This window comes from Urocitellus parryii, chromosome 8 (genome assembly GCF_045843805.1).
Source record: "Urocitellus parryii isolate mUroPar1 chromosome 8, mUroPar1.hap1, whole genome shotgun sequence".
In the NCBI taxonomy this organism is placed as follows: Eukaryota; Metazoa; Chordata; class Mammalia; order Rodentia; family Sciuridae; genus Urocitellus; species Urocitellus parryii.
The window spans coordinates 40,148,562-40,292,740 of NC_135538.1; the positions used below are offsets into that span (position 1 = coordinate 40,148,562).

The 144,179-nt window shown below is 35.1% G+C and overlaps 1 protein-coding gene across 1 annotated transcript; it reads right to left on the reverse strand.

Annotated features, from left to right (window-relative positions):
• Positions 1-6,963: 6,963 nt before the first annotated feature.
• On the reverse strand, positions 6,964-69,028 carry Clvs2 (clavesin 2). Its single transcript, XM_026381469.2, has 5 exons — positions 68,640-69,028; positions 54,887-55,061; positions 22,501-22,611; positions 13,704-13,924; positions 6,964-7,051 (listed from the first exon to the last, which is right to left on the reverse strand). Exons 1-5 carry the CDS (start codon positions 69,026-69,028, stop codon positions 6,964-6,966), a joined length of 984 nt encoding a protein of 327 aa, XP_026237254.1.
• Between the last annotated feature and the right edge of the window lie 75,151 nt (positions 69,029-144,179).

Here is a 144,179-nt window from a genome sequence, read left to right on the forward strand (position 1 = left end):
TAGAAGGCTTATGTTAGCTAATGTTTTGATAATTGACTCTAGCAGCTAAGGGCAGAAGAAAGGAGAATCTTGGCCCAATGTACTGATGATGGTTGGAAAAGCTGTCAGTGTGGGTGTATTTTGAAAGAGAGTGACAGTATGGTTGAAATGGGTGGATGTGATTTTGAGGGGGGATGTTTCAAAAGACTTAGCTCTAAAAACTGTAATGTTGGAGTCAATACTTGGTGAGAGGGAAAAGTAAAGGGAAGCAGGCTCAGGATGAAAGTGGTTTTGTAAGTTTCAAAACCAAGATGTCTTTACACATCCAAGAAAATGGCACATGACAGCAAAAGAAAAGATATTGACCGCCTTCTCCATGAATCCCAGATACAAAGAACATGTAATAATGTTCAAGCACTAAAATGTTATGCTTATACTATTTTTTAAAACTTTTAGGTCATAATTTATAAAACAGCATTCAAATATTTCAATCATATGCAGCTAAGTAAATTGGGTTTATATTCAAATGATATGGAATTTTTTTTAAAGGCAGCAAACAAAGTATGTGTGGTTCTGACTGATACTTTTGTAATAGTGATTAGGAAAAAAGAGGAAGAAGAGAGCATATTACTTTTTATTTTTAGGGGAAGAAGTGATGCTCAGACATAAAGCATTTGAGTATAATGTTGCTATGGGAAAACCCTCCACACCTGAGCCCTGACTAGCACTTCCTCATGTCTCTTTCCATTGGCCAAACATTGAACACATGATATCAGAAACCCCTGACCTTCTTAAATAGATTTCTGTATTATAAATATTTTCCATTGTTCCTCCTAAAGAAGGAGGTAACAAAAGGTCAAAATGCATTTCTGACTTTGTTCTTGCATTTTCTGATTATCCTGGGTGTGGTCACACTTGGGATACTTCCCCAGTCCTTGCTCGAAAGCAGCTGTGTACAGGAAAATCCTCTGTGGTTGGGCCAAACAGTGCCATGGTCCACTATAGAGGTTTTTAAGTAAATTCATGTGTCAAGGAGTCTTTTACTTCATTAGGTGAATTTTCATCCACAGGTAAATTAACAGAAAGTCACTAAAGATGTAAAGTTGTACTGACTCAGTAAGCATTCTTTCTTAAATCAGACTGAATGGTTTTATTTTACTTAATATTTTTAACCTGTGATTATTTTTAGCAGATTTAAAAAAAAACAGATGTGGATTTTATTTTCTTTTTACTCTATTTTCTCTCTTCCTTTATTCTTCATTTTTTTCAATTCAAACTTTTGAATTTAGTCTCTCATCTAATCTAATAGTCTTATAAAGGGATATTAAAACCTTACATTTTTATTTAATGATCAGTCCTGTTATATACAACTTAAAGGTTGACTTCTTCATTCAAATGATCTTTTGAAAATTTGTGTAGAAGTTATAGAATACTGAATATTTTTAAAGGAAAAAATACATAACAAATTATGTTTTTCCTCTTAAACCCAACACAAATAATGGAAAACTTGAAATATCCCAACCTAAATAGTCAGCTATTTCTGTCAAAATAAAACTACTGTCAATATTTAGATGCTTATTATAAATCTCCAGTTTATAGATCTAGTTCCTCCAAATTTAACATACACCATATGCAAAATAAATGTATTTTTAAAACTGAAATGTATACTTATTCCAAAATTATATTACATTATTTACAATAATCTATTGGAATAAAGAATTTCCTTAAAAGATCAAATAGTAAACAGTGTATAGTAGTACATAAATAGTGTATAGTAATAAATAATTACATCATTTGAGCCAATAATAAATAGTGTGCTTAATATTCTTCAGAAGCTTGTATAACTTTCTCCTAAACATTTTTTTTCCTGGAACCATTGAACATTAAAAAAAATTGACTTTTGAGATTTTATATATTTTAAAAACAAACATGAAACCTGAAAAAACACATCAGAAACAAGACAAACACTTTGAATCTCTGTGACATGCATAACAATTGTAGTTCATGACAATTTTTCAAAATGGTTAGAAATTGGTTCATGCTTAAAAGTTTTGTTAAAATTTAGTTCAATTTTAATCTAGGTTGATCTCTTTCATCACAAATAGTAATTCTGACAGTATTGATGTAATTATATTATTAAGGACAGAAATATTTACATTGAGATTTGAAGCTAAATCAAATACTGACCAAATACCATGTAAATTGTTGACATTTTCCAGTATTTGCTTTAAAAGTGCCTTTTTGTACCTATAAGTATTTGGTTTACAATTTTTTATAACATTATTACCATTCATACTCCTTTTTTCTTTGAACTCAAAGCCTTATATGAGTGTTTCAATACACAGAATTGCTATTTTATATTTTTCCAATAGTATTGAGGAATTCATTCTCCTATTTACACAGAACAGACCTTGTAGAATTACTTTTATGTGGGGTTAACCTCAATATAGTTATATAATTAAAACTTGAACTTGTGAAGAAAGACAATATTCTCTAAGTTTTAAAGATTTTGATCTGATAATGTTGGAAAGTCAAGTTCTTTTTTCTATTTCTACTTATTTACTGCTTTCAAGTAGTAAACAGTGCCAAATAGTTCCCATAGCATGTGAGAAGCTGCTTTTTCAACAGAGACAAAATAAGACAAATAAATGTTTTCCATTACTGAAGATTATATTCATCCTGGATATTCAGCCAGTCCTCTTCTTTTGTTCTGATACATTTGTATATCTTTCTATTCTTGCATGATGTAATGAAAGCCCTCACAAATTAAAAAAGCATTACTGTGTTTTAGGCTCTGCATCTGTAGAAGAGGTCTAAATAGAACATATGTCTATGAGCCTACTGATTTCAATCTTTCATATATGAAAGTTCAGATATCATACAAACTTGGCTCATTTGATCTTGTGTGTTGAGACTCTTTCTGGAATACCTCCATGGCTGATAGCAAATTTTTATGTAAATGTTGATAGATGCACAAAACAAAAACAAAAATAAATAAATAAGTAAAAAAGAAGCAAAGAGACATTATCAGCCTACCAGAGAAGATAGACCTTTAAATAAAATAACAGAAGGGTGTATAGCCTCTCCCCAGGTTTTTCTTGATACAACTTCTTTAAAGGTCCACAGATACATCCAGAAACCTTTAGACTGTTTGTAGAGCACAAGAATCCTGTGCCTGAAGACACATTGCCATGGCTCTAAAGGTTTCTTTTTGTGAAGAGTCATAAATTTGTTCCCATAGTCTAAAAACAACTCTCCATTATCTTAATGCACTAGAGTGAATTCTGCTCCCTCAGGAATACTGCAGAAACTTTCAATGTTGATTTAACAATGTGACCTAGTTACCAATATTACAGAGAATCTACTTGCTTGGGTTTCCTGTTCATGAATGTATGAATTTTAGTACTGTGAAGCAAACAAGCATCTTATAGGAAAAGACTTAGGAAATGCCTCTGCCTACACTTATGCAAACTACTATTAAAATGAAAGAAATCATGCATGCCCACTTCAAAACCTTGCTTTGAAAACTCTATTTAATACTTTGTGTTATTTTAGCATAGTACTAGTTTTGTAAATAGCATGGGTTAAAGTTACTCTATTGAACTTACACAACAGACTTAATACTGTAAGAGGATATTCTAAGCAGGTCCTCAAATATCCTTCTTATCTGTTTTACCTTATAATATCGGTGTAGATATTGACTTTTTGAAAGAGCATACAAATAGAATGTAGACGCCAGTGTCACTGCTTTATCTTATTTTTAAAGAGGCACTTCTTCATAGTTCTTAAAAGTACATTTTCATGATAACCTCTTACTTTTTAACATAGTAGTCAAAACATAGGCAAATATCACTGATGGCATGATAACAAGAATTATTTATTTTTAAATTAGTTTTGGAAGCAGCTTCCCTGAAACTACGGGCAGAAAAATGCAGTGGCACACAGCTGCCTGTAATCCCAGCAGCTCTGGAGGCTGAGATAGGAGAATCATGAGTTCAAAGCCAGCCCTAGCAAATGCAAGTTGCTACACAACTCAGTGAAACCCTGTTTCTAAATAAAAAATACAAATAGGGCTGAAGATGTGGCTCAAGTGCCCCTGAGATCAATCCGAGTACAAAAAAAAAAAAAAAAAAGGAAGAAGAAAGAAATTAGAAATCAAAGATGGAAGTACATGATGGAGTGTGGACCGGTAGCTGAGTTGTTGACTTTAGTGCTTGCCTAGTGTGATCAAGGCACTGGCTTTGATCCCCAGCACCACAAAAAAAAAAAAAAAAAAAAAAAAAAAGAAGAAGAAGAAGAAAAAATTAAATGGACTACTGTACTATTCAAATCAGTGTGATAACTCTTTAAAGTCCACAATTTTCAAGTAACAAGAGTAACAAGACGACTGAAAGAGTAAATTATGGCTCTCAAAGTAGAGAGGCAAAACTACTAGGAGACTAGTGTAGATGTGTCAATGGGGTACTATTGCAACTAATGTGAAAAAATATAGGGATGTTTATCTACTAGGTTATATAACAGTAGATAGCTACATGATGTAAAAAAAAAAAATCACATGAGAAGAAAAAATTGCCTAAATAGCACTAGTTAGATGATGCTGGGGGAAATGTTTTAAAGTTGAACGAAAATCCCTTGACTAAGCAGCTTCAGAACTGCTGGGAAATGAGTTTACTCACTGACTGAACTAGATATAGCAATTTCAAAAGGCATCATTGCTGTGATTTGTTCATTCATTTTTAACTATTTTACACAATCTAGCCAACTTTCAATTGCTCATTTGAGCAAGATCAGGCACACACATGGCAATGCCAATGCAAAATTTCCAACGTGGGGTAGGGAGAGAGTACAAATGATGCTAGTTATTTTTATATATGACACTGACTTTATGACAGGAGAAAGAAGCTGACTGTGCTGGTTGACATCTGAAGCTGGTAGAATTCTGAAAACTGGCAATAAAGGGTGCACATTCAGAGAAATTCGTAAGAAAGAACAGTTGATTGCCCTTCTGTACTTCTGTGATTTCTATTGGATTCCAATAGATCGTACTGCCTACCACATGTTTATGTAGTACACAAAGCCAGAACTATAGCATGTATGTCAGGTAAACAAAAACATAATTACATAAAGGGTTGTGTTCTTAGAAAATTGCTGTAGCTTTTAATCCCCCGATCATTCTAATCTCCGTAACAAGGGTGGGTAGAGTTCTTGACAGTCCTTATTCTTTTGCTCTTGATAGGAAGCTGCCATTCCTAAACTGTCTTTTATTCATGTTAATTTATGTATTTTTATTAATGTCAGACAGTCTTGGTATGTTGCAGAATGTTGTATTGGTTTGATTTTAAGATTGTTAGTAGAATCATAATGGGAGTTTTTGAAGCTTTTGGCTAGAAGTATGTAAAGGTCATTCACTACATGCCTTTACTTATGTTGGTTTCCTAGTTGTTGCAGATATTTGTCTTTCAAAAGAACACATCAATGGTAAATTCTCAGTCTCAAAATTCATCGTGATCATGCTGAAAGGGTGATAAAAATCTTGCTTTTTCATGCTGGAGTTTGAGATTTAAAATAAGATCTTAAATGTGCTATATCATAAAACTTTCAGAAAATAAAATTGTAAATAATATACAGATTTTAAAAACAGATTTAAACGATCATATGCTCAGATGCCCTCACATGCTTTCATTATAACCTGGTTGCAGCATATTCTTTCAATCTTTTGGGGGGGGGGAAGCAGACATACAAGAACTCTATGACAACTAACTAAAACCGAGAAAAAATAATTAACTTTTTGTTCACCTACACAATGTTGAGACCTATTGTTTGAAGGAAAAACATATTTCAGAAAAGTGGCACATATTCAAAATATATTATAAAGTATATTGTATGTCCCTTATATAGGTACATTAAAGTGTGTTTCACTATTTCTCATTTTCATTAACTTCAGTGAAGGTGATTTTCCAGAGTTAGTATCCCAGGCAATTAATTATCTGCAACATCTCTAACATCATTAATATGCATGATTTATTTTATAAGCCTGTCACATCAAGGATTTATTAGAGCTCAGTAAAAATATATATGTTGTATGTGTGAATATATATATATATATATTTCAACAAGTGCACAACAATTAGAAATTAGCCACTTATTTATAAGTGGCAAATTTTGTTTTCCAAATTAGATGTCAAAATGCTAGTCACATATGGGTTTTCATTTTCTTGGCCAAAGAGTTTTGAAGGGAAACATTTTTAAAGTACATCACATAGGGGAACGAGGGGGTCTTGAATAAAGGACACGTGGTGAAGACAGCAGTTCAAAATTCCACATTTTAAGTGGGGAGACATCTTTTTGCAAGACTCCAGGAATGAACATGAAAGAGTTCAAGTGTTTAGTTCACCAGCTCATCTGTCATTCTCTGTCTCCAGAATGCAAAGCCAGTGATAGTCCTAGGACACATTCTGTCTGAAGTGAATATCACTAAATAGGAATACATTAATTACAATAATTTCTATAGTGTCTTGTGCCCAAAGTATACTTGAATATTGAGTTTCAGAGACAAAACAAGGAAACTATTCACTATGAGAGCAGAAATATGGCTTCATAGGAAACAGGGCTACATTTAAATTACCTTTGATACTTTATGCGTCTTTTCTGCTTTTTGTTATAGCTCATATCACTGGCTTCAAGTTTTGAGTCAATCTTTCCCAAAGTAAATAGCTACCAAAATTTACAAACTTGACATGAAGATTACATTGTATTTACAAAGAACTTGGCACTTACAGAATAAATTATTGACTTTTTTTTTTAAATCCAGCCCAGGGCACCCATGGTTCAGGCAAATGAGAAAGCCTGATGCCTTATTATATATTATGCTACATTAACATGAATAAATAGATTTCCAGCTGGTAATTCCCCCACAGTGCTAGCCCTGTTGCTGAAAACTAGTACCTTCCATTTCTAATCCGTGGAGTGGGCGTGGAGAAGTTATTAGTCCAGAGAAAGCAAAGGTTGCATGTTTTCTTCCTCGTTTTTATCCATGCGCTTTAGTACAGTGGGGTCCACTACTGATTGGGATCTGCAAAGGATAAAGAAAGCCAGGGTCAGTGATTGGTACCAAATAATTACCTGATGACATTCTCTTCTCTGTCTTTTCTTTGCCATTACTTCTCCAGTGGATGTGGATTATCCTCTCCTACATCAAGGAATTTATGAACTGTGGATATTGCAAATTTAGAGAAACACTGATGGTGGTGTTTGGTATCAGAGTGAGGAAACAGTTCCCTCTGGCCTCTCAGTAGAGTAGTGGGAAGAAAAGGATTCTAAATAGATAATAATAGGCCTCCGTTCTCCTCTTCACGACTGAACAAGTCTCCTTTTTGAGACATCGAGAATTTCTAGTGTAGGGCAGATGCTTTCTTACATATTCAAATGGAACGAGAAAACACTACAGTGAAATGATTGTTATTAAAAATTGGATAGAAATGACAGGAGGCTTGATTCCTGCCTTCAAAATACCTATGAAACAAATTCAATGTGAATGTGTTTTCCTTAACCATCATTTTTATATTAACGATTATATCAACAAAAAATCAGAATTAAAATGTTGCTTTTGTTACAGTTCCCAATAGAATATTCAATAAAATCAGCTTTACTCTTAAAGCTTTTTAAAAAATTATTAATGACTTAAATATATATATATGTATGTATATATATACATATATATATATATAAACTTAAAAAAATACACACACACACACACACACACACACACATATACATACTCTTGTTGAGGAAGCAACACACTATAATTAAGAAACCACATAATTTGAAAACTTCCTTATACCTGCCTTTGATATCAGGTGGGAATTATATTCTGATTCATCATTAGGAAACAACATGAAAGCAGGAAGGAGGAAAATCAGTGAAACATGCTACAGTTGTGGCAGGATGCTGCAATCTTAATAGCCACAGCATTAAGGAGGCAGCTGCCTTTTAAAATTCTCCTCTGTAATGAATTCTCCCCTGCTGCTGCATACCAGCCAATTGGTTTCTGCTGTGGCAATATGCCTCTTAGCAGACCTCATTAGCTTTCCAAAAGAGAGACTATAAGCTAAAATACAAGCACACATGCTAATGAAAATGAACAGCAATGGAACTAATTATCAAAAAAAGAAAAATTATAGGATTAACTCACAAATTATCTCCTTCATCTAAGTAAACCTAAATTTGTTTCAAAAGTGGGAATGGAAATAAAGGTGAAAGGATTAATTAAAAAAAAAGGTTTGTTTTGCTTTCTAACTTATTTTCTGCAGTTAATCTGAATATTAAGTAGGCATTAGATAGATATTTGTCTCAGAAAGAAAACTGACTGAAGTTTTGTGTCTTTGTGTTTTCAACAGAAAAAAATGAGAGAGGAGGAGAAAGGATGAGGAGGGGAAGGAACACAGAGAGGACAGCACATCACAGGGTTTCGTGAACAGCAAGATCTCAACTTTAATACATGTGATGTCCATACTAAAAGAACTTCCGTGTTAGGTATTCAAAATGAAGAGTAATGAGGATAATGAAGAAAGCATTTATAGTAAACAGATTTAAAAATCCCCTTAAGTTATATGTATTAAAAGGTTGAGATCCATATTGATTATATCAATAAGTAAATGTCAAAGCTATTCAGACTGCATAATGCAGACAAGGTAAGTATTTGCATCTGCCATCATATTCTGTTACAACATATAAAGAAAGTCACACACACATATACACATTCTTTAAGTCTATGTGCATCGTGGCTTCTAAAAAATATTATTAAAAGTTATGGCAATTTTAACAAAATATTTTAATTTATATCACACTTGAACTTAAGTTCCTAGCTTGCTTTCTTCATGACTTCCAGATAACAAAATTGTTGGTTAATGAATGCTGCTTCTAAAGTAGAACAATTCCTCAGCAAGAGGGAAAAAAGCCACACAGTAATGGTTTGCAATTAAAATATTTTTCTGGTATTTAGTTGCCCCATGTATACTGTTATTTAGACTAGATTTGTTTTTGTTTTTACTTTTTTTTCATATGGAAGAGGAAGATAGTTTTTGTGGTATCAGTTAATGAATAGGTTTATTCTAGCTGCAGTGAGAGAGCTGCCTACCATTGACTTATAATATCTCAGGAGTCCCCACACAGCCCGTACTGTCCTTTCAATGAATAAATATCCAATAATTTAAATTTGGTTGTCAAATACTCATTTATTCATTCATTGAGCATCCACAATATTGTGCTATACCAAAATGCTTAAGAGGTTAGAATTTGGAGAGAGGTAAATTTCAATTGTAACAACTTCCTAGCTCTGTGATCACAGGAAGGCAATTTAAACATCCTAAGAATTTTGTTCTCTTGTTTGCAAAATGGGGAAAAGATCCTTTACATTGAAGAAGTATAGTGAGGACCTGACACAATAATGCATAAGCCCAGCACAAATTTTTACAATAGTGCTTAAGGAAATGGCTAATAGAACACTGTTGCCCAAGTACTGAAATTAGCATTGCTTCTCTGTACTTAGGCAGCATATGGAAGACATATACCTTTCCTGTGTTCTGTTCTCTTTAATAAAATGGGGACAGGACTACTTTATTAGCTGCTTCAAGAGACGAATGAGTCCCCATACACAAGTAAATAGAAAAATTTTTGGCATGTAGTAATAATAAATGTTTGATACCATTCAATAAAATCAGAAGCTCATATCACATGACCATATGAATATAAGTACTCACTGCAACTGTTCGGTGCTAGGCACTATCCCAAGCATTGGAGATTCAAGGTAAAAGAGACTTCCTAGATCTAAAACACTCAAAAATCTAGAGAACTTGGTATCTTTTCACATAATTGTTCTCTTCCTCTGCAAATGTGCACAGGAGGACAAGTTCGTCTTTTTATGTGTCTGAATAAATACACCCAAAGGAATAATTACAAACAACCTTTGGTAACAGAATTATTTATTCCTTCTCAACCTAAGGTTAATATAAAACTGAAAAGGCAAAAGGACACGGGGAGTTAGAGGGAAACTCAGAGGCAATCCCCTCCTATCCTTGATGGAGAACTGCAAGTCCTGACACAAAGAACAAGAAAATCAAATGAAACAACTTTCATAATGCCATTCTTCAGGATTTTGCCAACAGGATTATAAAACCTATACTGAAGGACATCTAAAAGTCTAATCAGCTCCTGTGAGAAGGAAGACACAGGACTGGGGCAATGGATGTGCTGAAAGCCATGTCTGCAGGGGACAAAATGGCCTAATTACTTGGAGAAGAGAATCAGGATCCAGAGTAACTTCAGAAGGTGGATAAACTAAACCAACTCTAACAAGATGGTGCTAATCAATTAAAAGGATTTTTTGGGGGAAAAAATCTAAATATAGAAAGAGAATTAGGAGATGACTTGATAAAAAAGGGACTTCCCAGTTTCACAAAGGACATTAAGAGTTGACAGTGTGCTGTGGCCACCTGATAAACAGTGAGAGCAACAGAAGATGCCAAGGAGACCCACACTGGGAGCCAGAATTCTGGAACCTCAAGGCCTGTGGTGACACTAAGGTCAGATGTCACCTATTCAGTTTGAACACTGAACTTAAAGATAACCACTGACAGACCGAAGTACTCCTTCCTTTACCCGACTGGAATTTAGTGAGCATTTGCTATAAGCAACTCTTTCCTCCAGGCACTGGGGAGTCCTATCCAAAGAAAATAGAATAGACAAAGCCACCAAGACCCCATTAAGCTTACACTGGGGGACTGGATATCAAATTAGATAAAATCAGTCATTTCACAAACCTAATGCTGCAAAAAAGTACAATAAAATAAATGCAGGAAATTAATAGATTGTAATTAGAATTGGATGCAAATACAGATAACCAAGACCAGGTATCAGAGAAAGACCAAAGACTGGAGGAGGTGACCTCTGACTGGGACCAGCCATTTGAGGATGCAGGAAAAGAGCATTTCAGGCAGCAGTGACAAGGGCAAAACTCCCTAATAGGAATAAGCTGAAGAGGCTGAAGGAAGAGATAGGAGCCTAGGGATCTGAAAGGTAGGAAATGTAGGTTTGCTAAACGAGAGAAGAAAGGAAGGCAGGGGCAGATCACAGAGCACTGTTAGCCACAATATGGGGTTGATTTTATTCATCACATAATAAGCAGTCATTTAAAATTTAAGTCAGAAATAGGAAAGGATCTGAATTACCTTTTTGAAAGTTTAAATTGCCATGTGGGTAGTAAATGGGGGCCTAAAAGGGCAGTTAGGAAAGGTTTGGAGGGAGGGGTGCAGGTGAGCAGAGTGTAGGCATGGGTGCTATTGTGGGATAAAGAGAGAAGCAGGCTCACGCAATGGTCCACAACAGTGCACATCACAGGACAAATGGACAAAGGAAAAGGACTTTATTAACTGGGAAAGGAGGAAGGTAGGAGACATACATGACACCTGGTCTCTAAATCATTATATAGCTCAGTTCCAAAGAGAGGGAGCTGGTGCCATGCTGTCATGAAGGGGTAGAAAAGCTTTATGTCATCAAGAAGAAAGACAGTATACCTCATAGGTTCGAGCCCTGCTCTGCTAAATATAGAATGTGTTACATTGAGGATAAAATATCTGAGTAACAGGATTGCTATGAGGATTAAGTAAATTAATGTGAAAAATATGTAAGTCTCACTTATGGTAAGTACAGAGTGAATGATAGAGTATAACAATGATTATTATTATAATTACTTTTATTAGAAGGGAGCTATTCACAGATAATTACTTTTAAGAATTTTTGCTTATGAAAGTTCTTTGAGAATTTGATAAAGCTTATGTTTTCTCCCCAGAAAAATAAAATTCTCATGTGTATACATACTCATTGATACATATGTCCCCCAAGATTTTGCACACTCTTAACAGAATCCTTTGAGATACCATCAATAAACTTTTTAGATTAGGAGAGCATAGCTCTGAAATCAGGAAGTGCTATTCTAAGAGAAGAGAGTTGAGAAGTAAAGGGTTGGTTTAAATATAAGTTTTTTAACTAGTGGGGAAATGATAGCAGGTGAATTTTCTAACCTTTCCATTTTCTTCAAGGTCTGTAGAGTTCTCACATACACAAAAGCAACATCATGAAAGAGACTGGCCTTAAGGACCAGGCATGCTACCAAAGCAGACTTCCATCAAAAAGTACACAGGACATGGTTTGGCATGACAAGTGATATGTCATTGAGTCCTACTTGAAGTAGTGAAAAAAAGTCTTGCTGGGGCTGCAATTCCCATTATTTCTGTGGGTGGAAAGTGAGCCAGAGAAATAATATTTGTTACCATTATTGTATTTTACTCTGAGCTGGTATAGTATGGAGAAGCCTAAATATTAGGCATTTGTGTGTGTGGTGGGTTTGGATGGAGAGACTGAGCACAGGGGCATACTACAACTGCACTATATCCCCACCCTTTTAATTTAAATTAATTTAATTTTTTGTTTGTGGGTGTGACAGGATTTCACTAAATTGTCTAGGTTGGCCCTGAATTTGCCATCCTCCTACCTCAGCCTCCTGAGTTGATTTGTTACATGCATGACTTAGATGTCTTTTTTTTTTTGCTACAGGATGCAAACTCAGAACCAATTATGCATATATGTGCATTTGTGTGTCTTAGACTCCCTCATCCACTGATTGAAAGAAAGCAGACATAAAAGTGCCATGAGTCAAAGCAAGTGATTCAACAGTGAACTTTATAAAGATCAAACCTGTAAAGAAATAGAATGCTCTGCACAGGAAATATTAGACCATTAGACAAAGACTTGGCAAAGATACTGAAAATGTAGCATAAACTTTGAACCTAGTGTCTGAATTGAAGTGTGTGTATGTGTGTATGTGTGTGCATGCACATGTCTGTCTACATGTGCATCTGTGAGTCTCTGTGTGATGCTTTTCTTCAAAGGAAATCTTACAAGTCCAATATATTAGCTAAGGAAAGTTGCTAGCACTACAGGGGAAATGGGTACTCTCCCCACACCTCCTGCTGGCCTGAGGTACCCCATCAAAAGCCTGGATTCCTCAGGGTATCATTTGAAAACTACTGGATTTGGTGATTTCTAAGAGTCCTGCTAGATTTGTCTATGAATCTGAAAAAAAAAAAAAAAAACACTAAGTTGAGGTTACCTTGAATGACTTGACCTTTTTTAAACCAACAGATAATAATTGCATGTATTTATGGTGGACAAATTCTATATGATCTCACTTACAAGGGGAATCTATGATATTTCAACGCATACCTTTACAGAGCAGAATGTGGTTGCCAGCAGTTAGGAAGGGATCATAGGATAAACAGGGAGGCATTGGTCAAAGAGGATTAAGTTTCAGTTAGAGTGGAAGAATAAGTTCTGTAGATCTACTGTATAGTATGGGGACTTAGTTAATAGTAATGTGCTTTATATTTGAAAACTGCTAAGAGAATAAATATTAAATGTTCTCACTAAAAACAAAAGACTTTATCTTTGACTTAAAATTCAAGAGAGTCAATATTAAATGTTCTCACTGAAAAAAAAAAGAATTTGTCTTTGACTTAAAATTACTGAACATCCAATCATGGGGACATGAAAGGTTTTAAAATTACACAAAGAAATATATACATATAGGAAAATTGTATAAAACTTGGAGATAGACTTAGGATGCCTCCCCAACCCAGCCCCAGATCACCTCCCAGTCACCTCCCACATACCTCTTCATGGACTTTGGGGAGAGCTCCTTTTCTACTTCCTTCACAGGCATGCTGTAGGAGTCCACGTTGTACTCACTGTCATCGTCATACTCGTGGTCTAGCAGTGTTCTTGCCCATGTTCCCATGTCATAAGGGGGCAGCATTCCTCCAAACTCAGAGGGCAGGATCTCAGGATGAATTAGTTGGTGTAGACTGTTCAGATTGTTACCATGCAGAAATATCTAAGGAGCAAGAAAAGGGTGATAGAAAATTAAATACCATTCCAAATGCTCTGGGGAAGAAGAGAAGATGGGAAAAGAAAATATAAGACTCTCCCATGTCTGTTGAAATATTTAAACCTCTCATCTCCTCTTTGAAACAGGTAAGGCTGCTACTACTGTTCTAATATTTCATATAAAATCCTGAGGTTCAGAACTGTTAGGTAGTTTCTGGAAGATCAGATAATGAATGCCTAAAGAGCTAGAACCACAAATAAGGTTTTCTGCTTCATAGTCCAGGGCACGGGCAGAATAAGATGTCTGTGCTGATCTGCACACAGTCCTGATATTGGCTGTGCAAGCCTGGTGATTCGCACAATGAATGCTGTTAGAACAGACCCTGCTCATGAGGGACTCATCAATTACAGAGTCTATCTGAGTTATTAAGCCCAGAAGCTGTCGCCAGTATGGCTTTCTCTTTATCATCAATAAAAACAAGAATACTGTAACCACCAAATTACTGCTTTATAATGCAAAGAAGGTGCTGTAAATAAAAGAAGTAGATTAGTATCCTCATAATGAAAGGCTGAGTGAGGTTCGTGTCCCAAGGGATGTATGTTCTGCAACACTGCCAGCATCCCCTCTTCTAGAGATTTCCATATTTATTGTCCAAACAGAAAGCCCAACAATGGGTTGAAAATGCAGCATTGTATGTAAACATTAATTATTGGTATTATTGTCTACAAAGTGCTCATTTATTAAATGGAAGACTATCAAGTCACATATTGAAGATTTATTTATCCGTGATTTGCCACTCCTTTCTTTTTTTCATTTTAACTTCTCTGGTATAGCATTATTGTCATTCATATAAATTTATGTAATATTTAAGAATGATAGTTGATAATTTACATAATAGTTTCATATTTCAGGTTCAAGATAAACAGGGTAGCACATTAGTATTTGCTTTTTGTAATTTTAGAATCCGCAAAAGTAAATACATAGGACAACAAAGAAAGATTAGTCTACAACATTAAATAAAATCAGAGGGATGGGAATCAACAGTTAGCAAGCATTTAAAATGAATTATGAAAGAGTAAAACAGAAAACAGCAGGTCACTGGCCAAAGCAAGAAAAGCAAGCAGCAGCTATAATACATGATGCTGGGGGCCTACAGTGGTGGAAGGTACCATCTGCCCAGATAACACGGAGTTAATTGCAAACTTCACACCTTCCTGTTCCAGGCTTTGAGCACAAGAGACAATATTTATTTCCAGGAAAATAATATTCTTTCTCTCTGCCCCCACCTCAGGTTCCTCTTATCAGAAATGAAAAGAATTTTCCCAAGAAAGCACCTGAAACTGTTATTTTATTAGGTATGTAAGATTTTTTTTTAACCAAGTGCATTTCTTCCTTCAAGTCATGCAAGAGTTACGATAAAATAATTTTTTTTTAAAAATCCTTAGAACAGTAAAATAATCCTAGCACACTGACTTCCTTTCTCTTCCCTAACACTCTGCTATCTCCTCCCTCAGAAACCCTCTCAGCTTTGCCCTTGCTTACACTTTTACTGAGAAAATAGGCCAACCAGAGGAGATCTAACCACCAGCATCTGTGTCCATGTACTCTGCCTTCACTGCTGGTACAATGTGGGGGATAAACTCCACCAAAGCCAAACTCTCCACATGTGTACTAAAATCCATAATCTACCCCCCACTCAGCTATACTTCTCCCAAGTCTCTCTTATCTGTCTCTCTCTCTCACATCACAAATTTCCTCTCTCTACTGGATCTTTCCCATCTGAAAGAAAAACAAGCTAACTTCACTATACCCCATGCAGTCATGTAAAACCTCTCTTGGCTCTGTACCCATCTGCAGTTGTTACCCTACATCTCTCCTTCCCTATGTTGCAGAACACTCCAAAGGAGTTGTCTGTTCATTGCCCAAATACTCTCTTCCAATTTTTCCTAAATTCAATCTAAACAAGTTTTGTCCCTTACCACTGTATGAATATAGCTTCTGACAAGATCCTACTAATTGCTAAATACAGCATTCGGTCCTCAAGTCTAAGTAGTTATAGAACGCATTTTGACACATCATACACAAATGGAATATAACTTTTAATTCTTCTGATTGTACATGATGTAGAACCACACCTGGAGTATAATCATATATGTACATACGGTAATAATGTCTGATTCATCCCACTGTCCTTCCAACCTTCATACCCCATGTCCTCTCTTTACTCTCCTCCGTCTAATCCAAAGTATCTCTATGCTTCCCTAGCCCCATCTCCTTATTGTGAATTAGAATCTGCATTTCAGAGAAAATATTTGACCTTTGGTTCTTTGGGTTTGGCTTATTTCACTTGGCAAAATATTATCTAGCTCCATTCATTTACCACCAAATACCATAATTTCATTTTTCTTTTAAGGCTGAGTAATATCCCATTGTGTACATAAACCACAGTTTCTTTATCCATTCATCTGTTGAAGGGCATCTAGGTTGGTTTCATTGTTTAGCTATTGTGAATTGAGCTGCTATAAATGTTGATGTGGCTGAGTTACTGTATATGCTTATTTTAAGCCCTTTAGGTATAATTCAAGGAGTGGGATACCTGGGTTAAATTGTGGTTTCATTCCAAATTTTCTGAGGAACCTACATATTGCTTTCTATAGTAGTTGCAACAATTTGCAGTCCCACCAGCAATGTATAAGTGTACCTTTTCCCCCACATTCTTACCAACATTTATTATCACTTGTATTCTTAATAATTGCCATTCTGACTACAGTGAGAAAATCTCAGTGTAGTTTTGATTTGTTTTTCTCTAACTGCTAGAGATGTTGAACATTTTTCATATATTTGTTGATCAATTGTATTTCTTCTTCTATTGAAGTGTCTATTAGTTCTTTAGCTAATTTATTGACTGGGTTATTTGGTGTGTGTGTGTGTGTGTGTGTGTGTGTGTGTGTGTTAAGTTTTTTGAGTTCTTTTTATTTCCTGGAGTTCAATGCTCTATCTGAAGTTCATGTGGTTCAGATTTTCTCTCATTCTGTAGGCTCTCTCTTTATGTTATTGATTGTTTTCTTTGCTGTAAAGAACCTTTTTGTTTGATTCATCCCATTTATTGATTCTTGATTTTACTTCTTGGGCATTGTGAGTCAGATTCATATAATCATTTCAATAGATGCTGAGAAAGCATTTGACAAAATACAGCACTCCTTCAAGCTTAAAACACTAGAAAAACTAGGGATAGTAGGAACATATCACAACTTTGTAAAAGGTATCTATGCTAAACCCAAAGCCAACATCATTCTAAATGGAGAAAAATCAAAAACATGCCCTCTAAAAACGGAAACAAGACAAAGATGCCCTCTTTCACCACTTTTATGCAACATCATCCTTGAGACTCTAACCAGAGCAATTAGACAGAAGAAAGAAATTAAAGGGATACGAATAGGAAAAGAATAACTCAAACTATAACTATTTGCTAATGACATGATTCTATACTTAGAAGATCCAAAAATTCCACCAGAAAACTTCAGGAACTAATAAATGAATTCAACAAGTTAGCAGAATATAAAATTAATACCCATAAATCATTTGCATTCCTATACATCAGTGATAAATCCACTGAAAGAGAAATTAGAAAAACTACCCCATTCACAATAGCCTCAAAAAATATTTGGGAAATCAATTTAACAAAAGAGGAGAAAAACATCTATAATGACAACTACAGAAAAATAAAGAAAGAAACTGAAGAATGCCTTAGAAAATGGAAAAATCTCCCATGTCCTTGGATTGGCAGAATTTATATAGTCAAATGTCCGTACTACCAAAAGCGTTACACAGATTTAAAGCAATTCCTTTTAAAATCCCAGTGACATTCTTTGCAGAACTAGAAAAACTAATCATGAAATTCATTTGGAAAAATAAGAGACCCAGAATAGCCAAAGTTTTCCTTAGCAAGAAAAGTGAAACAGGAGGCATCACAATACCAGACCTTAAATTATACTACACATAGAGCCACAGTAACAAAAAATGGATGGTATTGGCACTAAAACAGATACATAGACCAGTGGTACAAAATAGAAGATTCAGAGACAAACCCACATAAATATAGTTGTTTCATACTAGAAAACAGTGTCATTGACATACGTTGGAGAAAAGATAGACTCTTCAACAAATGGTGCAGGGAAAACTGAAAATCCATATGTAACAAATGAAATTAAACCCTTCTCACCCTGCACAAACTTAACTCAAAGTGAATCAAGAACTGAGTCACTAGAACAGAGACCCTGCGACTGATAGAGGAAAAAGTAGGCCCAAATCTCTTCCATGTCAGCTTAGGAACTGACTTCCTTAATAAGACCTCTTGGCTAAAACATTTCCTTCCAGTGTCCTTTGATTGTCTCTTACCTTGCTAGACTTTTCTTACTCTTCCAAAATTTTAACATTGGAGAGTTCCAGGTCTCAGTTCTTAGAGCTATTCTCTTTTTAAACTATGCTCCCTCTTTGGTGTTCTCATTCAATCCATTTCTTTCAGTCAGCGGCTTTACAATATTGTCCATATACTAAAAAGACATCTGGAATCCAGAACTCTTCCTTGAACTCCATATCTGAATTTCCACTCTACTTGATATCCTCATTTAAATGTTTAATGGGGTCCTCAAATTTAACAATTCCAAAATTGAACTCATAAACTTCCTCCCAGATCTTCTCCCTATTTGGTGCTGTTTTCAAAATGTACCGTGAATACAATCACTGTTACCAAGTCCATCCCTATAACAATGACTCGAATTACTATCATCTTGTAAATTGTATTACTGCATTAGCCTCCTGATCAGTTCTCCTGCTTCTACTTTTCCAACTTCTCTCCATTCTGAAGATGGGAGAGACCTATGAAAATATAAGTAGGACAATATCATTCCGCTCACAATTCCCACTGACTTCTTTCTCTGAGTTAAACTCTGTAAGACTCTGTAAGAACAACTTCTCTGAAAACATCTAATTCTCACTCCCCATAGGGACATAGTGCCTCAGGGCATTTGCAATGGATCTTTGTTCTGCCTGGAGATTTCTGCCTGCAAATGTTGCCATAGCTTATTGTTCCACAACCTCATCTTTGTTTGAAAATCGACTATTTAACATTATAGCCTTCCCCAACCTGGAAAGGATTACCCACTTTTTCTACACCATGTTTTTATAGCGTCTTCCATGTATGATACGATTTATTTACATTACGAAGATGATACTTTGGAGATATATAGAGAAACAATACCATTGTTTCTACAAATCCAAAATTTGTTGGAAAATGCAGATCATATGAAGATGCTCTTTTTGAATTTACCTGAGTTTATGGAAAAAGGTTAAATGTGACTACCTCATCTGGATTCAGCAAAAAGGATGCACTGCAATTGCCTAACTGGTAAATTTTTGCCCTTAGACTTTCTTTCTTTCTTTCTTTCTTTTTCTTTGAAAAATTTTGTGTAGTAACAAACTTTATTTTATTGTTTCTTTTTTCTTATGCTGTTTTTTTTTCCATTTCAAGCAAGAAATCTGGTCCTGTTCGCTTCTTTGCCAATTTTAAGAATTAAATTGAATAATACTTTCAGTACTATTTTGATTTCCTACACTATGCCATTAAAGAGATTGTGCTAAGTGATTTGGAATAGAAAGGAAGAGAGTGAAAAACTTTTGAGAATCAACAAGCAACAGAAAATGGGGTTCACCCTATTGAGGAAGAAATAGAAATTTGTGCCAACTACTGAGAAAACCTGCTTCCTTTCAACTCTTGGAAAGTAACAAGGCCATAGGTATGGCTGAGTGAAGAGTGCTAGTTGTGGGTTGAAGCTGAGCCCTTGGTTTCCAACTTGAACTGGGATGTACCTCTTTAACAGACAATTTAAGAGCAGAAGGAAATCTTAGTTCCAGAAACAAATATTGGCTTGATCAGTGGGGATGTCGGAAGTGTTTATAATGGAAGAGAAGTTTGGTGTGAAAGATTCCAGATCCTGGTCTCGAATTTGAGAAGGGACTTATAACACCAAAGATTAATATTATTATCAGCCTACCATGTTGGAAGATCAAACTCATATTTCATTTAATTTGATAAAATGAAGAACTAGATGTTTTTCACATACCTGAGATTCACAATTCTTTTAGGTTTTCTTTCACCACTTTTTCAGAACACAGATTTATAGCAACTCAAGTGTGAGGTATTAAGTAATATTGTAATGTTGAGTCATTTGTAATTCCATTAAGAAATGTAATAATAGCTTTGCATTATGCATTGACTTTATAAGTACAAATTAAAGGCATTTAACCTATAATTATTTTTATATGAAAATTTCCAAGTCATATAATTTTAATTAAAATGGTAAATTCTGGATACCTCATTTCCATCCAGAATAGTACCAGCAATGTAGTCTTCTAGGCATTGCTAAAATTGTCAAATTCAATCACAAAACATGTTGCTTTCCTAGTTTTCTAAACCTGAACTTCTTCAGTGATTTGTATTTTTTCCTTTTAATATAGCAAGATCATGTTAAAATCATGTCAGAAAAAGTCACCCCTGTAGTCAAAGCCCTTGAAATATTTCCCATTTCACTCTGAAAGTCCAGATCCTTTCAATGGGCTACATGGCCATATATGATCTGGTGCACCATAGTCCTTCCTATTCATCCTGTACCACCATCCCTCACAGTTAATTCTGCTCTAGCTTTTCTGGTCGTCTTGTTATTTGCCAAATGCATTAGACAACTAGACATGTGCTTACCCTCACAATCCCCTCTGCTTGTAACTATTCCCCATATATCCAGATATCCAGTTCTGCTACCTACTATCTGTGATTCAGAGCAAATTGCTTAATCTTCTATGCCTCATTTTCCTATCTATGAAATGAGAAAAATAACAATTCTTACCCTAAAACATTGTTACAAAGAATAAATGAGTTAACATATGTAAAGTTGAGAACAGCATGTGGCACAGAGTGAACACTACATAAGTACTGACTAGAATACTTTCTACTAAAAGCCCCAGCAGGTGCTTTGGATAACCTGATCACTCTTTCATAGAACAACCTGGAAAGAACATTTGTGAGGCACTTCAATATACTTTCTGAATTTCAAAATACCAATAATTTGATTCTTAGTGGTAGAAATAATTCTTAATGCAAATTATAATTGAAATGTTTTCAATAAATTCATACACAGTAAGCTCTCTGTTCACTAATGTTTGATATGAACCCATAATTACTGCACATTCACACTCAAAATGAGGGCTCTGCAACACTGAAATACCTGAAGCACCTTCTCGGTCATTTGACAAACAGGGAGACTTACCTTATCATAATTGGTCTAGAAGTAAGTATATTTTCCTGTGCAACTAATCATTTGGGAAATGGATACAGCACAAAGAGGTGGGAATAGGTCTAAATATGGAGTTGGGTGATTTGGGTTTTATTATTAGCTCTACAACTTTACAGCTGTGTAGATGAGTAAGACCGTTACTTATCAGTCCTAAACCTTCCTTTCTTTAGTTCTGCAGCAGAAGATACAATTTACTAAATTAACTTTTCAGAGTTGAGAGTAGAATAGTAGTTATCAGAGGCTGGGAAGATAGAGATGGAAGAAGGTTGGTTTATGAACATTATTATAGTTTGATAAGAAAAATCAATTTCAGAAGGGTGCCAATAAATAAGAATAATGAATTGTGTATTTCAAAACAGCCAGAAGAAGTGATTTTGAATATTTTCACTACAAAAACATAATAAACATTTGAAGAGATATGTATACTTCTTCTGATTTGAATATTGTATAATGTATACATGATTTGGAAAAATAAATAGTTGGCCAATGTTTTTAAAATGTACATATTCAGAGCTGTTGCAAAAATTGAATGAAAGAACACGTACTAAAAGGCATTTTAAAATCTATATTTAATAATAATGATAAATATATTAGTGTGTATTATACACTGTGCAGTGTTCTAAATGCTTTAAGTAAATTATTATCTTAGTCTTAGAAAAATGATTTTGTTGTTATGTGCTTTGATTATCTCATGTTAGATAAAACTAAATCTTCAAGTAAGTAACATGTAATTTAAAGTAATATTAAAATGTCTAAACATTATAATTCTTTTCAAAATGTGTGATTGATCATGATAATTATTACAAAATTATATCAGATATTGCAAAGTTTATTATATTTATTTCAGTGCATATTATAAAATAACAAACACCCATTTATCAGCAAACACTATTTTAATTTCTCTGTAGACCTTACCTGAAATTAAGTACAGCAATATTAATGTAGTTACTTGGCAAAAATTCTTTTGAACTTTACACTGAGGCTTTCATGTGTAATCAATGTATTAATATGTCCTCTTATAGTATAAGAAAGTAGGAAAGCTTGTTTTTAAATGTTTCATTCACAAATGCAGCATTTAGAATTACAAGGTCTATAAGAATTTTAAGGTGCTTTCTATGCTAAATATTTATGTGACAACCTAGAAACCCATTTTACCATGGCCATTATCATACACACAGTGTGTATCACAACTCATTACATGGGGCATATTTAAAAACAAAGAAAGCAACCTACCCTTTTCCGAGTCTTCTCCTTCAGGAAAGGCCGGATCACAGTGTACAGGGCATGGATGTACCAGGGTTGATTGACAAAATGAATTCCTCCAAATCGTGCTGGGAAACTATCCTAGAGCAACGTGGAGGAAACAAAGTCAAGACATGCTTTAACATACTGCAAAGGTTTAGGAAAGGTCAAATTTGTTATTCCACATACTAAAATGAGATCATCTGTGCAGCTAAGAAGAAGGAAGAGCCTTCCCACATTGTAACTCTTGTGCTGAAAATGAATCACTATATAAGAAAGCAAAACCCTTCTCAAGAATAAGTTGTTGAAAAAAATGTCACCACTAACTGCTGTCATTATAGTCCCAGAAACATAAATAAAAAGTATGAGAGATATATCAAATAATGAATGTATGTTATATAAATATTTTACTTAAATTATTTATAATAAATTTAGTTAAATTAAAATGCTTCATTAAATTTAAATGTAGTCATTTATAATATATATGCTACCAGTTATCAAAAATCACTTTTTTTCTTTTTTCTCTTACTATATATAAACTTTATTATAAAAATTGTCCTTTCTTTATTTCAACTACATAAAAGAAATCATACTTAAGCAAAACAAAAGCCTAGAGTTGTACTGTAGAAAATCTGAGGATATATTTCATTAGATTAAATGAAAGTAAAAACCTTCTGAGCTGATCCCACCGGGTAATAATGGGCCTCTGCTAAAGCCAGCCTCCTTCAGCAAGAAATGACACAGTGTACATTTGAATCTGAAGTGATGAACAGAGGTATTTTCTTCCTACTTACAACTAATGGGTGTGTCCCTACCTCCTGCACAATGTGAAGGGAATTCCTAGGGCACATCAACTGCAACCTTTGATTCAGCAAGTAGCTATGCTAAGGATGCCACATCAGTGCACTTAGATGTTGCTACCAGCTCCAACTTCCACACTGAACCGACTGCAAAGGTCTACTCAAAAAACACTAAACCACCAGAACTGTCTCAAAGTGGGATTATAATAACTGGAAATCTTTAGATGTGGGTTATTTTTTATTTATATGATCTCTTGAATAAGATTCTCTGCTCAAAAACATTCATGAATTACTCACCTTGCATAAAAATATTTTGTTTTGTTTAATATACTTTACAATCATTAGTGAATTAATGATTTTGTAAACTGGTTTTCAGAACTGATTAACATTTTTTGCAAATACAATTTTTATGTCAGAGAATAGCACACCTTAAAACAATAGTACTTCAAAAAATAAATATATTAGAATAGCTAAAGATAAAATGTGTCTATTTTTGGGTCAGTATCTAACTTTTATAAATATGTAGTTTCCATTCAGCAAGAGATTATTATTATAATAACAGAAATTAACCATATAGATATTAAAACATAACTATTTTAAGTTGTAAAATTTTACACATAAAAAGAAAAGAGTAGCACACCTATAAACAATAAGAGGAACACTAAAACACCCAAGTGACCTCCATTTAGCTTAAGAAATAGAACATTTAGGACTTTCAAGTTGACTAAATTCACATTATTTCTCCTGTTCACATCTTAGAATTTCATATTAAAATTACTTTGCTTATATTTTATATTTTAAATATTATAAATATTATATTTTACTTATTGCTAATTATTTTGTTCTATCACTATATTTTATATTTTACTGTGTATATATGTATCCTTAACATACACTGTTAGCATTTTTAAATAATCAAACTTCATAAACGTGTCACAATACTGCATATATTCTCCTGTTGTCACATAATATTGTTTCTGAGGTTCATTGTACTTGAAGTTATATAGTGTGCAGCTATAGTTCACTGCCACTGCTGAATACTAGACCACCATGTGGTACACCCTAATTAATCTATTCCATCCATGTACATTGTTTTCAGGGGTTTTGTTTTACTATTGCCAGCACTGGTGATCTGAAGACTTAATTCTTGTAAATATTTAAGGGTATACACAGAGTGTTTATCAAGAACCATAGAGTATGTATATTTCAGCTTAACAAAATCAGTAAGAGAAATTCTATCAGTTTATATCCTTCCTTTCCATAGTATTGTAAGAGAGTTCCAGTTGTTCCACATATCATATCTTTCTAATTTTTGCCAATCTCATAAATATAAAATAGATTCTCATATGACTAATTTACTAGTATTTGTCTTTGCTCATTTTTATTACTTTCATCATAAGTAACACTTTTATAACAAACATTTTGAACATGTTATATTATTTTGGAATCCTTGAGAGTTCTGAATTATTTGCTGTATCTAGTGACTGTTTTCAAGATGTCTTGTTGATGGAGGACTCACAGTGGCTAATATTAATTATCAGGTTCCTGATGCAGCTGGCTTAAGGAATCCTTTCTCCAGACAAGATCCGTTTTATCTCCTACTATGCATAAGACTTTAGCAACCTATATGGTTTTAATTTAGTTTCCCATCCTGGAATTTCTCTGACTGCATTATATAGAAAATTTCAGGCACTTCTGAGGCTATTATGGCCTCAGATAACCAAGGGAGACTGATCATCATCATTAGTTTTATGGATATTATTCTTTTTCCATCTAGATAAAAGAAAGACCTAGTGATTTCTTTGAAATGTTCCTGTCCACCCAAGATTTTCTTTCAAAACCTTTTCTCAAAGGAAAACCACCAAGAGGAATGTGAACTCTCATGTTCTGTCCCCTACTTCAAGGTTTCCAAGCCTACTTCCTGCTCCTGAGCATCCCACTCCCCAGTACTGTGCTTGCCTTCTTACCTGCCCATGCTTCATCTACTCTCCTGTTTTTCCTATAGATTTTCATGTGATCCTTGATCCAGAGGACTTTTCTTATGTTTCTGAGTTCAGTAATACATCTGGAAATATTTTGTTGTTATATATCCAACATTGTGCTTCTTCATGACAGGAAGACCTCTGAGAATTTTTAGATTACTGCCTTGCCTGAAGCCAAACTGCTTAATATGTTTTAAAATATACTCTTGAAGGAACATTTGGTCTCCTAAACAAATGAATGAATACCAGCTATCAAGGTTATTAAACCAAGTCCCAGCTCAGTGATTCTCAAATGTTGAGAATACATGTAACTTACACACAAAGTCAAGGGCTTTCTTGTTCACACTTTTCCATATACAGTGACTCCATCAGTACCAAATCACAGCTAGGGCTGAGTGAAAGAACAGGGAAAGCTCTGACTTTGCAATTAAGTAGACCTACTACAAATTCTGACTTAATCCACCTCTCAAGCATCAAAGTTCAAAACAAAATAACATCATTGGTTCCTTCTTGCCCCACTGTGATCTTCCCTTTTTTTTTTTTAATTATGTTCCAGGTCTTACAATATTTACCATCCTGCTTCTGTGGAGCTTCATATTTGCTTCCTGCATCATGCCAATGCAATCCAAGCGTGATATATGGGAATATAAAAATAAATCAGGCACTGTTGGGTCAGTAGAGTACACAGAACAGTTATCATCTCCATCACATGTCACTTCCCTGCATCTACTTCATGCCTGTGGTCACCATGCTGTTTTATAGCTTGCGGGAGTTGTTCTGTCCCATACAGATGTGGGCTCTTTGAGTGCAGAGGCTGTGTGTTCTATATGTTCTACTCATGCTTAGCTTGGAATCCATGTCCTGCTGTACAACCCTGAAGTTAAGGGACTGGAAGGTCAAACATGAATATCACAGTGGAATTCTGACAGAAAGAGTTCCTCCAATGACATGTTTGAGGAAGATTCAAACGCTCAAGGAGAGCAACAGCCATCCTCTTGGTGCTAAGAAGCTCTTGGGAGATTGTTAGCAGAATTCCGGAGCTGGACCTGCCCACCTTCCACTTTCTGGATGCCACTAAGAAATAAAAGGCTTTGGGACAACAGCAGCAAAGGTGGGTATACTAGCTCATAGACCTCTAAATCCCACTGGAGTTCTGGAGGAATGTGACCTCAAAACCAAGAGCTCAGGAGCATCCTCCTCTCCCATTGCTCTAGCTCCTCCAACAAGGTTTTGAACAATTATGACCTTTAATAAATCTATCTGGGTTTGGAATTATCCAGAGGGATGACTGTTTTGTGTACTCTACTGACCCCACAGTACCTGATTCATTGCTACATTCCCATCATCTTGTAAATGCACCTGTGTATCCCAGCACAGAGTTAGATAAATTTAGCTGAATAGAATCGATTCTGATATTTACTATTTAAGAAAAATGTCTTCTCTGAGCCACAATTTCCTTACCTACAAGGAACAAAATTGAATAGGAATGCTAATAGCTAACAGTATGTGTTACTTAATGACAACTCCTCACAGATACAAGCCTACTATATTCACTGTCAATCCCACTTTGCAAATGTGGAAATGTTCATGGAAGTAATTTTATAATGTGGCTTAATTGGCAGTTGTCCAGTCCTAAACAGCTCTGTATAGTACAAAATAACAGCATACACCACTCTGATCATTGACTCCGTAAGACATACCACTCTGCACTGGAGACAGTGACAGAAAAAGTGCCCCGCAATTAGTGAGAAAAACCTCTACAGAATTTCTACCTTCCAAAAGCATTGGCTACCTCAGCCATTCCCATTTACATTTTTTCTTTTTCCTTGAGCAGAAATCTTGTGCTAGATGCATAGGTTATCTTGCCTGAATGATTAGATGAATGGAGGAAGAGCCCACCAAGATTCTAAAGTAAGTCAGCATTCCTCCAAGCCGGTATTGACAATAACCTCCAACAAATACCCTTCTGTGGCAGGAGATGAGATTTAGAAGTACCCAGCAGGCAGTATGTGAGTTTCTCCAAGGATGAACTTTTAATTCAAACAATCCTAAAATGAGGGTCAATCAAAGCAAATTATCTATTTTTTCTTCATGGGTACTACAGACACTGAAATTGGGTAAATATATTTCTCTCTCTCTCTCTCTCTCTCTCTCTCTCTCTCTCTCTCTCTTTCTGTCTCCACACACACACACACACACACACACACACACACACACACACCCCAATATCCCTACTCCTGAGTGCCCACATCCCAAGCAACCACTATCCTCTAAAGCTGGGTTCCCTGCACTGGCCCTTGCCTCCTGGGCTGCCCACACTCCACCTACTCTCCCGTTTTTCCTGTAGATTGTCAGGAAGATCTGAAGAATTTTTAGCCTACTGCACTGCCTGAAGCAGAACTAATTAATATGCTTTTAAAATATATTCCTGAATGAGCATTTGATCCCCAGAACAAAACTGAATGAACACCAGCTATAAAAGCTATTAAGCCAAGAGTCTTAGCTCAGTGATTCTCAAACTTGTGTACAGTAGTGAGTAGATACCAGTGAATTATTCATTTATCTATAGCAAAAATATTTGCTTTAAAAATCTAGCAATTGAACAAAAATTGGAGAATTTGAACTATTACCACATTATTCAAATGTAAGAGTTAAGTTGTAAATATAAAAATCATGTGTCACAATAATATTATTACATATTGTATCAGATTTGGGGAAAAAATACTCAACAATTTCTGGTACAATCCAGGTACAGTTTATAATCACAAATGATAGCAAAGTGGACTTTTCTATGAGAATTAAACCTATAACTCTAGTCTTATTTCACAAATAAGATTGTCTAGGATTCCTAAACAAAGCAGTCACGTTAAGACGTGTTCTTAATATGAACATAGGAGGAAATTCTATGTGTAACTCATGCATTCAAAGTTAAATCTATCAAGATTCTATGAATGTTCTTTTCTTTTTCTTCCTTTCATATACTTTTTTGAAGCACTTCAAACTACTCTGCTACTTCCAACTACTAAGGATCCATAGTAAAGCACATGTAGTGATAAATTGTAGCAATCATCACCTAGAAATTACAACCTTAAGTCTGTAGCTCTATCTGTAAGGTTATACTAGAATAAAAATATATAGCATTGTTCCTTCATGACTCTTGCAGTGTAAACATAAATCAACTCTTTTGTAGAAATGTACTACAAAAAAGCATAATAAAAAAGTCACTGATGTCCTTACCATCAGAGACAGGAAGTAGATTCTAAGTAAGTATCTCAGTGCATGCTTTCAATTTTTTCAGTTAAGTTTTAATATAGATGGCATGAAACTCTATATAGCAGTCTTAATTATGATAATAGTTATTTATTTATAATAGCTCATAGAGATAAAACATATACAGCATCACTATCTCTGAAAGTGCATCTTAGTATAGAGATTAAAAGTGATTACAGCAGCAGCTGATGCAACTGGTATCTTGATAGCATCACCATTAGTCCTTTTCAGCTGTGTTTAAATATACTAAGTTTGGTCTGCTGACCACACTGTGTTTTCCTTAATATGTCTTTTGGGGATAGTTTTTCTAGATAGATAAAATATTTGTATACCTTATATTCATCTTTTAGAATTTTGTATTAACTATTTGTGTATATATCTTATTTATCTACTTCTCGATTCCTGAAGAAAGTCAGGTTTGTTCTTGTTCTAAATCCCTGCTCCATTCCCCCACCACTGGCAAGTGGAACTGAAAAGAAAGGGATTATATCTGTGATTCTGAGTATTTGGTCTCATTATGAGTGGACAGATAGATCCAGGCAAGTCATTAACTTGCTTTCATGACAGAAACAAAAATTTTTACCCAAACAATCCAAATAGTGTCTTTGCCAAATCAAGAAGATCCAGCCAGGAAACTGTTTAATTACTAGCTAATTGGAGTGTCTTTTTCTGTGCCCATCTTATAAGTGGTAATGAGCCATATTCAAATGAATGCAAATAACATATTAAAAACAAAAAATCTTACCCCTCATATCACACAGAGATAAGAGTTTAAATTAAAATCATATGCATGCAAGAGGACACTTCACCTCTATCCTGTTAACTTCTAATTGCTCATTAAAATCTCATACGATCCAGGTAGATGTACAAAAAAAGAAACTTGGGGAGATGCAAAGAATTGTGTAAAAGCAATTTTTTTTTACCAAAAAGAAAATAATTGCTTTGGTACATAGAGAAGAAAGCTACTAAATAACATTTTTTTTACAACCAGGTTATTTAATACTTGGGATTTTTTCATCAGAAAAAAAAGTGAAAAAATTTAATTGCTTAAAAAGGTGAATAGTCAATCTTTTTACAGGAAAATAAGTCAGTCTCCAAAGACATGACATTGTGTTTCAAAATAAACACTTAGCAAGGCTTTATACGTGATGATTAATCTCTGAAACAACATACAGGTAAATCACATATTTATATTTCCATCAATCCTCAGAAAACAGTATCTTAATTTTAACAAATCTTTGGAGAAAGCAGTACAAATTTACCATGATGTATTGTTTAAAAGTGACTGAAAGGAGCAGGGTGTGAAGGTGCACACCTTTAATCCCAGGGGTTTGAAAGGCTTAGACAGGAGGATGGCAAGTTCAAAGCTGGTCTCAGCAATTTAGGAAAGTCATAAGCAACTTAAGGTGACCCTGTCTTAAAAGAAAAAACAAAAACAAAAACAGTGCACTATGCTCCCCACAGATGTTAAGCTGTTAAGCACCCCTGGGTTTCATCTCTGCTACAAAAAAAAAAAAAAGTGAATGAAATGATACATTCATTTCAGATTAATATGTGACTTTGTAGGTAAAATTGTTTTCCAAATTTTAATTTTTGAAATATCAATGTGTTTTGAAATGATTTGGCCCTCCCCAATGTTAATTCCTAAATTCCAATATGCACTAAAATATAGATAGCATTTAGGTTCTAGTTCTAAATTTGAAAACTGATTTTGTAGGTGTACACCTATGTGATTTACAATGTCTGTCTGTTTTAAGATCCTTGGCAAAACACCAAGTATGGTTGAGACCATCCATCATGAATACAAGGGTGTGAATGTGTGTTTCTCTTACAGGTAACCAACAGAATATGTTCTGCTTAAAGGCATGCACATCCCTTCTGATATTTCTATTTAAAAAGCCATTTCCCCATCCTCTATAGGTTAATATTTGTCTAAAGAAGACTTCATGGTGCTGTAACCCTTAGAAAATCATTCTTTTGCTGTCATTCTCCTTCTATGAAATTTTGTTCCCGTTATAAAGATGTGGTAGCTTTGCTCTTTTTAAATTTTGTCTGAGATTTGTCTTATTTTTGTTAATTAGAAATAATATTTGAGTCTAATAATGTTGACTGATAGTCTCCTCTATTGGTGACATAAAAGAAATCATAGAGGGATTTAATGGAGGGACATATCTTCTTAATACCTACTAGTAAATTTATGATAAGAGACAGAGGTTTTAAAGAATCATGTCCTTTAAGCTGTGATAGCTGGGTCCTGGGGCAGAGAGCGATGTCTCAAGGACACATTTTGAAAGCAAAAGTGTTTTTGATTGCATTGCTTTGGTAATCCTATAGTCACAATTTATTGTTTGGACAGGAAAAAAAAATTTCAACTTTCACTCAAGATGACAAGGAGGTATCTTCTTAGACCACTCAGATCACAGTGTTGGTCAGTGATGCTGGTTTATGAAGCTGTATGCCCTGAATAAGAGCACAGGATTGTCACCTGCCCACATTAAAATAAATGAGAGGTCCATGATGTTCTTATCATTATTATAATTCTAATGCTGACATAATTTTGAATTTTTAATTTTTTTCTTAAAATTGAAAAAAAAACTCTTAGTATAGTTGGTTTGTTCAAATCTGCAAATAATAACCTTATTTTCTCTTTCACCACTAAATTAACACATGGAAATAGTTGATATAGATCGATTCCATAGGAGAAAAATCACAGTGTTGCTCTGTGTTTTAAATGGAAGTACTGAAATAATCTGTAAGTCTCTTGGCTTCTAGGCTCCAGTGATAAATCACTGTTTTCCAAAGTAAAACCAATACAAACAACTAATGTGCAACATATAAGTGAATGGGCAAGAAGCTCTCTCTTTCCTGAGCAGAACAGGTGTGGTGTTCTCAAGGGCTGCTTTTTCTGTCAGAGAAGGTTGAAAACAGATTGGAGCAAATCACAGCCCCGCAGCCTCAACACAAAGACACAGGCTTATTTAGGACAGTCACTGCTGGTGTGTGTGCCTGACACAATCGGGCAGTGAGACAGCTGGAGAACATGACAGAAAGCTCCTCACACCTCCTCACAATCCATGAAGTGCCAATTTCAATCTAGTGTAACAGCAGGAGAGAACCCAGAGTAAAAACTCCTACCAGACAAAAACAAAAAAAAAGGTGACATCATCATGTTCCTAACGTGAGCTCTTCCATTAAAATTGAGTACATAGCAAAGGTATGACATAATGGTTCCATTACTAACCAAAATAGAAAGGGGTGATTTTCTGTGGTCTCTATAGAGGCTTGCAGTCTGTGCTGAGGAAGGCCTCACTATTACTTCAGCTAGGACATTAGTTAATGAATTCTATCTCTCCCTCAACTTTTATCTGCTTTAGATAACACATATCTATGTACAAGGGCTGATGTCCCCTATCTACATGGCCAAAGGGGAGGTAACCAGCAGAATTTCTGCAAGAGCAGAACAGAAAAAGAGCAAATTACAGAGAGAATCAGGAGAAAGTCCTTACGTGGCGACTCCAGTGAGGAGTCAAGTAGCTTCATCAAGTGAGGACGTGGCCAGCCAGGATTGTGTCTAATAGTGAGACAAGGCTGTAAAGGTTTGGCACAACAGGATCTGTTACATTCTGCTGAAAGAAATATCAGTCATAAATTATTCCTGAAAGAAACTTCAAAACCTTCTCCTTAGGCTCTATAACGTTCCTTCTAGATATTAATTAAAAGAAAATTAACATTAATTGGGGCAAAACTTTATGTACAAGAATGTTTGCTTCATTTTTATGTTTTGTAATTAAAAAGTTGGATCAATTTAAACCTACTTCAATGGATATATGAATATTTTATTATTAATATAGAATGTTCAAGAGCCATTAAAATGGCAAGAATTCCTACTACAAAAAAAAATGGCCAAACCATAACATTAGGTTAATAAATTGGGAAAAATTCACTTATTATAAAAAGGAATATAAGACAAAAAGACTTGGAAAACATTAAAAGATAAACCTAATTAACTGTGTAATGGAATAATAAATGACTTTTAGTTTACCCTGTACGTTTCATATTTTTCGCATGTTCTGAAATGACCAAGTACTACATACATGTGTGCTTGTATATATACTTAGACATGTGTATATTAGTAAAATATTACATTTTTGTTCATACTTGTTCAAAATCAGCACAGAAAGCCTGTGTCTTTGTGTTGAGGCTGTGGGGCTGTGATTTGCTCCAATCTGTTTTCAACCTTCTCTGACAGACAAAGCAGCCCGTGAGAACACCACACCTGTTCTGCTCAGGAAAGAGAGAGCTTCTTGCCTATTCAGATGTATGATGAGTACGCATGTTGCACATTAGTTGTTTGTATTGGTTTTACTTTGGTAAACAGTGATTTATCACTGGAGCCTAGAAGCCAATTAATTATCAAGTAAGTTTAACAAATATTTATGAAAGTTACTCAAGGCTGGGAAAGGTAAAGGGAATGTAGATGAAGAGTCCTTATCTTAAAGGAATTTCTATTCATAAAGGCAATCATAACATAAAACAAGGAAAGATGTTTACAAGGTGTTATTAAGTTTAAAAGAGAGAAAAGAATGAGATCAAAAAGTTGGAAGGATAAGGAACACATTCACAGAATAGGTAGAGTTTGGAAAGGATCTGGGGCTGTTGATAAGAATCTGGTAGCAGAGTGTCCCAGGAGAAGATCAATAGGAACCATGTCAGGAAGGACTGGGCCACCATTAGCGCTTGGTCACCAGGCTGTTTGTCTGGAGTTAAAAGTAACTGTGAGGAAGTTGTGGCAATGTGGGGGAGAAAGTATTATAATAATAATAATACACATAGTTTTGAAACTACTTGGACAATGCAAATTGGCAAAAACCTTTGTGGTGTATCTTAACACTGGAAATCATAAGAGGGGCATGTTGGAATTGTGCTATAGAAACATTAATTTAGCAGGAGTATGTAGTCTGGAATAGAAGCTGTATTTTAATATTTATATTTTAGTACAAACTGTGTGGAGTTATTTAGTTTCAAATTAAAAAAAAATAACTATAGTTTTAGCATAGTCTTTAAAAAAAATGACCAAATAACACATGAGATAGACATTCATACCAGCTAGGACATTCATTAATGGATTATTAACTCCTGTCATGACCACCCACCATTGGGCAGAGATGAGACAGTGAGGGTTAGGGATGGATCAGGGTTGAAATGAGACATGGGAACTGATGGATATACAAGTTGAATAGGAGTGTCTTAGATGTCTCTGAATCAAATTTCTTGGAAAAAAATGTGATTTTATGTTTTGACCTGATAGTTGATGAAGATTTTAAAAATTATACACTTTACATTCCAAGTAGAGAGTAAATTTGGAGATGTGAGGCCAAAGTGTTAATACCATGCAGTTAAGAAGAGCCTAAATCTTAGTAGTATTAAGATGTTAACTATAAAAAGAAAACAAGGTACATGTTAAAACATGAGAATATCGAAGCTGTATGACTTGACAAATTATTAGAGACAGAAGAGACCTAGTAGAGAAAGGCCATTTTATTCTCAATTTAGTGGTGAAATCACTAATTGTACTAGAAACTTATATAGGAAAAGGGTCATATTTGAGGGGAAATATGATGTGCTAAATTTCAATGGTCCATAGGCCATATATATGAAGCTATCCCAAAACTGTGATAGCACAGGCTACGGCAGATACACAGAAATCAAAAACAGCAAACATTTAAAGGTGTCATGAATACATGTGAAGACATAATAAAGTGCTATAATAATCTGTATATTTAAAAATAATAATAATAATACACATTTTTCTCTGGAATTTATGCTCTTGACCAATATGGAACTGGGTAGAGTAAGGAGTTGGAGAGAACAGGTTACTGAAGCCAGAGTGATGATTTCCAATCACTTGCCAGAACATTTTTAGCTGTACCACCTCCTTCTAGAGCTGTGTGGTGTCCATATGGATTGTGAAGCAGTGGATTATAAAGATAGCTTGAGAGGATCTAAAGATGTTTTAGCACATGTTCCTCAAAGAAGCACACATGAACAACACAAGCTCGGGCTTTGGACAACCCCTCCAACTGGCACTTCTATGAGGATCTCCCATTCAGTCTCTAAACATCTTCTGCAAGGCTGGGGGTAGGTAGGAGGATACCTCGGTTTACCTAATCTTCCAAAATTTACTTTCTCTTATCAGTTAGTTTTACCATAAGAAGGAAGCCAAGGTTCATCTCTGGATCAATATTTCCTTTTCAAAATCTAGAAATACTTAATGAATGTACCTCTATATACAAAAAGAAAAAAAAACTTGTAAATCAATGCCTCAAAGATTTTACTGTGCTTTTCTTGCATTGGTACAAAATTTTGTAGATACTTATCAATTTTGTTTAATTTAAGAACATTTTAATTAAACCACCAGGAAATTCATGTGGCCAGAGTAGGATTCATATGGCTGGGTATATGGGTGTGCAATTGGGTGCTTAAAAGATCTCTTTAGTGGATGTGATCACTGAGCAATATATGCATTTATGGAAATGTTAACAGTGAAAAACATGGATTTGTACAATTAATGTTAAGATAAAAAAGAAATATACCTAGCTTATCTTCCTTGAAATTAAAGAGCAGAAGTAAAAAGAATGATATTCCTCACCTTTCCACCTACCCTTAATTCCTAATTGAACACAACAATTCTGAAACTAGGAACAAAGATTATTCAATAACCTATTTTCCATAACATGAAAATCTGACACTGAGGCAATATATGTCATTTTAAACATGGAACTATGTGACTTATACCGGGCTGTTATTTAGATCTGTGTCAGTTTATAAAACGCACTCTCTACTCTTTAGAAAAGACAGTATGACAGTGAAATATTACTCAGCATTAAAAGAGAATAGAATTATGGCATTTTCAGGTAAATGGATGAAGTTGAAGAATATCGTGCTAAGTGAAGTAAGCCAATCCCAAAAAACAGAGGTCGAATGTTTTATCTGATTAGTGGATGCTGATCCATAATGGAGGAGGTGGACATGGGAAGAATGGAAGAACTTTGAATTGGGCAAAGGAGAGGGTGGGGTGGAGAGCAGGAAAGGAAGTAGGAAAGATGATGGAATAAGACGAACATCATTACCCTAGGGACATGTATGATTGCACGAATGGTGCAACTACATCGGGTACAACCCGAGAAGTAAAAAGTAGTGCTCCGTTTGTGTACAATGACTTGAAATGCATTCTGCTGTCATGTATAACTAATTAAAACAAATTAAAAAAAATTAAAAGACAGTATGACTCAACTGTGAGTTACAATTTTGGTGAATTCTAGAAATTTATAGGACAAAACACAAACACCTTTTCTCCATCTTCAACAGTCTACCCTATTCATTCATGTAGTTTGTCAATGGTTCAAATCTTGATATATTTTTTTCCTAACATCAATTTCCCAGCCCTTAAACATGGGTCTTATGTGTCCTCATGTTCACGTGCATATGGGTGTACCCAGTAGAAAGTTTCATTTTAAGGATTATGTATATTCTAAAAGAATACCCGCATTTAAAGGGTTATTAAAAAATCCCTTTACATGTAAATTCTAACAAATAGTTTGAAAAATTTTACTTTTATCTAATATTATTTCTGGCATCTATGTTGTTGACCAGAAACAACAAAATACCAACAAAATGACATACTTTTGTTAATAATGCAAAATAAAACTGTTTTATAAATGTAATCCTATGGTATTCTTCAAAAGAAATAATAAGAATCTTTTTCCTCATTCAACATTTATTTATTGTGCCTACCATATATTAGCATAATACTACCAAAAGAATGCTGATTTCATCAGATTTCTATCTTTTTTTAACCATTTATAAAGTAACTGTATCTATCTGTTGACTCATGGTTCTTTTTTACAAACTACTTTATGTAATTAAAGACTCACCATGAAGTTGCAAAAATTCAAGTGTGTGATTCTCTAGCTCCCCTAAATGAAATGATTTACTAGAGTACAGGACCAAACCTAGGAAATCAACATTGATAGAATCTTCGGGCCTATTTGTATGTCACCAGGTTTGCAAAGGCTCATTTAAAAGAATGTTTTAGATGCCAGTGGGCCTTTATTTTGTTCATTTATTTATATGTGGTGCTCAGAATGGAACCCAGTGTCTCACATATGCTAGGTAAGCGTTCTACCACTGAGACACAACCACAGTCCTGCAAACACTCATTTATTAATGTATATTAACTTCTACATAAATTTATCATCTGTTTAGCTCAGTGTAACCACCACCATATTTAAAATATATACTGCAGTGTTCCATCAGGGAACCAGAGGCCATCATGTTAAGCTAAATAAGGCAAATACATCATGTTTTCTGTCTCATATGAGGAAACAAACAAAAAAAATAGAAGAGAAACTATAAGGGAGAGGAAGGGAACCAGGGAAGGGCTAAGGGCTAAAAATGGGAAGCCAAAGGTGGTAGAAGAGAGGTAGACATGATCAAAGCAGGAAATATGTATCCATAAAAGTATCACAGTGAGACCCATGAAAGTGTACGATTAATCACTATTAGTAGTTCTAATAACAACCAAAGAAATGTTGATTCAACAAAAGGATTGTTCATGGAAATCCTTAGTATCCTATCCAATGCATCTGATCCTAATTCCTAGCTCCTGATAACCACTAATTTGTTCTCTATCTCCATGATTTTATTCTTTTGAGAATTTGATGTACATAGATGGTGCATTGTGGTGCCTTCGGACTGTTTTTTCTCACTTACCATAATAACAACCTTGATATCGATCAAAATTGTTGAGTGTTTACATAGGGTTTTGGGGTTTGTGTAGGATTTAATTCTTTTTCCTTTCTGTTCCATTGACCTTTTATTAGTTCTGCATGCTAAATTATCTAATGTTATTGCTGCTATATAAATTTGACAAAGAATAATAACAAAATTTACTTATTAAGTATCTAAAATAAAAATATTTTCTAAATATGCTGTTAGAGAAGATAGTTGGGGTTTTTTGTTGATTTTGTTGAAAGTTGATTTTTTTGTATGTAAGGGGAGTATCAAGTATTAGACCAAACGGTGCTTAACTACTGAGCCACATCCACAGCCCTTTGATGTTTTATTTTTGACACAGGGTCTCACTAACTTAAGTGCGTAGGACCTCTCTAAGTTGCTGAAGCTGGCTTTAAACTCACCATCCTTTTGCCTCAGCCTTCTGAGCTGCTAGAACTACAGGTGAGTGCCACCGCATCCTGCTAAAAGTTGATTTTTAAAGAAATGATTCCTACCCAGTAAAAGCTGACAAATTAGCTTGTCATTTTAAATCTTTCAATTTTTTGAACCAGAGAATATGAGTTTGAAATGTCTCTCTTAAAATAATAAAAGATTAATCTGCCAACAGGAAAAACATCAACCATAATCATGATTCATATATATATATATATATATATATATATATATATATATATAGAGAGAGAGAGAGAGAGAGAGAGAGATTGAGACAAATTAGTAGAAAAAAAAACACAACTAAGCAATGACTAATTAACCAAAATCTCTGACATATATGTAGAAATAATAGGCAATAAGCAAGTCTTTGGTGTTTTTCATTTACATAACCTCTTGTACAAACCTGTCATTGCACGATCTTAATTTTATTCCCAAGGAAATGTAGGTACAGAAACCTTAAATTCCTACCTAATCAAGAAGTTGTTAGCCATTGTAGGCATGGGCTTTACCATAATTTCAAATCAACTTCTTACTCTATTTGATTGTTTTGTTTCACTCATTGATAAGTGGAAAAGAGGTTAAAATTTGAATATTATATCAGAGCTAAGAACAATACTAAGATTGTATGTCACATACTCATAGCAGTGATGCTACTTCATCCACTAATCTATAACTGGCACCATCTTTAACATTTGTCTAATTTTGTGAAAATGAGATGTTTTATTGATGATATATTAATTTAGGGAATATTTGTTGAACCTCATCCTTTTTCCTAATAATTATAAGATACTATCCTGTCATTCATGAATTTCTCCATCTAGCTGAAATAAAATATTTATATTCTCTGTTTGACCAGAAAGATTTTTGTGGCTTACAATGATATGTCAGTTATTTAAAAGTAGGTATTTTTTTAACTTAAAAATACAGCACACATATTTGTCTCTCCTATTCTTTAGACTTCATTAAAAATGAGAAATAAATATTTTAAAAAAATGAATTGTAACAGAAATTGAGGAAAAATATTTACACAAATTGTCACAGAAATTGAGGAAAAACATCATCATAAAAATTATTTCCAAATAATGTACAGTTTTAGATGATAAAATGGTTGACTTCAAGATGACTCATTCCTGCTCTTCACTATGAGAGTACTAAGAACATTAAAACAACATTAGATAAGGTTGTTGGATAACGGGGACTCCACCAAAGATTAAACATTACACAGTAAATTAAAGAGCACAATCTCTTATCTGTCTCTTTTAATATCTCCAAAGGGCAAGAGATGAGATCAAAGATCAGACATAGAAAGAATTGAACAAGAAGTGAATTCACACATTTTTATTAACAGCCTATTTAAAAGTCTATTTCATAGAAATAAGAAAAATTATATACAAAGAGACACTAATATTACAAGACCACACTGTGATGGTGATAAACTATACTTCATTTTTATTTTTTATTTGTTCTTTTTAGCTACACATGACAGTAAGAGTTGATTTTATTAAAATTATACATGCATGAAATATATCTTATTTTAATTAGGGCCCCAGTATTGTGGATGTACCTCCTTTTTGGACAGTGGGCATTTGCACAGGTTTTTCGGTACTCTGTGTGGCTTGCTAAACTTACAGTGTTCAGAGGTTATGAACATTTCACTAACTGAAGGCAATCCTTCTTCAGGTCTAGCAGCAATCCTCAACATTAGGATGATTAATGAAAACTGTTTAGACAGTGCCTTTGACAAAAAATGCTTCATCAATCAGTTTTAATGCACAGGCTCCTTGCTACCTATGAATTCCATCATTAGGCATTATTTATTAGAAATATCAGTGATGCCATAGTGAATCTCACTATTGTGTACATCCACTAGATTGGGATTTTAATTAGAATAAGTTACAGTCCATGTATGTATACTACGTCAAAATACACTCTACTGTCATGTATTTCTAAAAAAAACAAAAGACAAATTAAAAAATATTTTACTATAAACAAAAAGAAAAGAAAAACTGATGATGACATGTTCAAAGTGAACCAATAGCATTTTGCAACTGAGGCCAGATTTTCTGTTTGGCCCACATTTTATCATAGGAGCACCATACTTATGTATTAAAATACACTTTTCTATCAATTCAAAAATTTACCTCTATATGAAAAATTCAAATTTAATGTTTTAATGCTCAGTACTCTCATAGTGAAAAGCAGGAATGACCTTCTATTATTTGGTCTCAGCTAAATTTTGCAATTCTTTTTCCTACTTTGTTTCTTCAAAAATTCTAAGATAAAACCAAATAAATCTACTTGTTAATATCCAAATGCACCATGTACATAATCATTCTGCTGCTCATCCTAATTCTCCCTCAGCACATAATGTTTCTAACAAGGTATTTCCTTTCTTTCAAAATCCTTCTAGAGCCTTCTATGGGTACCTTTTCTTTGACCTGTCCCTAAGATATAATTGCCTTTTTCTTCTTGCCACTTTGGTAGGTTGTTTGCACTTTTAGAAAACATTTTACATTTCAAATTAACATAGTAACTGGCTATTCACTGATAAACTTTTCTAATAGTGGTAAATATTGGCCACACGGGGCTGGCGTTATAGCTCAGTGGTAGAGTGCTTGTGGGGCACACATGAGGCCCTGGGTTCAATTCTCAGCACCACATAAAAATAAACAAATAAAAATAAAGATATTGTGTCCATCTACAACTAAAAATTTTTTTTAAATATTGGCCACAATGATCAAAACATTGTGGAGTGATTATTTTTCTATTTCAATGTCTTAGATAGTTTGAGCGACTATGACAAGAATATCATAGATTGAAAGACTTAAATAACATTTATTTCTCATGGATATGAGGGCTAGGAAGTCAAGATTATGGTGCCAACATGCTAAGGTTTTTCCTGATTTGTTTCCCATGAGAGTGGGGGAGGAAAGAAAGCTTTGTGTATCTGTGCATTAAAATGTTTAATCTCATCATAAGGGCTTCCCCCTTATTACCCAATTTTCTCCAAAAAGCCCCATTTCCAAAAATCATCATTATATGTATGAATTTCATGAGGACATATTTACTGCATCTCATTGGGGATTAACCAATAAAAGGTGAATTTTGAAGAAGGCATTCAGGATTATATATGTTAGAAACTATATCATGAGAAAAAGGGATAGAAGAATGGTCATAATTATTTAGGGAAAAAAATTACAAAACTAAGAAATATTGGATAGCTTCAATCATTCAAAAAATGGACTTTCTAGGTTATTTCTATTGTGTATACAAGATGTTGCATTAAGTAGTGTGGCATTAATCTTCTGTTCAAGAGCTGGTACCAAAACCAATGGTGAAAGAGTCACAAGCAGGTTTTAACTAATTTACAGGAGACCCTCTTGCCAAACTCTTAGAGTGGAAAGGGTTACTTTATGAAGCAATGCCCTAGTATTCTCCAAGCACAAACAGAAACTGCAGAGCCATCTCCTAAGGTTATGATGGGAGTGATTGTTACAGAAGATGGTCTGTGTGACTTCTAAGTTCCCTTCAGACACTCAGATCTTAAGATTCCAGACAAATCTACAGGAAGCTTTTTAATACAGAATCTGACATAGCACAGCACGTGCATCTGTGTTGCAGTTCTGCTAAAACTGATTTAGATCTGTAGAGCACAGCCAACAATTCCATACAGAATCACATATAATGCCAAGAAACAGCATTACTATTGGATGAGGAAGAGTACACATAACTTTCTAATATCTCAATACTTAGTTTTGTAGCCATACGCACTTAGTTATTATTCTAGAAAGTCTACAGAAAACTGTGTCCAATTGTGAATCTCTGACCCCTAAAAATTTAAAGTATACGATTAACTATTTGTAATTTACCAATAGTTGATCAGATTTTAGAATAAACACAAAAGCTTTTATTAAACGTCCTATAAAGTATTATACTATTGATGCACTTCTCTGAAAATGCACAGCACGTTAATATGATGAATGCAATTTATCATTAGATGTTGAGCAAATCCAAATATAAACCCTTTCAAGCAAATCTTTTCCACAAGAGATGTTAGCATGCATAATAACTTCTCTTTAAACAGAATTCTAAATCAGGTCCCAAACCATTGTCTTGCCAAAGTCTCTAGTTTATTTCATCAGTGAAGCCACATGAACTCTGGGCATACACAGCATGGTAGAGCCCTTATTTCTTGTCTACGCAGAGGGTACCAAGTGAACAAACATATAGGTTTGGGGATCATGTCTGGTGAGAAAGAGCATGCTTTAGAGAGCCACTGTGATCACCATGTAAAGGAGGGACCATTCAGAGAGGCAGCTTCGGGCTGCCGGCCCTGCCACTGAGAAAGCCACCCTGAGTCATGGCAGAGATTTAAATGAGGACAGATTAAAATGTGGATGGGAGAGGACATGAACAAAATGTATCCTTCTGCTTCTTTCATGATCACTTGACTGGCACTAATGCAGATTAATGTCTAAGGCGGATTGTGATTCAAGTCTTCAAACTTCTTAGATTTTCTTTCTTTAAAATATCGCACTCAATGAGGACTAAAATAATGAAAGTATGATGCAGTGAATGGTGCCATATTAATTGTTTTTATTATCCTCCTTCCATGACTTTTTATATTCAAAATACTCCACAATTTTCCATTTTTCATAAAATATGGCTTAAAATAAAAATACCTCCCATTTTTCTCCAACTTGCTAGTCGATTTCTTAAATTTATCTTGCTTGCCTTTCTTGGACAAAGCTTTCACGTAAGATTGCTTGGGTTTTTCATTATATCTACAATGCAAGATACACATTTCACCTCTACATGCCATTGACCCCATGCCATTTCCCCTCTTGTCCCTCCACCTACTGAAGTCCTGTCATCTTTGAAGATTTAACTCAATTTCCAACTCTTTTATGAAGTTTTCTAACATTTTAATCCATACATCATTAACCCATCTTCTGTAATAACCTTAACCAATTCCTTTTTGTAATACTAATTTTTTCATTCATTAAATTAATTTTAATATTACAAGAATACAACAAACAGAAACAATATGTTGTAAAAGTATGAGTGTCTTTATAAGATGTATTCCTTTCCATTATTTCATATTTAACTCACCTATGGCTATCTTATTCAAGATTTTCATAAAATATTTTTAAATAGTGTTATTGATGGCTATTGGACCAAATTCAACCAAATTCTTGCCTTGACTCAAACACACAGCTGTTAAGACTCGAGGATAATGGGGAAAACCCCTATTTCTGCAGTGACCTCAACCTATTCTAAGAGTTCAAGCACCTACTATAAAGGCCTTGGTGGCTAGCGAAAACCAGGACTGGAAAGCAGAAAAGAACAAACCATAGATCAATTCCTGGGAGCTATCCACAGTGCTGCTCAGGTCAGCTGGGGGCCTCCTGATGGGTCTTTGGTCAGCAATGAAGTCACTTTAACTCTCCCTTGAGTTATGATCCTCTACCAGTTCTGAATATACATAAACTAGAATACAGTTCTCTATTATTTACAGACAAGTGCTTTTACATCCCTTAACTAACAATCTATTTCACCATTTAGCAACATGTCAGTATCCCTACTGTGCTGCTGATCTTCTGCTCCATGCTGAGACTCCAGACCTCAGCTACTACTAAATGTAGTCTGCTTTCCAATCCTGCAAAATCCCATCATTGTGCTATGTGGAGCGAAATCTCTCCTAAGCCATCTTAGGAGAGATAATGAGCTGAGCAGAGGCATCTTTCTGATTCCTTTTTTTGAAATTAGGTGATAAAGTTTCCTATCCACCTGAGTCACTACTTAGCTGTAACTAAATACACTTTTTCAAGTGTTAGAGTCAGGTCAGGTCTGCCCATATTTAATTGTTATTTATTTGTTTATTTATTTATTTTTAGTTGCATATGAACAGCATGCTTTAGTGTATTTCTTTATTTTTATGTGGTGATAAGGATTGAACCCAGTGCCTCACGTGTGCCAGGCAAGCACTCTGCCACTGAGCTACAGCCTCAGCCCAGGTCTGCCCATATTTATTAGTCAAGAATTATAGGTGCGATCCTTGGAATTTTGAAAATAAATTTATTACACATTGCACCCCAGGGGAAAAAAACTCTCTAGAGATTTATATAAAAGAAGTCCTCGTCATCATCATCATTATCATCATAAAACTATTTACCCTAGAGAAGAATTAAGGTCTCATAGACCATTTTGCTAAATTGAAAACAGTGACTCTTAACCTTCGTTTCTATTGTCTTATGATCATAACAAGATAATGTGATCACAACTAGATAATGGCCAAAAAAACCCCACCAAAACCAAAATAGACCAAACACAAGTCCTCCACAAATTTAAATGACAGTTAACAGTGTAAATTCTAACCAGTTTACAACATTACCAAAAACCAAATGAGAGACAGTAACATTAGTAAATCAGATATTTTGATAAAATTTTGGAAGATAAAAAAATATATGTTGTTCTGACTTTTGCTTCCAGGAAAATGTGATAGTCATATTTTCCCCATTACTCCAAATAATTATAACTAAAAAACCACATCACTATATAAAACAAACTAGCCACGAACCTTGATACCCAAAGACAGACATGATGGTAAGTCCCCTGGGTTTGATTTTGCCTCATATATCTCAGATTTAGAGCTGACATGCAACAGCCTTAACAAAAATTTACTCTGATAACAAAAGAACCAGGAAAGGTACATACTAGCAGCACACAAAGTTTTTAGGCAGTAGGTCTACCCTACTAGCCAAATTCTATAGGATATATATATATATATTTGTTTATTTATTTATTTATTTATTTATTTGTGGTCTTGTCCCTACCTATACCAGCAAAAAGCTTTGACAGGAATCTAAAGTTACAGTTGCACAAGGCTGCAGTGAAGCATCTCACCTTCTTCAATGTGGTGCCAGAAAAGGCTGAAGAGGAAGTCAGGACTCTTGTCCCTGCTATATCAATATTAACATCCTGTTGGTGATATTGTACAATAGTATTTGTTATCAGCAAAGGAGACTTGCACAGGATTTTTTTTTGTATGATTTCTTCCAACTGTATCTAGATCTACAATGATCTTAAAAGAAAAATTAAAGGCTGGGGTGTGGCTCAGTGGTAGAGTGCTAGCCTAGCACGTGTGAGGCACTGGGTTCAATCTTCAGCACCACATAAAAATAAATAAATAAAATAAAGTCGTTGAATCCATTCACAACTAAAAAAAATATTGAAAATTATAATTAAAATTTTAATAAAATACATATTATTTATAAATCAGAATCATTATCATATGTAGTACAGAGGATTATGAACACAAATATGAAATCCCTGGGGCGAATACATAACATGATCCAATCCCAGATGCATGCTTGTAAATGACAAACATGAAGATCCTAAAACCTTTTACAGAGAAATGGTAGATTCCTACAAAGTAGCAAGAGTTTTTTTTTAAACCAGTCTTGTTGTCAGAAATAATGGATATCTAACAACTATGAAATAATGATCTCAAAGTACTAAGGAAAGATTATTCTGGACTCATATTTCTATATTTAGTAACACTATCAAATAAATATGAAAACAGAATAAATACATTGTAGATAATTCAAATACTCTGCAATCTTACCTCCCCTGCATTCTTTTAGATTAAAGAATGCAAAAACAACAACAAAAACCCTTAAGATTTAGTATGTCAAAGACTCAGGAAAAGATACCCAAGAAACAGCTAATAAAGCATAAGGGTAAAATTTTTAAAATGTCAAGAATGACAGCTCTAATAGAAGAAGAGAAAAAAATCATAACATAAAGCACTCCTAGAATACTTTCAAGAGGAAACTAAATTGCTTACAGTACATGATGTGATTTAAAACCTAGTTAATAATAATGTAATTCTTCCTTTTATTTATTAATTTCTGACTGATTAATAAAAATTGACTTTTATACATTTTCACTATGCAGCTAAACAATAAGTAAAATTCCAACTATTTCTTATAGAACTTGATAAGCATTGATAATATGGTGAACCCAATAGATTATATATTATAAAATTTGACTGTGACTCTGTTTTCTAAGTTCACACAAGACCCAAGTGTGAAACTTCTCTCATATAGCCTCGCACTGCACAACATGATTTTAATTAATGATGGACCACATGCATCAGTGGTAGCATAAGATAATAAATAATACAGCCTAAGTGTGTAGTGGGCTATGCCATCTAGGTTTATGTAAGTACACTCAGTGATGTTCGGAAAATAATAAAATCACCTAAGGACACATTTCTCAGAAGGTATCCATGTTATAAAGTGACACATGAGCTGTATAGTGGTAGCAAATATTCTTTTCTAGAGGTTTCTGAAGTTAGGCCACTTCATTTTAAAAATGTCTCATTCTCATTTTATGACATTAAATCCAAAATTCTGATGGTTTTTAACTTAAAGGTAAAGTAATAACAATATAACTATAGCTGTTGTGATAGTTAATGTGTCACCTTGATTTGGCCCAATGGTGCCCAGATATATGGTTAAATATTATTCTGCTGTCTCCTGAAAAGATTAATAATTGAAATGGTAAAATGAGTAAATTACATGGCAAGTTCTTTTGCTTTTCAGTCCTTCAGACTTAAACTAAAATTTTACTATCATCTCTCCTAGTATCAAGTTGGCTAAATGTAGGTCTTGCCTGGGACTTATTAGCATCTGTCTCTCAATAAATATATACCAAATTGGTTCTGGTCCTCTGTAGAATCTAAAGTAACACACCTGTCATAGAAATAGTCTTAAGAATTTAGATGAATGTCTTTTTTTTTTTTTACTTTTACATTCAAGATGTTTGGAAATACTCATCATAGGGGAGTCAGAGTAATTTGCAGAGTTGAGTTCATTAAGTCATGGCTGTTACAGAGATACAGCTATACTAACATAGGTATATAGAAATTGACAGCTCCCTCACTTATGTAAACCTGATAGGGTACATATTAGCAGTGAGTATGAAGAATGCATTGTAGGAAAGGTATATTGATTCCTTTGTACTTGAATGTAGGAATTCAAGTTCCTTGAAACAGTGTCTAATTATCACCTCTTCCTTTCACAGAACAAAAGCAAAATACTTACTACAGAGCTGATTGAAGACTTATCAAAGTTATTTTAAGAAATCAGCACTCTAAAACGTGTCCATCAATGTTTCTTCTTTCTGGAATCATAACTAAACTCCATTTCTTAGCTTTCCTTGTCATAATGAAAGTCGCTTGTTTGAGTTCTAGCCAATGCAATGCAAATAAAACAATGTGTACAATTCCAGGTCTAGCTTATAGAAATCTATGATGTAGGATCCTCCATGTTTTTCCCCCCTTTCAAGGCAAAGGAATAGAATGGAGCCAAGAAAACTTGGAAACTATAAGGAGAAGATGGTAGGGCAAAAATGAGGAAGGAATATGGGACAAGAATCACAAGGAATGGCCCCATCTGCTGATCAAAAATGCCCACCAGACTTCATATGAGAGATAGTAGAGCCAATGAACACATTCTAGTTTGTGTCTTACAGCAGTTATTATTATATTAGTACCTATCTCACACTTACCCATATTTTAACATTCCAATTGATTAAAGGATTTAAAATGAAATTCAATTTAGGCCATAGAAACACTGTTATTAATTGTGCATCAAATAGTATCTCAGTAAAAAAAAAACAATCCAAAGAGGCATTCTTCTTATGAGTTTATTATGATTTGCACAATTGCACTAAGCCCTTTGAAACACTTTCCTCAGAGTAATTATAATGAAGGATAAAAAGCTATTTTAATTTCCAGAACAATCTTAAGAGAATACAACAACAGGAGTACTATTCACAGATGAGACAATAACATCACTTACTCTCAAGATGCTAGCAATATGGCACCAAAATTTTAAAATACAATAAAAGAAAAATAACTACTCTAATTGATATTTCCAAAGATGTTAATTAAATATTCATGAGATAACATTTGGGAAGAGGAACTAAGTATTTGAAAGATAAACATGCCAATTTTAATACCTCTAGTTAAACCTGATGCCACTTGGGTCCTAAACTAATTTTTTAAAAGCATAATTGGATGTTCATAGTTTGAAACTCTGATTTGAAGACACTGGAAAAAAATTAGGTTCTGCTGGGAGAGAAGGATACATCAAGATGTATTTACATTGCTGCTAAGAAGCATGAGAGAATCTGTACTCACTCCTCTTTTTTGTTCTCTATTTCAGGATATGTCTAAACATACCCAATAAAATGAAATGTAAAATGACTCATACTGGTCCTTCAATTTTTCATTATGGATAATTACTTTCTATTCATTCATCATTATCTCAGACCAGAAAAGTGTTATTTACTTCTTTCTCTTTTGTGGCTTCAATTATTTGGCTACTTGAAACCAAATGATAAAAGCCTCTTTGTCAGTAGTGGAAAGGGTAGAAGTATTAAATTTTATTGATAATTTCTAATATTCTTTAATTCAGTAAAAATGTGTTCAATAATTCTAGAGCACTCATCTCTTCATTTTTTAAGTTTAACACCTACTTCTTATAACTAGAAAATTTTAACACATTTAGGTGCTAATCAAAGGAAATGAACAGCTATTTAAATGCAAGAAAAAAAATATAGAGGTTGGGGAATCAGGAGGAGGGGGGAGGGTAGGACACATTGGAGATGGAAATGATCAAAATATATTACATGTATGTATGAATATGGCACAACAGAACACATTATTTTGTATAATTAATATGCACTAATAACAATACAGAGAATATACACATAAAATACGTCTATATGTACAAAATTAATCTAGCCCATTATCAAAGGTTACATGACCCCTGAACTGCTTGCTGAAAATGATATATAAGATTTAGATACCTACTGTCAGATTTTAAGAAAGACTTAAAACATCCTACTTCTGAGAATTACATTTCTCAGCCAAAACACATTCTCCCACCATGAAATTACAGAAAATTTAGGTCTTTCATTCATTTTGCTTTAGGTTAAGTAACAACTGAAAGGAAGCATACTTAGCTCAGACACTTATGCATGTGAAGAGAAAAACTGTTTTTTTTTTAAATTTTTTATTTTCCCACATACTGCCCTTGACACTGTTTCTCATTATGGTGGTTATTCCTTTCCCCACAAAACGTGGAAATGCATGATCCCAACTCCAGGCTGTCTGAATGAATACAGATCACGAAACCATGTGTTCATTTTCCAAGAGACAGTCATGGTTTTCAACACCCTCCTATCCGTACTGCCCTAAGTTTAAAAGATAGCTTGCAAGCAAGAGATTTCTGCTCTTTTTCAAAGCATTCCACATCTGAAAACTATTGGTGGGTTAACAACCAATACAAAGAACACTGTTGTAAGGCACAGACTCCTTTTGTTTTATTACGAATTTCTAATTTAGTCATTATCACACAGAATCTCTTATTCTTCCTTAACCACCTTAGACACCCACACCCACATGCACTTTCAAATCTGCCAAAAATTGCAAGTAGGATTTCAAAGACTGAATAAGCTAAGTCTGAACTGAAGTAAAGGAGCTCCTCATTCGCTAGCCTTGAACAGTGATGTTCCAAGTCATTAGCATGTCCTCTGTTTCTGGCACATTTCCCTAGGTGGAATCGGGCTCCCAAAGAGCCTGAGCCAGAATTTGTAGAGGCAGCACTTTTTGCCTTTCACATGAATGATCAGAGCTCTCAGAGCTAACAGATTGTTGGCTGCTGGTAATGCTGGGCCCTTGAGTCAAATGAAAAGGCCAGTGAATTGATTACATATTCTTTATTGTTTCACAAGTTTGACTTATTAAGTGCTCTTGAACTATCTGGCCCTGTATTAGGCACTTTACAATGGCCCTATGTCCAAGGTTTATGTAGCAGTTTAAACCCTTGTTACCGTCAAACCCTTTTGCCAGCAAGCCACATCTTGACTATATTATATACTTTTCAGCAGATGGAGTTTGGGGATTGCTGTGAAATCGTGAAGACAAAAGCAGAGACAGCAGAATAACACTGGGGGAAAAACAGATAAATATACCTAAAGGGCAACGAACAGTACAGGTAGGGTTAGGATAAGGTTTTTTGTTTTTGTTTTTTTAATTTACAAATTGGGAGATTCTAGATTCATGGACCAGTTTGTGTTGTGCATTTTTAAAGAAGTTTCCGATATTTTGTAATTAAAAAAAAAGAGGAACAGAAACAAAAAATATTAAAAGTACACCCTTTCATTTTCAGAGTCTAAGCTGTGCCAGGTATTTTCAGACATTTCATATTTTAATTGGCTTCCCAGGAAGACACCTTACAGTCTACAAGTCACATTCACTTAATCTTATATTGATTTTCTAAGAAACATCCTGTTTCTATGACTACACCAATCAATTAGCTGCTCATAAATAGCCAGACAATTTTCTCTTTTCTCTCCAATGAAGCCTGAAGAGTTTCTTCCCACAAGAATATCTAATGTCGCCCCTTGCCCATAAAGAAATGGCATTATATTATATTAAAGATGGTTGATGTTTTTCATATTTTGAAAATATTTGGAGATTCTGCACAGAGAAAACATACAAAATTGCCTTGGACCAAAATGTTGAATAGCTTATCAATCTTCAGTTGTTTTTATAAAAGGTCTCTATGGTTACCAGCAAAAAAAAATGGCCTTCCCTTCACCTTCATGCTCGATCCCAGAGAACGGGAAGGCTGGTGATCACTCAAGGAGTCTGCTCACTGGGAAAAAGACAATGGTTCTGCTACTCGGTGTGAACAAAGTGCAAAGCCACAGGCTAGTCATGTGTTAACTTCTTTAGTTAACACTGCACTATCTATTCCAATAAGGAAATTCCGTTCACATTAATGTGTGAGGATTTGAGATAAATATGCATGTTCTTTTTCTTAGGAATATACTAGGAATCAACAGAAGCAGCATGATTAACAAATGATATTGGTCTCTGGAGTCAAAAAACCTAGACCTGAGTATTAATATCAGCTGAGAAAATTTGGCAACGCATCTTAAACTCTCTGTGGTTCCATTTCCTGTCTTATAAAATGGGATTGAGTTAAAATGAGTTAATTATTTAACTCAAGGCTATTTGGGGGATTCTCTAGATCTAATCTATCCTTACTTCAATCAAAGTCCATTCTTCTATACAAAATATTTTTCCATAGCAAAAAAGAGATCAGAACATTTTCCTTTCCCAAACCTCCCTATGTGTGGAGAGCACAAGCCAAACTACATAAAGCATTCAGTCGTCCATCCCATGCAACTGGTTCCCAGACTGCTTTTTCAGGGTCATTTCTGGTTAATTCTCAATTCATGCCTTATCCTAGCCACATCAAAACAGATTCGTTATGCACTTCGAACCACATTCTGCATTTGTCCAATGTATTTTCCCAAATTCTCCCTACCTAAAGTACCCTCTATCCTTGTCTCCTTAGAAAACTTTTGCTCAATTCTTAATTCCAAGGACACCTCCCCAACCACCACCTTTCTAGTTGAGTTAAGAGCTTCTCTCCCATAAAGCAAACATTAAATTTCAACAGGTAAAATAATATTGTTCTTTCTTTCAGTTTCCAATATGAAAACATATGTTATTTGGCATCTAGCATGAAAATATCTACATGTTATTTAAACACAGAGAAGTCACAGGGAAAAATTACATCAAAAGAAAAAATATTATTTAGATTCCGAAAATCAATCAATAATAATTCATCACTGAATTGTTAGATAAGAAGCACATATCCAGATAAATATGCCACCTGAAAAATGAGCTAAACCACATTGACTTCAATCACCTGTTAAGTGCAAGATATATCATTTCCAATATTATAACACTTAAATTTTTAGATGACTAAACATACACATTCAAACCAATTAAGTAATTTGTAAAACTACTTGATATGTGTCAGGGTGCCATCCAAATTCAGATGTGTCTGACTCCTCAGTGCATTCCACTATTCCATATTCTCTCTCACTTGACCTTGCCCTTTGGTCACATGTGGACCTGCAGTAATGGTCCAAGTATCCTTATACAGGGTCTCAGGTGCTATCTTTAGCTAGGCCACTCAAAATACTCTTTGACTGAGGTTTGAAAAGGAGATTGGTGCATTGTTAGATTGTATACTCAACTCAAAAGGAAGTCAGAATCTCTTCAAAACAGTAACATCTTATTAATAAAATTAATCATTAAAATAACTGCTCTGATGCTAGATCTACTTGTAGCCTTTCTTACTTTTGTTTCAACTCTCTAAAATATGTTTTATGTTTACCTATATAAAAATAACATTATGGAAGAATTATGATATAACATTAATCCTTTCTAAATTGCCTTGAATTAAGACATTTACTATTTTTATTTTATTGAAAGACATTTACTATTTTTGTGGTGTTGGTGGTCTTGGTGATAGTAGCTGTTAAGCAAAATAAAATTGTATATTTATCTTTAATTATTTTTTGATGAAGATTCCTTGAAAACTTCTTATTAATGTCCTGGATGAAACATCCAGCTACATACAATATTTCTCACATAGAAAATGCGAAATGAAATAGGGACTTGATTTTTAAAGCTTGACAATGTTAATTCAGTATGAGACTATGTATGGGATCATACATGTCATAATGGAATATTTTGAGCAATCCTACAATCTAGGATTCAGAATTACCATTGTTTTTAGGAATAGTTACATAGGCATGAACACAGGCATAGATATACAGTATTAGACAATCAATTTGAACTGTAGAAAATTTCAGTTAAAAGGTCAGTAACATATAAAATTTATTTCCTGGGAAAGCTCCCTTTTTAAGTTGCCTCTGGACTGGTGATCAAGAGGAATTAGACCTGTTCATTCACTCCACTCTGGAAGAAAGGAAAAGAAGACTAAAATATTTACAGGGAATAGAGAGAAGGCAGGTCCCTAGGTGCAGCAGAGGTCCACACAGGAAGAGTATCATTTCTCTCCCTACATACAAGCACTGAGGTTTAATCTGACTGCAGCTTCTCCTGTGCTCACACTTAAAGCAACCCTGACAGTGGCCCTGGCTAATGAGAAGTTCCCAAGCATCTCTGAGTCATCAATTTGTTCTTCAGCAATGACGTATCACACACTATTAAGTAAGTCTATAAGTGGGCAAGTTGCAAAATAGCAGAATATTAGATCTATCTTTGAGGTGCTTTTAAAACCTTCTTGGGTATAATGAGTTCTTCAGTCTGTCTCACAGCTGAAGGAGAGGCTGCTCCTAATGCAAACATAGGTTAAATAAGGATAACAATTAGGCAGGTTACCAAACATGTTAAGTTACTGTTAGTTTCTCATTCCTGTGACCAAAATACCTGCTATAAACAACTTAGAGGAGGAAAATTTTATTTTGGCTCAGGGTTTCAGAGATTTCAGCACATGGTTAGCCAGCCACCTCCATTGCTTCAGTCCTGAGTTGGGAGAGAACATCATGACAGAAGGGCATGGTTGAGGAAAGCTGCGCAGCTCATGGCAGTCCAAAAGCAAAGAGAGGGAGACAGAGGTGTCAGGGGCAACAGACCCTTCCAGAACATAGCCCCAGTGACCTACTTTATCTATCTGGGTTCCACCTCCTTTAGTTTCTCCACCTCTCAGTAGTTCATTCAGCTCTCAATGAATGAGGTCAGAGCCCTCACAGTCCAGTCGTCTCCCCAAAGGCCTACCTCTGAACATTGCTGTATAGGGGACCAAGCCTTCAACACAAGAGCATTTGGGGGACATTTCAGATACAAACTATAACGAATAACACAGCTGATGAGAACCAATTTCTTTTACAAACTGAAGAACAATTTTTTCATTACTGACAAATAGCAGAATTAGGTCTCATTCTACATGACATACATATTGCCAAACATGCTTTATTCTGCGCCCTCTCTCAGCCTTTGTTAACTGTCTCTGTGGAGTTTTTTAAAAAAGGTGTTTTTTAAGATAAGAAAGGGGAAAGGCAGACTCACCAAGAGCCAGTCAGGAAACTTGCAGTGGGAAAAACTTACGTTGAAAAGAAAGATCAGTGTGTCTTATTCAGTCTGGAGGCAGAACTCAAACTGTGAATTCAATTTGGTTAAGATGTCCTGCAGCCTACAGCAGTGGCCCATTGTTAGGGGTTCAGCAGTCATCAATTTATGTGCCAGAGACACAGTCAGAAATTACTATGGAGTGAAGATCTGGATTATTTGGACTTATTCAACACAAAAAATGCCTAATACTTTGACATGATGAATAATGCATATATAATTCATTAATTTGAAATAAGAGATAGTATCAGTGATGAAAATTAGAAGAAATAACTGTTAACTCACAAATTTCAAGAATGAGTTAAAAATAAAGAGAATAAACATGGAATAATACCACTCAAGTGAACTTGCAAATCTTTCTAGAAGCTTAAAATCAATTCCATAAATATTATATACAAAGTAGCATATAGTAGAGATTGAGCCAAATGACATCCTAAAAGTCAAAAACTTGACAACAGCAAGATTATGACAGTAAATTATGATCCACTTCCTTTTTTATTATCTCCAAGTCAATAATCATTCCCTAGAAAATGCACCATAATAATATATTCCATGTAAAAACTCCTCCCACCTAAAAAAGGAAAAAAATAGGTCTAAAGAAATAATTCAAAATGATAATTTGTGTGCTTGTGAAACAAAATCAACAAAAATAATGTTGACCAACTTTAGGCAACATGAAGATGATGCGGACCCTTCCCTGATTCATTAGATTATATGGAGTAATAAAAGATGCATTTAGTTAATTAACCAATAAACACAGAAAAAGAAAAAGAAATAAAAACCAAGTCCCACTATCTAATAATTCAAATTAAAAAAGTTACATGTCTTGATTATCGAGATAAAAATCTCAGTCCCTCACCTATATGTTTAGACATAATGAAGGCTTCTAAAAGGCTAGCATCCTTCCACTCATCTTTTAAAATCCTTTTGTTCATTAAAATATTTGTACTAAAAAAATCTATGCTTTTTGTTTTTATTATTCTGTAAGCTATTTTGCATTTGAAGTCATTGGATAAGAGAAGTCAAACATGGGAGAGTAAGGAACAGTAACTGGCATCTCCTACCTGAAGACCTTCAATAGCTAATCGCAGCATGCTTGGCGTAAGTTTAGAGGCTTGCTTGAAGGTGAAGTTACTCCAGTCTATGATCAAAACAAACCCATTGACTTGAAGCTCAGGATCTTCAATCATGGCTTCTAAAGAAAGTAAGATGGCACGCAGAATATCCACCAGTGTGTACCTATCAGTAACAGAAAAGTACTCAATTAGATCTGACAACTCTTGTAGAATCTGTGGAAAGCTTTTTTTAGCACACTAAAGAGTTCCTTTAAAATACCTCAAAAAAATCTCAAGGAAATTATTTTGCCTAAAAAGCTTCTTTTAAGAAGTTTACTTTATATAGGCTCTGGGGACATATTAGTATTTAACATATATTCTATTTAAACAAGTAGCAATGATTTTGAAAATATTACAGTTTTTTTCATACTTTGTAGTCATGTAATTTGCAGCTAGGCCTTCCTATGAGTTTCTAATATCTCATTTCAGCTGTCCCCAAAAGTAGGCATCATAGATTGGAACAGCATAAGAATGCTGTGATGCTGTGGGTAATTCTTACACTTCTTATATATCAGCCCTCCATATTCTAGGGATCCACAACTCTAGATTCTGTGTGTTGAGGATAGAATTTGGAAAAAAAAAAAAAAGACAGACACTATGTCTGTACTGAACTCATACTGACTTTCTTAAGAAATACAGTATAACAACTATTTACATTGTAAGTTAACAAGAGATATTTTAAATAGAGAGGAATAAAAGTATACAGGAAGAGGTGCACAGATTGTAGGCAAATACCATGCCATTTTTACATAAGAGACTTGAGCATCTGCAGAATCAGTGTCTGCAGGGGATCCTGGAGCCAATATTTCAAAGATACCAAGAGACAACTATATTTGAAAAATTCAAGAATGAGATCTGAAGGAATTTCATCAACAAGAAAAGTGTATGAGATCACTATGGATAAAAGTATCAGCAGACTTAATTACTTGTGTTGAGTTTGCATCATAAAGATAAAAGAAGAGAAGATGAGAGAGACAGAGAAGGCACACAAAAGCAGAGAATCATAAAATCATGGAAATTTGCCTCTTTAATATAATGCAAATCATCCAAATTTAGAGTTGGATCTTTATTTTTTCCTGCCTTGCTCCTTAAGACAGTATCAGACACATTCTAGAAGCCCAATAAGTTCACTTATTCCTGCAAAATAGGACTAGACTGGGGAACAAGGAGACTAGTTGTAGACTAAGAAACTGATTAAATGAAGATAGCAGAAGTAAGAACAAAAATAAGAAGCCAAATTTTATAGGTTTTTAGTGGTAAAAAATAATAATTTGATATTTAAATAGATGTGGAGAGTAAAATTGGGGAAAGAGTAAAGAATGACACACAGATTCTAGCTTCAGAGACTGAGTAAATATTAAATCATTAATCAAAATCAATAATGAAAATAGAGGATATTGTTGGGGATGTCTGGAAATATAGAGTTTTGAATAGAAATTGTTGCATTTGATAAACAGGTAATATACCGGGAAAGATACATTAAGTAAGCATCTGGAAAAATAGATACTAAGCTCAAAAGAGAGCTCAAAGCAAAAAAGTTCTAGAATCAAAAGTACAAGCTGAAAGATCAAGGAAATAAAGTGGTTAATGCAGTCAAAGCTAAGAGAGATATAAGATAATTATTCTAATAATACAATCATTAAGAAGTCTCCAAATTTTAAAAGGAGTCAGAAAATTTATGGACAATGGTAATAATTTTGATTTTTTGTATAATCTATATTTTAAGAATTTTTCTCCTGAGACATTCAGGTGAAGACGTCCAAGAAAAGCTTACAGAGAGAGATCTGCACCTTGGGGAATAAGTGGGATAGGGTGGAAGGGGATCAGGAATAGAAATCACCTGTATTTAGTGGAAGTGATATACTCACCAAGGAGACAGTATGCGATGGAGGTATTGAAGAGGGAATAGTTCTATTTTTCCTTCTAAAAATATTTGGAGGTGAATGAAAAAGTATGATAGTTTGGAAAAGAATAAAAAAAAGAACATTGGAGCTTTAGATAATTTCTCAGCTTTTCATTTCCCAGTCTGTAAAACTATCTGTTTGGAACAGAATCTTTAGGATTCTAGCATTAACCAAGAATAGGGCATGATGACAGAAGACTTCTAGATGGCATCTCTGCCCTGCCTGTCATTAGCTGCATGGCCCTTGATGTACTATTAATTTAAAATTCTGAGGACCAGTTCCCTTATTTGAAAGTATAGTGGTACCTATGCCTATCTCACAGGGTGGGAGGTAGGAGTTGGAAGACAAAGAATCATACAGATAATTCTGATGAAATAATCTGCACAATGCTAGGTATACAGGAGGTATTCAGTGAAAGTTGGCATATATACCTAACTTACTTTGGGTTGTTGTAATGGTAGCCCTAGATATAGTGCACTAGGCAGGGTATAATGAGAATTGAAGAATATTTTCCTTAAAAAGTTAACTATGATTTTTAGAATAGACTATTAATTACTATTTTAAAAGACAATAATCAAGAGATTATTTTTAACCATCTAGAATGAGTCTAGGTATTATAGGCCTAGGGATATGGAATCCAAAACTATTTCTTGAATACATAAGGTAATAAAACTTTTTGTAGAGCTCTATTATTTATTTGTTATTAGTGAAAAGTATATGACATAATGCCTTAAATGTCACTTGATGGATGGCCTACCTTCATTGTGGACATAATGGCCTGCATGTGTTATAACCTAAAGCCTATAAACCTACAAAGATGGATAAGTTGAAACAGAAAATTTTAAGTTAAAATTAGCTTTTAAAATCTAAAATTAGAAATTAGGTAAAAATTAGACATTCCCTCCAAATCACTTTAGTTTCTGAAATTCAAACTAATATCATTCTGGGCCAGGGTTGTGGCTCAGTTGTAGAGCACTTGCCTAGAATGCATGAAGCATTGGGTTCAATCCCCAGCACCACATAAAAATAAATAAATTAATAAACAAATATATAAAGGTAATAAAATAATAATATCATGATAAAGAAAATTAAAAATCAGAAAAGTCTAACTTAGGATGTTTCCTCATTATGAGACTGATTTATTCTTCTATTACCCAGAAGAATATAAAATTGCATTAATATCAAAATACCATAAAATAAAATATGAATCTTAAACCAGTTTTGGAAGGATGATGCATTTGTATCTAGTAAAGGTAAATCATGATACCAATAATGCTAAAAACAAGAGGCAGTTTGTTTAAGGAATACACTTGAAGTATAGTTCTTTCAAACTACATCAAAATCAAGGATTATAATATATAATTTATCTATATAAATAAATATATTTTTAATTTATTTTTATTTAAAAATATATTTTATATATAAATTTGAATATATAAATAAGTATATTCTAAGTAAAAATATATTTTAAGTAAAAATATATTTATGTATATGGATAAAATATATAAATTACAGAAATTGTATATTATAAATTATACATATAAAATGGGTTATAAATTATTATGAGTTATATGTAATATTATAAATTATATATATGCTATATATAGAGATATATAATTATCCTAAAAGAAATAAAATAAGGAAAATTTCAAGATCACATGGAAGAAAATCAAGTTTGCAAAGTTTTCAAGAGAAATTCTAACCATTTTTTTTAAATTTAATAACTTGTTCCAAGAAATCTAAGTGATCTTTATAAAAATCATTTGAATTTATAAGCTTGAGAAATTAAAAGCATCTTAGCTAACATATTCAAAGGGCAGGCCAACACCACTCTTGACTTACTCCTGTCCTCTGTTGTCAAACATGTCATATTATTACCATTAGCAGCTCAGCAGGCTACTCCTTAGAAGAACATGATTTCTTGTTCACAGGCTCTTGCCAAAGTCTCTAAAATACCTTCCAAAGAAATGTAGCATCTATGAATTTATTTCTTCAGGAATCCTACAATTGCTCTCCTCTTTAAATTATTTTAACTGTTATAATTTGGAAATTAGAAGTTACTATAATGAAACATGTTACATATTCATGTTTGGTATTTATACCCAAATTATATGAGTTTCATCATTGCTGTTCTTCCCTTGTGTGTTGGAAGAAATCCTCTTAAACACACACACACACACACACACACACACACACACACACACACGAAAAACAAAACTAGCACATTGTTGCAGTTCTTGACTCCTGTTTGTGCTCCCCAAAATAGCATTAGCTAAAACTTGAATTTGTAGAGAAAAGGATGCATAGCTCATAGTAAGAAGAAATCATAACACAAGCAAGGAATTTTACAACTGACATCTGACTATGTAGACCACTGTCCCTGAATTAAATCAAGGTTGCCATAATATGTTAAAAACATATGGAGAATACTTTGACACCAGAGCTCCTATTTATTCACTGTATACTCAGAAAACATCTAATCCCTCTTGAAATTTTATAGTTATAAAACCAGTCTGAAAAATACAAAGTAAAATGTGTTTTTTAACTTAATCAAAGTCTTTTTAATATACAACTTATCACTATCCCAAATACAAAGTGAAAATGAAACACTTGCCTATTTTTCTAATATCAGGTTGTCTCTGAACCTTGAAGAAGTTACTGAACCTTGCTAAGCCTCCACTTCCTCTTTTCAAAATGGAAATAGTAGTAGTTACCTGCTAGAACAAAATGTGAAATATAGTCCACTGCCTATCACATAGAAAATACTTTAAATGTTAACTTCTATGATTTCTATAATTATATAATTGTATCACCTCATATTCTACAGTTGCTTTTGTACTTTTGAACCATGTATTCTCTTTTTTTAAAAGAGAAAGAGAGGGAGAGTGAGAGAGAGAGAGAGAGAGAGAGAGAGAATTTTTTATTATTTATTTTTTTTTAGTTTTCGGTGGACACAACATCTTTATTTGTATGTGATGCTGAGAATTGAACCCAGCGCATGCCAGGCGAGCGTGCTACCGCTTGAGCCACATCCCCAGCCCTGTACCATGTATTCTTAACTTTGCAGACTTGTGAGAATAAAAATTAAATAAAATAATATATGTAAAGTTTTTATCATCAGTTGGTATATAATATAGCCAATGAGTATATTTGCTATAATCATTGCTGTTGAGACTCTACTATTTGGTTCCATGACATTGCAATTTTTTTCCTCCCACTTTCTGGATACTCTAGGTCTTCCATCATTGGTTCCACTCTTTCTTCAATCATCCAAATGCAGAAGTAGACCTTGTTTTTCTCCTGTCACCAGGTAGTACCTCATAGAGTTCCTGAATCATGCACTTTTCCCACTGGCCAATACACGAGTGAATGTCTCACCTGTATGCCCAGAGACAGTGTCACTCTTAAGCAACACACTCATCCTTCCAGTTGCCACTTAAACATCAGCATAGTAAATGTTACTTGAGATATTTCATATTAATGATACTTATCTCAGTACTTCCATACTCACTTCCCCTCTGAGATTATTTGAAATGATCAATTAATGAAGAATCATTCTTGGATATCCCCATTCCCTTCTCCTTCTGTGTATTTTCACCAAGTTCCAACTACTTTTCTTTTTATTTCATATCTCTTTGGCCTCCAACTCTTCTTTGCCAGTAGTCTCAGGTTCATTGCCTAATATAATGGCATTTCTCTTTTGTTTTTCTCCCCTTTATCTTGCCAACACCCTACTGTGATATTAATAATCCTGCACATAATACTGCTCCCCCATGGCTCTTCAAAACCCCACCATTCCCTTAATAATTATACCTCTTACCTTGCACATCCATGCAGATTCCCTCTAGCCTTCAAGGTCTTGTGACATCTATCCCCCAGCAAACTGGGACACTTCTCTACTGTTCCTTCACTTCAATCTGTTAAGGACACCTTTCCTTTTCATTTTCCCTAAGTTCTACCTTTCTCTGGGCCTACCTCTGGCATGCTCTCTTCTGTGAGATTCTCTCCATCTGATAGGGACCCTTTCTTTCTCAGTCTATGGCTGCAGACATGTAAGCTTAGCTTAAAAACTGAGTTTTACTGTTTAATACTACTCTCTGTCCTCATTGCCCAATAGTGTATCCAGAATACTATAAGTACACAAGAATATATACCCTTTTCCAAGGGTAAAGGCCACACTGCTTTACTTCCTCCCACAAAGGATATCAAAGTGCCCTATTTGGCATCATTTTTTTAAAATTTATATCATTCATGTATGGCTTTTCTCTCCACCCAAAGGACAAAGCAAAACACCTTCTTGGACTGAGGGCAGACAAGACCTTGCCATGCAGCAGTCCTGAGTAGAAAAACACAACCTGCAGCCAGGAGCCCTGACTAGTAAAAGAAGTTACTGCTTAAAGTGAATTCAGAAAGTACTTTGAAAACTTACTCAAGCACATTAGAGCAGCTTCTTCTCCTGTTTCTGACCATGCAATTTTTGGTGGCTTCTTGGCCTAGGCTTCCCTCCTGGCGTTCACAGTACCTACTCTCTCAACACATCTTATAGTCAGAGCAAAGATCAATTGAAATCACAAGCAGGTCGTGTCCTTCTACTCTCCAGTCTTTTCAGCATGACAGGGAAAACTGGCATCCTGGCATCACATACAACAGCACAACAGCCAACAACTTCCCTTTGTTACTAAATCAATCAGCCATTATTAAATTCTTCATTAAGCCTGCCCAGCCCCTCACTCTTCATTAAACAATACTTTCTAAAGTCTAAAGCATGTCTTGTTGGAAAGGTGCTTGGGAGAGAGACAAAGACCTTTATTAATACCTCAGGGTGTGGTTAGTGCCAAAGCTGAGGAACCTATCTAGGTGTTTTATACTACTGTGTTATAATGATAGCACCTCTATGGGGTAATAGCTTAAGATTTCCAAAGCAATTTTAAATGCATTGTTTTAATATCAAAATAATCACCAAAGTCCCTGGGCTGGCTTTCTTCCTACTATTAAACAGATGAGTACATAGTATCTCAGAGAATTTATACAGTTTGCACAAAATCACTAAGGAAGAAAGAGGGAGCCTAGATTACAAGCCATGTCTTTCTGACTCCATGTAAACCAGGTGTCTGTCCTATCCCCATTGTGCCCCATACCTAGAACGGTTTGGTAAATAGATGGTCTGCTTTTTCATTTCTCAGTGGCATAATATGTGTGTCAGAAGATAGGTGATCAGGAAATCGATATCAAGGTGGCACAGTGGCACAGTGGCACTGTGCTGGGCACTCTCCAGCCAGTACCCTGTTAGGACTCTGGTGGAAGGAAGCACAAAGGCATTCACAAGAGTCAGAATAGGAAGCAAAGCAGCTAAGTCTACAAACCTCAGAGAAATAGAAACTCAGATTTTCATCTGCCTGGCTTCTGTTACTGAGCACAAAAGATTACCTGTCTGAGCCTTGCTTTAATTTTACTGCTGTAGGAACGTATGTGAATAAGAACAAGAGAAGCACTGGAAATGAGACATCTGCAGATAAAATGTCATTCTTTGAAAAAAAATAATTGTACAACTATTGCTACAAAAAAAACCTTAACATTGGACTGAATTTTACTGGAATAAATAAGTTCATCAACCTTTCTTTTCACAGACAGATGCTCTATGCAAGTGTCTGTTAGTAAAGTCTTTGCCTTCAGAAAATATATTCTTACACCTTAACTTTTGTTCTTAGTTATCTATATTCTTTTGATTCTTTTGTTTAATCAAGATTTTTTAAAGCAGCCAGGCCTAGTGACATACACCTGTAATACCAATGACTCAGGAGGCTGTAGCAGGAGAATCACAAGTTCAAAGGCATCCTCAGCAACTTGGCAAGGCCCTAAGCAACTTAGCAAGACCCTGTCTCTAAATAAGAAAAGGGATAGGGATGTGGCTCAGTGGTTAAGCACCCCTGTGTTCAATCTCTAGTATATATATAAAAAAAATTGAAACCATAGATTGGTTTTCTTTTTTTAGTTAACAGAGCTCATTTTTTATATAATTACATTTAACTGTCTTTCCCTTGATTTATTTTTGATAACTGTCTCTACACAAAAGAATGTGACAGATTCACTTACTAGCTGTATGATCATAAGGCAAGTACTCAACTGCTATAATACAGGCTTCAAAGTGTTTTTGAATATGTGAATGAATAAGTGAATGAATGAGTGAATGAATAAAAAGGAACAATAAAAAGTTAGATTCAGTTAACCACACAAGTGATGAGTTCCTGCATAACTGAGAAGTGCACAGTGTCACCTATGCTGAGAACTTCCAGTGCTGATCCACAGTATCCTCTTAAAGTATATGCAATCTCCCTGGTGAAAAAATAGATTTTCATATTTTTTCTTCCCAAGGAGATTATATGTCTCTTAACAGTACAAAGTTTGTGTTGTATCTCTATAATACCTGCTAAATTTCTAAGTATAGGACAAATATTCAACTAAAGTTTATTTTTTAATCAATTCAAATGAAATAAATATTAATTGATTCCTGTTATTTGATGTCATGATGATCCAAACTGCAGAAGTATCTTTTGTTTCATAACACTGCTTATTTTAATCACTATTAAAATATACTACGCACCCTGGGTTAAGTTAGAAGAGCTCCGTCTTTTCTCAAAAGGGGGGAAATATATTAACTTAGTAAGAATAACTTGTTAATATACAAATTGTTTGCCCAGTTTTTAAAATATCTTTAAATATTTCTTTAGAGGCCTCCTTTTGGGGCATTTAGGTAGCCCAAAATACCTTGCTCTTCTTCAATCTTGTTTAAAGTTGCACATTTGAAACATGGAAATAGTCTGATTTAAAATAGACCTAATCAATGCTGTACTGAAGTTTGGCTCTCCAGTGTTTGCAGTTATTTCGGGATTATTTCACTAATTACTGCATAGTTGTCCCATTTTTAAAAATTGTTTTGTAGTTGTAGATAGACAGAATGCCTTTATTTTATTTGTGTATGGTGCTAAGGATTAAACCCAGTGCCTCACACATGCTAGGCAAGTGCTCTGCCACTGAGCTACAGCCTCAGCCCTAATTGCCCCAGTTTTTAGAGACAATTCTATTTTTTTTTCCCACAATATTCCTCTAACATTTCTCAGGACAACTGTCTTTTTTTTTAACCTCTCCCATTTTCCCATGGTCTGTACCAAGAGAAGAGTTTGGAATAAGTAGCAATTTCTAGAGAAGTTGTTCGGGAGCCTCCCTACCACAGATTCTGTTGGGATCCCATGGAATGTACACCTGTAACTTCTACTTTAGCCTAATGGAAATCTACCCATCACACAATGCAACAATTCCTCCAGGATCATAAGGATTCCTGATCCTGCCACTAAGTGTGACAATGACTTTATAGTTGAGAAATGGTTTAATACTTTAACAAACTGAGACAAGAAATCTTGAAAAATCAAGCCAAACAATAAAGTCTCTTCTTTTTAAAATTGTTTTAAAGACTACCAACTGTGAGTAATTCTCCCTATCTTGTTTATTACCCTTGACTGTTTTAATCCACTTCTTTTCATTTTAATCTCATTTAATTATATTCATTTTAGCATACTTCCAGAGAAAATAAAATCTTTGTAGTTGATATTAAAGCAAATCTGCATTGTCTATGGTTATTTTTTAAGTGGTAAGCCATTATTATCAAAATCATCATTTTGAACATTGACCACACTATTGAAAGATATGAGAGCATGATCATAATTCAAACTGAAACCTCAAATACCTGTCATTTACATATTTTCTTTTTTTATGAAACACTGCATACTAGGCAAAAACAGACAAGGAAATGTTTTCTAGACAAATTCCAGGATGAGTTAGAGGATCACAGCAATGTCTGACCAGCGAGTTTTAAGCCCCTTCCCAAGTTTCAATACTGTGAAAACCAAAGATAGTGCAAGGTGGTCTGTGCTTTCTGAATTGCCACTATATTAATAATCACTTTAATTCTAGCTACATTTAATTATTTTCTAATAACTATTAACCAAATCCCAGATAAATGGTTGTTTCTTCTACTAAAGTATACAGAACTATAAGTCTAATGAGGTCTATAGAAGTAAAATACTACTGGCAGCTAACCTATCATTTACAGGCCAACTCTCAGGCTACATGTCATCTGTAGGTTTCAGGTAACCCAATTTCACTCATGAATATTCCCAGTAATTATGTGTCAGTGGATTTCTACTTCTCAGTTATCTGCTCTTATGCCTTGGGGCCTAGACTGCCATCTCCTTTCACTCCAAACTTCCTTTTCTCGAGTGGTGCTATATCTTCTAGCTTCATGGTCCATTATCTTCACACTCTGTTGATGAAATCAAGTGGACAACTTGGAGGTATCTGCTGAGCCCTAAATAGGGCATTGTCATTTGGGAAGGAAATATAGCATGTGATGCACTGAGAGTCCCTGAATTCTAATGATGCCACGTAACCATCAAATTATAATTTTGTTGTGTTTGCTTTTGTTTTCAGATATTATGTTAGACAACCTGAAAGGAAATAAAATTGTATGAATTTCTTCCAAGGTACAGAATGCTCAATGAATGTTACAAGTCATCTGAGCCTGTTTTATTTCTTTTTAGAAGACCACAGAACACAACACATTTTGACATTTCAGTATTTCTTCTTTTTTTTTTTTTTTAGATTTTTCAGAAGGTGGGGATACTGTAAATATTTTTATTTTACCTTAGTCTTTCTTATGACTTTATATCTCATAAAGATTTTGGAAAGGGGCCAATTATTCATAGAATCTAAAACTATCTTGCACTATGTTATAGTAGAAAGAGACACTATTTTATATTTACTGTTTTCAGTGTCTTCAGGCACATAAAAAAATTGCCCTAATATAGCAAAAAGCATGTAAAAGAGAAATTTTTACTTAGAATTTGTTTTAAAAAACTGCATAACTCTTAATTTACCTCAAATATTTATTGAGCACCTATTGTAGCTCAAGTGCCATTATAAATATAAGAAATGTCTCTTGTTACACAAATTAATACTTTTGGGTGGGTTTGCAAATATTTTCTTCAAATTTATGAAATCTTATTTTTTCTTTGTACTTAGGAATTTGGAAATTACCTTTTTTCTAAATAATAATTTTTCTTCTATTTCATTTCTGAAATATCCCTATATAATACTAATTTTTTTAAGTATTCAACTCAACGCATGTGCTCAAAATTATGTTCAGCGGTACAGTTTTCTTGAGAGATGCAGGTGGTTTTGAACTGTCAGGATGAGGACAATGAACACAGCACTTAACTTACACAGCAGGGGAGAGTAAGATGTAAGGAAATCTGTTACCTAACCTAACAGCCATGGTTAAGTAAGCATGTAGAAAAGGTAGCCGCAGCTTATGTAGGAGGCAAGTTAGAGAAGCCTTGAGAAAGGGTGGAAAAAGAGGATTCATACTGAGAAGGGATCCTAGGACTCTGACACTATCAGAGATGCAATTGTTCCTCCAATTTCAGGGCAGGGATCAACACAGTTCTTGTGCACATACTCTAAAGATAAAGATTTACAGAGGCTGCCAAAATGGCAGAACTGCCCATCCAGGAATCCCTGTCATTTGGTATAAGTGGGCTTGGTATGGGGAACAAGTAGGAAGAGGGAGGGATTTGTTAAAAACAAACAAACAAACAAAACAGAAGGTAGAAACAACTGAAATTTAGGCAAGCTCTAAATCACTTGCATGTGATTTAGATGTACTACAGTTTTTTGGTATACTACAACTTCTTGTTTATACCTGTTCCTTTCCAATCACATAAACAGAATTCACAACTATTAGTCTATAGGTCCTGACAGGGTGTTTCTATAGGACATAACTTCTCACATTTTAATTTTAAATTCATAGTATTTTCATATTTATAATTTTATGGAAATTTAATAAAAATGTTCTACATGTCTATCAATATCCCTCCTATTGTAGCTTTCCAAAGAGAAAAGGTTTGTTTAGTTAGAACGTGTCCTTTATAGAAATGCAAGAGATAGACAACTGAAACAGTTCCTTAAGTATATCCAGAATAATCTTCTTTTCATATAGAAGAGAACTATAAGTGACTTTCATCTTAATTATCCTAATAAATCATTATGAATGTTAGTTAACTTATAAAATAGATGAAATAGTTCTGATGTATGTATATGTGTCTTTGAATAAAATCTGCCTCTCTAGGGATATTTGTAACAGACTTTAAGATGTATTTAAATATAAAATTTCCATAGCCATCGTATCACTAAAGCTTAATAAAGTTCTAAATGAACTGTAATATGGAATATTAGGTTCTTTCTCAAAGTTTTCAGTTTTGCTATGCAATCATCATTTGCATGACTTCATAATGTATTTAGATGAAGAAAAAAAACACTTCCTAAAGAAAACTTATAGTTGTTGGATAGAATTTCATAGTCCTTTGATGTTTTCCACATGATAAAAGGTATAGTAAGGTCTAGCCAAAGTAAAGAAAGCTCCATGCCCTTCAATGGCTAATTTTATCTACGAGTTTCTTAAATTTATGATTCTTCAGGTAGTATTTTGTCTCCATATTCACTTTAAAAAATAAGAGTACCTCTCAACTTGGAATTATAGAGGAAAGTAACCAATCAAATGGGAAAACTGTTAAAAATCAGTTTTATTTATTATGTTCTAATATCCCAAGAAATTCAGAAGCCTACCAGAAATCCATAAGTTCTATAAAATCTCACTAATTGTAAAACTCATTACTGTTGCTCCAGATGTAGTTTAAATCAACCAGATGTACCCAAACTCATTATTCACAAAACTAAAATACACCAATGTTTTAACAGCCATCTTCTTATGATATTTAGCTTGGGAACATTTCCAAGTTCCATGAAATACACTTATTTAACTTTGAAGTTAATTGAAACTACCTTATCCAAGAAGCTTTTATAATTTCTTCTATCTTACAGCCTGGGAAATGAAACCTGATTGAAGAAGTAAAAGTGCAGTTGCTTTTTCCCCATAATAGTGTAGTTGAAGTGCAAATATTATTTCTCCTCTACTAAACAGCCAATGAGCTCAAAAAGCCTACCAACTGACACATCCCAACATTTTTCACTTCTTTCTAAAAGATGAAAAATTACATCAGACAGGAAACATATTCTTCAGATTAGTGACAGGTGTAGAACAAGCACACCAGTCAGCCTTTATTTTCAGTGTCGCTAGGCATGCTCAGCGGCAGAGGGTGCAACTCTTCCTTTTCACTGAAGTGACACACATCATATTACACCTTTATCTACACATCACCAAGCAGAAAAGTTCCTAAGCAATAAAACTACCTGCTCTTGCTTGAGCACCGGGCTATTCTTAGAAAATAAGAAATAAAGAATACTAAAGAGAGAGGGTATTGATGACAATTATGATGTTGATTGTCTTAAGTTTAAGAATTCCTTTATGAGGAAGGAGGAAAAGTTGTTTGCTATAATTACTCATTTTCCCAGACCAGTAAATTTATTCAGGAGGTGAAAATTTTGTCTGCTTTATTTAGAAGTTTAGTGATTTAGATTTCTATGTAATAAGATGGTTCAGGAAACACTTAAAGCTGCAATAGGAAAACGGGTGTTAGTGAACTAAGAGTTTTAAAAGTAAAAATAAAAGGCCTTCTCTCTTCCCAGGGTGCACACCAAAAACTCATTTCTTAGTCCCAGTTTCTCTTTTCTCCTAGCCCAATAAACAAAAACATCAAACCTGCAAAAATATGACACCACTCTTCAGGATAAATTCTGGAAAATGGGAGGGAAACAGGCTCATGCGCAAGTTTGGATTTAAGATTTACCTGCTCTGATCCCAGTTGGCAGCAAAAAGGACTAGAATCTTCCTGCCATAGTGGTCCAGATTGGCCAAGCCCCCAGGGAAACCATCTTTCAGCGCCTGCTTGATGCCAGGGTCAGTGGCCTTGAAGCTTTTGAACATGTCCAGGTTCTGCTGACGATACTCAAAGTATTGGGCCAAGAGGCGGAAGGCCTCAAAGTGATGAAACTTCCTCGCCCGCAAGAAGCGTAAGATGAAAGCATCATCAGTGCGCAGGAAGCCAATGTCCGGTCTAGTGATGACCATATCCCTCACCTCCTGGATGTCCTGGTGCAGCGTGTCTGGGTTCTCATTCAGTTCCAGGCGAGCTTTCTCCAGGGTCTCAGGGGAGAGACCAGCTTGTAAATGAGTCATTGTTCTGTTGTTCCAGAGCCTTTGCTCTGAAGCTCTGGTTGACTGTCCCACAACAAACCTGGCCTTTGCCACTTCCACACTCTGGCCCCAGACCTCCCTGCTGCCTGCTTCTCCTTTACAGGAAAGAATTGATCTTTGTGATTAATCAAGTACCCTGTTGCACTTGCTTTCTAACAGCTTTACTGTGGAGGATATAAACTTTCCCCCAAACCCCTAAAAACAACGCCCTGTTTAGTTCCCTCTTCTTTAAAGAAATGTGGACCTCTGGAGGGCCCTGCTCCCTGCTCCTTCTGGTCCTTTCTCTCTGAATGAAACACCCCTAATCCCACCTAGCACGAGGGGTTCTGATCATGGTGCGGTCCTCTTCTCTTGTCTTCCAAGATGTAATAAAAACAACCCCCACGCACATCTCAGCCCCGGCACAGTGATGTTTCTGCAGTTCCTACTGAAGGATGCGCCTGCCAGGGATAACGATGGGAATTCTGATTAATAATAAGGTGGTTCTTCAGCGCTGAGATCCAGGGCGGGGAGAGAGTGTCTTTGCCAGAAAGAAAAAGAGAGAAAGAGGGTGGGGGAGAGGAGCTTATTTCCCCCCTCTGCTTATTCAAAGATGCTATTTTTAAAAAGACATCTTTGTGGGATTTTATTTTTTTTTATTATCATGATGATCCAATTAGGGAACACTGCAGACAGTGCACCTTCCTTCTGCCCCTCTTAGGTATACACCGCGATCTCATGAGGCACCAGGAGAGATTTTGGTGGCGTTGGCACCAGCGTGGGCTCCCCCCACCCCACCCCACCCCCAACTTCTGCCCTCCTCTCTGCCTTTATTTTAAAGGACTTGCCATGGGGATGGGGTGGGGAGGGAAGGTATCTCTCTGGGAAGGTGCATGTCAAAAACAGGGGGGTGGTGAAGGGAGTTGTGGAGAATGAAATAAAAATGTCTCTATCTTTTCTATAAACCCCAAAGCAAGAAAGAAGAAAGAGCAGCTGGCTCCTACCAGCAAACCCGGAGGTGGGGACGCTAAGCAATGCGGCACTCCCTGGCATCCATCAGCCCAGGCTTCGGCGGCGGTGGCGGCAGCGGGGGCGACAGCAGCATCAACTCCTCTCGGCGGTATGGAACGAACAGAGAAGAGGGGCGAGAGCGGGGACCCGGGCCGAAGACTCACTCGGGAGTAGCTGGGGCGGCATCATCTGAGGGCAACGCGCTGCCTCTCAGCAGGAGGGGTGGGGACGGCAGAGCTAGGGCCACCGCTGTCCCAGGTCCCCGCCCGGCCCTGCCATTTTCGCCTTCGGGAGAGAAGGGAGGGAGGGGACCCGAACGCCTGGATGGAAAAGGCCACGCAGGCGGCCGCTGCCTTTGTGCACCCAGAGCCGCCGGGGCGGTGGGCGCGGCAGCCGCCTCTCCCTGCGCGCTGGGAGTGACCAGGGTCCGGTGCACCCCTCCGGGTTGCTGCTGCGGCTCCGGCTGCTGCTGCTGCTAAAAGAGGACTCAGCTCAGCTCAACTCCTCTCTAATTATCCCAGCACAGAGCTCGCTGCGACGTAAGCACTCAGCTCGCGCACGCACTCAGCTCTTCTCTCCCTGCCTCTTTGGGAAGGACGGCAATTTTTGTGGCATTCAAATATCCCAAGCCCCAAGTTTATCTTGCTCCAGGTCCCCACTCCCCAGCAGACTGCTGGGGCGGGTTTTGCCTGGCGAGGCGAGGTAGGGACGCCTTCCAGCCTCCCCACGCCCCTCTTTCATCCTTTGTGTGCAAGACCCCAGAGTGTCAGGGCGAGTAGCTCCTGTAGATGGTAATCCACATTGACACACATTTTCTAGTTCCTCTAGGAGGTAATTTTGATGAGGAAGGAGTACAGAAACATTTTGTACTTTCTGCATTCGTTGTAAACAGAGACGTTTGATTTAGTAAAGAAGATCAGAGAGGTTTCAACTCATTGTGTTGATGATTAAGCCTCTGGAGAACTTACATAAAGTTTTTCAACCATAAACTCTTCTCTGCTAAATTCCTATTGAAGAAGATGAAAATGAGAACCGGGACCAGAAAAAAAAATAATAACACAATTGTCAACGAAGGAAAACATAGGCATTTAACTCATTTCTGTTCTCATAAAGGCAAATATTTCTAGAGCCATAATCTTTCCCTCAGTTTTATGCATCTGTATATCAGAATCACCCTAAATGAAGAGTCTTTGTGTGTTAGGTGGCTGTAAATGAGTTTGAGAGAAAGAAATATATATTTTTTTATTTTCAAAGTACAGTATATATACTGTCACTAAGCCTAACTCCTGGCTTTGCAAATAGTAGGATGGGATCATGAGTTTAAGTTAGCTCCATGCAAAAATATTTAATTAGCACCTCTACATGTGGGTCATTATTCTAGAGTACATGGATTGGAAGTGGTATTGAAGATTTTTTAAAAATTGCATTATTTGTCAACTATTAGAACCTTCAACTTACAGACATACTTGTTTTCTTGCTATTTTCCTGAAGATGCTATAGAGAAAAAAAACTTGTATGACAGACATACCATTTCATTAATTAAACTCATGCAAAGTGATGTAGGGATCAGAATAAGAGAATAAATTACACACATATACTAACATGCTCATTTCTCATAAGGAATTTGTAATTGGTTGAGTTTTGTTTTGCTTTGTTTTTGAACTAGGGACTGAATCCAGGGACATTTTACTACTGAATCACATCCCCAGTCCTTTTTATTTTATTTATTTATTTATTTTAATTTTTAGACACTATGTTGCTTGAAACCTTGGTAAATGGCTGAGGCTGTTCTCCAACTTGTGATCCTCCTGCCTCAGCCTTCACAGTCACTGGGATTACAGGCATGTGCCACCATGCCCAGAAGAATTTATGTTTTAAGTAGTGGTGAAAAATAAACCATATAGATATGTGTGTACATTATATATAAATGCATGTCTTGTGTGTGTGTGTGTGTGTGTGTGTGTGTATACACACTATATATAGGTGTCTCTGAGAATCTATCCCAGATTGGTTCCAGGCCCCCCTGAGCTAACAAAATCTACAAATGCTCAAGTCCCTTATATAAAATGGGCTAGTATCTGCACATAATCTAAGTTCAATCTCCCATATACTTTAAATCATCTCTAGGTCTCTTAGAACACCTTACACAATGTAAAGATATGTAAATAGATTTTAGACAATGTTTTCTGGGAATCATGACAAGGAAAAATTTCTGTACATGTCCAGTTCAAGTGGAATTTTTCTCCAAATATTTGTGTTCCTTAGTCCTTAGTTTGTTGAATCCAAAAATACAGAATGCATGGATTCAAAGTATATGTATAATAATGCCCCACATGTAGTGGTGATATATATATATATATATATATATATATATATATATATATATATATATATATATATCTGTCTTTGCAAATAGTAGGATATATATATATATATATATATATATATATATATATATATATATAGAGAGAGAGAGAGAGAGAGAGAGAGAGAATATGGTTTGGAAGTGGTTTTCAAGATTATATATATATTTTCTCCTTCTAGGACTTTATATGATTATGACCCTCATAAGCATTCTGAATGCAACATGAACCATAAAATAACCTGGTTGGTTCTCATTTCAAAAAAGTTTGAAGAATCATTTTGGCCAATATGTTAAAAAGAAATTTTCTATCTTATATCAACTCTATGAAGAGGTTTTAGCTATCACCAATAATGAGAGACAATTCTCCATTTTGTTTCTGCAGGTCTACTAAGTTTCCTTTTTTCCGGATTATCTTTTCAAGGATATCTGCATAATGAATAGCCTTGGAAGAGCCTTTTGAAATATGATATGTCAAGAGCTTTGTAAGGTTTTGAACAACCAATAAAAAAAAGAAAAAAAAGAAAGATAGAGATAATAGTACCTCCATCCAGAATGAAGAGAGAGTTTATTTATAGCACTTGAAGAGGGATGTTTTCCTACTGAGCAAAAGGCAAGCAGGTTTATTTGAATCCCTGAACTTAGAATTACTCCACTGTAACACCACCATTATGTGTACAAGTGAATCACATGATTCTCTTCTCTTAGCCTTGTGGAATTGGAGCTGAGAGGCCACTGCACAAAGCGTTGATGCTGTTATTGCCTGCAGCACCTGAGTGAGAAAGTCCTTTATCTCTGACCCAGGAGTTTGACATATTCTACAAGCATCCATGAAACTACAGCTTGTATGTAAGATTAAAACTCAGATCCTTCACTGTATTTAAAAACTATTGCTTAAATTTGTTTTCTGATATGGAACAATTAGACTATATTTTTTAGAGGAATATACAAGATAATTTAAATTTGTTGGTCCATGATATGATGTAACTGCATTTAGTAACAATATGTTTATTATAACTTGCTAACAATAGAATTGTTTCAAATAACTTTATTTTAATATATAAATATATGATAGTCTATGTCCTGTAATGGGATTTTTAGGATAGAGAAGTTAGGTAGATAAAAAAAAAAAAAACTTTTTATGACATTGGCAAACTATTAGTCTCTTTTTCCAATATTATACTATTATCTTTTCTCTACTAATACTTTTGAAATTAGTTCTGGAACCAAAATAAACACAAAGTCATCTATGAATTAAACAAGGTATTTATCCAGAGGACATCAGTGCATTTGATTCCCATTAAATATTAATTTACCTTGCTAAATGAATGCAAAGTAATGTAAGAACTAGAATATGAGAATAAATTAACTAAACAAAAGGATTAATTAAAGCATTATTGGAAAATAATTAAATCAAGAACTTCAGGTGTTTTCAAGCAACTGGAAAGAAAAGTGTGCTGAATTTAAAATGGATAGAGTAAGTAGTTGGTGTTTTAAAATATTTTATTGCATTTATTGTATAGAAAGAGGCACAATGAAAAGGTGTACAGTTCAATTACATATTCTAAAGTAAACACTTGGGGCTGGGGATGTGGCTCAAGCGGTAGCGCGCTCACCTGGCATGCGTGCGGCCCGGGGTTCGATCCTCAGCACCACATACCAACAAAGATGTTGTGTCCGCCGAGAACTAAAAAATAAATATTAAAAATTCTCTCTCTCTATCTCTCTCTCTCCTCTCTCACTCTCTCTTTAAAAAAAAATAAATAAATAAAGTAAACACTTGTTTAAATATGTATCCAGGGTAGGGAATAGAACCTTGGCAAGAAAGAGAAAGCCCCATTGCTATCTTTTCCTAACTATTGGCCATGTCTTTCCAGTAAGTGAAGTCACATTATCTTCCTTTTGAAATTAATTCTTGTTTTTATTTAAATTTTATAAGCTAAGTAACCAGTGTAGTTTTTCCCATTTTTGTACATAAGTCAATAACTGTATGTAATTTTTTGATTGGCCTTTTTCCTTCAATAATACGTGAGATTAATCCATGTTGCTACTTGTAGTTAGTTAATTCTTATTTAGTGATGATGCATGCTATGCAATTTATGCATATACTAGAATATATTTTTCCTCAGATGAAGATTTGAGATTTATAAATTTGGGCTGTTATCATTCATGATGTATAACAGTCTTATATGCATCTCAGTGCACAAAGACTTACTTAGGAATGAAAATTGCTGGATCATATGGCATAAGCATCTTTAAATTTAGTAAACAATGCTAAGCTATTTTCCAAATGGCTGTACTATTTCACTCTCCCACCCCCACAGCAGATTCTGAGTTTTCACTGTACCATATTGTCATTATTTTGCATTACTATCTATAATTTAAAAATTTAGGGCTGGGGTTGTGGCTCAGTGGTAAGAGTGCGTGCCTAGCATGTGTGAGGCACTGGGTTCGATCCTCAGCACCACATAAAAATAAATAAATAAAATAAAGATATTGTGTCCATCTACAACTATAAATATTTTTTTAAATTTATCCATCTGACTTCAATTAAGGATATTGCATTATGTTTTTAGTATCTATCTGTTTCCACGATTAGTATGAGGTTGAACAAGTTTTTGTGATTTGGAGAGGCACTTGTATACCTTTTGTGGGAAGTGTCATTTCAAAGCTTTTGCTCATACTTAAAGGGGGTTATTGTTTTGCTATTGTCTTGTAGGAAGTATTTGTTGTTGTGTGTATGTTTTTTATAGATTCTGCATCTATCTTTGTCAGTGGCATATGTTGCAAATGACTTTCCCAGTCTTTTCTCTTGTCTTTCACTCTCTTTACTGTGTCTTTTTTAAACAGAATTGTAAATTTTAATGAAGTTCAAATTTTCCTCTATGAATGGTGATTTGGGGGATTCCTGTTTTAAAATCTCTAGTTACTCTGATATCCTTCAGTACACCTTTGAGAAGACTTATGGTTTTTCCTTTTACATATAGAATTGCAGAAAATCTAGAACTATCTTTTCTGCACAATGTGAGAAATGCATCAAGTTTATTTTCTCTATGAATATAGAATTCACTTAGCATATTTATGGAGGCTACTTATCAAAAAGACCCACCTTTTGTTTTTCAACTAGAAAGATGGGCAATCATTTTCATAAAATAATTCATCATAGATACATGGATTTTAATTCAATATAAATTTTAAACTCTACATCATTTTATATGTCCTATAATCTTCAGTGGTTCTCTAAGCATGGGCCACAAGCCATCAGTACCAATAACACTTGTTAACTTGTTAGAAATGCAAATTCTCATGGTTGACTTATTGAATCAGAAATCCTTACAAAGAAGTAGGAACTAAAAACATTTTCTGTCCAGACTAGGCCTTTGAGTAATTCTATTTTGCCCTTAAGTTGAGATAATTGCTCTAGATTTATCCACATATGTATATTGTATATTGGTCCTTATTCCTTCTTAGGTCTCTGAGTTTTCATATAGAATTGTTATTCATTTATTTGAAGAACACTTTTTAATTTGTACTTCAGTCCAGATCTTAGAGTTATAAATTTTTTGTTTTGTTTGCTGAGATTCACTTTGTTTTACTTTCACTCTCAAAGAACATGTTTGACAAATATAAACAGAGATTTTATAGATTAGCAGCTATTTTCTTTTAACACTTTAAATACTTTATTCCATTTTTTTTCTGGTTTTCCTTATTTCTGCTGCAAACTGTCAGTCTTTTCATTGTTCCTTTGAAAGTAATCTCTCTCTGTCTTCTCTGTCTTTCTCTAGCTGACTTTATCTTCTCCTCCATTTTCCAGAAGTCTTCATTAATTTTTTCTTACTTTCCTCTTACTATTCCTTTATTCTTCTATTAATTTATACATTTTTAAAATTCTGGTTGGGTCATATACTATGAATCCTAGCCCCTATTCTAATGACTTTTATTTCTTTTGGAATGATCTAAGTCATAATATCATCAAATATTCATTCAGTTTCATTTTCTTTCTCCTCTGCTTCTGGAATTCCAGTCATATAGAATTTATATCTTCTTACTGTGTCTCTGCACATCTTACAGAGAATTTGCATTTTCCATCATTTTTTCTTTCTTTTATTTTCAATATTTTATATCTAATGTGCTTTCAGTTTATTGAACCTCTCTTCAGCCTTTTCTAATCTGTGTTCTACCACTTTGCTGTCATTTCATTACATTCTTAATTTTAATTATATTTTTCTTATTTTAGTATTTCAACTGGATATGTAGAGACATGTCAATTATGTTGTAATTGCTAATCTTAGTTTTTTTTATTATCTTCATAAAAATATAGTGATTTTCAAGTCCTTATTTATACCAACATTTGGGTTCCCAATGTATGTACTATATTGTTTATTGTTTTATCTATTGCTTCTGATTTCATGAGCATTATATTATCTCCTTGAGTGTCTAGATATTTTTTATTGCAATGATGTGTCACTTACTGGCACAGATATTTTCTGAGAAACGTCTTGTTAGCTTATTCATCATTGTGCAAACATTATAAACAAACCTAGATGGTACAGACTACTGCACAGGTAAGTTATCTGGAATAGCCTATTACTCCTAGGCTACTCACCTGTACATCCTGTTACTGCACAGCACAGCCAATTATAACATAACGGCATATATTTTTGTGTCAAACAGTAAAAAGTTACATAAAAACAGTACATATGGTTATATAAGATAAAAAGTCTTATATCTGCATAAAGCACTTACCATGAATGAAGTTTGCAGAACTGAAAGATGTGATGGGTGGGTCTTTTGAAAACGTTTTAATTTTCTATTTTTTTTTTACTCTTTTGTAATAACACTTAGCTTAAAACACAAATTTTACCGTTATATAGAATCTTTTGTTTGTATTCATATTCTTTAAAATCCCTTTCTGCTTAATTTATGGTTTTACATTTAAAAATTTTTGTAAAAAAAATAAGACACAAGTAAACACATTTAACCAGGGCCTACACAGAATCAACACCATCAATATCATTGTCTTTCACATTTACATCTCATTCCACTGGAAAGCCTTTGAGGAACATAACATATATGGAGCCACCATCGCTTAGGATAACAATGTCCTTTTCTGGAAACCCTCCTGAAAGACCTTTCGAGGTTGTTTTATAGTTAACTCGTGTGTGTGTGTGTGTGTGTGTGTGTGTGTGTGTGTGTGTAGATAGATAGATACAGATATATAAAAAGATGACAACACACCAAAATAAAGATTTAAGTATAGTGTATTAAATATAGGAAATAGTCACATGGCTTTTTATTATCATTATTGAGTGCATAGTATGTAACTGTATTTGCTTTGCTTTTGTATGAATGGCAGTAGAGTAGATTTGTTTATATCATCATCACCCCAAATTATATAGGACTGTGATATTACAATGGATACAACATCACCCAGTGATAGGAATTTTTCAGCTCCATTATAAGTTTATGGAACTGCAGTCATATATGAAGCCCATTACTGACTGAAATATCATGCAGTATGTGACTATTATTACATTTGTCCTTGCTTTTGCAAAACTATTTATAGGCATAAATTGAAACCTTGGATGATTTTATCTACCTCCAAAGAGTTTTTATATTGAATTTTATCAGTCACCTGGGAACACTACCATTCATGGACAATTGGGCACTAGATTTCCTGATCAATTTAATCCACTTTCAATAATGAGATTATTTAGAATTGAACTGCAGTCTCATTGAGGGTAAATATATTTCTTGCAGGGGACTGTTTATGTCTCCCTAAAGCTCATACATTGAAATTTTGTTCTTAATGTAATAGTATTTGGGTTAGGGCTTTTGGCAGGTAGGTATTTAGAACATGAAGGCAAAGCCTTCATGAATGGGATTAGTTCCCTTGTAAAAAATACCTCTGAGAGCATGTTTGCCTTCAGTCATATGCAATTGCAACAAGAAGATGGCCATCTGTGAACCAGGAACAGGTCCTCACCAGCCACTGAATTTCCTAGAGCCTTGACCTTAGACAATCCAGGCTACAGAACTGTGAGAAACAAAATTTTGTTGTTTATGAATCAACCAGTTTATGTTTTGTTTGTTATAGCAATCAGAATGAATGAAGATAATATAATATACTTCTAATATACTTTATTTCAAATACTGTCCCTTAATGGACCACTTTATTTCTATACCTATCCCATAGATCTTCAAAGATGTTAAAAGTGGTGGTCAGCTTCTCAAACTGTAAGCTGCTCTTTTCCAATCATAAAATACCTCTAGGAAAAAGTAGTCCCCAATTCTGGATTTACCTCCTCCAACCTTCCTCTGATTCTGTCTTCTTGGCTTTCTGATAGCTTCTGGTTGGGTTTTCTTTTATTTATTGTCACTTCTAAATATCCTCAGCAGAAAGGTTGATCTCCAAAATACTTAAACTGAATTTATTTCTTAATATACTTTGGAATAATTTAAACACATTTCCATATTTTATTGCTGATAGACATTTTTAATGTCAGAGATCATAATTTTATGTCTACATCTACATCCTTATATATAATTAAAAGATAAACTGTTTAAAACACAAACTGTTTATGTCTGCATTATACTCACTACTAGTAGCTCACATGTTAATAACAACCACAAAACAATAGAAAGCCCACAAAATTTTGATTTAAGGATTAAAATATATTTCTAGATATTTCCTTCATTATTTCTCGAATGGTCATTTATTTCATTACCTGCAAGTTATCACTTACAGACAAGTTATAGTTAATCCTAAAAGTATAAGAAAAAAAATTTAGTTTTAACAATTAATTTGGTTAAAATTTAAAATTGGGACTTTTCTTTAGATTTTTATTTTAAGATAATTGTAGATCCATATTTTTAATTTTATAAAATAATGAAGAAACATTTCATGTATAATTAGCCAATGTTCCCTCAGTGGCAGCATCTTACAGACCTATAATAGCGTCACAATCAAGATGTTGACTCGATACAGTCAGTAGTCAGAGCATTAAAATCAATGCAAGGATCCTTCATGTTACCTTTTATAGGAATACCACATCCTTCCTCTAAGCGCTATTTAACCTCAGACCTCAAAAGACCAGTGCTCCTAATCTATATAAATGCACCAAAAACTGTAGAGTCATCTTTCTGCAATTAGGTTTCTCACTAGCAAGCAACCTCCCAAACACAAAGGAATATTAAGAACATCCAAATTAAAACTTGGCAATCTTCAGTTTCATAATAATTCACAATCTCCATTGTGACTGTTGTAGTTAATAGAAAAATTCTTTTTCTCTTGATGTTTACTCATTTTTTTCATATCTACCTCCCACTAAAGATAAAAATCAAAACAAGGATATTGCCCTCATTTTCTAATGCCTTTTAAAGCATTGCATATAATAGGTGTTGCAGATGTAGTTGGCAAACTCTTGCTTCATCTTAGTATTGTTAGCAATAACATCACACCTTCAAAGTACCCAGAAATAGCAAATTGATCCAGTTATTCCCCTTGTGATATGAATGCTTCACAGATAGGCTGTTAGCTGCAGTGGAAATTGTATTGCTCGCCTTTCTTTCTAAGAAGTAAATGTTATCAAAAAGGTGACCATATTAAACCTTATTAACCTGGCAAGTTTTATTTAAAGATTATAATATATATTACATACAAATATTTTAATAATATTTCATTCCATAAATCTATATTAAGCCAATTTTTATTATTTTATTTTGCAGCATGACACTCTACTTTTAATAAAGGCTTTCCTAAGAGGTTATAATTTGCCTGGGTCACTTCATTGCATGTGTCAATAGTTCTAACACCCCTAGTTATACAGGTAAAATAACAAGCACCCCAGCAAGTAAAAACATTCCCTCAAAGTTTTACCACAATCAGCAACCAAGCACTCACTCCTTGGGCAGCAGATTGGTATAAGTAACACTAAACCCCCTAAAGAGAGTCTGTCCAGAGTGAAGGTGGAAAACTGCTGTATTGCTGAATTTTCCAGAGCTGTCATTTCTCAGATGAATGCAGTTATAGCCAGCCTTGTCAACGGCAGTAAACATAACTGTGACTAAATGTCACCCTGTTAGTGATATCTCGTCAGCAGATAAGAACGAATTCAGTTCTGCCTCATTGCTTTTGTTTTGAGGCATGTCATTTTAGTTAACTTATTTTCATGCCCACCGTTCAAACTTAAATCTTTTTCATTTTCTTAGGAGTGATTTTGATCTCAAAAATATTGGCAATCTTATTTGTACATTATATCAGTTAATAATCATCTAATGAAACCTAGGTTTGTTTTAGTTGAACATAATTAGCTAAACTTGATAAGCATTAGAAGTAAATTTCCTACACAAGCACATAGGAACCATATGTCTGTTTGCTGTGTCTCATAGCTCTCATGCCTAGCCTACACTAAACTATTCATATAGGCAACCAAGGGCGTGGGGGAAAATGGAAGAAAAATTTAAAACTTATTAAGTAAAAAATATATATTCTAGTGTGTTCTAGCTTCAGATAATTTTTTAAAATGGAAATTGCCCATATATTGTTCAAGTGAAGCATTTTAGATTTTTGAGAAGAGTTGTTTTTCACATTTGATTTAATGTGTTCTATGTCCATATGATTCCTTTTATACTTCAGTAAAATCATCCTTTGAAAATTCTTCTGCTAGATTTCTATTGGTTCACTTTCTTCCTGACTGTTGTGCAGATATTTATGTGCCTTTCCCAAATAGTTTATTTTCTGACTTACTAGAGAGGATTACTTAGTAGGAGAAACCTTGAATCTGTCCAACTGGATATGTAAAGACTATTAGGATAGCATCCTTAGTGATACAAAGAGCACATTAAAAATCTAATAATTCATGGACTGAAACTTCACATGTCATTTCATAAATATTGAATAAAATCTTGTTTAAAGATACAAGTGAAGTTTTATCTTTACCAACTCATCTGCTCTTTCATCAAATATCTATTGAGAGTCAGTTATGATGTAAGTCGTCCCTCTCTGCGTCATGTTTAGCTTGCCATCATGGAATTCTACAGGTAAATTACCTGAACTATCAGAATCATATTTTCCAAAATCCTCATTTGGGGGGATTATATTATAACGGTCATGTTTTCTGGTTTAAGATGGGCACAGATACATAAATACAAACCAACTCCTTTAGATAATGGCTGCTACCAGTGATACTGTGGCTTTTCAAGTTGATGTTGTAACCAAAAGATATCCTTATAGAATCTCTTTAGGAGTAGTTTCGTGTTCTTCAATCATCTGAAATGTGTTTTGTCAACCATTTTAGGTAATAACATATATGAGGATACCAATGCATGAGCAAGCAGCTGAAGATAGAAGATAGGCCTATAGATTTTATGCAATCTTTGGAAAGCTTTTTTTTATCCAGTATTGTTCCACTCAAAAAAAAGTAAATTATAAAATGAAAGAATGACTTATAAGAATGTAGTCTGGACTCCTACTGTCAGTTATATGTGTAAAGGTAAATGATTTCTAAACTTCAGAACTGTAAATTCTGGTCAGACAAATTACATGTGCTGTATTACAATTGATCACTCGCAAAGTGTCTGTTGGCTCCTTGTAATTAAGAGCTACAAGTCGTGGCTTCATCAATTGATGTGAAGCTTTGCTAGTTTTTATGTCTGAATAATCACGCCTTTGATAACAGTACTTTTGATGACAGTTTTCTCTTTAGCAGTGTCAGCAGCTACCTTATTTTCCCTGCCTCTGATTGACCCAGCTCTTCCTAGCAGAATCCAATGTTGGCTGCGATGGAAGGACTGCCTTTCTCTGCTTCCTTAATCAATCAAAGCGAAAGTAAGGTATAAACCAAAGGTCTGAAAATCAAATGTTATTAGGAACTCAGCAGGGACTCTTAAAATGTGAAGCAGGCCACATAAGGCCAAGCCAAAGAGCATGCTGGTAACTGTGCCAGACTCACCCTCCAGACATCCTGATTTCTTTTCACACTGCATAAGACATCAGAACATCAGCTGGACTACCAGTTTGTGACCCTTAACATTAACTAAAATTTCCTGCCCAAGCTATTACTCTCTCTAGTTTCAAATCTGAGATTATGTGGACCAGTATGGATGGACCAATTGTGGACCAAATCTATATGTTCATGTGTTACTGCTATGCTGAAGACCCTAGAGCTTCAGTTACTTTAGCTGCCAAACTCCCTGGAACATGATGTGACAGAAGATGGCCTTAGCCCCAGCATTTGCATACTTGTTAAAATCAGCACCTTAGAAATCCCTTATCTGACCTTCAGGGCCCAATCCACAGAACCGAGCTAGAAAGCCTACCCCAGATCCTTAGAGACTAACTATCAATCTGTTCTTTTGTTCTGCTCATTCTGGTTTCTCTCTCTATGGCTAGAGCATTACTTCTTATTTGAAACTTGGCAGCAGTGATATGCAGAAGACTATTTATCGAGAAACTGCCCATAAACCCTCTGACATCTGAATGTTTTCTCACTAGTCTGAGAACTAAAAGATGCTTACTTAGACATGAAACTTGGGGTTCATAAACTATGGCTACCAGGATCTTACTCAAGACCATGTGTCTCCCCTGATACTATACCTCAAATTTGCACCCTCCTACATATAAGTAAATGGAGTCCAGAAGCCAAATATCTTCTTACTTTATCCAACATGGTTCCTGAGTCTACTAAAATTATAATTTTAGATAGAATATACTTTGAATAGTTGTGCATGTGTGTATTCATATTTCAAGAAACTATGAAAAGGCTGGTGTTGACCACCAGCTGGAAAACCATGCATTGTACACAAGCCAGTTTACTCTGCCTTCTAAAGGCACTCTCAACTTGGTTGAATGACTAGCTACCCACTTTCTCACCGCTTAGTTAAAAGGTTAAAAGGCATCAGCTTGGTTGACTAGCTAGCTACTCACTTTCTCACTGCTTAGTTAAAAGGTTAAAAGGCATGGTTAGTACAGATAAATCCTCACACCTCAGCAATGCTGCAGTATATGCCTGTCCAACTATTATGAGAAAAATTGGTACAGCTCTCCCAATGAAGCAAAACATAATAAGAAAATAACATCATTGAACCATTAGTATAATGGCAATTTTCTCCAATCAGTTTTCAAATTGTTTATTGCTAGAACACCAATTGCTGAAAATCATTCTTATTTCTATCTTCTGATCCTATAATCCTTGAGAAGGTACAAAAAGGGACACTAAAGATAACTACAAGTGTGCTGAAATCCAAGTTAAAAAGGGATAGCAAAAGAATTTGGTTTATATTAATTGCAGAATTAAAAAAATAAAATATTGGTGTCACAATTTCAAAATTTATCAAAGAATTTATAAAGCTGTAGAAATTCCTCAAATATAAAAACAACTGAGGAAATCTTTCCAATCAAATCTTCACCATATCCCCTGTTTCATGCCACTAGGTCTATTTACTGTCCCCTAGAATGACCATATATGCATTCTCCCATGCAACCCATTAGTCTTTGCCCCCAAACTTAGAATGCAGTTAGTCAAAGATGTGGTCTGGCTTCTCAGCAGTGGGAGCTACAAACTTGATAGAGCTTGATTAATATCCAGTGGTCAAAACTCAGTGGTTACTTCGAGGCTGGGCTCCCTAATGCCATTTAAAATTAACATTGCAGGATTTAGGAAAGAAAAGGTGCTGAGATACATTTGAATTTCAGATAAATAAAAACATTTTTTTAAATTAGTATAAATATGTCCCAAGCAACATTATAGATATATTTTATATTAATTTTTTAAAGTTATATTCAAATTCTAATTGGACATGGTATGTTTATCTGACAAGACTAGCTGAAGAGTCTATTGGTTACTTAAGGGAAGAATAGTAACCTTTAATTATGAAGAACACAGCCTATTTGATCAATACTAGAAATCAAAGCAAGGATGAAATAGGGAAAGGAGCTAGCTGGCAGCAGTTGCTTGGTGGTGGTCTCTGAGCCTGTCATGTCAGGTGATCAACTATCTGCAGAAAAGTGTCTGTGGAACTACAGGATGGTCACTGTGGGGAAGATAAGGAGTGAACTTGAGAGGGACTTTGCATAGGAACTCAGTCAGTGTGTCCTCAACATGGGAAGCAGTCATTCGTCTTATCTGATCTATCCAGTGTAATTGCCCTGAATTTTGAGGATAGGATAGAGACTTTGGAACATTCTCCTGTCTCGAGACTATAAGGAGTTGAAAGTTCAGAGAAACTGGATGAAGGTTTCAGTTATCTGTGTCTCTGAGTATAATTCAAGCCAAAATGTCCTGTGGCTTAAATGAACTGAAAATAGCAAGCATGAATGGGCCTGTTCTTCATCCAGAGGAGATTCTTGGGCTTCTTCAAGAAAAGGACTGTATCCAGTCCATCACTAAATCCCCAGTACTTGATGCAAGTCTGTCTCAAAGGAATTGCTATAGATGTCTATATTTGATTTGGTATGATATGATTATCAGATGTGAACTAGTATTTCTCCAAAAAAAAGTAATGGATCTTTCAGACAATCATAAGGTAGGTATGTTTACAAAGTGATCAGTAAATCAAAGTGTAATTGAGAGTATTTTTTTAAAGGAAGGGTTAGGGATGGAGTTTAGTGGTAGAGCACTTTTGCACGTGAGACCCTAGGTACAATCATTAGCACTGCAATGTTTAAAAAAGGAATTAAAAGCAACCAACTAAAAATAATTGCATATATTCATTAAACTATTTCTCTGAACAGTGAGAACTACTGAAGCGCTCTCTGCGCAAGACCACACACTCCACTCTTATAGGAAATGGTTAGCCATGTTCTGTTGGCAGAATGATCTCAATGTGACCAGGATTTAAAATATTGGGTGGCTGAGGCTTAGCTCATGGAGTAGGAGTGAGATTAATATCTGATGATGTGCCTCCAGAATAATGTCCCATCTCATCCTCCTTCCACCACACTGGCCCAGTGTTCCAACTTATATTGTTAAGAAACTCAGCATGAAATCTCTAAACAAATGAACTGAAAAATTTACAAGGAATACAGGTGCTTCTGCTTAAGAGGATCTACCTGGAAATGTTAAATCACAAAATATTGTATTAGATACCGTGAGAACTGGAAAATGGCATGAAATTGGAAGTAACAGTTGGAGCAAAAGTTTTATCTATGTGCTTTATCTTTTACTGTAATGCCCAGACTCTCTGGTTTACATGAAAGTTCACTTAGCAGGTGAGCTTTAAGTCACCTTGTGAAGTTCATTTTTCAACTTATATAAAAGCATATTTTTAAACTGTTTCCAAATTAACATTTTTATACTGCCAAATAATTAGCCAGTATTATACTACTTTAAGATGTCATCTTATTTACATGAAAATGGCAAAACTTTTAAAAAGAATTTTAAATTTTGCACAGACAGGATTCTGCAAATCATACCTGTAACTATTCAGTGGAAGGTATAGAGGTGAAATGAAGGTATAGAGATGAAATGGGACATGAATTGATTTGGTACTATCTTGGTTGGTTTTGTGTTGCTATAACAATATACAGGACACTGGCTAATTTATATAGAAAAGAGACTGACTTGGCTTATGGTTTTGGTGGCTAGAGAGTCCAAACAACATGGTGTTGACATTTGTTTAGGGCCCCCTTGGCTACTTCACAACAAAGCAGAGAAACAGAAAGAGATATGGCCAGATGCAGAAGAAGCAAACACCTTCCATTATTCCCTACCTCATAATGGTTCTGCTACCACAACATCGCTACACTGGGGACCAACTTACCTTCTAATATCTGGACCTTTTGGTGACAAGCTATATCCAATCCCAATGTGTCACATTTTATTTTTCAGAATTATAACAACAATTTTTCTTATAACCTTCTTAATATCTATTTCTGAGACTTAAGTGTTTTGTAAAAAACTTTTAAGAAAAAAGAAGAGGGGCTGGGGATGTGGCTACCTGGCATGCGCAAGGTGCCGGGTTCGATCCTCAGCACCACATACAAAATAAAAAAAAATAAATAAAGATGTTGTGTCCACCGAAAAAAAACTAAAAAGTAAATATTTAAAAATTCTCTCTCTCTCTCTCTCTCTCTCTCTCTCTCTCTCTCTCTCTCTCTCAAAAAAAAAAAAAAAGAAGAAAAGAAAAAAGAAGAAATCAGAGTTGCATTGGTTGTACACATACTATGGTACCCTATAAATAGGTTGGAGTATGTGGTACATTTTTGGTATGCTTTTTGTCTTTGATAACAAAATCACTCATCTTCTCTGATGCTTCTAACTCATGCAATTGCCAATCAAATGAAAATATTTTGACAGGTTACCAGAATGGCTTTAGATCTTAAAATCTATTGTCTATAAAAAGTGATATTGATTGTAGGCTTCTTCAGCCCCGTAAACCTAACTACCACTCTGCTGCTTTCCTCTCCTCCCCTCCAATCATTTTGAAAATGCTCTTTTAAGTGACCATTTCCTAATTCATTCTCAGCCATGTGATAAAAATTATACTCACACATAGATGTTTGTTGTTAACAAGTTCTTGCCAATTCTTCTTTAATTACAATAGCATTTGCACTATTAATCTCTCTAGCTTTTTTACATCATTCTCTTATCTTTAGGCTTTTATGACTTGATATTTATTTTCTTTTTCTTTTTCAAGTCCAATTTCTACCTCTTAATAGTTGCTACTCTCCCTCAATAATTTTACTCCAAGCCTGATTTTACCTGTAAGTTTAATTTTCTTTACTATAGAGTTTAGTCAATGCCACATTACTTACTGGATACATACAATGGACTATCAGTTATTTTAGAATAAATCAGATTTAAATCATCTGGAAAAAAGTTAAATGCACAAAATTCACTAGTTTTTTTAAAAAAAGAATTATTAATATACACACACATATACACACACAAACACACAGACACATATACATACTATTGGTAATTCTATTGTTTTATATATATATATATATAGATATATATATATATAATATATAATATATAATAGAAAAAGTTAGAGGAATATGCACTAGAGTTTACCAAAAATTGTTTTGGAGACCAGATTACATAATATAATTCCCTTCTAAATTATGTATTTTTATTTTTATGAATTTTGTATAAGCATATAGTAATTTGAATGCTATAAAATATGAAAGAGAATATGAGACATAGTGATATAATAGACTTCACTATATTGTCAAATTGATTAAATGACATTAAATGACTTGGCTTGGAATTATTGTGGTCTTAAAGGTCTATAGGATATAGTAAGGCCACAATAAATGTTAACCATTATTATTACCTCACTGCACATTTGTAGATTCATTATTATTCTCCCAATCCTAAATTATTTGTGTTCTTCCGCATTTCTCTTTTCTGGAATTCTCTATACTTCCCCTGCCACAACCTTGCCAAAGACTCACATATTTCTAGTGCAATTACCTTGCAAAGTTCCTATAGTCTTGAGATTGTTTCTACCTCTAGAATCAACATTCCCCAAAATAAATCCTGTATCAAATATCAGTATTTATCTTGATCCCACATAATCTCTGGGCTCCTACTTTAGTGCCTGAAACTGTCATCAATCCCGAAACTGGCAGAAACTACAAGCCAGAAACTGGCAGACAAACCAATATCTTCCATTGATATCATGTCCAGGTAATTCTTCTCCTTTATCTTCTTCATAGCTCCTGAATCCTTCTGTCTTTATCTAACTGCACTGTCATTACCTTGGTGAGAGGCCTTCCATCACCTCTGTAGCCACCTCCTATTGGTCTCACTGCCCCAGTTTATACCTTTCCAATTCATGATTTATTCAATAGGCATTTGCTGAGTAGAGTTCGTAGCCAGTAGGAAGAAAAATAAGTAAGCTTGTTATCACAACTTCTCTTTTCATCAGTGTTTGTTTTGTTAGTCTTATTTTTAAAAAATGTTGTGTACACTTATATTATTCATGAATATTTTTTTAAAAAAAAATACAAACATTTTAATGCAATCATGCTATAGGATGCACATGCTATGATGGTGGCAAAATCAGTGTTTTTTAAGATATGTAGTAGATGCCGGGTGGGGTGGTGCACACCTGCAATCCTAGCAGCTCAGGAGGCTGAGACAGGAGGATTGAAAGTTCAAAGCCAACCTCAGCAACAGCAAGGTGCTAAGCAACTCTGTCTCTAAATAAAATACAAAATAGGGCTGGGAGTGTGGCTCAGTGGCGAGGTGTCCTGGGTTCAATCCCTGGTATGCACCCACCCCCTCAATAAAAGATATATAGTAGACAATAACCAGCTTACAGTAGGACAGGGTGACCTCAGGGACAGTCTTCTGGCAGAAGTGACAAATAGGCTGAAGACTAAAGTATGAGGAGGTACTGGCTGGACAAAAGAAGTGGAGAAGTGTCCCAGGCAAAACCACTATTTTTAAAGAACAATCATGTTTGCATGAAACATTCTGTTCCAGGGTAGCTCTTACTTGCTATTAGGATGGACAAAATAGAGGCAGATTCTTGTAATCTTTGTAAGGAGACTAGAATCTGCCTTAATGCATAATGTGAAGTAAGAAAGTTCCACAGTAAGATGATCACCCCAGATATACTGGTGCCTGTTTTTGCCATCCAATCAGAGTAAAAATTATACCTCCTATGTAAGAGCCTTTCACACATCACCATTTATCTTAGTTTTAAGCCTAAATATTAATTGACGCCTGATAACTTCTTTATTCACGTCTTGTTATTCAGCCAGCTTTTTTTTTTTTTTTGAATTTTTAATATTTATTTTTTAGTTCTCGGCGGACACAACATCTTTGTTGGTATGTGGTGCTGAGGATCGAACCCGGGCCGCACGCATGCCAGGCGAGCGCGCTACCGCTTGAGCCACATCCCCAGCCCTCAGCCAGCTTTTATAAACTCAGATTCAGTGAGATAAATCTCATACCACATCCTTGAAAACAAAAGTACTACCACCTCCTTTTGCTTCTCAGCCTTTGCATACTCTGTCCCATACTTTGCTCCCTAATACTGAAACACACTTCTGTGCTCCTTCACTGTGGTAACAACTACTAAGAATTCAGATATCAACTTGAAGTCAACCCATTACATGACTTATCTGCCCCTATCCAAGTTTGATCCAAGCTACTGTGATCAAAACACTGCACCACAATTCTCATATCTTATCGCTGATCATGCTCTGGTATAATTGCCTGCTTTTACGTTTTTTTAACCTTGTTCCATAGTGTGCAAAATTTCAGTAAAGTTAAGACTTTGTCTAGTAAGAATGTGATAACTAGTGAATTGATGAGTAACATCATTTGGTTTACTTGTCAGAGAATACACCAGGTTTCTTAAAGAATGCAAAAGCTCCAGTAAATATATTAAATGAAATACTATTTCATAATTAATTTAAAACACATGAGAAATAGCTGTATGAATTAAATGCTAGAAATTGCATTATTAGGAGGTAAGAGACTAGATATTAGGTTTCTTTTTATTTTTTACTTGCTCTTTTATTAGCTTTGGTTATCCAATATCTCTTAACCACTTTTCTTCACTTGTGAAACAGTGGTATTCTGAGAAGTGAATTTAATATTTCTATCAAATTTAAAATCCTCTACTCTGATATAAGTATTGAATGTACATAAAGTTGATGTAAAGTCCAAATGTTTCCCAGATAATTTAATAATACAGTTACTTCCATTCAGTTGTCTAAAATGAAAGTCACACACACACACACACACACACACACACACACACGAAGTAGGAAGTAAGATATATTATATATATATATAATATTATATATATTATAAGCTATACTTGTAGTTTATAATATATATGTATTATAAGCTATCAGTGTTTTACTTAATATTTTTCATACTTTCCTGATAAATTGTTTTTTTGTGTGTGATTATGCCCTTGAATGGAAATTTTATTCTTAAAGACAATTGAAGAAAACAATTTGTCTCAACCATAAGTGGTGCCTCAAAACCCACTCTTAAATCTACTTTTAGTAATTTAATTCTATCCACCATGATTCAACCTTACATAGAAATTAACTTATCAATTGAATGGCCTTTTCCCCTCACTCTGTGTATTTTATTAGTATCTTTTCATGCATTACTTTCTTTGATTAGAGCAATACAGAAGCAAGAATGTAGCATTCAAAATGTTAGTATTATACTTCTTCAAATGAGTATGATTTAATGTCAGAACATTGCCACATGAATATAAAACTAGAATTTCTAGTTTTATATGAACAAGGTAATATCACCTTTAAGAATCCACAAACTGCCGGAGCAAAATTAAAAGCAATTCATCAAAAGAACATACTGATTGTCTTAGGAGCATGGACATTGATTGTGTACCAATTAAAGCAAACATGACTCACATTGAATGGAAATCAATTGATTCTATCTGTATAATGAGAATGATCTTCCCCTCACTATCTTGGAGAATGAAGTTACAAGGACAACTTGGGAGAAAGATGCTCTGAAGGTCACATAAGTGTTATACTAGAATTCAGAAAAGCTAGGGGTGAGTCTCAAATAATGTGTGGCCAAGGGAACAATGGACACTAGCCTGTGTGCATCCTCTCTCCATCCACTCAGCGGCCGGCTGGCCTGAAGAAGGGACTAGAGAGAGACCTCAGTACACTGCTGGCCGAGAAATCCAGGGCTTCTCTATGGAAGAAATGAAATTAAGGCAAAAACTGGGGGAGGGACAGAAGAGGCCCTTCTCCCTCTGCAGCCAGGCATTGTACATTCCTTGGGGAAAACAGCATCAAGTATGAGCTTTTAAAGGAGTGGGTGTCAGCGAACACCTCATTCTTCCTGAACAGCAATGGGAATTCACAGCATGTCCTCCAGTTGACACTGTGATACACTCAAAGACTCGCCAACGTTTTTAAAACAGAAAAAGCAAATTCTCAGCTCCTACACACTTTGTTATATGATACTAGAATGACAAGAGTGAAGGCCTTAAATCTTATCAGCTCCATTTATCAGATGTTGTAAACCTTTTATTGTTTGTACAGACAACTGAGCATCTCCGTGTAATGAGACAAGAGCGACTTCGGAGTGCCTGAGAAATCTCTTTGGGTGTGTGAATTCAGTAAACCACATACAATATATGAGAGCAGCAGCTCTAATGTGACTAAAAAGTTTACATAGTTCTATGTTATTTTTTTCCAGATAAAACTATCTAATTCAGCAATGAATGATAGTAGTCTTTTAATTGCTTCTCCCTGTCTTCACTTATTTATACCTCTTTTAAAGCACTTAGGTTATTCTAAACAGACATTTTTTGCCTGTTTTTCTTTTTCTTTTATTTTTGAATTTGTTCCAATTAGTTGTACATGAGATTAGAATGCATTTTTACACATTGTACACGAATGGAGCACAACTTCTCATTTCTCTGGCTGTACATGTTGCAGAGTCACATCAGTAGTATAATCATACATGTATATAGAGTAATAATGTCCATCTCATTCCACCATCCATCTCACCCCCACGTCTCCTCCCCTCCCTTCACTCCCCTCTGCCCAATCCAAAATTCCTTCATTCTTCACTACCCTCCTCTCCCCATTATTAGCATCTGCTTATCAGAGAAAACATTTGGCCTTTGGTTTTTGGGGATTGGCTTATTTTGCTTAGTATGAAATTCTCCAACTCCATCCATTTACCCACAAATTCCATAATTTCATTCTTATTTATGGCTGAGTAATATTAGATTCTGTATATATACCACATTTTCTTTATCCGTTCATCTGTTGAAGGGCATCTAGGTTAGTTCCATAGTTTAGCTATGGTGAATTGAGCTACTATAAACATGGATGTGCCTGTATCACTGTACTATGTTAATTTTAAGTCCTTTGGATATAAAACAGGAGTGGGATAGATGGGTCCAATGGTGGTTCCATTCCAAGGTTTCTGAAGAATCTTTATGTTGCTTTCTATAGTGGTTGCACCAAGTGGTTGCAGTCCCATCAGCAATATATAAGTGTACCTTTTCCCCACATCCTCGTCAACACTATTATTGCTTGTATTCTTGATAACACTAAAAGGGTATGATATTAGCACCAAAATAGACATGTAGACCAACAGTACAGAATAGAAGACACAGAGAAAAACCCACATAAATATAGTTATCTCATACTAGACAAAGGTGCCAAAAATATACATTGGGGGAAAGATGAACTCTTCAACAAAATAGTTCTGATAAAACTGGGAATACATATGTAGCCAAATGAAATTAAACCTCTGTCTCTCACCCTGCTCAAAAATCAACTCAAAGTGGATAAAAGATTTAGACACTAGAACAGAGACACTGTGCCTAATAGAAGAAAAAGTAGGCCCAAATCTTCATCATGTTTGCTTAGGACATGACTTCCTTAATAAGACTCCTAAAGTGTAAGAAGTAAAACCAATAATCAATAACTGGGATGGATTCAAACTAAAAAGCTTCTTCTCAGCAAAGGAAGCAACCAATAATGAGAAGAGTGAGCCTACAGAATAGGAGAAAATCTTTACTACAGTACACACCTCATGTAGAGCACTAATCTCCAGGATATATAAAGAACTCAAAAAAGTTAACACCCAAAATACAAGTAACTCCATCAATAAATGGGCTAAGGAACTGAACAACTGAACAGACACTTCATAGAAGAAGAAATACTGATCATTAACCATAAAAAAAGTTCATCATTTTGGGAATTAGAGAAATGCAAATCAAAACTACTCTAAAATTTTATCTCACTCTAGTCAGAATGGTGATTATGAAGAATACAAGCATGTGTTCTTTACAGAAATGTCTGCAAGATTTGAAAGGGTAGTGTTCATGGCTTTTTCTTCTTTATATCCCCCATATCCATAAAATATAAAACCTCCTAAAGAAACAAAATTTAATAGTTTTCTGTCAAATTGAACTGAGAGTTTAATTTAACCAATTTAAAGCAATCTTGCTTTTTGTCACCTAGAGAAAAATATTTTTTTTTGCAAGCAATCTCCATGGTCATTATGAAAAACCAATGATCAATAGGAGTGTATGACATAAGATCCTTTTAGTGACCATGTTAGGCAGCAATATGCCCTAAACACACTGCTGAAAAACTAGATCTTAGAACATGACATTGAAGGTAAGTATAAATGTGCAAAACACATTTTTCTTATTCTTACTGCATAAGAATAAAGCAGTCACATAAACATGAAAATGTTTGTCAATTATATGGCTATTTTATTGACAAAAGAGTAAAATGTGAAATAGTCATAAAGTACACTTTATATACACTATACATTCAAATACTATTTCTAAATAGATGTCTATTCAATGTTAACTAACAAAGTATTTTTTAAAGGGATTCAATTTTTATACTTTTCATACAACCTCATACAGGTGATGTCTTCAATTCATTTTTATGTATATCTTTTTCATTTCACATGTATTTATTTGCTGCTTCAATGCTCAAGGCTTTATAAAATATACTTTAATATTTTGGTTTTGAAAATTACAAAGGGAATTTGTACATTCACTCTTACAATAAGCCAGTATTTTTCTCTGAGGCAATGGCATTTTTTAATTCACACTTTAGAAATAGAGCGAGGAACAAAAGTCAAGATAGAAAAACAAATTCCCACTACTAATACATCTCTGAGTCAAGTTTTCCAACTCAAAAGTATTAGAAACTGGCCAATGGCTCCTTTCTGCTTTATTACATGGACACATCCAGAGGGATAACTTATTGTCAAATTTTTTGAATATTTTCCTTGAAAATTTTTCAACCTTTAATGAGAGCTCTATGTAAGCAATGTTATTTACAGCTAAAATAACATGTTGTCTGGGATTTACTTTAAAACATTTTATGACAAATGTGAGGATGGTGGGAAGTTAAAAAGTAGTTGGGGCCAAACATAGTGGAACACGCCTATAATCCCAGTAGCTCAGGAGACTGATGCAGGAGGATCTCAAGTTCAAAGCCAGCATCAGCAACTTAGTAAGGCCCTGAGCAACTTAGCGAGACCCTGTCTCAAAATTTAAAAAATGAAAAGGGCTGCAGATGTGGCTCAGTGATTAAGCACTCTGAGGGTTCAATCTCTGGTACAAAAAAAAAAGTTGTTGAAGCTGAGTTATAGATATCTGGAACTTTGCTATTCTCTCTAATTTTGTGTATATTCGAAAATCCACATAGTAAAAGAGTTAAAGAAAATAAAAATAATTTTTAAACCGTCACTTGGCAGCACAGATGGCAAATTATTCAAGTAAATGTTTCTTTCTGGTGTTGACAAGAGAGTGATACTGGAGGAATCCAGGGCTACAACTCTTTAGCTTCAGACCTAGAGATTCCACTTCAAGTTATCTCCTTTCAATACATAAAACATATTCTTTTCAGAAACACAGATTACTTACATTCTCCCATGTGTTAACCAAACAAGGCCATAGTCAAAGGAAAAATTATGCACATAAAACAAAAAGTAAAATGCCTTTTCAGAATTATGAGTGAGAAGATCTATTAGAAGGAGAAATGATTGAAAACAGCCACTTGAATGTATTATTCTTGAATTCTATCTAGTATGGCTTGGCACATGCTAAATTTATTTTTTAATGAAACTTACATAATACTTTTTAAAATAACACAAGAATAAAACCAAGCATGTGAAGAAATTTAATATTTCATTGAGGAGCAAACTGTAGAGCTCAATCGTATTAACTGGAATATTAAATGACTGCTTTACTCTGGGAACCTTATATGGCAACACAGAGGAAGGATAAAGCAGGAAGTGATTATAATTTCCTTATGTATGCAATACAAGGTAATTGTGACTGTGCTCGGTGCATCACCTGTGAAGGGAAGGAATTCTTTTCCTAACAAAGTAAAGTTAGAAATGGGAAGGATTAGGCTTGTGTCCATGCATGGTGACACAAAAATCACAGCAAAAAAGACTAAATGTCCTCTGGAGAATCTGCTGATATTGGTCCATTAAGGCAATTTGTCCAAGTTCTGAAGAGACACAGAGCAAGATTTCTGTAGAGAGTAACTAACTACCTTGAATGATTTATGACCATTGCTTTGAGAATTTAATTATTTTCAGTGCCTATCAAAGTAGACAGAATTTGAAAAAGTGCAAACATTTTGTTTCTTACAGTTTCTCCATTAACTCACATCAACAGAATTCACACATATAACAGTAAATGCTGGCAAGAATGTACGGTACACCATACATTGTTGGTAGGACTGCAAATTGGTATAACCACTCTGGAAAGCAATATGAAGATTCCTCAAAAACTAGGAGTGAAACTACCATATGATCAAGGTATCCCACTCTCAGTATATTTCCAAAGGATTTAAAATCTGCATACTACAGTGACAAGCCATATAAACATTTATAACAGTATAATTCAAAATAGTTAAGTTATAGAAACAACCTAGGTGCTCCTCAACAGATAAAAGCATAAAGAAAATCTGGTATATATGCACAATGTAGTATTATTCAGCTATAAAGAAGAATGACTTCATGGAATTTGCTGATAAATGGATGGGACTGGAGGGTATTATGCTAAGTGAAATAAACCAGTCCCCAAAAGTTATGGCTGAATGTTTTCTCTGATATTCAGAAGTTAATGCAAAATAAGGGGGAGAGTATAAAAAAAAAGAATAAAAGTCAGATCAGAAGAGTAGACAAAGGGGAATGAGAGGAAGAGAGGAGGGGTAGGATAGGGAAGACAGTGGAATGAACCTGACCTAACTTTCCTGTGTACAAATCTGAATATACCACAGTGAATCTCACCAACATGTATATCCACAAAACACTAATTAAAAAAAACTATAAGTAAATAGCAGAAATAGCCATAGAGCAGAGGGAACAAACAGAGGGTAGGGGGAAGGGAAGAGAAGAAAGAATACTGGGGAAAAATAGAACAAATTATATTTATGCTTTTATAATTATATAATAGTATATTTCATTGTCTGTCATGTGTAACTAAACTGAACTAAAAAAAAAGAATTCACATCTCTATGTGATTAAGTCAGAATTATACCTGACTTGAACAGAGAAGGGGAAATTAATACAATTTGGAACCACATGAGGAGGGACAAGATATTATCCTTACTGATGATTCTTATTCTTCTCTTTACCTACAAGTTATTACACAAGATGTTGCAAATGATTTTGTCAATATTTTAAAGCAAGCTAACTCTAAAGCAGGTTTTCTTATATTAGAAAACTCTGGCCTTTATTTTGAATGTTTTAAGGGAGTCGATTCTATAATTATACTGCTTGGGTTAGAATTCTTCCATCACTCACTTAGTTTGAATAAACTTTCTAAATTATCTGAACCTTTATTTTCATATTGGTAAATGGAGATAATTATACCTACTTTAATAAGATTTCTTCAAAGGTTAAATGAAGTTACAAATTTAAATGTTTTTTAACAAAATATTTGATATATAGTATGCACCCACAAAGTAGCAGTTTCTGATATCATGCCCAATATTACACTCCCATTATAAAGTAATTTCTCTTCCTACTTTAAATTAAAACAGGTTGATCAAAGACCAACACTTTACGCTTCTGATACTGAAATTCAATCTGGATTCCCTGAGAGGGAATCCATATTGTTTTTTGTTGTTTACTTACTGAGAATCCATCCAACCTCCCTTCTTCATTCCTGAAATCAGAACTCAGTTTCAAAAATTTTAAATTGTAATTAACAGCACATAACATAAAATCGACTTACTTAATTTTTATACATATATTTCAGTATTTTAAGTGTATGCACATGGTCATTCATCAACTCTTGAGTGTTTTCATCTGTATGAGGGAAACTACACCCATTCAACAACTCTCCCTTTCTGCTCCTCTCAGTCCCTGGAAGTCACCATTCAGCTCTATTGCATTATAATTGGCAAATCAAAATTGTTTATATGCAATGTGTAAAACATGATGATTGATATGCACATACATTGTGAAATGATTTCTACAATCAAGAAAATTAACATGTGCATCACCTCACATACTTAACCTTGTGTATTAATATTATTATTTAACTATTATCCCTAAGCTGTATATTAGGTGTCTATAGCTTACTAATGTTATAACAGAAAACTTGTACCCTTTAACCATTATCTTTCCATTTCCCTCATTTCCAACCTCCAAATACTAGAAACTACCCTTATACTCCTGTTTCTATGAATCTGACATTTTTAGATTCCATTTTTAGGTCATGCAGTAGTTCTCTTACTGCGTCTGGCTTATTTCACTTAGCATTGTCTTCTAGGCTCATTCATGTTTTCACAAATAACAGTATTTCCTTCTTTTAGATGGAAATTTCCTTCTTTTAGATGAACAATATTGCATTGTATATATGTTTACCATGTTTTCTTTATCCATTCATTTACTGATGGACATTAGGGTGTTTCCACAGTTTTGATATTGTGAATAGTGCTGCAATGAACATGATAATATAGATATCTCCTTGGGATAGTGGTGCATCATCCTTCTTTATGTTTCTGTGAGTTTGACTACTTCAGAGACCTTATATGAGCAGAATCATATAGCATTATCTTCTATTGACTGTCTTATTTCCCTTAGCATAATGTCTTTCATCCACTGATTAACATTTAGATTGTTTCTACCTCTTAGTCATTGTGAATAATGTTGAGAATACAAATATTCTTCAAGAACCTATTTTCAATTGTTTTGCATAAACATCCAGACATGGGATTGCTGTATCATATGGTAGTTCTATTTTTAACATTTTGAGGAAACTCCATATTATTTCAAATAGTGTAAATCCAATATTTTTACCTCATTATGATTATGATTTAGTTATGAGGACACCCCCCCCGAAAAAAGTTCTTATGTAAGACAATACAAGGAAACTTAAAAGTTAAATGATTGGGTTATGAGAGCCTTAACCTAATCAGCGTATTGATCCACTTGAATGGATTAACTAGGTGGTAATTGTAGGCAGGTAGCTTGTGGCTGAAGCAAGTGGGCCTCTAGGGGCATGCGTTTTGGGTTTATGTTTTGTCCCTGGTGAGCAGAGATCTCTCTTGGCGTCCTGGTGCCATGCTCTGAGCTGCTTTCCTCAGCCACATTCTTCCACCATGCTGTTCTCCCTTACCTCAAGCCCACAGCTTTGGAGTTCACTGTCTATGAACAGAGATCTCTGAAATGATGAGCACCAAATAAACTTTTACTCCTCTAATTGTTCTTATCAGGTCCTTTGGTCACAGTGATTAAAAAAAAAAAAAAGCTGATTAAGACAATTATCAACACTTATTATTTTTTTGTTTTTATTGTTGTTGAGGATGTTATTGTTCTTGTATTTGAACAATGTCAATATGAAGAAGTATGAGGCAATATCTTATTGTGTTTCAATTAGCATTTCCAGATGATTAGTATTGAGCATCTTTTCATGTACCTGTTGGGCATTTGTATGTCTTCTTTGGCAACAGTCTTTTGCTCATTTTTCAATTGAATACTACTTTGAGGTTTTTGTTTATTTTCTTTGTTGGTTTGTTTTGATATTGAGTTGTAGGAATTCCATATATATTAACCCCTGATAGAACATATAATTTGCAAATTTTTTTCCCATTACTCAGATTGCCTTTTTAAAACTATTTTGCTATTTTATGAATTGTGGAAAATTTCTCAAGTTTTGGAAGATATGTAAACATCCAGATCTATAAAACTCAAAGGTCCCCAAATAGGCTCAATCCAAGGAATCCCTCACCAGTGGATATTATAATCAAAATGTTAAAAGTCAAGGACAAAGAAAAAATTTGAAAAGAAGGAAGAAAAGAAAAGGAAATCTTTACTAAAAACTATCAACATATTTTTTAGCAATAATCTGCAGGCCAGGAGACGATGGAATGATACATTCCATCCAAGTAATACAGGAAAAAAAAATCTTGTTACCCAAAAATAATATACCAAAAAAAGCTGTCCTTAAAAATGAAGGAGAAGTAAGTCTTTCCCAGACAAGCAAAAGCTAAAAAAATTCATTATCTCTAGACAAGAAATGCTTAGAGGAGTGAACTACTTCAACTAAAAACAAAATGGAAATAATTGCTACTAAAGAAACACATGACCTCATTTCCGTTTCAGAGGATTTGTCACTGATATACAGGAATGCCTTTGATTTATGCGTGTTGATCTTATATCCTGCCACTTTGCTGAATTCATTTATTAGCTCTAATAGTTTCTTTGTAGACCCTTTTGGGTCTGCTAGGTAAAGAATCATGTCATCTGCAAATAGTGATAATTTAAGTTCTTCTTTTCCTATTTTTATGCCTTTAATTTCTTTCGTCTTTCTAATTGCTCTGGCCAGTGTTTCGAGGACTATGTTGAACAGAAGTGGTGAGAGAGGGCATCCCTGTCTCGTACCAGATCTTAGAGGGAATGCCTTCAATTTTTCTCCATTCAGCATGATACTGGCCTGTGGCTTATCATAGATTGCTTTTACAATGTTGAGGTATGATCCTGTTATCCCTAATTTTTCTAGAGTTTTGAACATAAAGGGATGCTGTACTTTGTCGAATGATTTTTCTGCATCTATCGAGATGATCATATGGTTCTTATTTTTAAGTCTATTGATGTGGTGAATAACATTTATTGATTTCCGTATATTGAACCAGCCTTGCATCCCAGGGATGAATCCTACTTGATCATGGTGTATGATTTTTTTGATATGTTTTTGAATCCGATTCGCCAGAATTTTATTGAGGATTTTTGCGTCTAGGTTCATTAGAGATATTGGTCTGTAGTTTTCTTTCTTTGAAGTGTCTTTGTCTGGTTTAGGGATCAGGGTGATATTGGCCTCATAGAATGAATTTGGAAGTTCTCCCTCTTTTTCTATTTCCTAAAATAGTTTGAAAAGTATTGGTGTTAGTTCCTCTTTAAAGGTTTTGTAAAACTCTGCTGTATACCCATCCAGTCCTGGGCTTTACATAGTTGGTAGTCTTTTGATGGTTTCTTCTATTTCCTCTATTGTTATTGGTCTGTTTAGGTTGTCTATATCGTCCTGACTCAATCTGGGCAGATCATAAGATTTAAGAAATTTATCTATGCCTTCACTATCTTCTATTTTATTGGAGTATAAGGATTCAAAATAATTTCTGATTATCTTCTGTATTTCTGAAGTGTCTGTTGTGATATTACCTTTTTCATCCCGTATGCTAGTAATTTGGGTTCTCTCTCCTCTTCGTTAGCATGGCTAAAGGTCTGTCGATTTTATTTGTTTTTTCAAAGAACCAACTTTTAGTTTTGTCAATTTTTTCAATTGTTTCTTTTGTTTCGATTTCATTAATTTCAGCTCTGATTTTAATTATTTCTTGCCTTCTACTTCTTTTGCTGTTGTTTTGCTCTTCTTTTTCTAGGATTTTGAGATGAAGTATGAGATCGTTTATTTGTTGGTTTTTTCTTTTTTTAAGGAATGAACTCCAAGCAATGAATTTTCTTCTTAGAACTGCTTTCAATGTGTCCTATAGATTCCAATATGTTGTGTCTGTGTTTTTATTTAACTCTAAGAAGTTTTTAATTTCCTCCTTGATGTCTTCTAAAACCCATTGATCATTCAGTAACCTATTGTTCATTCTCCAAGTGATGCTTGATTTTTCCTTCCTTCTTTTATCATTGATTTTCAGTTTCATTCCATTATGATCATATAAGATGCATGGTATTATCTCTACTCCTTTATATTGTCTAAGAGTTGCCCTGTGACATAATATATGGTCTATTTTTGAGAAGGCTCCATGTGCTGCTGAGAAAAAAGTGAAACTACTTGATGTTGGGTGGAATAGTCTATATATGTCAATTAAGTCTAGGTTATTAATTGTGTTGTTGAGTTCTATAGTTTCCTTATTTAACTTTTGTTTGGAAGATCTGTCCAGTGGTGAGAGAGGTGTGTTGAAGTCTCCCATGATTATTGTGTGGTGGTCTATTAGACTCTTGAACTTGAGAAGAGTTTGCTTGATGAACACAGCTGCACCATTATTTGGGGCATATATATTTATGATTGTTATGTCTTGTTGGTGTATGGTTCCCTTGAGCAGTATGAAGTGTCCTTCTTTATCCCTTTTGATTAACTTTGGCTTGAAATCTATTTTATTAGATATGAGTATGGACACTCCTGCTTGTTTCCGCAGTCCATATGAATGGTATGATTTTTCCCAACCTTTCACTTTCAGTCTATGTATATCTTTTTCTATCAGAGGCGTCTCCTGTAGGCAGCATATTGTTGGGTCTTGTTTTGTGATCCATTCTACTAGCCTGTGTCTCTTAATTGGTGAGTTTAAGCCATTAACATTTAGGGTTATTATTGAGATATGGTTTGTTCTTCCAGCCATATTTGTTTATTAATGTTACTAAACCTGATTTGTTTTCCTCTTTGATTACTTTCCCCTCCATTCACAATATCCCCCCAAAAAATAAAATACTTGGGAATCAACCTAACAAAAGAGGTGAAAGACTTATACAATGAAAACTACAGAACCCTAAAGAAAGATATAGAAAAAGACCTTAGAAGATGGAAAAATATACCCTGTTCATGGATAGGCAGAACTAACATCATCAAAATGGCGATATTACCAAAAGTTCTCTATAAGTTCAATGCAATGACAATCAAAATCCCAACAGCATTTCTTGTAAAAATAGATAAAAACAATCATGAAATTCATATGGAATAATAAAAGACCCAGAATAGCAAAAACAATGCTAAGCAGGAAGTGTGAATCAGGCGGGATAGCGATACCAGACTTCAAACTATACTACAGAGCAATAGTAACAAAAACAGCATGGTACTGGTACCAAAACAGGCGGGTGGACCAATGGTACAGAATAGAGGACACAGAAACCAATCCACAAAACTACAATTATCTTATATTTGATAAAGGGGCTAAAAACATGCAATGGAGGAAGGATAGCATCTTCAACAAATGGTGCTGGGAAAACTGGAAATCCATTTGCATCAAAATGAAACTGAATCCCTTTCTCTCACCATGCACAAAAGTTAACTCAAAATGGATCAAGGAGCTTGATATCAAATCAGAAACACGGCGTCTGATAGAAGAAAAAGTTGGCTATGATCTACATACTGTAGGTTCGGGCTCCAAATTCCTCAATAGGACACCCATAGCACAAGAGTTAACAATTAGAATTAACAAATGGAACTTACTCAAACTAAAAAGTTTTTTCTCAGCAAAAGAAACAATAAGAGAGGTAAATAGGGAGCCTACATCCTGGGAACAAATCTTTATTCCTCACACTTCAGATAGAGCCCTAATATCCAGAGTATACAAAGAACCCAAAAAATTAGACAAAAAGACAACAAATAACCCAATCAACAAATGGGCCAAGGACCTGAACAGACACTTCTCAGAGGAGGACATACAATCAATCAATAAGTACATGAAAAAATGCTCACCATCGCTAGCAGTCAGAGAAATGCAAATCAAAACCACCCTAAGATACCATCTCACTCCAGTAAGATTGGCAGCCATTAGGAAGTCCAATAACAACAAGTGCTGGAGAGGATGTGGGGAAAAGGGTACACTTGTTCATTGCTGGTGGGACTGCAAATTGGTGCAGCCAATGTGGAAAGCAGTATGGAGATTTCTTGGAAAGCTGGGAATGGAACCACCATTTGACCCAGCTATTCCCCTTCTCGGTCTATTCCCCAAAGACCTAATAAGAGCATGCTACAGGGACACTGCTACATCGATGTTCATAGCAGCACAATTCACGATAGCAAGATTGTGGAACCAACCTAGATGCCCTTCAATAGATGAATGGATAAAAAAAATGTGGCATTTATACACAATGGAGTATTACTCTGCATTAAGAAATGACAAAATCATAGAATTTGGAGGGAAATGGATGGCATTAGAGCAGATTATGCTAAGTGAAGCTAGCCAATCCTTAAAAAACAAATGCCAAATGACTTCTTTGATATAAGGGGAGTAACTAAGGACAGAGTAGGGACGAAGAGCAGGAGAAGAAGATTAACATTAATAGGGATGAGGGGGGGAGGGAAAGGGAGAGAGAAGGTAAATTGCATGGAAAGGGAAGGTGATCCTCAGGGTTATACAAAATTACATACAAGAGGAAGTGAGGGGTAAGGGAAGAATAATACAAGTGGAAGAAATGTTTTACAGTAGAGGGGGTTGAGAGAGAAGAGGGGAGGGGTGGGGAGGGGAGGGGGGATAGTAGAGGTTAGGATAGAGAGCAGAATTCATCAGACACTAGAATGGCAATATGTAAATCAATGGAAATGTAATTGATGTAACTGATGTGATTCAGCAATCTGTATACGGGGTAAAAATGGGAGTTCATAACCCTTTTGAATCAAACTGTGAAATATGATATATCAAGTTAGATGTAATGTTTTGAACGACCAACAATAAAAAAATATTAAAAAAAAATTTAAAAAAAGATACTGTATTGCCTGGAACCCAGTAGATATTCAACAAATATTTTTAAAATAAATGACTGTAAAGGAAAAAAAAATAAAGAAAGAAACACATGAGTATAAAACACATTGACAGAGGTAAAATTATAATCAAATTCAGAGTATACCATTACAATAATAGTGATGTGTACATTTTTTTCAAATCTCTATTACAATTAAAAGTCAAAATGGTCAGAAATAACCATAGCTATAAGTTGTTTAAGAATACACAATATAAAGAGATAAAAACTGTGGCAACAAAAATATTCATTTTGCAGGGAGTGTAAAAGTCTGAAGTAGTTGTGTGCAACTGAAGGCAAATTTTTATAAGTTTAAAATGGTCTTTTATAAGTATAGGAAGTTTTGTGTAAGCCTCCACGGAAGCCACAAAGCAAAAACCTGAAGCAGAAAAACCAAATGATATAAAGGCATCAAAGCTCATCACTATAGAAAATCACCAAACTACAAAAGTAAACAACAAGAAAGGAAGAACAGAATAAAAGATATAAAAACAACCAGAAAATTGTAAACAAAATGGCATTAGTAAGTGCTAACCAATTAATAATTACTTTGAATGTGAATGGATTTAATTAAAATCCCCACCATCTTCTTCACCTGTAATCCACATCAGTGGTGACTGCAGAGGTCTCAGTCACCTACACCACCTGAATGGCAGGGGTTTGGGGACACAGCGGTAGCAGGTAGATAGTTCAGGTTCTTGGTAGAGGGAGCTTGAGGGGTCCTTCTGTTTTCATTTTCCCACAGTGGGAGGACTTAGATGAGGGATTCCATGCTCATTTGGGGTCTGAGATGGGCAGCACTGTGTTCCAACACAGAGGTACTCAGAGTGTCTATGGAGCTGGAGTTCAGTGTCTTGTTAAATGACTGTGAAACCTGTGATGTGAACACAGATGGAATTCCTCAGGCTGGACTGGATGCAGCTCTCCCTCAAACCTAAAGATCATATGACTCTGAGGCACTGCCCATTAGCTCTGGCTATAGGAGGAGGGACGCGACTCTGATCTTGGAGATCAGGCTGCACTACTAACACAGCTCCAAGGCAAAATGAGTATTAAAAAATTCAGGCTCTGAGGATCAGAGCATAGTAGCTCTATGGGTTTCAGAGCCAACCGAACAGAGTGGCAATTCAGCTACCAGAAGAGAGGTTACTGTAGTGGTGACTCCAGACCCTAGTGTGGTAGGCCCAGGCTCTCTGAGGGGAGAGGGGTGCAGTGGCAGCAAGGACTTGGGAATAGTGGGGTACAATTGCGGCTAGGGATCCAGTAAATGAGGAGCAGTACAATGTTGGCTTCACTTCCCGGAATTTTAGGGTACTTCACCACCTCAAACTCAGGAGAGCTTTTCTAGATCCAGGAAGGTGAGGCAGTGCAGCTATTTAACCCAGAGAACAGGGTGATAGAGATTAGTTTAGGCTATGTGGTCCTGGGAGACCAAGTGCCACAGAGGTTGAGGCTGCTCCCCTATACCAAAGTTTCAATTCCTCTAGGCTGAGTCCCTGGGTTATTTCAGGCACTGAAGCAGCAAGTCAGACTTGCTGGTGGGGAATACCTGGTCTCAAAGAGACTGGGAATGTTTCTTGCAGCTACTCCCCTAGATATACCTCCATTTCTCTCCGTGTGGGTCACTCTACTTGATTCAGGTTCTTTGAAGGTACATTTCCCCCACTGGATCTGGTATAGCTTCAGACAGAACTTCTTGTTACTCAGTGGGGCAGGGTGCTGAGTGGGCTCAAGTTTTGAGGTCATGGCTATTCCACTCAGCCAGGGTGAGTGGTTTAGTAGCATTTATAGTAGGGGAGATAGAGGGTCTCCAAGGCCACCTCGCAGCAGCAGCTCAGTTGGAGGATGGGGCACTAATATGGTGTTATCATGGCAGAGGGGGAGAGCAGGATGGAGAGAAGTAGTGACTACTGGCCCCCATCTCAGGACCAACTCTATAAGTGACTCTGATTTTGTTTTGGTGTAGCATAGTATCAGTTTGGACTATAGGAGTTTGGAGTACAACACAGGCTCTTCTCTTGAGTAGGGCATGAGATCTCCAGGCAGCTCTATAGACTGGACTCAGGACCTGAAAAGTGCTTCAGGATTCTCCAAAAGTGAAGACTGCAGTTATTTTGGCACTAATAAAGATTTTCTATTTCTATTTATATTTTCTATATAAATAATCCATCTGAACTGAAGCAACAGGATAATAGAGGCAAGGTGCTTTATTCCCATCTCTTGCAGTCACCTAAGTTTCTGTGCTTCACAGGGTTGCTGACACTTAGTATTTCAACACCGTCCTGTAATCACTCTGTCAATGTATTGTTTGCCATTGCTTTTGCCTAATTTCGTAAGGAGGAAGAATGATAGCTGGCCATATTGCTGGTGTCACTTCTACTTTATTTTTGAAGGACAGTTTTGCCAGATATAGTCTCCTTGGTTGACAATATTTTTGTTCTTGTTCAGCACCTTGAATATGTCATCCTGCTCCTTTTTGCCCTGCATATTTTCTGCCAAGAAGGCTACTGATAGTGTTATGGAGGTTTATTTGCAAATGGTGTGTTTTTCTCTTGCTGCTTTTAAAATTCTTTTTGACTTTGGACAAATTGATTTTAATGCATTTTGGGGCAAAGTTCTTTGGATTTATCTTAGTTAGAGTCTTTGATCTAGATATCCATTTCTTTCCTCATAGTTGGGAAGTCTTTGGTCATTAGTTCTTTAAAGAATCTATCTGAGCCTTTCCTTCTTTCTTTCACTCCCATAATGCATATATTGGTCTGCTTCCTGGTATTATATAAGTCCTTTCTAGTTTTTTATTATTATTATTTCTTTTCATTGTGCTTCTCTGACTGCTTCTCAATGACATGTCTTTGAGTTTTATGATCTTGTTTTTTCTTTCCGCATAATCAAGTCAGCTGCTGAACCCTGTAGTAAATCTTTAAATTCTATTATTATATTTCTCAAAATTGTGACTCTTTTCAATATTGTTTATCTCTTTATTTTCTCATTTTTTTTGCATCATGTTCCTGAAATTGTTAAACACCGAGACAGTTGTTTTGAATATTTTCCAGGTAACTTATATCCCTCAGTTTCTTTAGGGTCAGTTTCTGGACATTCATTTTGTTCCCTGATTTCCACATGTCCCTTTTTTCATGTATCTTGTAAATTTGCATTGGAATCCATGCATTTGTAAAAAAAGAAAAAAGAAAGAAAGAAACTTCATAAATTAACTGGCCAACACATTCTAGATGCCTCTCAAATCTTTTCTTTTAATACTTCTTGGAAAATAGGAGGGTTTACTCAGTTCTTTTTTCAGGAGCTCATAAACTCTTGCTCTTTCTGGTGTCTGTCAATTGTATTGCAGTTTCTTTGTAGCTGCCATAAGCTAAACTGCTTATCTTTTTATCTCTCAGTAGCCGTCAGCCTTATAAAGTATGCCAGGTCCCATCAGTGCTCTTAATAGTTGGGATATTTATCAGTTCTTTGGAAGCCACTTGTAAAGCTTAGAACTTTGGATGAATACTTCACTCTCCCACTTCCTTTCAAAAGAATGGTAACCAAGCTATATTATTTTCTGTCTGCTAAAGCACGGGTCCTTTGGAGGAGTAGCAGGTCATTCTTTTTTTCTTATTATCTCCTAGATATCTCTACTGTGGCCTTCAGGTACCTTGAGTATGTGGAGTCTTCTCAGTGCTCTTAGACGGGTAAAATACTTCTGACACAAGCTCCTGATACCAACATGGTCAGTCTCACCACAAGCCCAGAAACAATGGTGCCAGCCAAACATGAAATGGAACCTCAAAATAGATCTTTCCCCCTTTAAGTCTAATTCATCTGGTATTTTTGTCCACAGCAATGGAAAACAGACTAACCACATAAAATTACCAAGAAGTGGGGTCATTGCTGAGATTATACATGACAATGTGGTTCAGAAACCTTTGAAACTGGATTGCAAGATGAATTAGAAAATTTTTAGAGAAGCAGTCCAGTAATCCCTAGAATACTATATGCAGAACTAAATTCATTCTGTTATGACATCAGAAAACTAGAATGCTGATAGGAACGTAGACAGTACAGGCTGTGCTCATGAGGATTCGGATGAAAATGAGGACTGTACTAGTTGGACTAGAGGTCACATATGACATTACAGCAAAGGATTTATCTACATTTTATGCATGCTCTGAGACTTTATGTGAAGTTGGATTTAAAGGTGCTGGGATAATTAACCTGGCAGAGGAAGTTTCAATGCAGCCTAGCATTCAGGCAGTGGCATGGGTATTAGTGGCTTCTGCTATGCAAATTTATAGTAAGAGTCACAAGTGGAAAGCAAAACATAAAAACTTGAAAATTTTGCTGTTTTGCCATAAAATAAGCACATGTAAAAGTTGGAGTCAAGAAAGTGGATTGCTGGGGGAGGAAGATGGCGGCCAGCGAGGAAGCAGCGACTCCAACGTCTCCACTTTAACGGGATAAGAAAGACCCACCTGGACAGCTGCAGCCTACATACGGAGGAACTCCTAGCATAATTCCCTTTAGAGGAGAGCAGCCGTGATCTGGTAGGTTTATTGGAAGTGACAGTTTGTCCCAGAGAAGTGGATCTTGGGCGGCCACTCGGGCACAGAGGTCTAGTCCGCAGACATTAGCCACTCCGGCAAGGGGCTCCCCCGGGAGGCCTAGCTCTCGCTTTGCAAGCAGCCACCCCACCTATCCGGTTCCTAACCACGCGGCCACAGCTAACCGGCTCCACAGGTGGCAACGCGGCGGGTGCAGAAGTCAAGTCCCAGAGCCAGCAATCGTTTTTGCAGCCGCGGTTACCCTGAGCGGCTTGGGCCGCCCCGCCCGAACCCGCAGTCGGCCTCCGCCATCCGGGCTCTCCCGGAAGGCATAGCGCTCACTCTGGGAGCAGCTGCTTCTCCCTCCGGGTCCCTAAACACGCGGCCATAGATAACCGGCTCCTCAGGTGGCTCTGCGGCGGGGGCTGAAGTCAAGTCCCGGAGCCAGCAATCGCTTTTGAAAGCGGCGGTTACCCTGAGCGGCTTGGGCCGCCCCGCCCGAACCCGCAGTCGGCCTCCGCCATCCGGGCTCCCCCGGAAGGCATAGCGCTCACTCTGGGAACAGCTGTTTCTCCATCCCGGTCCCTAACCACGCGGCCACAACTAACTGGCTCCACAGGTGGCAACTCGGCGGATGCAGAAGTCAAGTCCCGGAGCCAGCAATCGTTTTTGCAGCGGCGGTTACCCTGAGCGGCTTGGGCCGCCCCGCCCGAACCCGCAGTCGGCCTCTGCCATCCGGGCTTCCCCGGAAGGCATAGCGCTTGCTCTGGGAGCAGCTATTTCTCCATCCCGGTCCCTAACCACGCGGCCACAGCTAACCGGCTCCACAGGTGGCAACTCGGCGGGTGCAGAAGTCAAGACACGGAGCCAGCAATCGCTTTTGAAAGCGGCGGTTACCCTGAGCGGCTTGGGCCGCCCCGCCCGAACCCGCAGTCGGCCTCCGCCATCCGGGCTCCCCCGGAAGGCATAGCGCTCACTCTGGGAGCAGCTGTTTCTCCATCCCGGTCCCTAACCACGCGGCCACAACTAACTGGCTCCACAGGTGGCAACTCGGCGGGTGCAGAAGTCAAGACACGGAGCCAGCAATCGTTTTTGCAGCGGCGGTTACCCTGAGCGGCTTGGGCCGCCCCGCCCGAACCCGCAGTCGGCCTCCGCCATCCGGGCTCCCCCGGAAGGCATAGCGCTCACTCTGGGAGCAGCTGCTTCTCCCTCCGGGTCCCTAAACACGAGGCCACAGATAACCGGCTCCTCAGGTGGCACCGCGGCGGGTGCTGAAGTCAAGTCCCGGAGCCAGCAACCGCTTTTGCAAGTGGCGGTCACCCTGAGCGGCTTGGGCCGCCCCGCCGGAACCTGTAGTAGGCCGCCGCCAATTTCCAGCGAAATCGAGGGGCTCCAGACAGATTTCCATCGTGCAAAGTTCGACTGCGGGAGCTCCTTTTCTCCGCACGGAGGGGCGCATAGCCTGATAGGCAATCGCCCTGCGGCTGGAGTCCGTGGCGCGCACTAGGGAGCTACAAGGTGCCGGAGCGGGGGGAGCAAAGATACCTGCGGCTCACTGGAAAGACAGGCCAGGGGGTAAATTTCAAAAACACAACAGTTGCACCAAGCAGAAAGAAACGCGAGCAGTATGAAAAGACAAGGAAAGAAAGGACTACAAGCTATGCAGGTCAACTCAACATTAGAAGAGGTAATAGCTGCAACTGATGGAATGTCAGATAAGGAGTTCAGGATATACATGCTTCAGATTATCTGGAGTCTCAAGGAAGACATGAGACAGCAAAATCAGACAATGAAAGATCACATTGACAAACAAATCCAGGAAGTAAAAGATCAATTTCACAGGGAGATAGAGGTAATAAAAAACAAACAAATAGAAATCCTAGAAATGCAGGAAACAATAAACCAACTTAAAAACTCAATTGAGAATACTACCAGCAGAGTAGATCACTTAGAAGAGAGAACATCAGACAATGAAGACAAAGTATTTCAACTGGAAAAGAACATAGACAGCTCAGCAAGTCTGCTAAGAAACCATGAGCAGAACATCCAAGAAATATGGGACAATATCAAAAGACCAAATTTAAGAGTCATTGGGATACAAGAAGGCACAGAGCTCCATTCCAGAGGAATAAACAGTCTATTCAGTGAAATAATACGAGAAAACTTCCCAGAATTGAAGAATGAGACAGAATCCCAAATCCTAGAAGCCTACAGGACGCCGAATATGCAAAATCATAAGAGATCCACACCTAGACACATTATAATGAAGATGTCCAACATACAGAATAAGGAGAGAATTTTAAAAGCTGCAAGAGAAAGAAAGCAGATTACATTTAGGGGTAAACCAATCAGGATAACAGCTGATCTCTCGACACAGACTCTGAAAGCTAGAAGATCCTGGAATAACATATTTCAAACACTGAAAGAAAATGGGTTCCAACCAAGAATCGTGTATCCGGCGAAATTAAGCTTCAGGATAGAAGATGAAATTAAAACCTTCCACGATAAACAAAAGTTAAAAGAATTCGCAGCTAGAAAACCATCTCTTCAAAAAATCCTTGGCAAAACATTACAGGAAGAGGAAATGGAAAATAACATTGAAAACCAACATTGGGAGGTAGGACAGTAAAGGGGGGAAAGTAGTCAAAGAGGATAACAAATCAGGTTTAGTAACATCAATAAATAAATATGGCTAGAAGAACAAACCATATCTCAATAATAACCCTAAATGTTAATGGCTTAAACTCACCAATCAAGAGACACAGGCTAGCAGAATGGATCACAAAACAAGACCCAACAATATGCTGCCTACAGGAGACGCATCTGATAGGAAAAGATATTCATAGACTGAAGGTGAAAGGTTGGGAAAAATCATACCACTCATATGGACTGCGGAAACAAGCAGGAGTGGCCATACTCATATCTAATAAAATAGATTTCAAACCAAAGTTAATCAAAAGGGATAAAGAAGGACACGTCATACTGCTCAAGGGAACCATACACCAACAAGACATAACAATCATAAATATATATGCCCCAAATAATGGTGCAGCTGTGTTCATCAAGCAAACTCTTCTCAAGTTTAAGAGTCTAATAGACCACCATACAATAATCATGGGAGACTTCAACACACCTCTCTCACCACTGGACAGATCTTCCAAACAAAAGTTAAATAAGGAAACTATAGAACTCAATAACACAATTAACAATCTAGACTTAATTGACATATATAGACTATACCACCCAACATCAAGTAGTTACACTTTTTTCTCAGCAGCACATGGAACCTTCTCAAAAATAGACCATATATTATGTCACAGGGCAACTCTTAGACAATATAAAGGGGTAGAGATAATACCATGCATCTTATCTGATCACAATGGAATGAAACTGAAATTCAATGATAAAAGTAGGAAGGAAAAATCAAGCATCACTTGGAGAATGAACAATAGGTTGCTGAATGATCAATGGGTTTTAGAAGACATCAAGGAGGAAATTAAAAACTTCCTAGAGTTAAATGAAAACACAGACACAACATATTGGAACCTATGGGACACGTTGAAAGCAGTTCTAAGAGGAAAATTCATTGCTTGGAGTTCATTCCTCAAAAAAAGAAAAAACCAACAAATAAATGATCTCATACTTCATCACAAAATCCTAGAAAAAGAAGAGCAAAACAACAGCAAAAGAAGTAGAAGGCAAGAAATAATTAAAATCAGAGCTGAAATTAATGAAATTGAAACAAAAGAAACAATTGAAAAAATTGACAAAACTAAAAGTTGGTTCTTTGAAAAAATAAATAAAATTGACAGACCCTTAGCCATGCTAACAAAGAGAAGAAGAGAGAGTACCCAAATTACTAGCATACGGGATGAAAAAGGCAATATCACAACAGACACTTCAGAAATACAGAAGATAATCAGAAATTATTTTGAATCCTTATACTCCAATAAAATAGAAGATAGTGAAGGCATAGATAAATTCCTTAAGTCTTATGAACTGCCCAGATTGAGTCAGGAGGATATAGACAACCTAAACAGACCAATAACAATAGAGGAAATAGAAGAAACCATCAAAAGATTACCAACTAAGAAAAGCCCAGGACCGGACGGGTATACAGCAGAGTTTTACAAAACCTTTAAAGAGGAACTAACACCAATACTTTTCAAGCTATTTCAGGAAATAGAAAAAGAGGGAGAACTTCCAAATTCATTCTACGAGGCCAACATCACCCTGATTCCGAAACCAGACAAAGACACCTCAAAGAAAGAAAACTACAGACCAATATCTCTAATGAACCTTGATGCAAAAATCCTCAATAAAATTCTGGCGAATCGGATTCAAATACATATCAAAAAAATTATGCACCATGATCAAGTAGGATTCATCCCTGGTATGCAAGGTTGGTTCAATATACGGAAATCAATAAATGTTATCCACCACATCAATAGACTTAAAAATAAGAACCATATGATCATCTCGATAGATGCAGAAAAAGCTTTCGACAAAGTACAGCATCCCTTTATGTTCAAAACTCTAGAAAAATTAGGGATAATGGGATCATACCTCAACATTGTAAAAGCAATCTATGATAAGCCACAGGCCAGCATCATTCTGAATGGAGAAAAATTGAAGGCATTCCCTCTAAGATCTGGTACAAGACAGGGATGCCCTCTCTCACCACTTCTGTTCAACATAGTCCTCGAAACACTGGCCAGAGCAATTAGGCAGACGAAAGAAATTAAAGGCATAAAAATAGGAAAAGAAGAACTTAAATTATCACTATTTGCAGATGATATGATTCTATACCTAGCAGATCCAAAAGGGTCTACAAAGATGCTATTAGAGCTAATAAATGAATTCAGCAAAGTGGCAGGATATAAGATCAACACGCATAAATCTAAGGCATTCCTGTATATCAGCGACAAATCCTCTGAAACGGAAATGAGGACAACTACTCCATTCACAATATCCCCCCAAAAAATAAAATACTTGGGAATCAACCTAACAAAAGAGGTGAAAGACTTATACAATGAAAATTACAGAACCCTAAAGAAAGACATAGAAGAAGACCTTAGAAGATGGAAAAATATACCCTGCTCATGGATAGGCAGAACTAACATCATCAAAATGGCGATATTACCAAAAGTCCTATATAAGTTCAATGCAATGCCAATCAAAATCCCAACAGCATATCTTGTAGAAATTGATAAAAGAATCATGAAATTCATATGGAATAATAAAAGACCCAGAATAGCAAAAACAATACTAAGCAGGAAGTGTGAATCAGGTGGTATAGCGATACCAGACTTCAAACTATACTACAGAGCAATAGTAACAAAAACAGCATGGTACTGGTACCAAAACAGGAGGGTGGACCAATGGTACAGAATAGAGGACACAGTAACCAATCCACAAAACTACAACTATCTTATTTTTGATAAAGGGGCTAAAAGCATGCAATGGAGGAAGGATAGCATCTTCAACAAATGGTGCTGGGAAAACTGGAAATCCATTTGCACCAAAATGAATCTGAATCCATATCTCTCGCCGTGCACAAAACTTAACTCAAAATGGATCAAGGAGCTTGATATCAAATCAGAGACACGGCACCTGACAGAAGGAAAAGTTGGTTATGATCTACACGCTGTGGGATCGGGCTCCAAATTCCTCAATAGGACACCCATAGCGCTAGAATTAACAAATAGAATCAACAAATGGGACTTACTCAAACTAAAAAGTTTTTTCTCAGCAAAAGAAACAATAAGAGAGATAAACAGGGAGCCTACATCCTGGGAACAAATCTTTACTCCACACACTTCAGATAGAGCCCTAATAACCAGAATATACAAAGAACTCAAAAAATTAGACAATAAGACAACAAATAACCCAATCAATAAATGGGCCAAGGACCTGAACAGACACTTCTCAGAGGAGGACATACAATCAATCAACAAGTACATGAAAAAATGCTCACCATCGCTAGCAGTCAGAGAAATGCAAATCAAAACTACCCTAAGATACCATCTCACTCCAGTAAGACTGGCAGCCATTAGGAAGTCAAACAACAATAAGTGCTGGAGAGGATGCGGGGAAAAGGGCACTCTTGTTCATTGCTGGTGGGACTGCAAATTGGTGCAGCCAATCTGGAAAGCAGTATGGAGATTTCTCGGAAAGCTGGGAATGGAACCACCATTTGACCCAGCTATTCCCCTTCTCGGTCTATTCCCTAAAGCCCTAACAAGAGCATGCTACAGGGACACTGCTACATCGATGTTCATAGCAGCTCAATTCACGATAGCAAGACTGTGGAACCAGCCTAGATGCCCTTCAATAGATGAATGGATAAAAAAAATGTGGCATTTATATACTATGGAGTATTATTCTGCATTAAAAAATGACAAAATCATAGAATTTGGAGGGAAATGGATGGCATTAGAGCATATTATGCTAAGTGAAGCTAGTCAATCTTTAAAAAACAAATACCAAATGACTCCTTTGATATAAGGGGAGTAAATAAGGACAGGGTAGGGACGAAGAGCTTGAGAAGAAGATTTACATTAAACAGGGATGAGAGGTGGGAGGGAAAGGGAGTGAGAAGGGAAATTGCATGGAAATGGAAGGCGATCCTCAGGGTTATACAAAATGTCATATAAGAGGAAAGGAGGGGTAAGACAAGTTAATACAAATGGAAGAAATGATTTACAGTAGAAGGGGTAGAGAGAGAAAAGGGGAGGGGAGGGGAGGGGAGGGGGGATAGTAGAGAATAGGACAGACAGCAGAATACATCAGAATCTAGAAAGGCAATATGTCAATCAATGGAAGGGAAACTGATGTGATACAGCAATCTGTATACGGGGTAAAAGCGGGAGTTCATAATCCACTTGAATCAAACCATGTAATATGATGTATTAAGAACTATGTAATGTTATGAACGACTGACCAATAAAAAAAAAAAAAAAAAAAACTTAAAAAAAAAAAAAAAAGAATGTCTACCAGGACTCTTTTGGTATCACAATTTATCTTTAGATAAATTTGATAATCGACAACATGGATTTCTCAGTCCAGGAAAAAGTTACATATCTCACCATTTATTTATGACTTGTTTATTTTCTTTCAGTGATTTTTTTCAGTGTATAGGCATTGCATATCTTTTGTCAAATTTGGGTATTTTACATTTCAACTTCAACTTGTTCATTGTATAGAAAGTTTTCTTGATCCTGAAAATCTGCTAAATGTACATATTGATTCTTATAATGTTATAGATTTTTAAAGACTTTCTTCACAATCATGTCATCTGTGAATAATGATATGTCATCTTCTTTTCCAAATTGGATGTTCACAAAACATTTTTTGGAATAATTATAGATTTACAGAAGAGTTTCAAGGATTGTATAAACTTCTTCCTTTATACCTTTGGCCCATCTTCCTCTAATGGTGACATCTTGTATCCATGACTCATTTATCAAAAGTAAAATATTAAAATTGGTATAATACTAAAAAAAAAAAAAAAAAAAAAAAGAAAGTGGATTGCTGAAAAAAAAAAGAAAAGAAGAAAGAAAGTGTATTGCTGAAGAGATTAGTACCATTGAAAAAGAGCCAAGTACTTTGGAATGGGACAATAGAAAAGTTACCTTAAGGGCATCTCAGGAATTAACAGACCACATACACATTAGTCTCAAGGATTTGAAAGTACCAACTTATTTAAAAGATTTATCTTGAGATGAGAGTCCCTGAGTGCCTTGTTTGCATAGTGCTGCTGAGGAAATTGTTTCCCCAGTAGTGGTTTTACTATGTTCAGCTGCCCAGGCACTCAAAGGCTGCTGCAGCTTTGTTCCAAGTAGGTATGGACACTGAGAGAATTAGGAGTAGACCTTGACATTGTCCCTCATTTTGCAGGCATGCAGAATGCAGAAGTTGTGGAATCACAAAGCCTTCCACCCAAACTTCAAATAAAGGCCGTGGGGGCCAGGAAATGTGTGACAGGGTCAGAATCCCTATGATTAGCCCCTGAGAGAACAATAAATGAAGCTATGAAAGAGAAGCAACAATTGCAAGGGAGACCCCATGAACTCAGAGATGCCAGGAACTTGTCTATAACAACAAACAAACAAACAAAATAAAACAGTGAGCTGAGCCAGCCCAAGAGGGTGAGTATGTGGGCTGTAGCTGGTCAGGGTTGCTAAAGATCTTTGGCGCTTACATCATGCTACTGGGTGGTGCAAAGCTACAATATTTAATGTTTGTTCTGCTAGGTTTCAGTATTTCTTTGGTTCCATATTTCCTTTCTATGCCCCCACTCTCCCCTTTTGGAATGGGAATGTCTAGTCTGTGCCTGTATTACCATTGTGTGTTGGGGGTATATAGCTTTCTTTTTCATTTTTGCAAGAGCATACTACAGGGACACTGCCACATTGATGTTCACTGCTGAGGTTCTTTGAGTCTCAGAGGAGACTTTGGACTTGGACTTTTTAGCAATGGTGGAACTGTGAAGACTATGGAAAACTCTTGTTATTGGACTGATGGATTTTTCATTGCAAGATTAACATGAGTATTGGGGGGCCAAGGGTGAAATGTTATAATTTGGATCTAGAATATCCTGAAAGTCTCATGTGTTGAAGGTTTGGGGTCCCAGCTGGTGGTGCTTTTGGGGGGTGGCAAAAGCTTTACAAGGTAGGGCCTAGTTGGAGAAAGCAGGTCAATGATAACATGCCTTTGAGTGTATATTGGGACCCTAGACCCTAATCCTGCTTCTACACCATTACATGCTTGCCACCATGATGTTCTGCCTCATCATTCACAGAAATAATTGCACCAGTAACCATGGACTAAACCTCTGGAACCATAAGTCAAAATAAATACTTTAGCCTTTAAGTTTATTTTCTCAGGTATTTTATCACAGTAACAGAAATCTGACTAATACGGATTATAATAAGTTAATACATACCAGTCCAAGTTATTACCTTTGTTCTCAGCAGCCTTAAACCTGGTTCTGTTTCTTGTGAGTTCTGAGATACAGGCAAGACAGAAATAGTCTCTCAGACTGCCACCTCAGAGAGTCTCCCAAAAAGTCTGAACTTAAGAAATATACTATAGTGTTTTCCTCTTCATGGAAAATGGGGTTAGTGTTTCCTCCCAATTGCACTACACTGTGCTAGGATTTGAGAAACTACGGTGAAGGAGTAGCATGCTGTTTCTACATGTTTCAGTACAGATGTTTCCATGGTTGCCTGAGGTGCAGGAGTCTTTTAACTGGCATTATGGTTTGTATATGAGGTGTCCCCAAAAGTTCCCATGTTAATGCATGCATGTTTGGAGGTGAAATTATTGGATTATGAAAACTATAATTTGTTCAGTCCATTATAGCTTGAATGGACTGATTGGGTGGTAACTGCAGACAGGTGGGGTGTGGCTAGAGAATATATGTCATTGGGCACATGCCCTGGAAGGATTCATCTTGTTTGTGGCCCCTTTCCCTTTCTCTCTCTGCTTTCCAAGCCATCATGAATGGAGCAGCACTCTTCTACTAAGCTCTTCTGCCATGATGTTCTGTCTCACCTGTGTCCACAGCAACAGAGTTGACCCACAATGGACCAAACCTCAGAAACTGTGAGCTTCCTATAAGTTGTCCTTGTCGGGTATTGTGTTTACAGCAATGAAACGCTGACTAATAAAACTGGTTTCCGAATCTCTCACATAAGGTGTCTGAATGTTGAGTCAGTGTCAACTTGGAGTGAAGAAGCTTCTGGAATTTCCAATTTTGGTATCTCAGTTTTTCTCATTTATGCACCCTACTCCATTCAGTCTGTGACTGTGAAAGGAAGTGACTCGACTACTAGCTCAAGGATGCTGTCAGACTTCTTCAATCAGCTGTAAGATTAGTTATGTTTAGGTTGATAAAATTAAGGAAAAATTTATTATTAAGGGATTCTAGAAAAGTCTGAAAACTTCATTAAAAATAAAATGAGGGATTTTTTTTTACATTTGTTTTTTAGTTTTAGATGGACACAATATCTTTTATTTTCTTATTTTTATGTGGTGCTGAGAATCGAACCCAGTGCCTAGGCGAGCACACTACCACTTGAGCCACATCTGCAGCCCAGAAAATGAGTTTTTAACAACATATATGATTCATTGAATTGATGATGCAGCCCACCTTCAGCTTTTGAATTTTTACTATGTGAATCCTTTTGGTGCAAGTTTGAATCACATATTCTGATACCTGTAAATCAAAGCTTGTGGGATAAATTAAAAAATGTTAACGTCTCTGGTGCTCAGTTCTCTGATCTGTAGGTTTCTTTTTATGATGAAATGTGATGATGTGTGTAAAACTTCTTTAAGAGCATCACACATACTCAGTTCTCAGTAAGTATCCATTTCCTCTCCTTCCTTCAGTATGGAAACTCTGCATTTCTTTCTTCACATATCCTTAGACTTAACAAGGGAAGTACTTTTTGTTTCCCATTTTCTAAGACAAAAACAAATAAATCTCACATTGTTCCCAGAGGGAAAGAATACAACTCCTTTACCAGAAAAAAAAAAAATATATATATATATATATATATACACACACACACATTCTTCTTTTTCCAGCAATGAGATTAGTTCAAATCCCTTTTCAATTCTCACCCCTTTACTCCATCCCCAATTATTCTACAATTTTTAAATTTGATGCCTGAGAGAAATATTGTTCTTTATGTTGTAAAAATTGAGTCAAGTTATGTCTGCTTCATTCCACTGTCTTCCCTTTTCTCATTAATAAATGGGATGGCATCAAATTAGAAATTTTTATTCACAGCAAAGAAAACAATCAAGAGCACTAAGAGAGAGCCTACAGAATGGTAGAACACCTTTGCTACCTGCATCTCAGATAGGGCATTAAAATCCAGGATATACAAAGAACTCAAAAAACTTAACACTAAAAAAAAAAAAACCAATAAATGGGCAAAGGAGCTAAACAGACCCTTCTCAAAAGAAGATATATAAATATTCAACAAATATATGAAAAAAATATTCAACATATCTAGCAATTAAAGAAATGTAAATTAAAACTATGTTGAAATTTCATCTCACTCCTGTCAGAATGGCACTTATCAAGAATACAGTTAACAATAAAGGTTGGCAAATGTATGAGGAAAAGGCTAAAAACACATATTGTTGGTAAAGCTACAAATTTGTCAACTACTCTGGAAAATAGTTTGAGGATTCCTCAAAAAACTAAGCTCTTTTCTACCATTTAACTCAGTTATACTATTCCTGGTACATATCCAAAGGATTTTAAATCAACATACTACAGGAACACTGCCATATCAATGTTTATAGCATCACAATTCAAAATAACTAAGTTATAGAGTCAACCTAGGTGCCCTTCAACAGAAGAATGGATAAAGAAAACATAGCATGTATACATAATGGAATATTACTCAGCCATAAAGAGGAAAGATTTTATGATATTTGCCAGTCAATAAATGAATATGGAGACTATCAAGCTAAGTGAAATAAGCCAATGCCAAAAAAATAAAGGTCAAATGTTTTCTCTGATATGTAGAAGCTAATTCTCAATAAGGAGTGGGGCAACAGAAGTTCAGTCTAGTAGACAAAGTATAATCTACATTAATTCTTAACTCATCAACCTATTATAACCTTGGGCTCCTGAATTGGATACTTATATAGAAACCTATAAAACAGGTATGGTATGTATGCTATGGAATAAAATAAGTGATGCAAATATAAGTAAGTAGTGTATTGTAGGAATATCTATTTTCATGCAAGATAAGTACATGGGCCTCTCTGAATTCTGATTAAGCAGTCTCTCAGGTTAATAAACTTTTTTGTATATGTACTGGGGATTGAACCCATGTACACTTAACCACTGAGCCACATATCCAGCCCTTTTTATATTTTCTTTTGAGACAGGGTCTTGCTAAGTTGCTTAGGTCTTTGCTAAATTGCTGAAGCAGGCTTTGAACTTGCAATCCTCCTGCCTCTGCCTCCTGAGCCCCTGGGATTACAGGCATGTGCCACTATGCCCAGATGGCTAATAAACTTCTTAAAGTGACTGATTAGGAACCAATAGTTACAGAAAGGGCATAGCCACCTCAATGTACTATTGGATCAGAACGTTTTGTTTCAGATTTGTGTACTTCTTTTCATAGGAGTTTGGGTCAATTCTAAAAGCTATGGACATTGATGGATTAAAAGGTAATAAGGCCAATATAGCTTGAAACACTTCAGTCCTAAACTGCTTTTATTGATGCTGCTTAAAGTAGTGTAACTCTTGTTTAAGAAGAAAATGTAGGTAGAAAAGTAAAAATTACTTGGAGGAAGCTAAATCTACAAGTGAAGGGCAGTAATGTGTATTTAGGTGGAAAAAAATGGCTTCAATGATGTGTTCTGAAAGCAAAAACCTATAGTACACTTATATTAGGGCTAGCTATCCCTTCATTTACAATTTGTCACTGGTTCTGTGGAAATTTTAAAGTACTATAAACACTGTCTGACAACAAACAGAATTTTTAAATCTCCCAGTATTACACAGAAGACACTATTTTATCAGTGTCATTTATCCAGTGACTTTACAAGTTGTATAAATGCTCATAAATTCACAAAAGTCCTCCACCAGGGGACATGAAACACTCAGCTTTTATTGTATCACCTTAAATCTGTTCTGGCTTATTGGATGACCTAGTGTCCATCTGACTGATACTCCAAGTCTATGAAAAAAGATGGACACTTAAACCACAATTTGCAGGGTGGTAGTTACTAAATATATCACTCTCACAAATGGTGATCTGCAAGAATTCCGCTACTTCTTTTAAATTAGTGCATATTAATTAAACAAAATAATGGATTTCATTGTGGCATATTCATATGTACATATAGCACTTGGACCATTCGCACCCCCATTTATCTCCCTTTCCCAGTCCTTCCCCACTACCCTGCTCCTTTCCTTTCCACTAATAGTCCCCCTGTACTTTCATGGTGTTTTCCCTACATTCCACACCCTTATTGTAGAAAACAGGCAGTGCTTGACTCTCTGAGCCTGGCTTTTCTCACTTAACATGACAATCTCCAACTCCATCCAGTTTATATGAATTAATACATTTTTGACTGACATGAACCCAGTGGTTTAGTCTCATACCTACCACCATTGTCCATTTTGTCCTTTATTTTTAGGTAAAGACTACTGACTAACTACTGTCAATTGTCATGTGCAACTAAAGAGAACCAATAAAAATAAATGAAGAAATAAAAACAGTCTGTGGAAAATTTCACAGACTCACCATCGTACACATCCACAAGAAATTAATTAAGAAAATAACTGCAGGTAAATGGCAGACAGACCAATAGGGAGAATGGAGCTCGAGAGGGAAGGGGAAGGAGAGGAACTGGGTCTGAATTAGAACAAGATATATTTCATGCTTGAATAATTATGTCCAAATGGATTCTACTGTCCTGTATAACTAAAAATAACAAATAATTTTTTAAAAAGAAAAAGAAATTAATGTAGATCAAAGAATTTTATGTCAATTCCAAGTATTAATTGAGTACTTCAGCACCAGGCTAAATTGAGAAAAGAGTAAAATTATAAGGCAAAGTTTCTGTTTTAGGATTCAGTAATTAGAAAAGAGACTAAAAGTAGTGGATGCACACACACATACACACACAGAGAGAGTATATATTACATAGAGCTGTAGTTACATATAGCTATATTAGTTATATATTATAATAGTTATACAATTTTACATTCACAGATATAACATACTTTTAATATATATTTAATATACACATAATATGCATTCTATCTATATATGATCAGTGTGTATATAACATGTTTTCCATACATGAAATACATAGTACAACATATATTATGTAATATACTTTATATTTACTTTATATTGTATATAATAATAAAACTATGTACAATAAAGTGCCAATATTGAGTAGTTGTATTCATTTGCTCAACAAACATTTTTGGAGTAGAAGAGAGATTGGCAAACTTTCCCTGTGCACATTTAGGTTTTGTGGGTCATATAGTCTTTGGAAAAATTCTACTCTGCAGGTGTATAATGTGAAAATGAATGAGAGTGGCTGTGTTTCTAATAAAACAGAAGCTCTTCCTGTAACCTCAAGGATCTGCAGGACATAGCTTCTTGTTTGATTACTGTCATCATCAAACCCTTGCTGCCCACAAGCACAGAGACTCCTTATTTATGGCAGCCACGACTGGTTTTAGGATTTATTTCTACTTGGAATTTTTTTCCCTCAGTTATCTTCATGACTTTTTTCTTTGCTGCCTTCAAATTTTTAATCAAACATCACCTTCTGAGTGAGGTCTGTCTTACCATATTTTTTAATATCATGGTAAATGACTCTGAGACTCCCTGACACCCTACCTCCTGGCACCGATGAAGCCCAATAGTTAAGAAGAACATAGATTCTGGAGCAAAAAAAAAAAAAAAAAATCTGGGTTTCATTCTTATTCTTTTATTTGCTGGTTACATGATGTTAGACAATTTATTTAATCTCTCTGTGGCTCATTTCCCTTTACTGATAAAATGGGTGTACTAATAGTGTATGCCTATGGGGCTGGTCTCAAGTATAAAACTCTTAAGGAGATTACTAGAGATAAAGAGTCTCATAGGATTGGTAGCTACTATTATTACTAATTTGTGTACTAGTAATAGTAACAGTACTTAGTAAATTTCTCCCTATCAGAGAATATAAGCCCCACAAAGGAGGGTTATGTGTCTTCTCTGGTCATCCTTGCCTTATCAGAGTAGTGACTGTCACATAGAAGGAGCCAAATTAAGATGGAGTGGAGTGAAATTTCTGAAACAGTGAGGAATGAAAAATAAACAATCTAGGAGAAGGCAGGGAAGCAGAAAAAAAAAGAAGAAAAAATATGAAAATACGAAAAACAGAAAACATAGAGTAAGTTGTTGAAATAATTACATATCATTAATCATAATCATTAACTCCAATATATAAAAATAAATTAAATCCATCTTTTAAAAATCAGATTACTGTGTTAGAATTTTAAAAGAAATTTGGCTCAATGCTACTAATGAGAGATACTTTTTGTATGTGCATACACACACACACACACACACACACACACAGCACAACACAAATCAAAGGTAAAATGATGGAAGAGGACAAATCCTGCACAAACTAACCAAAAGAAAGTTGAGGCAGAACATCAACTTTAGACAATACATAAGTTAAGGCAAAATCCATTAAAGAATATAGAGAAATAATAAAGACAAAAGTATAATTCCATTAAAAAATACAATGATGAACTTGAAAGTACCTAAGACCTTAGTGCAAATAGCAAAAAGACATTCTTTCCTATTTTAAAAATCACAAGATGAGAAATAAATAGATATTTTTCATAATATTAGTGTTTTTTCTTTCTCTCTTTTTTTTTTAACTACTACCACCAATAAAATTTTGGTCACATTTAGATGTTTCTATTTCTTGAGGCCTCTAAATTTAGTTCAATACACCAATTTTAGCCATATACACACAGTAGATTTTTTTATGTACTTATATTAGTATTCATTCTCATGTCTGATTTTTCCTCCAGGGAAGCCTTAGTCCATACTGTTACCCACCCACTTCAGGCTGTCAGCTCTTGAGTTGCTCCTCATGATGATGAAGGTGTGTCATTTATTTCTTCACACATATATTTCACACATTTGGAATAACATGAAGACCCCCTGCTCTCATTTTCACTTGTGAAAATATTTTGTGCCATAAGACACCCCTTCTCGGGATGGATTTTAGTTGTTATCTTTTTAAGATTTAAACAGAAATGTCTGGATGATTTTTTAAAACTATGTTGTAAATGCCATTCCATTGTCATACAAAAGAGAGATTTTCTACCCCCATAAGTGATAACTTCAAATAGTTACCTCGCATGTTTATCTAGAGTCTTCTCTTCAGTTCTGTGTCACTGTTTCTCTATTGCTGTCTTTTTCTGTCTCCCTGTTTCACTTTCTTTCTCTCTCTCTCTCACTCTCTCTCTCTTTCTCACTTCTGTTCTCAAACCTTGAGTTACACTTGTACTCAAGGAAGGAAAAAAGTCTCTAAAACTGGAGATAGAATTCAGATGTTAATTTAGGCTATATTTTATTTCAATATCTGAAAATAACTAAAAAGCTATGAATCAATTCTCTCCAAAATACTGAGAAAAAAGTAGGAGAGATGGATCTTAGAGAGTGAATAGCAGTATTTTATCCTTGTACCCTACTGAGTTCAGTCTTGTTAGGAACCAATTGAAATGCACTCTGAGGTGCTAGAGGTATCCCTCAGTAGTAGAGTGCATGCGGAGCATGTATGAATCTCTAGAGTTCAATCCTTACCAGCGGGGGATGGGGGAGGAATCACTTCTGAAGTCTGAATTATCCATCAGCAGCCCCATCAAGGCCATGCTCACTGTGTCCCATGAGGTCTCAGCCTCACTGTGCTTCCACATGGACATGAGTTCTGTAGGACTTCCCTGTTGTCTTAAAGTAACTAATCCAAATCCTCTGTAATCAGTGATTCAAAAACCCACAGGAGACAAGTGCAATCCATAATTCTGTACAAAACAAGGCAGTCTAAATCTAGCCTTTGAAAGGACCTTTTCTTGATGGGATGTAAATCCCCAAGAATAAGCTCTGCACTCTGGAGAAGCTTTCTCATTATTGCAGGAAGCAACTTAGTGTCTACAATCCATCAAAACCTCAACCTTCTCTACACAAACATGTCCTTGCTCCACATGTGTCCCTGGGGTCATTTTCCCAGTAGACAGGAATCATTAGCCCTAAAGGTGAAGTCCCATCTTGGCCTCATGCAAGGAGAAAGCTCCTAAGCTATAAGCACTTAAATTACATCTGTTAAGTACTACTTTGAACTCGGAAGTAAGCCAGTTGTCTTTCCATCTTGTATGTACACACAGTTCCCTGTCATATATGCCCTGCCTTAGAACTTCCATACCACCACTTTTAGCAAACAGGGGATGCATATTTTCTTTGTTTGACTTCTAAGGACATGACCAAGTTCAAGGATTTTAATGTCATTATTTTATTATTTATTCATAATGTATTCATCAATGTTTATCAAGTCTTAGCCTGTTCCTAACATAACATGGGACCTGGGATAAAACTGGGTGATGTTATTCTTTTCCTTTACCAATCTGGAGTCCAAAAGAAACATAGACAAGTCAAGAGGAGACTACAGAGCACTCTCATGGGCGTGCTGTCCAGATCTACCATTTACTCACTAAGTATTTAAGCACTTTACATTTTTTTGAGACTTTAAATTTTCAACCTAAGTTTGCTTCAAATGCCCAAACCACACCAGCTTTCCTTGTCCTGGTTTTCCTGTGTTACTCTTAAACTTCAAAACCTGTTCAATCTCCACTCACAGCTTTTATTGCTACTGTGGCTGGTGAATTTTCAGGATAAGAAAATTTGGAGTATATTGAGAATAGTGAAAAATCTTATAGAATTGGAGGACAGACAATCTCAAAGGTAAATCTCAAATTTAAGGACAGAAGCAAATCAGTTAAGAGCGACTTGGGTATAGTTTGTTAGAGTAAGCCAGCATTCCAGAATAGAAAAGAACAATGGCTAATAGCAATGTTCAGTGTGAAAAACCAGAGTTGTTGCCAGCCAGGTAAGCAGTTATATGGTTCCTGAGAAGAAATTGAGACAGGTCTGCTAAGGGAAAGTCAACTCAGTGTTTTTATACAAAAAGAAAAAAAAAATGTGAAAAGTGAATGTACAAAGCTGATCCACGAAAATTGCCAATTAGCTTATTCTGGCAACTAGGCATCCTGTAGGAATGCCTAACAGTTATCTGACCTCAGGAAAAAAAAATGAATTTTGAAATATAGAGCTTAGAAGCTTCCCACACATATAATTAGCAAGATTAATGAAATTAAACATACTTACAGAAGAAAATTAATTAAGATTATTTTTCCTAAATAAAAGATAATCCTACATTTCAGAAAATCATACAAGCATTATTTTAACACACCTGCTTTGCAGTGCATTAAAATAATTTATAATGTCAGACATCTATCCACAAAGGAAAATGTCCACTGTTCCTCAAACTTTGAACTTTCAACAAGTATTACAACTGATTAACATTGAGGTGTTAACTACTCTTGAGTAATCTCTTGAATTCAATGAAAAAACACAAAATGAGCGATGTTATAAGTGTATACAATCTGCCCCAGGAACCTGCATGGTGTGGTAAGGCTGCTCTGTCCAGGAGAGGTTAACCTTGAGTAGTTAGGATTTGCTAGATTACTATTTGTGCTTACAGGGATTAGAACCTTAAGCACATTCCTACACATATAACAGAGGTTTCATTACTAATGGCCCAATGTTTATCAGGATTTACCCACAAATGATTATGGAGGATTTCAGCACTTTTGCAAAATGCCCCTGAACCCCATTACCCCAGTTTCCCAGAGTGCCTCACATGTTCCCATCAGTATCATATTTCTCTCACAAAATGTCTACTTGGAACAACAAATCCCTCAGGACTCAACTGTCTCCACTAAAGGAGCTGAACTTCAGCCTACAAAATGCCAACATTGCACAGTGATCTGATGTTGACTAGAGAAGAATTCTTAAGTTGTTTACTAGGTCAGTCTCTCATGCATTATTCCTCATGCTCTTACAATGGATCACCATTCATGGAAATAGACTGGCACATGATTGCCCCACCAACCCTTCAAGAGTGTTGTCATGTATCTGCTTTCTAGATATGAATGTAGTATGGACTCAAGTTGAAATTCTCTATTAGTCAAAAAGGGATGCCTCATTGTTATTTAAACTATGTTTTTTAACAAAAGGATTTACTTGAAAATAGCCCAATATAAACAATGGGACTAACATATATACATGTTTTGTTTATATTATATATATATATATAAAATATTATACTATATATTATATATATATAATTATATATTAAATATTATATATTATATATATTACTAATTGTACAGTATATATGTATGTATTTATATTATGTATAATATATGTTATGTTATACAATATTATATGTTTATACATATGTTATATATGTTTAGATTATATATACATATATATTATATATGTTTAGATTATAATATATATGTTTAGATTATATATATGCTGTATATATAAATACATATAAATATATATATTGTATAATTAGTAATATCTTATACCACTGGATGATACAACATGCAATTATGATTCTTATATTTTTCATCTTCCTGGAAATTGTGTCAACAATCATTTCAAAAAACATCAATAATACATATTCTTTCAATATTACCAAAACAAACATTTTGTATTTCCCAGCTCTTGTGAATAGCAAGTAATAGATTTCTTCACTTCAAAGCCTCCCACTCCACAGTTGTATTACAAATACTAAAATGTCATCATGGACTGTCTGAGGTTATAGAGAAATGGACAATCATGAGATTAGCATGAAACTATAAATTGTTTATGTTTGGAAATGGATAGAGTATATGGTTAAAAATAATTCCAAAATGAAAACCTAGATCTAGACTTTCAAAGTACATGTTCAGCCAGGCACAGTGACATACACCTGTAAAACCAGCTACTCACAGGTTGAAGGAAGGAAGATTGCAAGTTAGAGGGGCCTGGACAACTTAGTGAGACTCTGACTCAAAATAAAAAACAAAATGGGTTGGGGGTGTATTTGGTGGTCAAGAACCTCTGAGTTATTACCCAGTATGGCAAAAAAAAATACATTTTGGTGACATCTGTATTACAACAGACGAGGTTGAATTTTTGTTAAACATTCAAATTTTGATATTTGGTTTTATTGCTTAGCAGTAATTTTTGTATTTTAAAAATATATGTGTATATATATTTCTCCTCTTCCTGTCTATTTTGTTACCAAATCACCTATAATAACTCTAAGTGCATATATTCATATCAGAATTTGCATAACTAAGTACATTTTTGTACACATGCATATATAACAGTGTAACTGTTTTGCAGAAAACATAAATTTACAAGTGTAACCTGTGAGAATAGAAAAGGAAGAAAAGTTTTTTAAGAATCTTCTATTTGACAAGACTAAAGTTAAAATCAATAAATTGTCTCATTTAACTGCCATAGCCTATTAAGATTACTTACATGTTCTGTTTTTGCTAATGAGGAAAATGAAATTCAGAGAGGTAAATTGAAAAGTGTACATATTAGATAATTACAAAAATGGGATTTAAGTCTAAGTCCAAAAACAAATCCTTATACCTTCAATTGTACACTAATTTTGGTTTTGTGCTTGCATTCAAATACACTATGGAATGTGTGTGCTGAACAAACTTTTTCTTTTAAAGATATTGCAATGAAAATAGAAAGGTTATCAGTGGAGTAGAGGAAAGGAACTGAAGGAGAGGGAGAAGAAAAGGGAAAAATGAAGTACTAGGGACTGAAATTGAACTAATTATATTCCATGTATGCATCTTATGTCAAAATGAACTTCTCTATTATGCATAACTATAATGCACTAATAAAAACATCAAAAATAGACATTTTAAAAAGAAGATGTTTACATGTAGATAAATTATATGATCACAAACACTGAAATCATCAAATAGACTCTCCCAAAACACAAGTCTTACCCAGCACCAGACTTTAACAATGATTAGCAAAAGATATGACAAGTTCAGCAGTTTGTCTAAACTCAATGTACAAAGTCCTTGAACTGTGAGATACAATTTGTAAAGCTCTTTCTTGCATTGATATATGTTTTATATCTATGATCATAAGTCAGCTGAAAGCCAATGCAATTTTAAAAGATTATTTGGATGGTACTGTCTGTGCACTTTATATATCTTGCTGGTTTCCTAACTCCATTATAGTTGTATGATTGACCTACATTGTTCAGTGCATCTACAGACGAACATGTATTACAAGTTTGTTAACATAAATAGACTGAACAATTTATCTATGATTCCAAATGCATTCTTATGTCATTAGAATTTAACAACACATGCAAGACCTTCATTTATCTTCTAGCTAATAAATTCCTTTAGTCAATATTACCAAGGACTTCATGTTGGAGTCAAGCTGGTATCAGATGTTTTTGAAGAAGAATGTATTAGATATAGGATTCCCTGTTAACTCTTTCTCTCTGACCAAATTTACTATGTAAAGATTGACTGTAATTTTTACCAAGATATTGAAAAACACAGTAAGATAAACTCACTCTTCTGATAGAAAACAGTGGGTAGTTATGATTACCCATATAATGCATATGTAGATTTATAGCAAGTGAATATATTTACATATCACTTTTATTATAATAAGACTCTTTAGAAATTAAGATGTTAAGTTGCTGATTACTGTTTTAATGTGGCTGGGACAGAGCTAATGAGAGTCTGCCTAGAGGAAATAAGAGGCTCTGGAAAGGCTCTCAAAAATATTCTCCTCTCTCAGTTAGGCCAATTAAAGATTAATGAGTTTTCAAGACTTCTCTTTGGACTATCAATCATTCACACCTCATCATGAATTCATCAACTCATTTTCATGATTTTTTTTTACTCTGATAAGCAGATGTGTTAGAAAAGAATGGTATATATAAACTAGAAATATTTAGGGGGGTAAAGAAAGTCCATAAGATCTCAGATTGAGCAAGAAGAGAACAGGAATTAATTGGAGATATAAAAAATTAGCAAAATGGCCAAAAGAATAAGAAAGATAAAGGGATCTGGAAAAATGTCCAGCCTAAATGGAGCTTCTTAACCCTTTGGCAAAGGTGAGATGTGATGGTGGCCTCCAGGCTTCTCCAGTGAATCAGCATCTCAACCATCCAGTGGCGTTGGCTCTTTCTGACATCCTTTTTCACTCCTCCTAAATCTATTTTTTCATTCTAGTTAATGAAAGTTAATATCTATGCATAGAAATAAAGCCATTAAAACTTTCCCTTAATTCACATTGTAGTTCAAAAATGCAGAAAATACATTATCTATGGGCAGCCAATGATAAGAGTAGCTGACTTTAATGAAAATGTAGTTCTGACTAGGGGAGATTTTGTGTCCAAACTGGAACAGAATGAGCTGCAATAACAACAACAAAAAAGAGCAATGAGAGTAAATAAAAGAAATCATGCATATTAATTATATGCTTATATACTCAGTAAACTGAGAATTGGATGATAAAATGGACAATTGTAAAGAAATGAAAATGTAAGTAAGAAGAGAAAGAAAGCATGAAAACCTGAGAAGAACTATTCAGGCTATCAAACTCATAATTAATAAAAATTCTAAAGAAGAGAATGAAAAGAAAGGGAAGAAATAACTTAATCAATAAAATCACATACCCCAGAGTGGAAGAAGGTCACAAAACCCTAGATTCAATGGCATTGAACAGAAAACAAAACAACAATAGAAAACAAAGGCCACATTAAGAAATGCTAGCACTTAAAAATTCTACACAAAGTTTCTCAACATTATAACCTGGGAGACATACAGCAGTCCCTTCTAAGTTCTGAGGAAACACTTTTTCATTCTGTGAGTCCATAACTATACCAATTATTTATATTTGAAAGGCAAAAATGAGACCTTTTCACACATACAGGTGCCCAAGATAATTTACCTCCACACAATTTTCCTTAAGACGCTATTGAAGACAGTTTGCTGGTCTTAGTCAAGAAAAAGTGGAGCAGACACTTTTTTCAAAATTCACTCCTTCCCTTATTCCTGTTTGTTTTCTGGTTCTTACCTGTTCCCCAGGTGATCTGGAAATAGCAAATTTCCTAACTCCTGATTTGTGGGAAAATTTTGATTACTTAAGCCAATCACAGTAATTTCATTGCCCCTGACAATATTCAGTTAAGGAATGAGAAAAGAACAGTAATCTGAAGAATGGCTTCTAGAGAAGATGTTGCTGTTCTTGATATAGAGGAATAAGAAAGAGACTGGATATTTTCCTGTTGGGATGTGAGCCTGGAGTTGTGGCAACATATTTTCACAGTGAGAGCTGAAAGACAATTGGACAGAGAATATGCAGAGGACAGCAGGGAAGAAAGTAATTACATCCTTGCTGTAAACTCCTTTTCTTCATTAACATTACCATGCTTTATTGTCTTCATTTAACTCATTAACATTTGAAATTTTCACATTAATTCTTTTACATGCTGATCTCTCTCCTCAATGGACCATATGTTCTTTGAGAACAGGGACCTTATCTGTCTCATTAATTTCTTGTATTCCCATGACCTGGCTTATTCTATGCCCTCAGTGAATTTTTCTTTAATGAATAAATAAGGAAGGATGGATGCAATGGTATATATAAGCCAGCAAAGGGAGAAATCCAAATATAAGGCATAAACCTGAGATAGTAAAACCTATCAATATGGGCATATTATTTAGAGATTGTAAAGACAACCAGAAAATAAATAGTTAAGAGTTGTAAAAGTGCTTAATTTATCTCTTGGAGACAGTATTAGCATTCAAATATAGATTTTCTACAGTGTTTCAGACTGTATTTATGATCATTTTTTTCTGTTTTCTCTGCATTGACATTTAATATCCTCAATCTATTTTTTAACCATTTACTCTTATTTTCCTTGTCCCCCCACACTGAAGCTGAAGATCACAAATCAAGGAACATAATACAACAACTTCATTGCATATAAGTGAATGTAGTCTTTGGATAAATCATTACCCTGCAGGCAAGGCCATCACTGGTGTTTTATGTCTTTAATCTTTTTCTTAGAACTGAAGGACTGAGGTCTGAAACTGACTGACCTAATGGAATGTTGACCTAGTCTTCACTTCTAACTAAGAGCTTAATCTCCACTTTAAATTTAATGTAGAGAACAGGAAATTTAAAGGAAAAGTTTATTGATAAGCACCCTGGTGTTCCTTACCTATCTGCAGAGAAAAAAAATTAATTTTACAGAGGTCATGAAGAGATAACATTTTGACTTGAGTTTTATGGTTCCTGGGAAAAGTAACAAAGATTTACTTAGTGTTTAAAAATAAGGAATGAAGAAAAATACCAACTTTTGGGGGGGACTGGGAATCAAAATCAGGGCCTCATACAGGGTAGGCAAGGACACTACTACATCCCCAGACATCTTTTAAATTTTGTTTTGACATGAGGTCTAGTCACTGAGAAGGATGTTGACCTTGAGATCCTTCTGCCTTAGATTTCTGAGTAGTTGGGATTACAGGTGTGCACCACCACTCCCAGGGGGACAATACATACTTTTTTTTATTGAAAAATACTTTTAGTGATAATAAAATTAAATTAAATTACCTTTGGGTTTTAATTTTATCCTAGGCCGAAATGAAATATTGCAAAAGGAATTTTCCTTTAATCCCATAATATAGGCAGATTTTAGACTTTTTTCAGAATGCCATTTACTATCTATTTATTCTAATGTCTCTTATATTGTAAACCTTGCTCTTGTAAAACCATAGAATTTTCTACCAGATCGGAATTATGCCTTAACATTGAAATGTTTCACATGAATTTTCTGGCTTGACCCTCATCAGAATAAATGACTTGTGAGACAAAAATCCTTGATGCACTGTGTAGACACCAATTTTATATGCTTAATAATAATAATGTACATTATACTCACCAGTGAAAACAACTTTACCATGTAATACTAAAATAGAATGGATGGAAAAGGGTATAAAATATGAAAATAATCAAAGGGGAAGCAAAAATGACATTATTTCAAGCTTATTTAAATTGGCAACAAAATATAAACAGTAGTTCATTCTTTTTAAAACTAGGTTTAGGGACTTTCATTTCTAGCAACATGCTGGAATGAGTACCTAGTTTACCCTTCTTATAACTAAAATCTCTCAAGTATATTTATGAGTTTTTATGTAATAACTAATTTATACATCAGTTTTCTTTCTTCAATGAAAGTAGAAAATAGAGGACAAAGTCAAGGGCATATTCAGGATGGAGAGTCTATTTCCCTCATAAAATGGGAAACTTAAGGGACTCTAGCCACTGTAAAAGGATCAACTAAATGTAAGTCTCTCTGAATCTCAGTAAGGACAAGTACCTGTCCTAAAACTTCTAGTGAAATTTAAGAAATCAAAGGGACATTAAAAACTAAGACAAAAACAGCAATGGAAACATACAATTAGATCAAGATGGAAGAATTTGCTCTACAGGTTAATTCTATTTTTAAGCTTATCTATTTATTATAATATTAAACATAACCTAAGAACAACCATAGATACTACTTATATTTGCTTTTTTTAACCTCTTAGAATTTTCTGATCATTAGGTACATTTTCTTCCTTTAAAAATATTTCAAGGCATTTATTTTGCCCTTAGCTTGCCCAGCTAGCAGGTCTGACATCCACCAGTTCCTGGAGCCCACCTCATCTGGCACTCACAGTTCCCAGCACTAGCCTGATCCCCAACTCCCTCTCTCCCCAGTCTGTTATCTACCATTCACCTGATCCTTCAGGTCCTGGCATTAGTCCCACAACCAAAAAGACCCTCTGACTCCCCAGTCCCCAGGCTCCCAATGCCTTCCTGGCCCCCAACCTGGCCGATCACTAACAGCTTTGCAGCCTCCTGCAACACCTGCCTGCAATTCTGTCCCTAGCCTTGATCTGGCCCATGCAGAGAAGTTGTAACTCCAATGTAGCTGAGCCTCAACTTGTACCACACACTCCTTACCTACAGAATACTCCCAGTTCAGTGTGCAGCTTTCCTGCAGCCTCCAGCTCCCTGCCTTTATATGTCCTATGCCCTGACAACCCCACGTAACTGCTGAGAAGAAAAGCTGAGAAAATTTTGAACTCCAGTGGTGAAAAATGTTCAATTTTTTTACAGAGATCTTTTTTTTTACCCTTGTCTGTTCTTTTCCTTTTGTTCTCACATTTCTATCATTTTTGAAACCAACTATTTTTCATGCATCAGTGTATTGAGGACTGAGGTGCCTGAACACTACATTTCAGTTTTGTTTGGCAATCTTTTATTTATATCATTTTCATTCTTTTATTTTTTAATAATTTTTAGAAATTATATTATATATATATATATATATGTTTTTCTCTCACTTATATGTATCCTTTCTTTTCTTCTCTTAACAATCAACCTCAATTATTTCTTGTTCATTGCTCCTACAAGTTTTACTTCTATCTTCTTTCTTCCTTCCTCATAAAAATTACATGATGCACCTCTTCTGTTCTCTATTTGTCTACTATGTAAAAAAGTAAACCCTTTTACAAACTTACTATTTTTCTTGTAGGCAATAACTGAACACATCATTTCTGCTTATTGCACCAAACTACAGATGTTATAATAGGGGCTATTTGGTTTAAGCCTGTATATTGTTTGCATTGATTGCTGTTATTATCTATATCTCCCTCAAAGGCAAGGTACTGGAAACCTTCAGGGGCTGTTCTGGTTCAGATCCTCAGTGCTAGATGTAGACACACACACACACACACACACACACACAAATAATAATTAATTAATTAAAAAACAAGGGAAAAAATCACCCCAAATAAACCCAGATGCTTCAACAATATAATATAATGACACCACAGTGGAAGAAATGTCAGAAAAGGGTTTAGAATGTACATACTTTAACTGATCCATGAGGTAAAGGACAATGTAAGAAGTAAAATCAGAGATAAAATTCAGGAGTTAAAGATAACTTCAATAAAGAGAGATTCTGAGAAGAAATCAAGTACAAATCCTTGAAGTGAAGGAATCAATAAACCAAATTTAAAAATCAATGGAAACATCACCACCAGAGTAATCACATGGAAGATAGAACCTCAGGCAAAGAAGATAAAATATATAATCTTGAAAACAAACTTGACTATGGAGAAAACATGTTAAGAGACCATGAATTATTGTATAACATGAAACAACCAAATCTAATATTTATTGGGATAGAGGAAGGCTTGGAGATACAAACCAAAGGAATGTACAAACCAAAGGAATACACAATCTTTTCAAAGAAATAATATAGAAAAATTTCCAAAATCTACAGAATAAAATGAAAAAATCAAATACAGGAGGCTTACAGGACCCAAATATACAAAATTACAAGAACCCACACCAAAGCACATTATAATGCTTAACATACAAAATAAGGATACAATTTTAAAGGCTGCCAGAGGAAAACAGCAGGTCACATATAGCGGGAAACAAATTCAGATCACTGCTGATCTCTCAACCCAGACCCTTAAAGCTATGAAGTCTTACAATAATATATATCAACTCTGAAAGCAAGTGGATATAATATACCCAGAAAAATTAAGCTTCAGATTTGAAGATGAAATAAAAACCTTCTATGACAAACTAAAGTTAAAAGAGTTTGGAACTAGGTTGCCTGAACTATAGAACATTCTCAACAAGAAATTTCATGAAGATGAAATTTTTAAAAAGTGAAAACCAGCAAAGAGAGGAACTACACTAAAGGAATGGATTATCAAAGAGTCTAATTCAAATTAAAATCCATAAATAAACCAAAATGACCAAGAATACCAATCATATCTCAATAATAAACTTGAAAATTAATGGCCTAAATGCATCAATCAAAAGACATAAGCTGGCAGATTGGATTAAACAAAAATACCCAACAATATGCTGTCTCAAAGAGACTCACCTCATAGGCAAAGACATCCATAGACTAAAGGTAAAAGAGTGGAAAAAAAAAACATATCACATAGATCATGTAAACAAGTAGGGGTTTCCATCTATATATCAGATAAAGTGGACTTCAAGCCAAAATTAATCAGAAGTGACAAAGGACATTTCATACTGATTAAGAAATTATACATCAATAAGGCATCATAATCATAAATATTTATGCCCCAAACAATGGGTCATCTACATACATCAAACCCTTCTCAATTTCAAGACTCAAATAGATCACAACACAATAATAATATTGGGTGATTTTAACACATCTTTCTCACTACTAGATAGATCCTCTGAATAAAAACTAAACAAAGAAAATATTGGACTAAATAAAATAATCAATAATTTAGACTTAACAGACATATATAGAATAATTCATTCATCAAGAAGCAAAAACACTTTCTTCTCAAGAGCACATGGATCCTTGTCTAAAACGGACCATATCTTATGCCACAAAGCAACACTTGGCAAATACAAAAAAAAAAAAAAGATATAATATCCTGCATTCTATCAGATTATAATGGGATGAAATTAGAAATCAACAATAAAATAAAAAATAGAAGCTACTTTAACCCCTGGAAACTAAATAATATGCTATCAAATGATGAATGGATAGTAGAAGATATAAGGGATAAGGTAAGTGAGAATAGAAATATAACATATCAAAATCTCTGGGACACTATGAAGGCAGTGCTAAGAGGAAAGTTCATTGCAGTCAGCTCTGTCATTAAAAGATTAAAAAGTCAATGAATAAACAACCTAGCATTCCATCACAAAGCCCTAGAATAAGAAGAAGAAATCAAGACCAAAAGCGGGAGAACACAGGAAATAACCAAAATCAGAGCTGAAATCAATGAAATTGAAACAAAAGAAACAATTTTAAAAATTGACAAGACAAAAAGTTGGTTCTTTGAAAAAATAAATAAAATTAATAAAACCTTAGCCATGCTAATGAAGAGAAAGAGAAAGAAAACTCAAATTACTAAAATCCATGATGAAAAAAACCACTATCATGACAGACATTACTGAAATACAGAACATGATCAGAAACTATTTTGAACACTTAATCTGCAATAAAATAGAAAATCTTGAAGGCATCAATAAATTTTTAGAGACTTGACCTACCCAAACTGAATCAGGAGGACATACATGATGTAAACAGATAAATTTTAAACACTGAAATGGCAGATGCCACCAAAAGCCTACCAATTAAGAAAAGCCCAAGACCATATGAATTCTCAGCTGAATTGTATAAGACCTTCAAAGAAGAATTAACACCAATATTCCTCAAATTATTCCATTAAATAGAAAAGGAGGGAACCATTCCAAACTCATTCTATGAAGCTAATATAACCCTGATACCAAAATCCAACAAACACACATTAAGGAGAGAAAATTTCAGACCAATATCCCTGATGAACATAAATGTAAAAATTCTTAATAAAATTCTGACAAATGGCATACAAAAACATATTAAAAGATAGTGCACTGTGATCAAGTAGGATTCATCCCAGGGATGCAAGGTGGGTTCAACATACAGAAATCAATAAACATAATTCATCACATCAATAGACTTAAAGACAAGAATAAAATGATCATCTCAATGGAGGCAGAAAAAGCATTTGACAAAATTCAACATCCATTAATGCTCAAAACACTAGCAAAACCATGGATAGAGGGAAATACCTTAACATTATAAAATCTACATCATACTAAATGGAGAAAAATTGACAACATTGCCTCTAAAAACTGAAACAAGACAAGGATGCCCTCCTTCACCATTTCTATTCAACATAGTTCTAGAAACTCTAGCAGAGCAATTAGACAGATGAAAGAAATTATAAGGATATGAATAGAAAGAGAAGAACTCAAACTATCCCTATTTGCTGACGACATGGCCCTATATTTAGAAGATTCAAAAAAGTCCACCAGAAAATTTCCATAACTCAAAAAATAAATTCAGCAAAAGCAGGATATAAAATTAACAACCACAAAGCAAATTCAATCTTTTATATCATGATAAATCCTTTGAAAGAGAAATTAGGCAAATCACCCCTTCAAAATAGCCTCAAAGAAAATTAAATATTTGGAAATCAAATTACCTTTAACAAAAGAGGTGAAAGACCTCTAAAATGAAAACTACAGAACACTAAAGAAAGAAATAGAAGACGGCCTTAGAAGATAGAAAGATTTCCCATGCTCTTAGATAGTCAGAATTAACATTGTCAAAATGGCCACACTAACAAAGTGTTATAGAGATGTAGTGCAAATCCTATTAAATCCCAATATTTTTATAGAAATAGAGAATACAATCATGAAATTTATTTTATAAAATAAGAGATTCAGAATAGCCAAAGCAATCCTTCGCAAGAAAAGTGAAGGAGGAGGCATTACAATACCAGACCTTAAATTATACTATGGAACCATAGTAACACAAACAGCATGATATTGGCACCAAAGCAGACACATAGACCAATGGTTCAGAATAGAAGACACAGAGACAAACACACATAAATGTAGTTATCTCATACTAGACAAAGGTGCTTAAAATATGACTGGAGAAAAGATAACCTTTTCAACAAATGGTGCTGGGAAAACTGAAACTCCGTATGTGGCAAAATGAAATTAAACCTGTATCTCTCACCCTACACAAAACTCAATTCAAAGTGAATTTTTTCCTCAATTCAAGGACTTAAGTGCTAGGACAGAAACCCTGTGCCTCATAGAAGGAAAAGTAGGCCAAAATCTTCACCATGTTGGCCTAGGATCTGACTTCTTTAACAAGATTCCTAAAGCACAAGAAGTAAAATTAGGAGTCAACAAATGGAATGGTTCAAACTAAAAAGCTTCTTCACAGCAAAGGAAACAATCAAAAACATGAAGAGAGAGCCTACAGAATGGGAGAAAATCTTTACCACATGTACTTCAGATATAGCATTAATCTCCAGGGTATATAAAGAACTCAAAAATAATAGCAAAATAATAATAATAATAACCCAATCAACAAATTGGCTGAGACTGAACAGACAATTTACAGAAAAAGAAATACGAATGATCAACAAATATATGAAAAAAATGTTCAACATCACTAGCAATTAGAGAAATACAAATAAAAACTATACTGAGTTTTCATCTCACTCCAGTCAGACTGGTAATTATCAAGAATATAAGCAACAACAAATGTTTGCAAGGATGTAGGGGAAAAGGTACATTCATACATTGTTGGTGGGACTGCAAATTGGTGCAACCAGTATAAAAAGCAATATGGAGTTTCCTCAGAAAACTTTGAATGGAACCACAATTCGACCCAGTTATCCCACTCATGGTTGATATCCAAAGGATTTAAAATCAGTAAACTACAGTGATGCAAGAACATCAATGTTTATAGCATCTCAATTCACAATAGCTAAACAATGGAACCAACCTAGGTGCCCTTCAACAGATGAATGGATAAAGAAAATGTGGTATATATACGTGATAGAATATTACTCAGCCTTAAAGAAAAATAAAGTTATGTCATTTGCTAGTAAATGGGTTGAGCTGGAGTATATCATGCCAAGTGAAATAATCCAATCCCTAAGAACCAAAGGCTGAATGTTCTCTGTGATATGCAGATACTAAGTCAGAATAATGAGGTGGAGGTTAGGGAAGAATAGAGGTAATTTGGTGAAGTTAGAGGGAAGTGAAAGAAGGGGAGGGTGTACAAAGGTGGGAAGAACAATGGAATGAATTGGACATCATCACATATGTGGATAAATGATTATACCACCAGTGTAATTCTACATCATGTACACTCCAAAGAATAAGAAATTTTACTCCATTTATGTAGTGCCATGTATAACTAATCATATACATATATATAATTTATATGTATAATTTTTTAAAACTTGTTATAATTTTATATATATAATTATATACATAATTTCTTTAAATTATGTTTATAATTCATTATCATGACAGTATAAATTATATATAAAGTAAAATTTTATGTAATTTATATATATATATATATATTATATATTTATAATGTATATGCATATATAATATATGTCCAATAATATATAGAAGAATATATATATATGTATGTGTATATAAATACATATATTTATATATTTCAGGCAGCAATTTCACAATGCATCCATAGCTATATGGTTACATGGATTACCATTCTTCTTGGCTCTTATGTTCACTGTTGGCTAATAATCATTAAGCCAGTGCCACACATTTTAAGTTTCTTTTCAAAATGTGTAACAGAATTTACTTCCTGCAATTTCTGTTTAAATAATAGTAATGTAGCTTATGTTGTCATAGCAAAAACAGAAATTTCAGATAATTAATACAACAAAGGTTTATTTTACATATTTGCTTCATATCTAATATTAATGAGCAGTAATACTTTGTCCATTATCATTACTCAGGAATTCAGACTGATGCATACTCTATCAGAGGTATCCACAACCACCACAGAAGTGGAAGAGAATATTGCAGACTGCACAATTCTTAAAGCTTGAGGCAGAAAAGGAGCACATATCATTTCTCTTCATATCTTACCAGTGGTGATGTCAATAGACCACATCAGACTTTCAAAGGGATAGGATTGTTTGTGACTATAGATAATCATGGAAGACATTTTATTAAATGAAATAACACTCACAGAAAAACGAATACCACATGATCTCACTCCTGTGGATTCTAAAAACATTTTTCTCATAGAAGTTGAGGATAGAGCAATGGTTTACCAGAAGCCAGGGAAGGTGAGAGGGAAGGAAAATGGAAAGACATTGGTCAATGTGTGCAAAATTACAGTTAGGAGGAATAAATCCTGGACTTCTACACAGTAAGGTAATTATAGCAAAAAAAAAATGTACACTTTGCAAGAGCTAAAAGAGAGTTTTTTGAATGTTTAACCACACAGATTATTATACAATGATCATTATACAATATATACATATACCTAAATATCACTTACACTTTATAAATTTGTACAATTATTGTTCACCAATTAAAATAAAATAAAACTAATAAAAAAACAGAAAAATCAAATCATAATGTCCCAGAAGGAGAAGAAACTGGACTACTTACGAAAAGTTTTGATTCATATCACACCAATAGAAACAATGAACATCAGACTGCAATAATAAAATTTACACAAATTAATTTTAAAAGAATTCTTAGTATATCCTATTTATTTATTATTGCTGCTGTAAGAAAATACCACAAACTTAGAAATTTAAAAAAATACAAAGTCATTACAGTTCTGGAGATAGGAAGGCTGACATTATCTCACTGCTGTAAAGTTCAGCTGTTGGCAGACTGTGTTTCTTTTAGAGGCTAAAAGTGGGGACCCAGCTTCCAGACGCTGCTGAATTCCTTAGGTTGTGGTCCCCTTCTGTCTTCATATCCAGCAATGCCCAGCTGAAGTTTTTTGATATCAAACTGATACTGATTCTTCTGATCTATTACATTCGTCCATCCAAGTCATCTAGGATGATTTCCCTATACTATGGTTATTGATAAGCAATCTGATATCCACTCACAAACACATTTTTTTCCCATATAACAACACATTTATAGGTTCTAAGAATTAGGATATGGACATCTTTAGGAGATTTTTATTCTAATTATTACAGAGAATGCAGATTTGGAAAGTGAAAAATGAAAACAATTTCTAGAATATATTTGAAAATTTAGTTCACTGGCTTAACAAACAAAAGTGTGGGGTAGGGAAGAGGAGCACAGAAGGAACAGATGAACTCTAGATAGGGCAGAAGGGTGGGAAGGGAGGGGCAGGGGATTAGAAATGATGGTGGAATGTGATGGACATCATTATCCAAAGTACATGTATGAAGATACAAATTGGTGTGAATATGCTTTGTATATAACCGGAGATATGAAAAATTGTGCTGTATATATGTAATATGAATTGTAATGCATTCTGCTGTAATATATTAAAAAATTTAAAAGAAAAAAAACTAAAGAAAAATAAGTGAATTTTAAAAAACTGAAGCAATTACTCAAATCACCTAAAAATAAGAACATAAATTTAAAATATTGAAGGAAAATTTAGAGACAGTGATGACAGAGTAAGAATGTATGTATTGGAATGGGTGATTGATATTTTGTAGGGATGTAAAAACAGGTCAAATTTCATATTCAAAAGGCTCAATGAATTCCATCATAGTAAAGTTAAATACATGTAGATATGTCATTATATAAATATGTAATGACCAGATTGTTAAAATTCAAGACAAAGAATAACAGGGATGAGAGGTGGGAGGGAAAGGGAGTGAGAAGGGAAATGGCATGGAAATGGAAGGCGATTCTCAGGGTTATACAAAATGACATATAAGAGGAAAGGAGGGGTAAGACAAGATAATACAAATGGAAGTAATGATTTACAGTAGAAGGGGTAGAGAGAGAAAAGGGGAGGAGAGGGGAGGGGAGGGGGGATAGTAGAGAATAGGACAGACAGCAGAATACATCAGACACTAGAAAGGCAATATGTCAATCAATGGAAGGGTAACTGATGTGATACAGCAATCTGTATACGGGGTAAAAGCGGGAGTTCATAACCCACTTGAATCAAACCGTGTAATATGATGTATTAAGAAATATGTAATGTTATGAACGACCAATAAAAAAAAAAGGAAGTAAGATTGCCAATTACATTCAGTGAATGATGGTAACAATTATAGCATCTTCTTGAAGCAAAAATTTGCAAATCAGAAAACAAAGGAATTGTATCTACAAAAAATATAATGATACAACCAAGGAGTTTTACATTCAGTGAATATATCTTTCAATAAAAAATAAACATTATCAAACCAAAAATAAGAAATCTGCCAACACATATCAACTACAGAAATTTCTGAAAATATATTTCAGATTGATATAAAGTATACAAATATAAATGTTTGGGATTCTAGAGAAAGTGAAAATCATAAGATGTGTTGAATAGCTATGTCTAGCTACTCAAACATTGATTTATGGAATAATAATAAAATATTCTGTTATTAAAAATTATATATAAAATTCTGTTATTAAAAACTATTTTATAATTTTAATTTAAAAATTCTGGCATTAAAAGACAAGTATTTAGGTTCTGGGATTGTGGCTCAGTGGTAGTGTACTTGTCTTACATGCATGGGGCACTGGGTTCCATCCTCAACACCACATAAATAAATTTTTAAAAAGGTATTGTATCCATCTACAATTAATTTTTTTATAATAAGTATTTAAATACCTAAAGTTAATGTTATAAAAATCAGGAGTGATATGAATGAAGTGAAAATATGTAAGCTGCTGTATGTTTCTGAAAAGGGTTTAAACATTAGTTAACTTTAGATTTTAATAAATTAGGGGTTTATATTAACATATCTAGCATAATTTCTAAAATGTTAAGCATTTAAAAAAATGTAAGGGAAAAAATACAGAAATATAACTAATTAATTAAATTAACATAAGAAAGAGGAGAAAAGATAATAGGAAAAATGGAATAAATAGAAAAACAGAATAATATAAAATAAATATAACCATATAAATATACCACATAGAATACAAATGCACTAATGATATTACATACAAACAAATTAGATGTTCCAGACACAAGACAAAGATTGTCAATCTGGTTATTGAACAAGTAAAAACCAGTTATAACTAATATTTAGTTATAGAAAAGTTAAAAATTAAAAATGAAAAATTATATATCAGACAAATATTAGGCTAACTCATAATAATTTACAATATTCCAAAATTTTCAGACTACAAAAGTGGTCATTGTGTATGATTAAATCTATTACTAACCAAAGAAGCCTACCATAACTAAAATATCATTAGACACATAGGTCTTTTAGCAAAAAGCATTACTAGAGGAATAAAGGAGCTGATACCTAATGATAATAATTGCAAATCAACAATAATATGTATATATATAATTCGACACTTTGCATTCCCAAAAATGGAATATTACAATTAATAAAAGTTAAATTGAAAAAGATATAAGGAAAAGTGACTTTTGTCATAATAGGATATGTTAACAATTCTCCCAGTAACTGGTGGGCCAGTGGACACCTTTACAAGTTATTAAAAAATATATCAATAAAATATAATCAAACAAAACAGGACAGAAGTGATAAATAGAAATAGATTACAAAA

Excerpts from the sequence above, each read along its gene's own strand:
- Clvs2 (XM_026381469.2), bottom strand. The coding sequence starts at position 69,028 with ATGACTCATTTACAAGCTGGTCTCTCCCCTGAGACCCTGGAGAAAGCT. Across the intron at positions 22,612-54,886 it reads TAGCTATTGAAGGTCTTCAG|GATAGTTTCCCAGCACGATT; the intron begins GTAGGAGATGCC and ends ACGTTGCTCTAG. Across the intron at positions 13,925-22,500 it reads AGGAGAAGACTCGGAAAAGG|ATATTTCTGCATGGTAACAA; the intron begins GTAGGTTGCTTT and ends CTTGCTCCTTAG.